The 124,260-nt window shown below is 41.9% G+C and overlaps 3 protein-coding genes and 2 long non-coding RNA genes across 5 annotated transcripts; 1 reads left to right on the top strand and 4 right to left on the bottom strand.

Annotated features, from left to right (window-relative positions):
* Positions 1-9,456: 9,456 nt before the first annotated feature.
* LOC308333661 (receptor-type tyrosine-protein phosphatase H-like) lies at positions 9,457-19,930 on the top strand (the record flags this gene model as incomplete). The annotated part of the gene is made up of 17 exons (XM_080790117.1): positions 9,457-9,543; positions 9,727-9,774; positions 10,327-10,587; positions 10,811-11,068; positions 11,428-11,682; positions 11,870-12,133; positions 12,314-12,541; positions 12,643-12,927; positions 13,098-13,191; positions 13,481-13,562; positions 13,878-13,968; positions 14,184-14,257; positions 15,383-15,526; positions 17,063-17,185; positions 17,407-17,570; positions 18,716-18,851; positions 19,790-19,930. Exons 2-17 carry the CDS (start codon positions 9,750-9,752, stop codon positions 19,928-19,930), a joined length of 2,625 nt encoding a protein of 874 aa, XP_080646243.1. The 5' UTR covers positions 9,457-9,543; positions 9,727-9,749.
* A 1,464-nt stretch (positions 19,931-21,394) lies between these two features.
* LOC308333660 (uncharacterized protein) lies at positions 21,395-33,863 on the bottom strand (the record flags this gene model as incomplete). The annotated part of the gene is made up of 9 exons (XM_080790116.1): positions 21,395-21,767; positions 22,084-22,275; positions 24,743-24,967; positions 25,303-25,491; positions 26,037-26,243; positions 26,863-27,012; positions 29,162-29,314; positions 29,797-29,969; positions 33,846-33,863. The coding sequence occupies 9 exons, from the start codon at positions 33,861-33,863 to the stop codon at positions 21,596-21,598; spliced, it is 1,479 nt and encodes a 492-aa protein (XP_080646242.1). The 3' UTR covers positions 21,395-21,595.
* Positions 33,864-36,328: 2,465 nt separating this feature from the next.
* On the bottom strand, positions 36,329-58,399 carry LOC308333077 (antigen WC1.1-like). The gene is made up of 23 exons (XM_080789273.1): positions 58,317-58,399; positions 57,776-58,099; positions 57,155-57,460; positions 56,684-56,986; positions 55,776-56,027; positions 54,919-55,176; positions 53,660-53,995; positions 53,172-53,204; positions 52,759-53,061; positions 51,049-51,360; positions 49,290-49,607; positions 47,568-47,897; positions 47,074-47,106; positions 46,661-46,963; positions 45,412-45,723; positions 44,698-45,018; positions 43,201-43,224; positions 42,944-43,047; positions 42,727-42,849; positions 42,033-42,226; positions 40,496-40,716; positions 39,768-39,977; positions 36,329-38,083 (listed from the first exon to the last, which is right to left on the bottom strand). The coding sequence occupies exons 1-23, from the start codon at positions 58,390-58,392 to the stop codon at positions 37,947-37,949; spliced, it is 5,133 nt and encodes a 1,710-aa protein (XP_080645399.1). The 5' UTR covers positions 58,393-58,399; the 3' UTR covers positions 36,329-37,946.
* On the bottom strand, positions 36,329-62,838 carry LOC308332863. Its single transcript, XR_013965757.1, has 2 exons — positions 62,650-62,838; positions 36,329-36,670 (listed from the first exon to the last, which is right to left on the bottom strand). It is a non-coding gene; the product is annotated as an uncharacterized lncRNA (long non-coding RNA).
* Positions 62,839-73,870: 11,032 nt separating this feature from the next.
* Positions 73,871-74,799, bottom strand: LOC308332556. The gene is made up of 3 exons (XR_013965725.1): positions 74,597-74,799; positions 74,218-74,329; positions 73,871-73,948 (listed from the first exon to the last, which is right to left on the bottom strand). It is a non-coding gene; the product is annotated as an uncharacterized lncRNA (long non-coding RNA).
* Positions 74,800-124,260: the final 49,461 nt, after the last annotated feature.

Genomic DNA, 124,260 nt, shown 5'->3' with positions numbered 1-124,260 from the left:
GTAGGAGAGACAGACAGTAGTCAAGTTGTGATGGAGACAGTGTAGGTCAGACAGACAGTATGGGAGCGCTGTGAGGGAGACAGCGTAAGGAGGGAACCGAGTGTAGGAAAGCCTGAAAGACATTGTAGAAGAGACATACTGTACAATAGAAAAGCCGATAGGGAGACGGACAGTATAAGCTGAGAGAGGGTGACTAGAAAAGAGACGGAGTAGACGACGGCAGTGACGTAGAGTCTGTGGGGGCCGGAGGGCCAGGGCCCCCATGAGGATTTTCGGGGGAATTGCAACCCAACCACACTGAAGACAGTCAATACACCGCCCTCCCCTGGCTAAACCAGGCATGGGCCCCTGTGAGGATTATGAAAACTATTCGTTTCTGGTATAGACGGTGTAGGACGGCTATAAGATCCTGGCGGGATTTGATCCCGCAGGCGTGTAAATACATCTGAATGAACTCATAGCTATAGGAAAGTGCCTCCGAGCGCAGATCTCTGCCAGGCTGGGTTGTGTCAGTCATGGGATGCAGCCGCCAGGACACGAGGATGGCTGTCTGTCGCCCTTTATGCGTAAAGAAAGTAAAGATTATAACAAAAGATTGACGTGTCCAGAGCTTGTTGTAATCTTACGTGTGGATTACAGGCAACAATACAAACAAACAAAAGATCTAAACTGGGTATAAGTAATCGATAACCTTCCCTAACCAAAAGAGGCCAAAATACAACTTAGTAAACGTAACGCAAGAACCAAAGAATCAAACAAAACATGGCAATTCACCCACCCATACTGGCTCTAAAGTAAAACAATAACAGATGACTTCAGATTGCACACAATTCAAGCAGAAGTGTGAACGTGTGTTGGGAGAGGAGAGAGATGGGAGGTATCTGGTCTCCTCAGAGAGAGGGTTGAGAGAATCGAGAATCTCCTCGATTGTGGACGTCCTCATAGATCAGCCAAGCGGGAGGTTATTGTCCCAACAACCTGCTACATAAACGGCACACAGACACTTCCCCCACACAGAGTGTGAGAGAGGCAGGGCCTTTCGGACAAAAATAGCGAAAATAGCTAGCTCTCAACGTTCAGATTGTCGGGGCGCAACCTATCTACTGGAGATGCTGTGTACGACATGGATTTAGAAAACAAATTAGTTCAACGCAAAACACTGTGTTCAATCAGGAGACTTCGGGAGGAAAAAAAGCAATTCTCCTGAACGCTGCGCCTTCCGGTATGGCATGGAAAAGGAGTGGCATTTGCATTTCTTTCACCATAGTAAATGATGCATTCATGGTCCGGAGAGGGCAGTTACTTGTTTTACAGAGGGGTAAAAGCATAGAGTATTAAAAGGATAGAGACTGAACTGGCGCGAAGCTCCGCCGCCTCCGCTATTCATGTCAGTGGAAGTTGCTCAGTGGCGTTTTGAAGCACCCGGAAGGCTGGCGGAAGGACCGTATATTTCCGAATTTTTTCGCAGATTCAGCATTTGGGCACCAAATTTTGGTGCCCAAATGCGGAAGTGCAGCTGGGCTTTAACATTGAGCGCTCGGTTGCACGGGGTTTCCTCGTCATGAATCCAAGGGTCCGCCTGCAGTCCTTCCTCCTACCACTAGGGCCCAGCGCTTCAACATCGGAGTGCCTAGCTGGCCCCTTGGGTAAAAGGCTGCCCCCTTTGATGTCTACGTGTGCACATGCATGCCTGATCATCCATCCAATAAAATAATAACAAAAAACACTAGTTGTAACACCATGATTGGAAAAATAACTTTCATACTTGGGCAAACCTGGGATAAAATGAAAAAAGTCTGACCAGATGGTGTGTGTGTGTGTGTGTGTGAACGAACCTGAACCCTATGGTCGCAATGTCCCCGTTTAATTTTTCCGTTCCGTTCTTCCGCTTTCCCGCTTGTCCCTGCGTTGTGCAGAATATGCGACATCGACGTCACTATTCGCGTCCGTATATACGAGTGACAAACTGGCTCTTTTTATTTCATACCCGACTCTCTTTACTTTTTTGGCAAAGTAACGTTGCGGAAGTGATCCACGAAACCGCCCCACGAGTTGTTCTGGAGCAGCCAGTCCCGGTGGTTGGAAAGGAGATAGGTGGAGATCTCCCGGCCCACCAGCTCGACGCACTGTTCCCCGTCCCTCTCCCTCATCCGGTCCTGGCACACGAGCACGCCGAAGCACAGCAGGGTGGCCACGTGCTCCCAGGTGGCGGGGGAGGAGGCGCTGAAGAGGGTCTCGGCGGCGGCCGTCAGGAAGCTCATGTCGTCTCCCCGCTCGTCCAGGTGGAGCTCGTCGATCACCTTGGTCATGTAGCTCGACATCCCGTTGCCGCCGTCGTGCTGGTATATCTCGATGAAGTCCTCCACGACGCGCTTCATCGCGGCGTGAGTCTCGCCGCTCCTCTCGCCGCGCGGCTGACCCACGAAGTCCGACAGGACGTCTCGGACGTGCTCTCGCGTGTCCTTCTCCAGGGCCTTCGTCTTCCTCTCGTCGTCCTTCCGGATCACTCTCTCCACGGCCTCCAGGATGTAGTACAGCGCTACGGCGACTCCGATGCCACACACGTGCGAGTCGAACAGGTAACCGATTACGATCGCCGATAGCACCACTGCGAGGCAAATGTGAAACGTGGAGTGTTTCTCTGAGATGTTCCATTTCATCATTTCGGTCAGGTTGAACATAAACTTCATTGTAGCTGATCTTCGGGTGCTTCAGCACTCACTTCAACATTCAACTCTACACACAGAACACTCTGTCTGAACTCTAATTAAACTCTAGCGCCGACACGTCTATTTATATCCCCCAAAATACTCACAAGTTGGCGCGTCACAGCTGCACGTCGATTGGACAGCATTTCGATGACGTCACAATTGAAGTGGGCGCATGGCGGAGATAAAAGTGTGTTGGTCCTTTTGAAACGCTCAGTCATTCGACGTGTGCAGCCTTGTCTTTCGGTGGCTATCCGGCAGACAGTGGCCAGCCCCCTTGGAGTTATGGGTCTTGTTGTGGTGAGGTCAAGGTATGAGGTGGGCACAAGGTACAAGGACGGAGGTGGGCAACAGGTACTGGGCCAAACAGAGCTGGTCTTAAGCTGAATCGTGATGTAGAGAAAGGAATAGCAGTGGCATGCCATTTTTTGGTGGCATACATACAGAAAAGCCATTCATTAAAATGATTAAAAATGAAAGAAAGGAAGCGTACATGGTTAAGAAACATGTCATGAAACACCTAGGGAGTGGACCTGCACCCAGGGGCGGCCTTAGGAATCTGGAGGCCCATTTCAAGGCCAAATACGAGGCCCCCATACCTATGACATAATAATTATGTTGATACAGGCGTATTGATACAAATACGCAGCAACCAACCTCTCCTCATCCTGTCGTCCCTTCACAATAAAGTGTCCCCCCCCTTTACCTCCCAATGCCGCACATTTTTATATGAATCACTATACCTTTCTTACTGACTTACTTACTTAGCCTCTGTTGAAGCCAAAAGAAGCAATGCTCTGCAGTGACACCAATTGTAAAAATGAGAAACATGGGATAGATTTACGTTTTTCTTATAATTGTATTTATTTAAAAGTTCGTTGTTCATGTGACATTGCTGACCACCCAAAATGTTCAAATTAAACAAATTGACATTGACTGATTTTATTTCTCCATAATTCCAGAAACCATGGTTCTGACATGGAAAAGACAGAAAAAAAAGGGAGCATCTCAGTATATGGCATTTAGCAGCGTCGATCAGACAAATGCAATAATCAATTAGCTCAAAAACATCAAAGCATATGTACATCAAGCAACTCAGAGCATAGTATAGAAACAAATAATACTGTAAACATGAGCTTACATTTGTCATTGACGCATGGCTTGGGTCTGGAGACTCTGGAGTGGAGAGCTGTGTGAGTGAACTGTGTGTGGAGTGAGTGCTAGTGTTTGTAGGGGAGCGCACCTGAGCTGACAATGGCAAAATCAGCCCAGAGTGCTGATGGCAGACACCTGTGGGTGATTGGTGCAGTGGTGGGTGGTGTGGAAGGGGAGTTGTGAAGGGTTGTGTCCACCAGAGGCTGCCATTTGGATTGTCTGGGGAAATTCTCAACAGTATTGTTCATGTTGCTTCCAGTAATTGAGTTACACAGTGCTGCTAGAGGTGCTTGTAAATTATGGGCAGAATCTGGTAGGTCATGAAACAAATCACTCCCGTGTGAAGTGAGGGGCGCTCTTATATCATCGTACATCATCATGACGTAAGTTACGCAACATGTCGATTTGGTCAGATACGTGACGTACATTCTCCATTCATTGTCAAGGGGAATTTTTGTGTAGGACAAAAATCACACCCGTGTGAAGTGAGGGGCGCTAATATATTAAAGTCTAACTCATGTTGCTATGAATATAGGTGATGTAATGGTGATGTGAAACAAACAGTGACAAAACAAACATTAAATTATCTTTATTGTTAATGGCATTTGTTTGTTAGGGACAAGATGACGAAAAATCTACCTTCATTCTCAATGGCGTTTTTAAAACAAACATTGAACTAAAAACAAACAAGCCTGTGTATATACGTAGGAAAATAGTCTATTTGCTCTTCCACACAATCATACCTACTCTAGGTGATGGTGATTTGAACCAGCACCATACTATGTTGGGTTTGAACCGGCAGACTTCTACTAGGTATTCTTCTATGGATATTATCTGATTTATCCACCAGGGCTCTTAACTGCACACACTCCTACCTACTCAGCATCCTACTACTGTAGGAGTATGTGGCCGGCATACTTCTACTAGGATATGGATATGGACAGTGTCGGTGATCTATGGATATCAATTATCCACTGTCTGTGATTTGAACCGGGTTTGAACCGGCACACTTCTACTAGGTATACTACGGATAACATTTGACTTACCCGTTGGGCCACTGAGGCACACAATCATGGGGAATTTCTGTGCTGCTTTAAAGTTGTCCTTCTGGCAGTCAGTGTGCAAAGCAAAGTGTCATGCGTGTCTCGCGTGTCCTTCTCCAGGGTCTTCGTCTTCCTCTCGTCGTCCTTCCGGATCACTCTCTCCACGGCCTCCAGGATGTAGTACAGCGCCACGGCGACTCCGATGCCGCACACGTGCGAGTCGAACAGGTAACCGATTACGATCACCGATAGCACCACCGCGAGGCAAATGTGAAACGTGGAGTGTTTCTCTGAGATGTTCCATTTCATCATTTCGGTCAGGTTGAACATAAACTTCATTGTAGCTGATCTTCGGGTGCTTCAGCACTCACTTCAACATTCAACTCTACACACAGAACACTCTGTCTGAACTCTAATTAAACTCTAGCGCCGACACGTCTATTTATATCCCCCAAAATACTCACAAGTTGGCGCGTCACAGCTGCACGTCGATTGGACAGCATTCCGATGACGTCACAGTTGAAGTGGCGCATGGCGGAGATAAAGGTGTGTTGGTCCTTTTGAAACACTGAGTCATTCGACGTGTGCAGCCTTGTCTTTCGGTGGCTATCCGGCAGACAGTGGCCAGCCCCCTTAGAGTTATGGGTCTTGTTGTGGTGAGGTCAAGGTATGAGGTGGGCGCAAGGTACAAGGACGGAGGTGGGCAACAGGTACTGGGCCAAACAGAGCTGGTCTTAAGCTGAATCGTGAATCGTGATGTAGAGAAAGGAATAGCAGTGGCAGCCATTTTTGGTGGCATACATACGGAAAAGCCATTCATTAAAATGATTAAAAATTCAAGAAAGGAAGCGTACATGGTTAAGAAACATGTCATGAAACACCTAGGGAGTGGACCAGGGGCGGCCTTAGGAATCTGGAGGCCCATTTCAAGGCCATATACGAGGCCCCCATACCTATGACATAATCATTCTGTTGATACAGGCGTATTGATACAAATACGCAGCAACCAACTCTCCTCATCCTGTCGTCCCTTCACAATAAAGTGTCCCCCCCTTTACCTCCCAATGCCGCACATTTTTATATGAATCACTATACCTTTCTTACTGACTTCCTTACTTAGCCTCTGTTGAAGCCAAAAGAAGCAATGCTCTGCAGTGACACCTATTGTAAAAATGAGAAACATGGGATAGATTTACGTTTTTCTTATAATTGTATTTATTTAAAAGTTCGTTGTTCATGTGACATTGCTGACCACCCAAAATGTTCAAATGAACGACCATTGAACATTGACTCCATAATTCCAGAAACCATGGTTCTGACATGAAAAAGACAGAAAAAAAAGGGATCATCTCAGTATATGGCATTTAGCAGCGTCGATCAGACAAATGCAATAATCAATTAGCTCAAAAACATCAAAGCATAATTATGTACATCAAGCAACTCAGAGCATAGTATAGAAACAAATAATACTGTAAACATGAGCTTACATTTGTCATTGACGCATGGCTTGGGTCTGGACTCTGGAGTGGAGAGCTGTGTGCAGTGAACTGTGTGTGGCGTGAGTGTGAGTGTTTGTAGGGGAGCACACCTGAGCTGACAATGGCAATCAGCCCAGAGTGCTGATGGCAGACACATGTGGGTGATTGGTGCAGTCAGTGGTGGTGTGGAAGGGGAGTTGTGAAGGGTTGTGTCCACCAGAGGCTGCCATTTGGATTGTCGGGGGAAATTCTCAACAGTATTGTTCATGTTGCTTCTAGTAGTTGAGTTACACGGTGCTGCTAGAGGTGCTTGTAAATGTAAATTATGGGCAGAATCTGGTAGGTCATGAAACAAATCACTCCCGTGTGAAGTGAGGGGCGCTCTTATCATCGTACATCATCATGACGTAAGTTACGTAACATGTCGATTTGGTCAGATACGTGACGTACATTCTCCATTCATTGTCAAGGGGAATTTTTGTGTAGGACAAAAACCACACCCGTGTGAAGTGAGGGGCGCTAATATATTAAAGTCTAACTCTGAATATAGGCGATGTAATGGTGATGTGAAACAAACGGTGACAAAACAAACATTAAATTATCTTTATTGTTAATGGCATTTGTTTGTTAGGGACAAGATGACGAAAAATCTACCTTCATTCTCAATGGCGTTTTTAAAACAAACATTGAACTAAAAACAAACAAGCCTGTGTATATACATAGGAAAATAGTCTATTTGCTCTTCCACACAGTCATACCTACTCTAGGTGATGGTGATTTGAACCAGCACCATACTATGTTGGGTTTGAACCGGCAGACTTCTACTAGGTATTCTTCTATGGATATTATCTGATTTATCCACCAGGGCTCTTAACTGCACACACTCCTACCTACTCAGCATCCTACTACTGTAGGAGTATGTGGCCGGCATACTTCTACTAGGATATGGATATGGACAGTGTCGGTGATCTATGGATATCAATTATCCACTGTCTGTGATTTGAACCGGGTTTGAACCGGCACACTTCTACTAGGTATACTACGGATAACATTTGACTTACCCGTTGGGCCACTGAGGCACACAATCATGGGGAATTTCTGTGCTGCTTTAAAGTTGTCCTTCTGAAAGTCAGTGTGCAAAGCAAAGAGTCACAGAGCCACATGACTAATTTAATTTGATTTGATTTGAACCCTGGACCTGTGGATCACAAGCACAGCCACTCATCACACTAAACTAACTGCTAGTTACTACAACACAGCTTTTCTGTGCCACTTGATGTTAGTGTGGAATGCAAAGTCTCACAGTAAAGACTGGGGTGGGATTGGCCCCTTTATTTTTTTGTTTGAACTTGAGTGGGGTTTGAACCCACCATCTCCCAAACATGTGGCCAGTGTTCTAACACACTGAACACTGGTTCCAGACAATTCACAATGCTTTTTTGTTTGTTTTATTCTTCTGAAATTAGTCGTGAAAGTAAAGACTTGAGTGTGGTTTGAACTCACCATCTCCCAAACATGTGGCCAGTGTTCTAACACACTGAACCTCTGGTTCCAGTGGCTCAGTGTGGCCGTGTGTCCGCTGTTCCTCATCACGCATCACTGTCCGTGCACCACTGTAACTATTGGGAAACATTCAGTTTTGAGTAGACCTAGATGATCATTAAAATAATTCTGATTCTGATTGATTGAAAGTCCTAAATGTAGCCAGCAGCAAGTAGCTCCAGCAATGCCTCTCTCTCTCTCTCTCTCTCTCATACTGTATATACATCAAAGTTAAAACATTATTCACATAGCCTAACTGTTCTCTATAGCCTGCGGTGGGTCCTCGGCTCAAAGCATATGTATATGGCTAACGGGATGTCATAATAAAATGATATAATTTAGCTTTATAGTTCAGGTGTTCGAAAATGCTTATCTTTCTTTAGTCACAAAGCTAATTTACAAGCTTGCACTTTGACAGCGCAATACATTTGTTGACACAACTCTTATGATAATTTTACTGGGCTGAGATACATTTCACGAGTGGCAGGCTATCAAAGTTACTAAGGAAGTACCAGGCGGGGCAAAGGTAGTGGACTAGTGTTGATTGTTTCCATCATATGACTTATAGCCCGTAGAAATTCTTAACGTGGTCTCCAGTAATGTGCTGTCAACAACTTCCTCATGGAAACTACAGCAGTAACATAGGAAACAACCCACTCTTAAGATAAAGGAAAATGTGCCTCAAATAATCCATTCTGTGCATATACCCTAATGTAGATATAGTGTGTAATTGTGTTGCTACATGTGTACTGCTCAATGACTTTATCTGTTAATGTAATGCAATAATAGAAGATGTACTATAGCCCATAAAAGTTATTTTAACTTAAAGTATTTTGGGGTCAAGAAGCCCTTGTTGTGTGTAGAATCTGAAGGAAAATGTAGAGTGTAGATTACTTCATTTTATCCAATCCAATCCAATCCACTTTATTTATAAAGCACATTTTTATACAACAAGGTTTATAATGATGATGTTTCTTGGCATCATCAATGCCGGTTTTTATTAAAGTGCCTCGGTAATAAATTACACTTTAGTGTTAGTGTTATTTCACTTTATTTCTTTGTGAAATTAGGTTGAGGTTAAGGTCAGTAGGATCACACGAAGAGAAGGATTAAGGCAGACACAAAAAAAGCCCAAAAAAAGACTTTCAGATAAGATATTTTTATTCAGAATTGTGGTTAATAGCTCATCAATTATGTAACTCATTCAGTGTGCATCAGTCTACAAAATGATTGGAGATAGGCCTGTTAATAATAATATTATTAATAAGGATAAAGCATGGTTGGTAATTATCAGTTAGGGTAAGTCACGTGGCATGGTTTAGTATAGCTATTATTAACTGATAACTGATTAACAGAAAAAAGGAGAAATGACACTGCTGTATCTGTACGAAAAGATTGCCTGTGTCAGTGTGAAACCACTGGGCCATTTTCTTTTCAAACCACATTTACACATCAATATCCCCAGTGTTCATTTAACTTTAAACATAGTTTTTCTTGTGTCCTAACAATCTGTATGATTCGATCTTTAGTGTGAAACCGAAGCTTATGAAAGTTGGACAGACATCTCATACACATCTCTGCCACATCCAGAGACAAGCGCAACAAAAGCAGAACCTGGTAAGCATGCATCTGTGTCAATCTGTGGGTAGTGAGTGGTATACATTGTCTGTTTACTTGATTATTAAGGAACATGTTCAATTTTACAGCATGGCACTTATACCAAATTTACAATCAGAATTATTTCCTATTTGTCATGCACCACTTGTTTTCTCTCCATTAATGATTGCCAATTTCTTATAGCTACTGAAAATGTGCATGATGTGATGGTGTTACGTGAAAATGTTAGAGGTATGAAGTATTTTGTTACAGATTGGGGACTATATACGTATCAGATACATGTATTTATTGAACTAACTGCTTTTTATTAATTCCCATCTTAATATGAGAAATATAAGTAAAATGTTTAAAGCATTGCAATGAATTCGGCAAAAACACACCATTGAAAACAATCACGTAAACATTTATAATTCCTGCCTGTAATTTTATAACTGCATATTTTTATTTTTTTATTTTGCTTCAAACATCAAATTAAAATATGCTAGCCTACTGTATAACGATGACTTAAAGGTAGAGTAAGTGATTTCACTCAAAAAATCTTAGGTTTAGTTTTTGGCTGTGGGACCTAAGCCTTCGTCCAATCAGGATAGAGAGTCAAAAATGAAACCTAAGGTCTTTTGACCCCCAGGGGTTAACTGGGGACAGGGAGGAACTCCTTATATGGTCAGCACACTCTATAGTAGAGAGGATTATCACAACAAAACAAAAAAATAAGTGATATTTGAATTAAGTGAAATCACTTACTCTACCTTTAAAAGAAAAAATCCCTTCTCTCTTTGTCAGCTCCTTCTAATGTGACGGTGTCAGGGCAAACTGAGAACAGCATAACTCTGGAATGGAGTAAGGTGGATAGCATTCTAACATACAGGATACAATACATTAAAAGTGGTAACATCACTGAGGAAGACGCCAATGGATCAGCGGGACAAACATCAGTTGAATATGTGGTCTCAAATCTCACTAGTGGGACTACATATCACTTCACCCTCTTCACAGTGTCTGGTAATGTCAGCAGCTCTGGATTGAACTTTACAGCTGTTACAGGTAGGGGAGCATCTAATTATCTTACTATGTATGTAGTAGAACAGTGGTTCTCAAAAACTTTTTATTACAAGGACCACCATAACTCTGAGCTGTCCATTTGGTTATTATGGGTTATAAATCATGTGACATATGACTAACCTAACCTTATTGTCTTATCATGCTGTATTTGTATTTTGCTGCTTATAACGCAAATAGACTGACTAACCATCTGTTTCCATTCCAGCTCCTAACAATGCACTGGATTTCAAACCAGTTGACCAAAATGAGACCAGCATAACACTGCAGTGGAGCAAAGTGAACAACATCAGTAAATATGTACTTAAGTTCAATGGAAATGAAATAGCCATCAACGCATCAAGCGGAAGTGAAAGTGTGGAACTCCCTGTCTCGTCACTCATGAATGGAACTCTGTATAACTTCACTCTCTTGACTGTGTTTGAAAACGTCAACAGCAGTGGAGAAAACATTAGTGCAGCCACTGGTAAGATATCTTAATAAGTAGTTATATATTACACGATTTCTAGTATCACAGTGAGTATTATTACTATTAGTAATAATTCGTTTTAAAAGTGCTGTAAGTGATGTTTTGTGGTTCAGATTGAAAGTGGAAAGTTAAAGCTCTATATTCTGACAGTAATTGGATCGATATATATATACAGACATTTTATTATATGAATTGGCTTTGAATGAAACTTTTAGTGTGTGCCTGTGACACACACACACACACACACACACACACACACACAATAATTTCTAAATACAGACCTCAGACTTTTGGCCATGTGTGCAATACAATATAATACTACCCTTTTCCTAATTTCCCTTTTTACTTCTATATAGCTCCACGCATGGTAGATGATTTCAAAGCAGCTGGGCAAAATGAGACCAGTATCACTCTACAGTGGAGAAAAGTGAACAAGTGCGACTATGTACTTTATTTTAATGGAAGTGAGACATACCTCACTGCAGAAGATGAAAGTGAACTATTTACATACAATGTGTCACCTCTACATGCTACAAATGAATATGAATTCACTGTCTTCACTGAGCTGAACAATGTTAGAAGCACTGGGCAAACCATATCAGCAGTCACAGGTACGTAAGTACGATGTGGTTCTCATTTTCTTGTCAAGGAACCCAAAGCAATACGTATGTAATTGGCCATGAACTGAACCCCTATTTGAAGACATGTTCCGTGGCGTATACGTATGAAAGTGAATTGAAAGCTTGCGATTACTTTAGTTCAGTTAATAACTCCAGACTTTCCTTCTTCTCCTACCAGCTCCCTCAAATGTGCCTCGTGTCTCCACAAAACGCTTTTTGACCAATGTGACCCTGCAGTGGATTAAGGTCCATGAAAACACCACTTACATACTAGAGATTAATGGGAGCAGTATACTTATACACAATCAGATCTCAGTTGTGACCAGTGGTGAGCTGACATACACAGTCGAGCATCTCAAGCCTGGAACAGAATATAATTACACTCTCTACACTGTGTTCAAAGAGGTCAACAGCAGTGGCTTTGAAGATGTCACAGCCACAGGTATAGTACTCATAATTATTTGTATATAATATAGGATATTGATTATGTTGCGACTATAGCGTTTTGTTTAGGCGTGAAAGGATTACTCTGAATGTCTCGTGTCATGTTCACAGTAGATGGTCATCAGTTCAAGTCTTATTACACGTACAAATGTTTTTATTTATTTACCACTCTTCATAGTCATAGACTGTGCCGCATCACATTGGATTTTTGACAACTCATCAATCAAAGCAACGATTGAGGGTGTATTCTCACATGGAAGCGCCAATAATGGATCAGGAACGCCAATAATGAGTCCAGGAGGTAGCAATGTGTCCTTTACTGGCTTGTACCCTGGCTCTACCTATGAGGTGTCTCTGTGGTACAGAGCGGATCTACAGTGTGAACACAGCATATTCATAACCATAAGTGAGTCTAACTCTAAAAAAATATTTTGTCCACATTATACGCTGTTATAGAAGTTAGTACTGACATGAGCCTATTAACGACAGTCGACTTGTTTTGTTCAGTTCCCCCAGATATTCAGGTACACTGTGAGCAAGGGGCTGCTGCTTATGCTATTTTTCTGAGCTGGGATGTGCCGGAAGGGCGGTGGACCCGAGTGGAGGTGAACGTGACCGGAGATCATTACACTGTGGGACAGAACAACGAGCTCACAGCAACTATTACTGGGTTACAACCTGCCAAGACCTACAAAGTGTCTGCAGTGTTCGCAGTGCAGTCCACAGAGTCTGGGATCTTGCGGAAGTTGCAGAGTAAAGTTGCTGAGACGACTTGCTCCACTTATGCAGGAGGTGCGTGACAGACAGACCTATATTGCATTACATTATTTTCTGTCATCAGTTTAGACCAAAATCACACTCTCACTTTATCTTTTATAATTTCTGAAATTAGATGAATATAGTACATCAACTTAGTGTTTTATGCAAATCTCAACGCCTAAACCAAGTTTCATTTCTTGTAGGGGTCATAGCAGGATCTGTGATGGCCGTGCTGCTATTCTGTCTCCTGGTTTGTTTGGCTGTCTTCATTTGGCGCCGGAAACCAGATATTTTCAGGTTAATAATAGTTCTTCATAGATAATAATAATTAAAATAATCACCTCAAATATACTCTGAGAGAATACATTTAAATGGTTCATTCATATTGTTTCCTTCTCCCTCCGCAGGAAGGAATCATCACACATGGGCATGAGTTCCAAACGATCTAGTGTCAAATTCAAGTATGTATAAGTATGCATGAGAACCAACGCTTTGTGGTGGAAAACACTAAAGCAGGGAAAGGCCTATGTACGGTAAGTCAGGGATACAAATTCACAAAAAAATGATCCATCCATTGTTTTTCCAGTGATATTCCTGTGGAGAAGTTTCCGGATTACTTCTATGAAATGAGTAGGGATGAAGACAGAGCATTCATCGAGGAATACGAGGTACTGTTCTGGACACTGGTAATATAATACGGGAAGCACCCTATGATCCGAAGGAGCATTGGTCCGAGGTGCGCTGGGGGTCGGGAGAGGGTGGGTGGTTAGGTTTAGGTGTCTGCCCCGGGGGAGGTTAGGGTTAGGGTGAGGGTTTGAGGTAGGTTGTCGATCGGACAAATGGACCGTCGGCATATTGACGCGGACCCATATAATACAGCCAGGGGACTCTGTTTGCTAACTGTATGGTCAGTCTTTTGTATGTTGATTGTAGATTTAAATGCTAATTGCTAAATATATATTTCAATTATTATTTTCATGCAGAGGTTCTTTGCAGTGGGAACGGAGCAGACACATAAAACAGCAGATCTCCCGGAGAACAGGCCAAAGAATCGCTTCACCAATGTGCTGCCATGTAAGTCAGTCACATGAATGCTTGCTACTTCATTCTATCAGCACTGCAGCTACATGAAGGCTTATAATGTTTTTGTCTGGTTTTAAAAGTGACTTCCATACTATGTAACCAAATTGTGGATTATGCCATTTGACTGTACGCACCCTACTTAGCCTGGTTCTTCATTTGTCCCACAATGCTTTTGATTAAACCAAACTATTGGTTTCTCATTCTAGATGACTGGTCTCGGGTGAAGTTATCTACAATTCAACATGAGACCTCTGACTACGTCAATGCTTGTTATATGCCAGTAGGTGGTGCAACTTGACATCTGATCTGTTCGCTTAAACTCTCTAAAAGTGCATTGTCCTTGGGCAATTTATTATTTTTCCAGTTTATCTGTAAGAGAGCTAAATTTAATGTCCATTTACTATCGGCCAGTTTGCCAGTAAGATCATAATGACCACTGTGTGAATGTGGCTATAGGTTCAACTGCCGTTGTCAATAAATGACCAATAATAGTATATGCTCGCATTCTAGATATTATCATCGCTGTCGGGCAGAAACTTTATTGCAAGGGAAAATAACCAATCTACAAGCTTGCAATGCATTGCATCACATTACGTTGTGAGCTTATATAGGGTATGCGCGTGACATCATCATCAAACCCGGAAGCTATGGTGGAAGGCCTACTGCATAACTAATTTCTGGCCTTGACAGCCCATGCATCCAAACAGAGAAGTCATATCTGATTACATTAAACAACGTTAAACAATGTTAAACTCACTTGCCAACTTGATAGTCACTTGCCAACTTGATATGCATGCGCATACCCTCTATAGCAGAGGTGTCCAAACTTTTTTCAAAGGGGGCCATATTAGAAAATATTAAAACACCCAAGGGCCAACTACATCTCCTAACATAATGTACCGTCGGATTATAACAAAGTCACATATACATATGCATCACATTTTGACGATATTTAACTATCGTCATCAATATTTAATATCAATGGTTTTTTTCAGCCATATGTCACATTACCAAATGTAACCATACAAGCAAGGTAAAAAACAAATAAAAGGAACAAGGAACACTGACAAGTTATACTCTGGGAAATGCCCATAGGGTAGCCGTTCATAATACAATTCAGGTATGAAGCTGTGGGCAATATATAATTCATCCCAGGGCCGCATTTGGCCCGCGGGCCGCACTTTGGACACCCCTGCTCTATAGGATCTGCATGCAATTTTCAATGTTTCTGAACATACGTAAATGTGAGTTTTTAGAGCTTGTGACTAAATCATAAATAACTACTTCCATTGGAGCAGTTTATTTTTCCTTTTTCCTTTTCTGAAAAGTAACAGTTTACAAGATTTCTGCCCGACAGCAATAATAATAATAATAATAATAATATTTTGATGTTTTTTGTTCTTAGGGTTATGGCAGTACCAGACAGTACATAGCTGCTCAGGATCCTCTACCATCCACAGTCAATGGATTCTGGCGGATGATATGGGAGCAAGGGGTGAAGGGCGTGGTCATGGCAACCAACTGCACTGAGGGGGGACGGGTCACACGGGTGAGTTTTCAAGGAATGTCAGATAGTCCTATATATATATATTGTCACATTTATATCAAGAAAGTAAAGAAATTAAAAACTCAATAATCCATTGAAAATAATCGGTGCTCACGTTGTATCAGCTGACATGGAATGTTTTACATTTTTCAAATAATCGAGACTTTCTGCTTGGCTTTTAAAATCAAATTTAAAATACATAACCATACATACGTTACCTAACTTTAGAGCTGAAATCCAGAACTTATTTGATTGAATACATTACTCTAGGCAGTGTAATGTAGGGTATTTTAATACACTATAGCTTCTGACACATCTGCAGTGGTCTCCCTTCTCTTCCATTGAGACATTTTGACTCTGGTGTTGGTATAGGACACTGGGTGAAAAGTAGTACTGTCTGAAGTTAATATATGCAATTATCTCCCCTGAACACTCGTTCACACAGTGGTAGAAATGTAGCCATGCAGCTGGGATTCAGATCTCAGATAGGACATACAGTAAAGGTTTATTACAAAAATAACAGCTCACTGAAATGTCGTAGGCTGGCCTTACCTATCTCAGTCAAGCCAAGCTGATTTTCATACATAGAAATTAATTGAATCTAATGGCTTCATTGAAAATAAAAATGGAAACACAACTATAGCTTTGGGAAATGGTTGCCAGTAATGTCAAGTATATACCATCAGTTGTACACTACAGTCAATGGGCTAAACACAGCGGTGTGTTGTACCGTTATACGCTATATACATAGTATGCTGTGAAAAAAAAGCATATACCGTCTGTTTCATCCATCAATGTGAGAGCGTATATAAGCCTATACGTGCGCATGTCGCACAGGGAATAATTATGGTATACCGCCTGAACAAAACTAGAAAATATTATATTATATATAAAATATTATCACCGACCATTGCCGTCTTTGGACTTGGAACATCCCGAGTAGATCTTGCTTCTTGTTTCTGGTGTATAGTTTGTTTGAATGCTCACTCCACCTTGTCAGGTGTTCCAGCTCAGCCAAACGAGCAGCCATCTTGCTGGTGCACTCTGGGAGATGTAGTTGTCTGAGGTGCCTTGTTGAAGATTCATGCTCCATTTATGAGTTTATGCTCCACTTTTTTGAGTTTTAACTCAACACTATAGCATTGGCTAAACATGCCATACCATCGTTCTGTTCCTTTATAGTGTTGGTACCCAGATTTTGACATTTAAATCAGTCTATAGCTTAGTTCATAGCTGCTTGGCCACATTTTATTCCACACTTTGTTATAATATTCCTAATAATTTCAAAAACAACTTAATTATGTTACGTGGTGTGAACGCATCATTCTAAATCTGCAAATGAATACATACTAAACATGCTAATCACAATTTTATGTTTGTTCGCCCACCAGCATATTAACAGTGCTGAACAACAGTGTCAGCATTATGTTAATATTCATATTCAATATTTTCCATTGTGCTTTTTGAATCCTACAAGTGAAGCCACAGTGGACATCAAAGTTTCAATTTTATTCTGTTTTCAACATTTCCTTCTCCCAGGTCAAGTGTGATCAGTACTGGCCACTGGATTCCACTCCTTGCCGATACGGAGACTTAATTGTCACCATCAATTTTGAGCACAGGGGAACCAACTGGACAATCAGAGAATTTGGAGTGAAACATGTAAGAGACATCTCAAACAGCAGATGGTGACATTATGACACAAAAAAGATGCTATTATTAAGAGAATGAATGAAAGTTGAAAACATCTATACCGTCATATAGTCAAAATCTTTGGATTTGTTTCAACACTTTATTCCGCTGGTATCGGATACTGCCGTTACTGCTGTGGTATGGCATTAAACAGGAACTTGTGAATTTGTGTGTGGGATTCTTCATCACAGATGGAAAGCTCAGAGGAACGCACAGTGAAACAATTCCACTTCACAGCCTGGCCAGACCATGGAGTCCCAGAGGGAACAGAAGCTCTCGTCCAGTTCAGGGGGCTGGTCAGGCAGCACATAGAGAACGAGGGGGCCAGGGCTGCACCAACCGTGGTTCACTGCAGGTCAGTGTTGTTTTCGTCGACTGAAACTATATGACGAAAAAGGTTCGTCGACTACCTTTTTTCACTGACGAAAACTAAACGGAAACTAAATGAAAACTAAGCTATATGCTGATCAAGACTAAATATACTGACAATTTCGTCTACAAATAAAAACTAGACGAAAAATGTTAGCAAGGGACTAGTGGACAAGAGATCCAGTAGCTGATCTAGCTGATCTACAAGCTCACAACGCGTCTCAGTGCGACGCGAGCTTGTGGATCAGCTATTTTCGGCAAGTGTAAAATAAGTCATTACAACGGCATCAAGGCCCGCCAAAACACATTTTAGTCGACTAAATGAACTGTAGATTTAGTCGCCTAAAATGTTATATTTAGTCGACTGAAACTAGACTAAACACTAAAACATTACAGGTGACTAAAATGTGACTGAAACTATAAATAAACTATTCAAGAGACTGACTACACTACATTGACTATACAACACTGATATTCCTGTTGAGTGGTGCAACACCGTGTGGGGGTCCCCGGAACTTCGACCCACAGGAACGAGCCCATGCATGGTGCCGGCAGCTCGAGAAATGACAGTTAGCGTGTGGGGGGGTCCCGGAACACCCAGACCCGCTCCGCGTCCGAAACGGTCGAGAAATTACAGTTAGCATGGGGGGGTACTACTACTCGGAACATCCAGACCCCGCAGGAACGTGCCCAGGGGGTCGGGCTGCTTCCGGCGAGCCACCGAAACGGTTGAGAAATGACAGTTACTATTTGGGGGATTTTCATGCTCGGACAGATGGACCCAGACAGGGACCCGCAGGGACAAACATAGCTCCGTAATGAAGTGGTTGCACCAATCAAAATGTAACCTCTGGAGTGTGGACAGTGGACATATATATAACTAAATGAACTAAATCTAATTTTGCGTGAGTTAATTTTAAATGCTGGAAATGCAAAGTGTGAAAAACAGTACCAATGTATAATTTGGCATTCTCGTAATGCTAAATGTTATATACATTTTCAGTCCAGCCCAATATTCGCAAAATCTAGTAAATAATCTTTTGTCTTGTCAGGAGTGGAAGAAGCTTCCACCCTTGTAAACTGATCCAAGCTCTGGCTAAACAAATACAAATCATTCTGTTTCTGTGTCAGTTCTGGAGCGGGGAGGACCGGTACCATCATTGCCCTGGATGTGCTACTCCAGCAGCTAGAGCAGGAGGGGAAAGTGGGTGTAGCTTCCTTTGTTCACAAGATGAGACTGAGTCGGCCACTCATGGTGCAGACAGAGGTAAGCGACCCTTGCTTATAGTAAAACCTTGAAAATGACATAACACGCTTACCGTCGCCGAAAAGTGTCTGTGCCCCAAGATTGTGTTAATAGCTGTCTCGATAGTTATATAGATCACATGCTCAGGGACTATAAATGCAAATTTGCTTTTTTGCAATTCTCTCTGGCTCATTTACATTGATTGTGCACAATCCCTGTTTAAAAAAAAAGGAAGCTGGAGTTCAAGTGGTTAACAGAGCTGTGCGAAATGACTTCATCACAATTAAATTTCCCTCTATTACAATTAACGAATTATTTAATTGAAAATAGCAGATCTACAAGTTTGGAATGAAAGTTGGAATTTGGAAATTGCGGAAATTGCGGAAATTGGAAATTGCGGAAATTGGAAATTGCGGAAATTGGAAATTGCGGAAATTGAAAATTGGGGAAATTGCGGAAATTGGAAATTGTTTCTAATCCTCTGCAACACTAAATTTTTCCGGTAAATACAACACATTGAGCAGGGCACTGCAGGGAGTTGAACCCCGTTCCGGTAAACCAGAAGTACGACACCAGTGCCTTAGCTTTTGTGTATTCAACTATTTGGGTAACATGTGAGCTTTATCCTCTAATTCATGGGCCTAATGCATCGCACCGTGGCCTTGTGAACTTGTAGATCAGCTATTTTTTACTTTGTACACCACCATTGTATGACATATACAACTACCGGTAGTTTAAATGGTTAATCAGCCTAATGATTTGACAATTCATCCATGTAATAAATAAAATATATGCACCTGCTTTTCAATTCTTAATCTACAAGCAATATTAAGTTATTGGTTCTAAATATCGTTTTTGTAATATATATATTAACATATACCATGAGCTATGTATACACTTGATGCGCAGGTGAAGCTTATACAAGAATTCCAGTAACTCGGGTCTATTCTTCCTTTCAGTCTCAGTATACATTCCTGCACCAATGCATCTTGAATTTCCTGGAGTCAAAGTCAAGACCTGAAGAACCCCTATATGATAAATTCCTGGAGTCAAAGTCAAGACCTGAAGAACCCCTATATGAGAACAGAGATGATGTATGAAAATGCAACAGCACTTAAAGAGTTTCACCAATCGACCGAGACAAATGTTTGATCGTTAAGTAATAAACTCTACATTCAGATTATGGTACCACTGTATCAAGTTAACTATTGTAATTCACATCTGTATAAACTATTGTTACTATTGCTTTTGTAAGTATCATTCTAATATAATTTGAATTCTAAGTATTCTATAATATTTTGTGAGTGTATACTACTTTTTTTGGGGGGGGGGACTATTGCCCTTTTCCTTTATTTACAATAAAATGTAAATTATGTGAAAATAAATAAGTGTATGAAAAAACTAACTGGACAAACTTTTTCACCCACAAAACCTGCAAAGGACGGCTCTCTGTATCTCTGATACATGATCAATGAACTTGACGGCTTCTATTCCAAAGCCTCAGTGTTGATGCAGGCCACTCTGAAACAACCTTTGAGGGTGCATACTGCATAGAACTGGTTGTGTTTTAAAATCCCGAGTTCAGTACTGTATAGTTGATGAACTGCCTGAAGACTAAGGGCTGTATTTTGCGTGTCTTAAGTACCAGGTCTTATTCCCTAACTTGAGTAAACTAAAGACCTGGAGGCGTGATCAATGCTCTTTGGCCACTCAGAATAGCCAAATGGCATTGATCAACCCTCCAGGTCTTTAGTTTACTCAAGTTAGGGAATAAGACCTGGTACTTAAGACACGCAAAATACAGCCCTAAGACTAAGAGTCCCAATATTTCTAGAATTTCGCTACAATTTACAAACCTAGGCACCGGAAGTTCAACTCCCAAGAAAATTCAGAGAATACACGGTATAAATTGTAAATATATGTACATACATTTATATGGATATACATTTATGTGCAGAGCAACTGAGTCAGAAAATGACATCATTACTGCTGTGACTAACTAGCTTGTATAGACACTGAAGTTTGGACTACATGTTGTCTCAGTAAGACAGCTCTCCCCCCTATCCACAAGGAGGAGCAGTACACCAAAGAATTATGGGAATTGTAGTCCAGGAAGGTAGTGAGACCAGTGTCCATGACATCAGAGACAACAGGCTCACTGCTACAATCTAAAATATCTAAAACCACATACTGTATTACACACATAAATACCCCCAGGAAAGTGATCTAAAGCTTCTAAACGTCATTAAGATATATTTTTTTGCAAAAAGGGTGAAGTGTCCCTTTAAGGGTTGTACAACAGGAGGCAGGACCAATGACGGTCAATGCAGACAGAACTTAATGTGTCACTCACAGCAGATAATTCAGTTCAAATATTACCGGTACATAATAAATACTTGCGCTATCGTGTTATATTTGATATTGTATATATATTTATTGTTTTGATAATAGTTCCTCGTCTGTATTACGTTATTGTTTCTTTGTGCTTTTTGAAAAGCACATTGTATCAAACAGTTACTGGGTGAATTTAACTTGATGAAGGAGAAAGTTACAAGTAAAATGTATGGCTTTGATTGAAATACTTTATTAACAGTTTGCATCGACAAGCACAGGAAAGTACTGTATACAATACAAGCTCTGCTAAAAGGATTTATCCAAGAAAGCCTATATGACTTGTTTAATTGAGTATCAAAAGTAAAACCACTATTACCCCAGAATGTCCCCATTTCACAAGCTGTTGTTATAATGTTAAAAAAGTGAAGTGATTAATGTATGTTTTGCAATAATAATAAAACATAAATCTGTTGTTCCTTTGAGGACACAGCAGGCCGGATGGAGACCACCCAACAGGCCAGTCCTGGACCCTGGAGCCTTATGTTGACCCCCATCATGCTGTGTGTTCTAGTCAGAGTCACTGCTGCAAGCACTGCTGGAAGACTGAAGACGCACGCACACGCACACACACACACACACACACACACACACACACACACACACATGTCAATGTATCAATTTGATGTCTAAAGTGAACTACCTTTTTAACTGATGAAAACTAAATAAAAAACCCGTAATGACTAAAAGACAAGTCATTTCATGCTTGGTCGTGTGACCAAGCATGAAATAGCCGATCTGAGCTTGTAGATCAGCTATTTTCTGTCAGGCATCATCACGGACGGTGCCACCATATAGGCCTGCTACCAAAACACACACATTTTATGAGTCAATCGGGGCTGATAAAGAAAGGGACTCTTACCCCATGGCTTTCCTTTCCTTTCTTGTGGCAATGGCGATGCTTGTGGCCGCCTCTGTGCCTATGCCTGTTCCCTCCGTGCCCGTGACCGTGTCCACGCCCACGCCCACGCCCATGACCGTGACCATGCCCGTGGCCATGCCCGTGACCCTGGTCATCGGAGTCGGAGTCACTGCTGCAAGAACTGCTGGAATACTGAAAACAGACACACACACACACACACACACACACACACACACTATTGTTAATTTTGTGGCATACGTGCAATACGCACTGCGAGTAGGGCAACACACAGAGGGGGGGAAAGAAAATGTGCCAAAAAGTGCCAAGCCGACCCTCAAAATAACAAATGTCTTCGCGGGCAACCAAATGGTCAGCTACTGTACGTCCCTGAAAATGGTGGTCGACTACCTTTCTTTTTTTCACCGACAAAAACTGAATTAAAAACTAAATATAACCTAAGCCATGATGACTAAAAAGAAGAGATCCAGTAGTAGAAGGTCACTTTTCCGCGTGGGAAAATAGCTGATCTACAAGCTCAGATCGGCACACAACCTGCGTATAAAACATAGGGCATAATTATACGACTAGGGATGGAGATCGATCATTATTATTGATAACGAGTACCTTGTCAATCAGGCTTATCGAGCCGTGTTCTTATCGAGCCCACCATCGGACATTTTCTATTATTTTGTGGAAAGACGAGAGACAATGAATTCTGAACGGAACGAGTATCGTTTACTACTATAGGGCCCAAATACAGCATTTTCTAACAGATGGAAGGCAATTGACCTTTTTATCAATATAAAATAATATTAAACAAACTGTTAACTGCATGGTTACTATGTGCACCGTCACTTTAAAAGCATTTGTTTACCCGGGCAGCGCTGGTTGGCAGGTATCAATACACTTTTAGACCGACATGTTTGTGCCAGCATGGGTGATTATACATTTATTTCTTGATTGACTCTTGTCTTGATGGTTTCAACATGACGTCATGGGCCGCTATGCTCCATAACAGGCTTGATAAGCCCACAGCTTATTGATAACGGGTACTCAATAAGCTTGTTATTGGGGGTTTTTTCGGTTATCAAGCTCCATCCCTAATTGACGATGTCATTGGGGGTGCCTGCCAAGTTACTAAATCAACTAGAATCAACTAGATTTAGTCATATTTAGTCAACTAGTTAGGCCTACTATTAAAATCAACTAGAATCAACTAGATTTAGTCATATTTAGTCAAAGTTAGGCATAGGCTACTAAATCAACTAGAATCAACTAGATTTAGTCATATTTAGTCAACTAGTTAGGCCTACTATTAAAATCAACTAGAATCAATAGATTTAGTAATATTTAGTCAACTAGTTAGGCCTACTATTAAAATCAACTATAGAATCAATAGATTTAGTAATATTTAGTCAACTAGTTAGGCCTACTATTAAAATCAACTAGAATCAACTAGATTTAGTCATATTTAGTCAACTAGTTAGGCCTACTATTAAAATCAACTAGAATCAATAGATTTAGTAATATTTAGTCAAAGTTAATGCATAGGCTACTAAATCAACTAGAATCAATAGATTTAGTAATATTTAGTCAAAGTTAATGCATAGGCTACTAAATCAACTAGAATCAACTAGATTTAGTAATATTTAGTCAACTAAAACTAGACTGAAAGTAAAACATTTCAGATGACACAAATATGACTAATAGCCTACTAATAACTGACTATAGTAATTATATTCAAAGGACAATATTTTCTGTCAAAGGTAACGCTGAAACAAACAAACAAGCAAAGTAAAACATCAGTTCACTCAAAAGGGGATAATAAATCCAGTTCCTAAAAGAACCACGTGGGGGCGATATGGGACTGTCAAAAATTAATGACTGTATGGACACTATTAATGTACTGCATCATTATTCCATTCCTTGTTTAATCTGATGCTCTGACGTGTTTGAGCCCATGAATCTGAGGCGCCAATCACAGCGTTTGTCTTGTTATTATGGGACAAAAGGTCTCGGTTCTTTTGTTAAGGCTTGATCACCTTTATTTGAACATGCAAGCGTGTAGCACAAAAGATGAACTTCAATGATTTTCCTTAGCGTCTTCACGCTTGGACAGCGAAAGCCGTAGCTACAGTTCAAACCTCCCAAACCCTGAGCTTTGACCCGGGAGGAATTCCAGCTTTGAAGCTAGCGTACAGAAAATCACTGTCAGCGCCAGCTGACAACTGTTTGGGATGACAGGGGTCTTCTATATAATGTCGCTCTAGTATTGCAATGTGTCAGACACTCTTCGGAGTCAGAGTCGGAGTCACTGCTGCAAGAACTGCTGGGATACTGAACGAGGCGAGGCCTAGCAACCGGAGCACTTCCAAAAATGCAAAATAGCGAGGCATTCTTTCTTATATCGATATTAATCGCCGTAAAGATACTCGTCTAGAGCATCTATCTAATTGGACGAGTATACCCGTCCTTATACAACATTTAGGAAGCAAGCCCAAATAAGCACTTTAGAAACAAACAAGCCCCAAAAAACGCAACCCATAAACTATACCAAGCAACTTAACGCAACGAGCCTATAAAGCAGACCTGGCAACCCTGTCATATATAGACTATAGTGTGGTGGAACTGGCTGATAAAGAATTAGAGACTCTCTTACTCCATGGCTGTCCTTTCCTTTCTTGTGGCAATTGCGATGCTTGTGGCCGTGTTTGTGCCGATGCCTGTGCCCGCCGTGCCCGTGTCCATGCCCACGACCATGCCCGCGGCCACGCCCACGGTGCCCATGCCCATGTCCATGCCCATGTCCGTGCCCATGCCCATGGCCTTGGCCTTGGCCGTCGGAATCGGAGTCGGAGTCACTGGTGCAAGAACTGCTGGAATACTGAACACACACACACATACACACACACACACACACACACACACACACACACACACACCATTGTTAAGTTTGTCGACTAAAACTATGACGAAACATTTTGGTAACTTTTTGGTCGACTACCTTTTTCTTTCACTGACGAAAATAAAAACGAAATATAACATGTGCCATGATGGCCAAAAAGAAGAGATCCTGTGTAGAACTAAAGGCTACTACTACACACTGCAAGATATTTGCCACGATCATGCTGTCCTGTCGCTGACTTTCTTTGGCCCTCAGCGACAAATCCCTGCGTGAGGCTTTGAAAACCTAAATAAAGATAAAGAAGAGACTCTTACCCCATGGCTGTCATTTCCTTTCTTGTGGCAATGGCGATGCTTGTGGCCGCGCTTGTGCCGATGCCTGTGCCCGCCGTGCCCGTGCCCATGTCCATGCCCATGGTGGCCGTGCCCATGTCCATGTCCATGCCCATGGCCTTGGTCGTCGGAGTCAGAGTCGGAGTCACTGCTGCAAGAACTGCTGGAATACTGGAAACGAACACACACACACACACACAACATATATTTTTTATATAGTTTGCAGACAAATACATATTCATTTGGAGGTCCTTGACATGAAAATGCAGGTTTAAACAACATTATAGGAACATGCACAAATAAGCACTACACTTTAGAAACTACCAATAGTAATATTTACAACTATATATATAACAACTTCACAGGAAAACAAGCCAAAAAGACAAGTTTATAATAAGCAGACCTGCAGGCAACAGTGGCCTTGTGGTTATAGAGTGTCCACGCTGAAACTGGGGAGGTTGGGGGTTCGATCCCCGGCCGGGTCATACCAAAAGACCCAATGCCCCCCTGCTTGGCACTCGGCACCAATGGGTTGGATCGGTGGGGTCAAATCAACTAATGATCCCAGAGCGCGGCGCACGCTGCGGCTCACCGCTCCAAGAGAGATGGGTCAAATGTGGAGAACAAATTTCACGGCGGTGACGTGTGTGACAAATCGTACGACTTTGACTTTGACAGACTAGCGTGGAATGAACTGATAAAGAAGGGACTCTTACCCCATGGCTGTCATTTCCTTTCTTGTGGCAATGGCGATGCTTGTGGCCGCGTTTGTGCCGATGCCTGTGCCCGTGACCATGACCGTGACCGTGACCATGCCCGTGACCATGCCCGTGCCCGTGACCGTGACCGTGACCATGACCGTGACCATGGCCTTGGTCGTCGGAGTCAGAGTCGGAGTCACTGGTGCAAGAACTGCTGGAATACTGAACGAACACACACACACACACACACACACACACACACACACACACACACACACACACACACACACACACACACACACCATTGTTAATTGTGTGGACTAAAACAATGACGAAAAATGTTGGTGGTCTACCTTTTGTTCAATGACGAAAACAAAATAAAAGACGAAATTAAACATAAGCCTGCATGATGACCAAAAAGAAGAGATCCTGTACATCCGTAACTATAAGTAATTGTATGCTTGTTTGGACGTGTCGCATTGTTTTTTATTGAAGGATTACAGTCATATGATACACAACACAACACAACACATTACAACGGGCACAACATATTTTTTTTTAAATAGTTTGCAGACAAATTCATATTCATTTGGGGGTCCTGGACATGAAAATGCTTGAGAAATCCTGCAGGTTTAAACAACATTATAGGAACAAGCACAAATAAGCACTACACTTTAGAAACAAAAAAAAGCAACCCACAACTATACCAAATACCAATAGTAATATATTGGTATACAAGCAACTTCACAGGAAAACAAGCCCAAAGTTTCCTCAGACCAGGCAACATCGTCACAGACTATAGCGTGGAATGGACTGATAAAGAAGAGACTCTTAGTCTTACCCCATGGCTGTCATTTCCTTTCTTGTGGCAATGGCGATGCTTATGGCCGCGTTTGTGCCGATGCCTGTGCCGGTGACCATGCCCATGACCATGGCCTTGGCCTTCGTCATCCGAGTCGTAATCGGAGCTGCTGCAAGAACTGCTGGAAGACTGAACACACACACCATTGTTAATTTCGTCAATGAAACTGTATATGACTGCTCCTGGTCGCTGCCCGCACAGAGTACTACAAAACTCTGAAGCTGGCATTCAAAGCAACCAAAGGTATGAATATCTTAGGTCTGATCGAACCCTATACAAGCCCTCCCGCTCGCTCAGATCAGCCGATCGACGCAGGGAAGCTGGAGGTACCTTCACTAAAAACACCGGGACAGCACTCCACACGTCTCAAACTCTTTTCCCTTCTGGCTCCAAAACTATGGAATGCACTTCCCATTGCAATCAGAACTGCAGACTCACTCCCAATCTTCTGCCGTAGTCTGAAAACCCACCTCTCCCGACAACCTTACAGGCATACGCAAAGGCTCAACTTGTGTAACTTAGGTGGCATTTTATGTAGACATAGCACTAGTATGCATAGTTCATTATTGCGAATGCAGTGAGCACTTACTATGAGACCTAGCAGATCATGTTTGTGTGTCTGTCTGTCTGTGTGTGTGTGTGTGTGTGTGTGTGTGTGTGTGTGTGTGTGTGTGTGTGTGTGTGTGTGTGTGTGTGTGTGTGTGTCTGTCTGTCTGTCTGTCTGTCTGTCTGTCTGTCTGTCCCGCTATCCAAATATGGAGTGTGTTGCATCAGCAATCACTCAGCTCCATATATGGGCACAAAAGGGGCCAGGTCCACTCAGCTCCATATATGGGCACAAAAGGGGCCAGTGATTTGCACAAAAGGGGCCAGGTCCACATATACAGTAACAGCGGGACAGACACACAGACAGACAGACAGACAGACATGATCTGCAGGGTCTCAGCTGCGTTCGCTTCCCGCGTTTGCGTGTCTTACTGGTATGCATAGTTCATTATATAGATATTCCACTGTTAGGTTATTAGCATACGTATGCTTCATGATGACTATGTTTATGTATTTGATGTTTTACCATGTCTTTTGTTCCTGCTTACTGTTCCTGCTTAAATCGTTCTGGATTAAGAGTGTCTGCTAAATTGCCTACATTGTAAATTGTATGATGAAAATTGTTGGACAACTACCTTTTTTTTTCCACTGACAAAAACAAAATAAAACCTAAGCCATGGTGACTAAAAAGAAGAGTAGAACTAATACTCACTATACCAAAACAGTTGAGCTTGTAGAACGGCTAAGAATAAATCAGGCAGTTTTTGCCAACGGCTGATTCGGTCTGGCTTATTAGCCAGGCTAGTAATTTACAACACCGCAGGCATCAAGGCCTGCCAACATGAATTGTATCAACTGTAGATTTAGTCTACTAAAATCTTATATTCAGACATTTCAGATGACTAAAATATGACAATAGAATAATTGAATAATAATTTTATTTAAACTATATAGGCGCCCTAATTTCACTGGCGACCCTTAACTTCTTTGCCTTTTTTATTATTATTATTTCTTTTTTTACAATTTTTAAAATATTTCAAATCTACAAGCTCACAACGTGTCAGTGTAGATCGGCTATTTGAAGTATTTTAAAATGTTTTTCAAAACAGTAAAATAAATTTAGGGATTAGGGTTACGGCACCAGCAAGAATAGGGCCCTATATCGGACTAAACGTAATTCAACATTTTCTCAAAAGGTGAGGGGGAGAATAAATGCAGTTCCTAAGAGGACCGTACGTGTTGGGGCGATATTGGACTGTCAAATATTGATTGATGACTCTGGATGCTGTTACTGTATTTCATTATTCCATTCCATCTGATTGATCTCCGTGTTTCATTCCGATCGATGGCACTCTGATGTGTTTGTATCTGGGGCACCGATGACTGCTTTTGTCCTGTTAGGACAACATTTTTGTCAACTCCACACTGTCACAGATTAACCCATTCTGACCGGGAACCCATTTTGGTGTTAGCATCATGTTATGCTTTAGCTATTGAAAAATAGCAGATCTACAAGCTCATAGCGCGCCACCGAGTGGCGCGCTATGAGCTTGTAGGTCTGCTATTTTTGAAAAATCAAAGAACGACTGACATTTTTAGAATCTGATCTCGGGTCAGAATGGGTCAATCAGACCAGTGTGTGTCCAGTGGAAACCTCGTATGAATCTGATCTCAGGTCAGAATGGGTTAATAGTGTGAACCGGGCTATGATAAAGAATTCAGGGACTCTTACCCCACGGCTTTCATGTCCTTTCTTGTGGCAACTGCGATGCTTATGGCCGCGTCTGTGCCTATGCCTGCTCCCTGACCCATGTCCACGCCCGCGGTGCCCATGGCCCTCGCCTTCCGAGTCCGATCGGTCACTGCTGCAAGAACTGCTGGAAGACTGAACACACACACACACACACACACACACACACACACACACACACACACGTTTGATATGCGCCTAAGGTCTCATACACACATTTCAAACGAACATTCTGTGTTCCGTCTGTGTTTCATGTGTTTAATGCTTTTCCAATGCTGGAAGTCACGTGGTTTGACCAAACACTTGTGTTTCATGGGGGGGGGGGGGGGGGGAGGGGGGCAATCAAACACAAGTGTTTGGCCAAACCACGTGACTTCCAGCATTGGAAAAGCATCGAGGCGGCCATGAAACACAGACGGAACACAGAATGTTCGTTTTAAATGTGTGTATGAGGCCGAAGTGCGTATGGGGTCCATATCAAACGCGTGTTCTGTCTGTGTTTAATGGCCGCCACACAATGCAATTCCAATGGGAGTCACAGCATGGTTTGACCAAACACATGGCTGTGTTCTGCCCACAGAACACGCATTCCACGTGAGGCCTTAATTAATAATTACCCCACGGCTTTCATGTCCCTTCTTGTGGCAACTGCGATGCTTGTGGCCGTGTCTGTGCCGACGTCTGCCCCGTCCGTCCTGAGTTGGGCAGGACGGGCGTCCTCCTGGCTGGTCACGGTCACGGCACCCTCCCTGGTCGGGGTACCCTCCTCCCCCACCCGGGTCCTGGTGACCTGAGGAAAGATTCAGCCATGGTCAGTGAGGGGGGAGGGGAAGTATAGTCACGTTTTGTACTCGCGTAAAAGTATCAATACTGCAATGTAGAAATGCTAGCCGTTACAATAAAGTCCTGAATTAAAAAAATGTACAAAGGTATTGTTGCTATCAAAATGTACCAAAAGTGATAAGTACTACGAAGAAACAGTATACTGGAAATTGGAAATACTCGAGTAATGTAAAAAAATACCTCAAAATTGTACTTAAGTAATGTACTTAAGTAAATGTACTTAGTTACTTTACACCGTACAGCCCATAATGCATCAAATGGTAATGCTATTATTACTAAACTAAGATCTGAAAGTTTATTTCGGTCGATGTTTGCTCCCCCTTCAATAATACTAATTGGTGTCGTCGGAAAGACAATGTGCCACAATCGGCCCCGGCAGTTGTCCTACTGCACGGGCCTTTATCCCCAAGGGACAAACGTGACATGTTAAATGACCACATCAGCACTTTTCAACCTATCTTCATATAATTTTTATATAGTCCTCACAATGTTCATGATAAAATGCTGATGATAGGTGGGCTGTGGGCAGTTCAGAAACCCGTCCACAGTGACATCATCAATGGGGAATCGATTAGCTAATAGCAACGGCAGGCTTTTTTATTCCTGAAAAGTTGCAATTTGATAATGGAGGCCATCCTTCTAAAAAATAAAAAATCAATGGAGAATCCAAGCTAATAGAAACAGCAGGCTTTCTATTCCTGAAAAGTTGCAATTTGATAATGGAGGCCGTCCTTCTAAAAAAAGAAGAAGAAAAAAAAGCCTAACAATGATATCACTGGCGGACAGGTTTCTGAACTGCCCACAGTAGTAAAGATAAAAAATAGTGTGCTATTTTATCATGAACATTAGTGAGAGGACCAATTAAATGAAGATAGATAGGTTGAAAAATGGTCCTTCAAATAATTCTTGGAGCCAAACACACAAACTCAACAAAGTTGCAGGACCTGCATGCTCAGGCGCCATGCAGTCAGTCACACTGTCAGTCACCTGTGACCAGCACACACCTGGCAGCACCTGACACTTTCAAACGAGTGTGAATGCCAAAAGGAATTATATGGGGATTTTCACACGGTTTAGCTGTGTTGTTCATGCCTTACTTTAGCCTTTATACTTAAGTTGTACAGTACCTCGTTGTCAAGGTATGACTATAATCTAGGCTTTCCAATGATATATAAGATACAATATCAATGGTGTTATTGAAGGGGAGAAATAATCCACTGAATAAAAAAATTCAGATTTTATTTACGGTTTCACATGGATTCTTCCTTTGAGGATAAATAATTTCGTGAATTAAAGTGATACATAAAGTTAATGAATAAACGCATATAAGAATAAATCAGACAAAGCAACAACATCTTGTGAATTACCTTGGACGTGTTGGAACATGTCTTAGTCTTCTCAATGCAGATCCTGGAAAGAATAGGAAGCATATATAAATAAATAAAACGCCTATGAGAGACATACCACCACGCGCGCATGCACGCACGCACTCACGCACGCAAGCACACACACGTGTGGTCGGACCGGTTGGAGTAGGTACAGGGGGGGCAGATCAGGTGAGCCGCAGCCCGCAGGTAAACAAGGTGACAGCTCAGTGATAAATACTGTAAATTTAAACACCTGAACTGGAACAGAATAGCATTGTTGTCAGGCATCATCATTAATGAATTGCATTTTTATAGCACTTTTCCAAGTGCTCAAAGCGCTTTACAATGGTTCATTCATTCATACATTGGGAGGTGAAGCGGCGAACAGTCGACGCCAGCGTCCTCACTTCCCATTCATTATCAACATTATCATCAGATTCATATAACCTTTATTTCAACTCGGAGTACAGTTGACGGGCATGGCAGGGCCCTCGTTTTCACTGTATAGCCGACATACTGTATAGAGGGTATGCACATGCATGAAGTGAATGGCAAATCGAGTGGCAAGGTGAGTTTAACATTGTTTAATGTTGTTTACTGCAATTAGATATGACTTTTCTGTTTGTATGTCTGGGCTGTCAAGGCCAGAAAGTAGTGTTTAGCCACTCAGTAGGCATTCCTGCATAACTTCATTCTTTATTCCCCCATAAAATATACACCCTTATACTTGGTCATACTGTACTATACAGCGTCACACATCCACAAGCTACTTTTCAAATAGGGTATACTTTTCATTTTTGTTCTATTGAATGACGTCTCAGCTCTGATATGCCATACTGGAGAGATGAGGCATGTTATTTTAGCTCTGAAACAAATCACCCGTTGAACACACACCTAGAATACCTCAGCTATAACTTGATGACAGATCGGGTGTCTTGTCGCTTCAATCAAGCATGTTCCACAGCCATCTAATTATCTCCTTTTCCTTATCTGTGCACCTTCTACATTCTCTCTTGGGCGTTTTCTTTGTGCCATTGTGTGATCGCTCAGATTCTTTGGACAGCACTTTGGCAACTCCTCTTTGAAAAAGCAGCAGCGTGGCGGGGTTCACTCAGTTCAACTGTAACCTTTCACCAGCTCGAGTGCAGAATAAAATAACAGTTCACAAGAAAATCTGTCATATTGTCACTCACATATACATACAGTACTGTAACACAGAGATGACAAAATGCAGTGCACATGCCAAGAATAAAAAACGTAGTGAAGGAGCGCGTAGACAAGTGCACAATGCACATCAATTATAAAAGAATGCCTGAAGAATAACTGCCCTGACTCGTGCACTGTGCAGTGTGGCAGTGTGCAGGCGTGTTCTTTTGTTATTGAGGTAACTTGTGCGCTAGTGCAACCATTGAGTGCTACATGAATAGTTATACAAATGTTTCCAAGCAGACAGTGAATAAACAGACCATAAGATTTGTTAGTGGGCTACAGTACTTAAATAAATGTAAATAAGATGACATTTCCCTGTGCCAAAACCCTTCCTGATTCTTGAGATGATATTCAGTCTTGCATTGCATACTACACTACTATTGCACTACAATGACATTGATCTAAGACTTATGGCCTACTCGACAACACCCATAGGATGCATGAGTATATGTGCATTAGATGTTAGGCACTGCATGACTGCAGAGATGTTCAGAATAAGCTTATTTGTGCACATGGAATGGCAAACTTCCCATTTGCCCTTCCTACTTCCTTAAATGTTTGTAAAAATATGAAAGCAAGTGAGAGTACCACAGTTGCCCTGGAGCCAATTGACAATCAATCATCAATCTCATGTTCTTTTTTTTTTACTGTGTTTTATGTGATTCATGTGTCTGCCTGTTATGCTGTAAACAGAATCGCCCTTCGGGGACAAACAAATAAATGAACCTGAACCTGTCCTGAAAGTCAAATAAATGTGATCCTCTGCCAAATAAACAAGAGTAATTCAAAAGTTCAACCCCATTTTGTTAAAAGTCAGTGCCAGTGGCAGGGTGAACTGCCACAAAATGTAGTAATTAGATTACCTCTGGTAGAATATCTGATTCTTTCTCATTTTAAAAAGGACGTTCTACTTCTTCTATAGGCCCCGTTCACACATAAGACACACGTCTTATGGGGACCCCCAAAATGATACTCATTAGCCTGTGGACCCCCAACCATTTGAAAATATATGCCAACGATCCCCATTGAGCGCTGACTTACAATAAAAACTGCTGCCATGTAATGAATAATATTAACCCATTTAATCAGTCACGCTGAACAAGCTATACGGTTCCTACAGAGACTGAAGTCAATTATTTGAGATAGTCACAATAAATTGTTTTGTCATAGTCGCACATTTTTGCCACTCCCTACTTTTCTTCTCTTTTCTTTTCTGGAATGATGCCTGCAGTTCTGAAATACCGTACCGTCCGGAGATGAGCCATGTGTTATCTTATCTCTGGAATCACTTGTTGAAAACACACGTACCTCAGAGCAATGGTTGTCCCACTCGTAAACAGAACTCACATTTACAGTATTTGTGCATGCAGGTAGACTACCGTCTGCACATTTCAAAAGTGAAAGGTCAAGGGCTTTCCTCGCCTTTTTAATAGGCTACCTCTAAAATGTAAATAAATACAGACTACGTCAAAAGTTAACCAAACTATATACTGTAGGCCTACTATAAAAAAAAAGTCAAATATTGGCCAAATTGTCAAATATTACCGAATATTACCGATCTGCAAGCTCACAATTGCGAGGCGTGGTGAGCTTGTAGTTCGGCTATTTTCACAATGTTTCTGTAGAACCGAGTGACACAAAATGAAATGCCTCAACTCCTACAATTCCAACGCTTGTCCGAGTGTGTGTGTTTGTGTGTGTGTGTGTGGGGGGGGGGGGGGGCGGGGGGGTTCAACAGGTGGTCCATGGACCACCGTGGAAGTACCGGTATTGCATGTGGTCCCTGACCATTCATTTAGTAATGCAGGATTTGAAAAGGTTCAGAATCAAGCTGCCTCAGTCAGATGACAGTATTCTTTTAAATAACACGCGTTCCTCTATCATCTCCCTTTTATATGTGGTCCTTCTATTCTCTTTTGGGCGTTTTCTTTGTGCCATTGTAATGGGACTTTGGTAACTCCTGTTTAAATAATTCGTTATTATTATGTATAAGACATAGGTCGGTCACAATTAGTAATCGTCTAATCGCAATTTTCTGAGATAATCACAGTTATATAGTCATAATTGGATTGTAGCGCAAATCAACAGTTAGAAAAGGCACCCAGCTAATATTGTGGGTTTAGGGTATAGGGGCTGTAACAGCTAGAAGCCCTAGAAACAGCACAAATTATATAACAACGTTGATCCTGAGCCACACCCACACACCCCACACAGCCTTATCCTCTGAAAGGGAGTGAAATTGGTAGCCTTGGGGTAGCGTAAATCAAATCTATGAATAGAATTGTACATGTCGAGCAATTACACACACACTCTGAGAGGAAATCACCGAAAACACCTTTAAGCCTTTCGGCTAATCTTTTGTAAGCCTGTGGTATGTATGTATATGCAAGTACTGTATTGTATACTGTACATGCCACATTATACCACCATGTTTGTATTGCGCAGTACACACTTCAACGAAACACTCCTCGTAGACCGCTGCGGTTTTAGGGATTTCTTTTCTACGTTTTTCCAGTTTTTTTTTTCTGAACGGCAGCAGCCTGCATGCAGGGAACCATTACCACTGCACATTCTTTTGCGGTTGAATGAAAGACATGTGTCAATGTTGGATGGAAATCTGGCATGTCCAAAAGAAACTTGTTCCATTAATGTGACACGTTGTGAGCTTAGTAGTACTGTAGATCTTCTATTTTCACTACTTTTACGTGACACTCTTGTATGACGAAGCAGGGCATTAATTCGCAGGAAAGGAAACAATCAATTGTCAAGCATACAGTATGAGGTGAAATATGGAGATAAGAGTTGTGCATGTGAAACAGCATACTTTGAGGAGGGGAAAAGGGAGAGATCAGACAGACAGACAGACAGACAGACAGACAGATCTTACTTGGTGTTGTAGATCAGACGGCATGCAGCAGGTAGAAAGAAGTGTGCTTCTCCAAGCGCACCGGCCTTTTTATGTGGGACCTCACCCCGGCCTTCTACTGTAGCCCCGCCTCCTTCTGACACGACACCCAACAGGGGGAGCGACTATGATGATCTCGTACCACCCACATATAGGGCATAGCAGGGGTGGGCATGTTGTGGTGGTAACACAGGTAGAAGAGCCATTCCTTTTAGCCTATTATACAGATTTCCGAAAACATTGATCTAAATTATTTTAAGCATGGAACGAAGCCAACCTAAGGGGCTCCCGGTTGAATCATGACCATAATGCTGCGTTCACATGGAATCAGGCCAGCGGTAAACGGCAAAACGGACTTCATGTTAGTGGACGGGGAGCCAGAACGGCAGCCAGAACCGGCGATGGTATCAATGTTAAAATATTTAGGCTTTTTACCGTGCCGTGCCGTCCGGCAGGTTTTGCCGGGTGCCGTCTATACCGCTTGCCTGATTCCATGTGAATGCAGCATAACATCAGCTGTGTCCAAAGATATTTGAAAAGCGCAAACAAAAAATAATGAAATATTCAATTATTTTGGGACACAGAATCAAAGAATCAAAATTTAAATTGCCATTTTTCAGCCATTGAGTTGAAAAACAAAAACATTTTTTTTTGTTTTTTTTAATTTATTTGGGGACCCCCCCCCCAAATAATTTTGGGGGCCCCCGCGGGGTTGCGACCCCCAGGTTGAGAACCCCCCTGCTCTATAGCCAATGGGTGCTGGACATACGGCAATACAAGGAGAAAATAGAGTCCAGTACCTCTTCTCACAACACATGGGTCGGGTTCTTTATAAACTGACATTTATTCGGGCATTCTTCTCATCCCTCAGTTGTTCCACCATGCCAACTGTATGTTCACACAAAATAATAAACGATAATCAACAAATTACATCACAGTATATTGATCAAACAAATGAAAGTACAAAACATGTAGAAATGCACGATGCACACAACAAAGAGAGATATAGGCCTATACCTCGTTGGCCGCTTGTTGTGTAAAAGAGGTTCTTCATTCCTCTTGAGTTGCATACAAGTATGTAACCAGTAACCACCCTTTAGAATGTCTTTGACCGTCTGTCCTTGGCATTCAGACGTGTTTAAATAACTTTGGCAGTGCGATGTAACACTAGCTGCAAGTGTACAGATCGACCTCGAATCCGAGTGAGTGAGACAAAAATGTTTGCACCACCTGTGTGCAATGCCATACAATCATGCATCAATCAATCAATCAATCAATCAATCATGGTCCAGTGTAGCTACTGACAGAGAGGGAACTTTGTTCTGCCTCAGAAAGTTATCGCGTCATGTTTTTACATTTTTAACCTCATATGAAATCAATAATGAACCACTTGTGTATTGTGTATCATGACATTATTATGAATTATGCTTTATGAACTTATGACCATGAATTTTAGTATTTTATAGTAAGCAAGCATTTTAATGACAGCACTTACAGTCTGCAACACTGGTTTCTACTCAGCTCATCTGGTTGTGTTGCTTCAAAACCTGGTTGGATCTTCTTCAGGAATAATACAGCTTCCACTGCGATAGGCTAATGAGCGGTGACTAGAACCACCTGACCTCTGTGATAGGCTAATGAGCGGTGACTAGAACCACCTGAGCTCATACCAATCAACATGTAACCATTTCTCCAACACAAGGCAATAGTATACACACGCATAACAAGTTTGCATAATGAATCCCAAATAAGATATAGGCCTACAAAATAGATCAAATTAATACGCACGACACTCTAAGAGATCAGTATCGGGGGTCCAGTACAGGACACAAATAGGTTACTTTTTTTTTTTTTTTTTTTTACATTTTGTTACATTTGGTTTTGGGTTTTTAAAGGACATTATCGTTGGGAAGTCCCAAACAAACCTACTGGCAGGGAAGCCGAACAGGGCCAGAGTGTATATATATCTCTCTCAACCAATTGTGTCCCAAACTGTGAACAAAATGGCTACAAGAGAGAATAAGATATTGAATTAAGAGGACTAGTAGATTTTCGCACTGGGGTTCTTAAACATCACAGTCCTTAAACATCAGATCACCTACAGAGACCATAGAAGGAATGAGAAATGTGATGTGACTCAACATTACAGTGTAGGGCCCATTGAAATACAGTATGGGTTCAAAACAACATGTAAAGGGAGACATTACCCAAAATTGTACTCTGGTATGCACTACTGGACAAGGCTCTCGCCATAGTAGTAGTACTAGGCTATACAGTATATCATTGGGCACCCTCTTGAATTCATATAGGTGACCTCAAGCTACAAGAATCACTTTACATTTACTGACGAAACCACGTTCACCCCCACAGCTCCCGGACTATAAAGTCAGACAGCGTAACACAAGTGAGGCTGATCGGGTGAATCACCTGGCTGGCAGTGCAGTTAGTCGGACGTGCACTGCTTGTTGTCAGCTGTCAAATAGGAGTCTGTGCGACAGGAACACTTGTAGCCCCCTCCAGGTGAGAGCAGACACAGGTGACTGCAGCCTCCATTGTTGGTCTGACATGGGTGACCAGACACTGCATGGGTAAAGAAAACATGCACACATGGAAGGAATAATGAGAACACACACCAAATATGTTACAACAGTGCTTTTTAAACCTGTTGTAACCCAAGACATCAAGACTCAACATCATAAGGCACACCAGTCTTTCTTTCCTTATTATTATTATTATTATTATTATTAATAGAATTTCGGCTCATCCCAGTTACGTTGCAGCGTAATATGGGCAGAAGGAAATTGCGGGAGTTGACAGACACTTCATGTTGCAGCTTTGTTTGTAAACCCAGTATTGTGTAGAAACGGATGGGTTATTAATTCATTATTATTATCTGTTGTTGCGCACACATTCACACTCACACACAGGTTACTTTGAATACGTGGTGGGACTGGGAAATAAATGAGATGAGAGGTGGTGTGTGTGTGTGGCTGGCTGGCCATCGTAGACACACACACACACACACACTCGCGCACTTGTCAATTCAAGTCCCCCCGGCACCGCGATGCGAGAGAGAGAGAGAGAGAGAGAGAGAGAGCGAGAGAGCGAGAGAGCGAGAGATGCTCCCTGTGTGGGTCTCGCGTTTGTATCACGGCATCCTGCACGTGCATGTCAAAATGAATTGGAATAAAAAAACATATGTATCGGGTCTGGAAGGATCACATCTTGGTGAACTCTTGCAGTGTGTGATCCCTGGTCAGCGATCAATCGTCTAGTGTGAAAGCCACAAAAATATAATGACAGCCGATAAAAAAAAAGACTGAGCTGGTGTGGAGCAGAGGCAGCGAGGTTGGACATTGAGGGGTCGGAATTCGGAAGTCATCCCGGTCGCGTGGTTCATGTAACGCGTGAAGGCCGTATAGACTACAATGCGCCATTGGACTGGCCCCATGAAGTGAACGGAGTTGGGCGTAACTCGGCAAAGTGATGACGATTTTGACGTAGGCTGGTGGTCTTGCGCAAGAATGTGTTTTCATATAAATGGGTATTGTACTCATGTAAATATGACAGTTGCATGGATGCAAAGTAGTGGTTGATGTCTGGAAAGGCATGTCTGTTGGTGTTGTGCATGGTGAGATGTGTACAAACGGTGTGGTTTGGTAGGAGAAGGCGGACAAAGGATGGGGTTTTGCGCTGTCTATTACTGTGGCAGAATTATTATTATTATTATTATTAATTATGTATTTATATATTATTATTTCGGTGGGTGGGGTTGAAAAACACAGCGCTGAAATAGCATATAGCCGATCTACAACTTCACCACAGTATACGTTACATTGTGACATGTTAGACCTAAGACCTGCTATTTCGCGGTGGGGAATTGCGGCCTAAAAATGGAAGCAAGCGGCGTCCACACTTTTCATATCAACATATCAAATAATACAATTATATTACATTAAAGGTAGAGTCAGTGATTTCACTTAATTCAAATATCACTTATTTTTTTGTTTTGTTGTGATAATCCTCTCTGCTATAGAGTGTACTGACCATATAAGGAGTTCCTCCTTGTCCCCAGTTAACCCCTGGGGGGGGGTCAAAAAACCTTAGGTTTCGTTTTTGTTCTCTATCCTGATTGGATGAAAGCTTGTGCCCCAAGGCAAAAACTAAACCTAAGGGTTTTTGACTGAAATCACTGACACCCCCTTTAAATACAGCACGTATAGAGTAATAATGAGAGTGTTACAGCAGGCGGTAGTATACAGACCCTCGGGTTGTCTGTTGGGGTGGTAGATGCGGATGTCGAATGTTAAGGACGGTTGGTGGATGTCGAGGAGTCTGGTCCTGTCGGTGCCATGAGTCTTGTTGGCTCTGTTGATGGAGCCGACCTTCGACCACGTCGATGGCTCCCACTGTGTCCAGTAGATGTGATCCTCAAACACGGTAATAGCCACGATGTTGTGCCGACCCTCGACAACTATATATACAGACGCACATACAGAACCAAAAGATTCACCTCAGTGCAGTAAAATGCAGTAACAGGATGTATTAAAGGTTTTATGACATTCATTTTCATTTATTTTTGTTTTTGTTTTTTGTTTTAGGTTTTATGACCTCAATTACACCCAAAAAACCTGAACTTTGAACATTCAGTGGATTTTCTGTGGTCTGAAGTTTTCTTTGGGGTTTGGAAGCCTTTTTGAGCTACAATGAAAACAGGCAAAACAGTGAAAACAGTGACATCTGCTGGCAAATCCCATTGACATATATGGGATTTGCAGGATCTTACATCACAAACTGCCGGCAAATCAGAGCACCTGTTTGAGCCAGAAAACCCCAGATCACAGAAAATCTACTGAATGTTAAAAGTTCATGTTTTTTGGGTGCAATTGAGATTAGAAAACCTAAAAAAAATAAGAACAATTCCAAAACCTTTTTTTTAATGTCACAATCCCTTTAGCTGTGTGTGCGTGCGTGCGTGGGTGCAAGACAGACCTGTGTGTCTGTCGGTTCCGTCCAGGTTGGCACACTCAATGTGTGTCCTCCCAGTGGTCGCCCAGTAGATGCGATTGGTCCAGCAGATGCGGTCGTCGACGTAGTCCAACGTCAGGGAGCCTGGCCAGTAGAGCTTATCCTGCACGATGACCGTCGTGTCGGTGCCGTCCATCCCCATCCTCCCTATGTTGTGGTCGTTTATGTCTGACCAGTACAAGTATCTGTCAGGGAGACACTGTGTCAGGGGTCACTATTCACAACTAATGTATACATACTAATGTACAATAATGACTATAGTGGACATACAATATTGAAGAGTTCATACCAACTAAAATGAATGAATGAATGAATGAAATCCCCATCACTCTATCACTGTAGAAAAAAATCACACCCGTGTGAACCGAGTGGTGCAACTCCCCTCCCCCCCCCCCCCCTCCCTCTCTCTCTGTCATTAGCAGGCAACAGTGCAGCACGTGCAGCACGTGCAGCACTATCTCTCTCTCTCTCTCTGTTTCTGGCACAACAGCACCCCTACTGGTATTAATAGTCATACTGGTGCTCATAGGCGGCGGGTGCATAAGGCTAGGGAAGGCTTAGCCTTCCCAAAAATTATGCTGGGTATTTTTTTAAATATATATAATATATGTGCGCAGCATTATAGAAGGCTATTGTGTGTGTGTGTGTGTGTGTGTGTGTGTTGTCGCTGCCCCCTGGTGATCGCTGATCGGCAACTGGCCTAATCAGCATATGATTGAATGACTACTATTGGTGTCTGTAAACCTCGTCCTTCCAGTCGCTTTGTAGCAAAGAGTAGCGTGCGCTGGTTTGTTTTGGGAAACAGCAAAACGCAAAATGTATTTTTCAAGGCAAAGATAAAGTAGCCTAATTCAGAAGAAGAAGCTGTGAGTCGGCTGTCAGAACTCAGTGCCCGCACGGTTCACAGTTCACACCACTGCAGCAACACTGACACGTTCAGCGGAGTGACTGCTGTCTCTGTGCCGTCTGTGAAGAGCCATGAGCCGCGACTCCCGGAGGGGCAGCAACACCGCCGGGTAATCTACACTGACTGACAGGAGACTTGAGAAAAAGACGTCCAAAAGTCGTTGTCTGTGTATAGGCTAATTCATTGGTAAAAGTATGCGGGCTCGCTTCGCTCGGCCGCGAGAGTCCCCCCCCCCAACGCAATTCTATAGCCTACCAAAAGGTAAAACGCACCCGCCGCCTATGCTGGTGCTCATTAACATCACATACTGGCGGACACATACTGTAGGTGAAACAACACATAGGTAGGTGAACACGGACATTGCTGTTCCTTGGAGTGGTTGCACCACTCAAAAACAGGGATCTGGGCAGGGAAACAAACCTGGTTCTGCCCCTCTTCGCACCCATTGGTTGCCGTTGTGTGGTTTGACAAAAATCCTTTCTCTCCATCCACTACCATTGAAATAACAGTGTTTATTCAGTTTCCCTGTGTCCGTGGTGTTTCACAGGATGCTTGATGAATTCAGTGTGAGGTTCATGATGATCTTGTTCTTACCCGTGGCGTACATCCACAGCTATGGCGTATGGGTTGGAGTTGAGCAGGGCATGAGTGTTGACCAGGACTCTTAGGTACGACCCGTTTAGTTTGGCCACGCGTATGACACCCAAGCCACACAGGTAGAGGTTACCTCCCACCCAGTCAACAGCCAGACCCGAGATGCCACGCGACTCCGAGTGGTCGAAAATGACCTGTCAATGAACCATACATGCACTCATGAATATATATCTTCATTCTTACATAATGGTTGCTGTCGGGAGGAAACCGACTAAATCATTTTTTTGCATACATCATGAGTGCTATTGAACACCCTTTACGTCTGTGTGTTGGTTAAAGAAAAACAAAAAAACAATGGAAAGTAGTAAAAAGCGCTTCGGACAAAACCTCTTAACTCCATTGGACCCTCAAACTGTCTGCTAAAGCAACTCATTTAATATCCATTTGCTTCCCGTAGGACCTATAAAAACCAGCTAAAAACCAACCAGGACCTATAAAAACCAGCAGTATCTCTTATCACTGTTATGGCGACGACATTAGCTTTACTGCTCATTCAAGCCTTTCCATGAATGTCTATCGGCCATCAAATGCAGAATCGGCAATTAAATGCAGAGAAAAGTTGCCCCAGACAAGGTTGCTGCAGATGTTGCCGACCACAAACATTTTATCCGACCCCAGAATATGTCACACTGACCTGGATGTCACTGCCGGTGGTGTGCATGGCACTGATCGACCAGTCATGCCGCGTCGACACACCTATCCAGTAGATCATCTGCTGCTGATAGTCAAAGTCCAGAGACTCTGCAATCTTAAAGTCCTATCACACCACAGCAGTTGTGTTAGTCTCAGACTGGAATACATTCCAGCATGTCAAAAAGCAGTGGAGAATACGGTATAGGATTTAGGCCTACATAGAATCCGTTGGTTGTGGTTATCAACACTGTGGAGCTGGAGCCGTCCAGGCTGCTCATCATCAGCTTGTTTTGGTTGGCTAAGATGAGGAAGGGCTCCACCTCTGGATAAGGTGAGACATTACATTTGAGTTGGTTTACTTTTAAAAATACACAAAGCCAAAAGCAAGACTATCTCATTCCAAATAACTCTGTGCAGGCAGGCAGGCAGGCAGACAGGCAGGCAGACAGACAGACAAACAGACAGACAGACATACCTGTGGTGTCGTGTGCCTGGAGACCTGTGGAGAGACATGACAAACTGCATGAGCTTCAGTGTAACAACAGCTGGTTGGTTGCATTTGTGGTTTATATGTTGAAATACAGGGGAAACATGTCCTTCGATCGTTTCTCCTCTTCACTGCTAATTATTTGCCCCAGGATGGGAATGAGTAACTGCTGAGTAATTTCTATCTCAAGAGCCCAACATGAAATGGAAATAGCTGGCGAGCAATAGCTTGTTGTAAATTAACAGGTTGGCTCGCATTTTGTGATTTGGTCACACAGACCTTCAGTGCACAAACCTAGGAACATTAAGACTCTGGCACCGAGACTCTGGCTTTAAGGCTAGCTAACTCAGTGTCAACTTTCAAGTCACATCTGAAAACATATTTGTACACTTTACTTTTTCGTAAATGTATCTTGTTGCTCATTTTCTCATGTCCATGTATGTATATAATGCTTTTTGGTTATATTATTGTCTTATTCTGTCAATGTTATGCATTTCATTTGATTGCTGTTGGTTATCCCTTGACACTGTAAAGCACTTTGTAAACATTGTTTTCAAAAAGCGCTTTATAAATAAAGTTTATTATTGTTATATTATTATTAAGAAGGAACATGCACGGGCGCATGGCACGGTCTCCGCCGGAACAGCAGAGGTGCTAGATAGAAAGCTCATACCGTGTGATTATTATATTATGTACAATTATATATTCTTTTTATTATTTCACTTCAGGGTCAGCAACTCTCATGCACCTCTAGCAACCTCTGCTGGAACACTCTTATCGTCACAGTTCCTGAGTTTCTTTTCTAGTACTAACCCTATCTCTAACTCTAACCTAAACATAACCGCAAGCAACTATTATCGTATCCCTCACCAACCTTACCCCAAAAACTATTATCGTATCCCTCAGCAACCACAATCCAAAAACTATTGTCGTATCTCTCAGCAACCATAATCCAAAAACTATTATATTGTCCAGCAGTTGTTGAAAAAGGGGGATTTGAACACGTGAAGCATGGATTGCAAGTCAGCATAGTAGTCCACTAGGCTAGCGAGGCATCTGGCAGAAAGGGGTTTTGTGTTTGTATTAGAAGGATGGCGGCGCTTTCCGTGGCTACTAATAGTAGGGCAGGGCTCGGCGGGGTAAAACGAGCGCTCCTTTCCTGAGCTATATTTTTAGGAATAAAAAACTTGCCCATAAAAATCCAACGCAGTACATTTTATGAGCTACTTTCTGTCGAGAAATTACTTTTCAAAAGTGTAAGAGTTTGGAAGCGCTTGTTTTCCAGAGCGCGACGTCCTGCTGCTTCCTGCATTATGTGCCATTTAGACACAGGTGCTACGCAGGACCGCTGAGTGATTTCCAACGAGCACATCCAAACTCCAATGTTTTGCCACTCAGTCTAGATGAGGGGGGCAAGTGACGCATGTGCATACTCTATATGAGACGGTAACATTGTTGAAGTCTTTTTTTTTTCTTTTTTTTTACCTGAACAGATCACCTCCAGTCTGTCCCCGGAGCTACCAGCCTGCATCGTTACACACTCCTCCAGTGCAGATTCAGATCCAGCGCAGGAAGATATAATCCACCATACAGGTTGACGTGTAGAACCACCAGGACCCCATTTTGTGTAAACAGCAGAGCCACAGCCTAGCTGTTGACACACCACAGATGAGGCCTTCTGGTTCCAGCCAGACCTAACCAGAAGCGCCAGCCGAATCGCCACTGGTCTCCAGTCTCCCTGGTATTTCACTTCAAGTTTACCAGTACAGTGACTGGTTCCTTCCACCAACCTGACAACAACAGACTCTGTACAGAGACAACAGAATAAACATTTTAAAGGAATATTATTTGAACACACATACTACACATGAACGACAAGCAATGGCTTGCTGTGAACAATCACAAAATCACACCCGTGTGAAGTGAGGGGCGCTCTTATCATCGTACATCATGATGACGTAAAATAGACACTATGCCTATTTGCTCAATGCTCAGACACTAAGACACTATGAAGTAAAGTTCTCCATTCATTGTCAATGGGAATTTAATATGTGTTTAAGACGAAATTTGTGGACGGTAACCAAAAGCTGGATGTAGGAGGGGCTAGTGCCCCTCAAAAACAAACATGGTGGTTGTCATGGTGATGTCACTTCCATGAGTTGGACAGTGTGAAGAGTTTCATTCAGGTCATCACCTCACCTGTGACAGTGAGATGGAGGAAGTCGCTCTCAGAGGAGACGTTACGATCGAAAACATTGACGTGATAAACACAGCTGTAGGCCCCTTGGTGGGTGTGGTCTGCTGCAGCAAACAGGAAGTTGGCAGAGTGACTGACGGCTGGCTGGGTGCGGTTGGCTCCAGTGAGCTGGAAGGAGCCTCCGGGGTGCTGTGGCTGGACGGAGCAGCTGATGGTGAAGCTGGAACCCTCCATCACCTGCTGCTGCCCCTGCTGCTGCCCCTCGGAAACCCCCTTCGTGGAGGGGGAGAGGCTGATGACTGGCTTAAACAGATCTGTAACGAGACAGGTGGTTGGCTGAAACAGCGGATCTGTAACAAGACAGGTGATTGGCTGAAACAGCGGATCTGTAACAAGACAGGTGATTGGCTGAAACAGCAGATCTGTAACAAGACAGAGGTGATTCACGAATCAAGAAGGTTATATTTGTCTAAGGGTGCATGGAGGCACACTGTCGTGGCAAGAGGCGTCTAGGGCGTCTTGTTTGTATTATTACAAAACATACAGTAACCACTTCAGCCCTAATATAATTTACATTTCAGCAGCCATTTGAAAATTGCCGATCTACATGTGTCACATTGGTTACAGGGGGCTGCCAGCAGGAGGCTGCCAGTGTCACCATGTTTCAGAGCTTGTGTGCTCCCAGGCCCCGTATTTCTTTATCATGCTTAGGCCTCACTCACACTGTTGCAACATGCATGCAACATTTGTCTCGTGTCTTGTCCGTGTTTAATAACCGCCCCAATGCATTTCCAATGGAAGTCACATGGTTTGACAAAACATTTGTTTGATGACTGTGTTGTGCTCCCCTCCCCCGCATCAAACAAAAATGTTCCGTCAAACCATGTGACTTCCATTGGACATGCATTGGGGGCGGCCATTAAACACGGACAAGAAACAAGACAAATGTTGTATGCATGTTGCAACAGTGTGAGTGAGGCCTTAGTCTTGGACCTCCGCTTCAACCTTAACACCATGGGTGACCCTACCGGCATCACTCTCAGGTTCATTGGAACATACAAGCCTTTCCACTACTACCAGGTGACAATCCATGGAAAGATATAGGACAGACAGACAGACAGACAGACAGACAGACAGACAGACAGACAGACAGACAGACAGACAGACAGACAGACAGACAGACAAAATTACAGTATAGACAGTATATAGCCTATCGGTCTCAGTGTGTTGTGTTGTTATTGTTTTTTTTACCTGAACAGATCACCTCCAGTCTGTCCCCAGAGCTACCAGCCTGCATCGTTACACACTTCTCCAGTGCAGATTCAGATCCAACGCAGGAAGATGTAATCCACCATACAGGTTGACGTCCAGAACTGGACCTCCACGTTGTGTGAAGAGCAGAGCCACAGCCCAGCTGTTTACACACCACAGATGACGACGTCAGGTTCCAGCTAGATGTCAAATCAGCCGCTGGTCTCCAATCGCCCTGGTGTTTCATTTCCACTTGACCAGCACAGTTACTGCTTCCTCCCACCAACCTGACATCGCCAGGCTCTGTACAGAGACAATAGCATACGTAATAAAACATGTAATATTACTTTGATGAGAAGAAATTGTTGTTTTAGCTTACAATGATGTGTAGTTGTTTGTTCATGTTTGACTACCTGCTGTGTGGAGTGTTGGTTGAACCTGGAGAGCTGAAGGGAACAATGATCAGATTAATGAGGTTGAGTGCAACAGCTAGTACGTGGAAGCATGTTTGAGACCAAAGGAGGAATGATCAAGGCATGTTTTTATGTTGAACCACAAACCACTTCCAGCATAAATACCAACATGGGAAATGTTCAAATAAGTTTAGAAATAGTGAAAATAGCAGACTTTCTTATTATTGATTAGTCAGCCCATGGGAACTTGAATTCATGGACATTTATTTATATTTTTGTCGGTTTCCTAAGCCAATAATTTGATGACCAGCGGTGGTTCCCTATGGAGACACAAAGGAGACTCTTTGTGTCCCCTATGGGAAGTAAATGTTGTGGGTCAATCCCTATTTTTGACACATCAACGATGTAGTCCTTTCAAGAGAATGGAATACAGAACAGTAATTAGGCAATATTTTAACTTTCAGTGTAAACAGTATATTAAAGCAGAGACTTACCATCTTGAACATCAAGATGCACTTCTATGTATGAATCCAACATCAATGCTCTCTCCAGTCCACACAAGTAGGTTCCAGAGTCGGACCTCCTGAGTTCGGTGATGGAGGCCAATAAGTATATTCCTGCGTTGGTCAAACTGATTCTATCGCTTACCACAGTTTCACGGAACTCTGCCTTGACAATGTCTTCATAGTTGCCACATGGACTTCTACAGAGGTACTTTGGAGAGTACATAGTGTCGGTCAAGACTTTCCATTTTGAGCACCGGAAAGACACTTTTCCCCCAACATGGCCCGTTATGCTGATAGGCTTCTCCGCAGTACTCAACACTGCAACGCAAGAGATAAGCAACGAAACAGTATGACACACAACTTATTGACAACATGATGTGAGGAGTGTTTTTTTTGCAGAAGGTTTCTAGATGCTCTACTGCAGTTACACCAGTGGTTCCCAAACCTTTTAGCACGTGACCCAAAAGAGAAATGTCATGTCTCCCCGCGGGACCCAAACTGGTGTAAGATAGTGAATAGAATAGCATCTACGAGCTTGTAGATCTGCTATTTTCACCGTCACGTTCGCTTAAAAGTTACATTTGTGAATTGACTTTAAAAACGGTCCAGAGTAGATGATAATATGACCAAAATATCCCAAAAGAAAAATATACAAAAACATTAACATTTAGTTAATTTACTTGTCCTTGTCTTTCAGTCTGTTATATACACACACATTTTGATGTTGTGAAATGTATATACTTTTTAATATAAAAACAAATCAACATTGTACTATTCTCTTTTTTTATATTATTTTTATTATTTCAGTTCAGGGTCAGCAACTTTCATGCACCTCTAGCATCTCTGCTGGAACACTCCCCCGTGCATGTTCCTTCTTAATGTTCCTAGGCACAAACCTAGGAAAAATAAAGAGGAAGGTGCACGGAGGTGTGGCCCGGTCTCCTGCGGGAGGTTTGCGCATGCTCAGTGTAAACAGGAACTGCGATGGAGTATTCCAGCAGAGGTGCTAGAGGTGCATGAGAGTTGCTGACCCTGAACTGAAACAATAAAAAGGATATAAAAATTAAGAGAATAGTATAATGTTGACTTTGTTTTTATTTTAAAAAGTATATCAATTTCATAACTGTGTGGAAAAAAAACGTTGTGTATAACAGACTGAAAGACAAAGGACAAGTCAATTTACTAAATGTGAATGTTTTTGTATATTTTTCTTTTGTGGAATTTCCATGTTCTTTTGATGCTCGCTTTGATGTGCTAAACTTTTTTTTTTGTGTGAAATGACAAAGGAACATGGATATACTGTTCATTCAAGTGCTGTGGATGATATAAAACATTTGAAAATAGAAGGGTGACTGCTGTTTAATTCTCAACTGTTCTGGATCTCACATCACAAGGTTTGAGCTTTCTGTTCTAGCACCTCTGCTGGAACACTCCATCATCGCAGTTCCTGTTTACACTTAGCATGTGCAAATCTCAGTCTAGATGAGTGGAATTTCCGGACTATAAAGCACATAACAAGCCGCACTGGACTATAAGCCGCAGGTGGCCATAGAGATATATTTAGAAGGTCCCCATAGATTAGCCGCACCGTTGTATAGGCCGCAGGGTTCAAAGCATGGGAAAAAAGTAACGGCTTATAGTCCGGAATTTACGGTACGCTATATGAGAGGGTATGGATTACTGTCATTGTGGAAGTCATTATTTTGTTACCTGAACAGATCAACTCCAGTCTGTCCCCAGAGCTACCAGCCTGCATCGTTGCGCACTCCTCCAGTGCAGATTCAGATCCAGCGCAGGAAGATGTAATCCACCATACAGGTTGACGTGTAGAACCACCATGGGGACCCCATTTTGTGTGAACAGCAGAGCCACAGCCTAGCTGTTGACACACCACAGATGATGACTTCTGGTTCCAGCCAGAGCTAACCAGAGGCGCCAGCGGAACCGCCAGTCTCCAGTCTCCCTGGTATTTCACTTCAAGTTTACCAGTACAGTGACTGGTTCCTTCCACCAACCTGACAACAGACTCTGTACAGAGACAACAGAATACACCTTTTAAAGAGATATTATTTGAACACACGACAAGCAATGGGTTTGCTGTGAACAAACACAAAATCACACCCTTGTGAAGTGAGGGGCGCTCCCATCATCGTACATCATCATGACGTAAAAGGCTGTCACGATTCTCGATTCATATACAAATCAAATAAAAATTGACGTTCGATACGGTGTATCGAAATCACCAGCCGCCTCGCGATATTTCATCGCATGCGCACGGCCGTCCGTTTAGTCCCCCCGGAACGTTTCCCACAGGACCAGTTTCGGCCTGTCGTACTTATAATGCCGGTGCACAACCCAGCCAGTACTAGCTCATTGCCTGATTGCGGTGGCATCATCAGAGAACACACACAGAACACACAGAGCACAACACACCCAAATTCACCCAAAGGAAGAAGCCGTTTATATCGCTGTTGTGTTTATATAGTATGGTTGTGTACAATAGCGGAGTGAAAGGTTCCATATCTGAGACTGCCTGGAGTCTGGACTGGCGCTGGTCTCCACGCTACGGCTGCTTCGACATGTGTCGCATTGCGATGAGGACCGCAGTGCAAAGCTGTGTTCAGTGCAAGACATGAGGCAGCCGAGCGTGGAGGCTAATGCCAGTCCAGCCCATGGAACCTCTGCGTGAAGTTGCTACATTAGAGCGCCGGAGTGAGCTCCTTTAGTCGGGCTATAATGTTAGTCCTAAGTACCGACTCCAAGTACAGGAGTAGCCCTGAAACAGGACTGAACAAGTCATGGCTAGTATAGGAGTTACTAGCTAGCGCCCCTCAAAAACAACTAGAGGCATAGACAAAATCTAGTGGCTATAGTGCCCAGCCGCTCCTCAAAAACAACGTTGTATTGCTTAATCTTTTGCAGTCGCTATTCATTGATTCACTGGAATACCTTTGGAAAAGAAAATCTCACAGTTATATTGCATATTGATATGCGATTAAAATGTGATTAATTGAGATTAATTAATTATAAGGCCTCTAATTAGATTATAATTTTTAATCGAGTCCCAGTCATATTATTTACTTTTTATTTTATTTAGTTACTTAGAGTTGAGCTTAACAATAATGTGTTTTTCTTTACAATTCAAAACATTAGCTTAAATTAATGATCATACAGCACTCTGTGCTGAAAATAGGAGGTTTTAAAAAATATCCATTGAATCGTATCAAAAATCGTATCGAATCGTGCCCTTAACATCGAAAGTTGATTTGCTCAATGCTCAGACACTTGACACTATGACGTAAAATTCTCCATTCATTGTCAAGTTTGTTTAAGACTAAATTTGTGGACGGTAACCAAAAGCTGGATGTAGGAGGGGCTAGTGCCCCTCAAAAACAAACATGGTGGTTGTCATGGTGGTGTCACTTTCATGAGTTGGACAGTGTGAAGAGTTTCATTCAGGTCACCTCACCTGTGACAGTGAGATGGAGGAAGTCGCTCTCAGAGGAGACGTTACGATCCAAAACATTGACGTGATAAACACAGCTGTAGGTCCCTTGGTGGGTGTGGTCTGCTGCAGAAAACAGGAAGTTGGCAGAGTGATTGACGGCTGGCTGGGTGTGGTTGGGTCCAGTGAGCTGGAAGGAGCCTCCGGGGTGCTGTGGCTGGACGGAGCAGCTGATGGTGAAGCTGGAACCCTCCATCACCTGCTGCTGCCCCTGCTGCTGGCCCTCGGAAACCCCCTTCGTGGAAGGGGAGAGGCTGATGACTGGCTTAAACAGATCTGTAACGAGACAGGTGGTTGGCTGAAACAGCGGATCTGTAACAACTAAGACAGGTGGTTGGCTGAAACAGCTGATCTGTAACAAGACAGGTGATTGGCTGAAATGGCTGATCTGTAACAAGACAGGTGTTTGGCTGAAACAGCTGATCTGTAACAAGACAGGTGATTTAAGAACCAAGAACTTGCAAGAAGGTTATATTTGTCAAAGGGTGCATGGAGGCACACTGTCGTGGCAAGAGGCGTCTAGAGCAGGCGTCTCTTCCTGGTTTTCAAACAGCTGGTTACCGCTCTCAAAGGGCACCTATACGGACGTATAAGTGTTTCTCTCTCTCAATTCAATGCAATTTAAACTAGAACTGCACTCTAGTCGAGTGCCTACTTGCTTGTTGTGCAAGCAGAGCGCGCAAGTACTGTCGACCGCTACAAACTGTCAAATCTCCGCTTCTCTGTGAAGGAACGTTTGAAATGTTGAATTATTAGGTTTAGCTATTTGCTACTTACCTACTTTATGCATGTAAAAAAAGTAGTAGGCCTATTATGAAGTATGGTACAAGTTTCTACCAAAGAAAAATAAATCATCGATATCCGATGAAAAGAAAAGTATATAAACTGAAATAAAATATGTTATCACGTATACAGTATAATTATTTAATTATGTATTGCTTTAAATTGACTTAATCTTGGACTATAGCGATATTAATACTAAATGCCTCTGTGTATATGTAATTTGTAAGTTGATTAGCGGTATACTGTGGTTACTTTGCACCACTTTTGATGCGTATGCACCGTCCCAGCATATGACGTCAGGCTATAACTGGTATAACTAGCTCTCAATGATGACGTAATAAAGATGTGGATTAAAGTACCCAATGCCAGAGTGTAATTGGTTTTCGATGGTGACGTAATGACGATATTATGTTTTAGTGTCGGGAGGATTAAAGGTATTGCTCCCATGTATACAGTAATCTGGCACCACTGCCGTATCAGGCACAAGTAGTCATTACGTCATTTGCTCGGACGGTGCATATGCATCGAACATAGTTCTGGGCGAAACTAGTACTTGCGCGCTCTGCTTGCGCAAGTACTGAAGGTGAAGTAAAAACTAAAATGCACTAAATCCGGATACCTTTCAGAGCCTGTGTGCCCCCAGGCACAGTGTTTGGATCAGGCTTATAGTCTTGGACCTCCCCTTCAACCGTAACACCATGGGTGACCCTACCGGCATCACCCTCAGGTTCATTGGAACACACAAGCCTTTCCACAACTACAAGGTGACAATCCATGGAAAGATATAGGACAGACAGACAGACAGACAGACAGACAGACAGACAGACAGACAAAATTACAGTAGACAGTATATAGCCTATCGGTCTCAGTGTGTTGTGTTGTTATTTTTACCTGAACAGATCACCTCCAGTCTGTCCCCAGAGCTACCGGCCTGCATCGTTACACACTTCTCCAGTGCAGATTCAGATCCAACGCAGGAAGATGTAATCCACCATACAGGTTGACGTCCAGAACTGGACCTCCACGTTGTGTGAAGAGCAGAGCCACAGCCCAGCTGTTTACACACCACAGATGACGACGTCAGGTTCCAGCTAGATGTCAAATCAGCCGCTGGTCTCCAATCGCCCTGGTGTTTCATTTCCACTTGACCAGCACAGTTACTGCTTCCTCCCACCAACCTGACATCGCCAGGCTCTGTACAGAGACAATAGCATACGTAATAAAACATGTAATATTACTTTGATGAGAAGAAATTGTTGTTTTAGCTTACAATGATGTGTAGTTGTTTGTTCATGTTTGACTACCTGCTGTGTGGAGTGTTGGTTGAACCTGGAGAGCTGAAGGGAACAATGATCAGATTAATGAGGTTGAGTGCAACAGCTAGTACGTGGAAGCATGTTTGAGACCAAAGGAGGAATGATCAAGGCATGTTTTTATGTTGAACCACAAACCACTTCCAGCATAAATACCAACATGGGAAATGTTCAAATAAGTTTAGAAATAGTGAAAATAGCAGATTTTTAAAATTAATTAAAAGCCGGTGGAAATATTTTTGTCGGTTTCCTAAGCCAATCATTTAATGACCAGCGGTGGTTCCCTATGGAGACACAAAGGAGACTCTTTGTGTCTCTATGGGATGAGTAACAAAGTCCATTGTGTGGGTCAACTATCCCCATTTTTGACAATGTAGTCCTTTCAAGAGAATGTAAAACAGAACAGTAGTTAGGCAATAGTGTAACTTGCAGTGGAAACATGATGCACAGTTCATTCATATATTGAAGCAGAGACTTACCATCTTGAACATGAAGATGCACTTCTATGTATGAATCAGCCAGCCAGATACTCTCTCTCTCCAGTCCACATATGTAGGTTCCAGAGTCTGACCTCCTGAGTTCAGTGATGGATACCAATAACAATGATTTTCCTGCGTTTCTCAAACTGATTCTATCGCTTACTACAGTTTCACCAGACTCTGCCTTGATAGTGTCTTCTTTACCACATGGACTTCTACAGAGGTACTTTGGAGAGTCCATAGTGTTGGTCCAGACATCCCAGTTTGCGCACCGGAAATACACTTTGCCCCCAACATGGCCCGTTATGCTGATAGGCTTCTCCGCAGTACTCAACACTGCAACGCAAGAGATAAGCAACGAAACAGTATGACACACAACTTATTGACAACATGATGTGAGGAGTGTTTTTTTTGCAGAAGGTTTCTAGATGCTCTACTGCAGTTACACCAGTGGTTTCCAAACCTTTTAGCACGTGACCCAAAAGAGAAGTGTCATGTCTCCCCGCGGGACCCAAACTGGTGTAAGATAGTGAATAGAATAGCATCTACGAGCTTGTAGATCTGCTATTTTCACCGTCACGTTCGCTTAAAAGTTACATTTGTGAATCGACTTTAAAAACGTTCCGGGGTGTTCACATAAGCCAGAGTAGATGATAATATGACCAAAATATATTTTTGATAGTGAAATATCCCATTAAGAAGTAGTGAAAAAGCTGATCTCCAAGCTCGCAACACGGCGCTTGTAGATCTGCAAACGTCTCTTTTTTGGGCCAAGACCTGAACAGTTTGTAAACCAGTGGTTCCCAAAGTGGGGTCCGGGGACCCCTAGGGGTCCTTGAGGGAGTTCCAGGAGGGTCCCCAGCTAAATGATAGTTAGGATGGGTCTGTAACTCAGAGAGTGTACAAATGGAACCAAATGGACCCTAACGGGTCTATTTGGTTCCATTTGTACACTCTCAGAGTTCAATTAAGTTTGATTTTACAATATGTATTAGGGTCCCTGAGATAGAAATGCCATTAACTAAGCCTTAGTTAATGGCATTTCTATCTCAGGGACCCCCGGTTTGACCTGATTTAGGCTATGGCCCCTTTTAGAACCATAAAAAACTTCTCTTATGGGGGTCCTTGGCATAATTATTTTCTAATGGGGGGTCCGCCAATCATTTTGGGGGTCCTTGACATGAAAAAGTTTTGGAACCACTGTGTAAACTATATGAATTAATAATACAATTAAAAACTCAATGAAACTAAAAACTCACAGTGTGCATCAACAGTGACTCCCGGTGAACTGGCTGTGGCGATGTTGTTCTTTGCCTGACAGTAGTACGTCCCACTGTCACTGGGCTGGACGTTAGAGATGGTAAAATACTGACTCTCTGCCACTATAGTTTTGTCTTTATAAATGACGTAACTCTGCGCTGGTGACCCACTGCTGCGGCAGCGGAAAGTGACCGAGCCTCCGTTGGAAACACGAGCTGCTGGTGGATGTACGTCCAAAAGGACATCCTTGGGACCGTCTGTTGGAGAAACACGCACGATGCATGTCACTTTCAGTGGTGGAAAGAGTACTCAATAGTTTTACTTAAGTAAAAGTACCAATACTGCAATTTAGAACTACTACGGACACACAGACACACAAAGCTGCGCATATAGGAGGGGCTCAAAAACGGAGAAAACAAATAACCTAACAAGTTAAAGGAGAATTTTGGGCTAGAAGGCTTTCTTACCTGTATTTGTAGTTGTTAGGTCCCCATACATTATACAATTACATTATTGGCTATTTCCACTATATCATAAGCTCTCATTGGGGCGTTGGGTTTTAGTGCCAATTCGCTCATTTCCATCGAAATAAGTAGTAAAGTGTGCCGCTTGGGATACTATTTACATTATGAAGAGAGGATATATACAAACACAAATATTTTTAAGCGATGGAAATAAGCGAATTGGCACTAAAACCCGACGCCCAATTGAGGGCTTATGGTATAGGGGAAATAGCCAATATTGTGTTTTTTTGCACAAAACAACACCTGCAGGACCACTTTGGTGGGGACGTAACGACTACAAATAAAGGTAGGGAAGCCTTCTAGCCCGAAATTCTCCTTTAAGTTACACTTACACTGAACCTGTAGCTGGTGTGCTGATGATCTGCGTGATCCATGTCTGTTGGTCCCCTGACAGTAGTACCAGCCAATGTCTGCCGGGGACACATTGTCCTTCACCAGCTGAGGACCAGTAGAGATAGGTCCGCCGTCTTTGTACCAGGTGTAGGTGTCTACCGGTGAGTTGGCGACGTCCCTGCTGCAGGTCAGAGTCACTTTGCTGCCCTCGACAACTTCTCCTGGTGGATTGGCTGATAGCGAGGGGTGGCCTGTGGAGGCGTAAAGACGTACTGTATATGTCGTACACTAACGTGACTGACGTGCAGGATTTATAATTGGAGGTGAGAGTGTATTGCTTTGAATAATGTGCCGTTAAACATTACACCAGATTTGGTCAAAGTAATAAAATACTGGACACTAGGCCTCCTCATGAATAACATAAATTCTCTCAAACTATGATACTGTGGACAATACGTGAACTGCACGCACGCACACAACATGGTGGGCACTAGGGAAATGTGGGCACCTCAGAAGTGTTTTGTTGTCTTATTTCCTGACTCACTTATGTGTAATTATTCCGTCTGGAAACACTAGACTTAGGATAGGTATAGGTATGTAAGGTTTCAGTTGGGTTTAAACTAGGTAGGGTATACTCGTTTAGGTATTAAACTTTAATTGGAAGGTACGCAGGTTTTTAGTTTTAAACTAGAACACTTTTATGGTCACTGTGTTTTCGTCATGTTGTTATTGTGGTGTTTTTTGTGTGTTGGGGAAACGGATGGAAATGAGCTTCTAGCTAAATCCTGCGTGTTTACATGAGACCATGTTCAGGTGATTGAATTCACATTCATGTATCGAATGTTCATTCATTCAATGTGCATTGAGACAGACAGACAGAGACAGACAGACAGACAGTGTGCGTTACCTGAACAGATCAGCGCCATACTGTAGGAGGAAGTAACAGTCCACATTGGTCCACACTCCTTCAGTAAAGATTCAGATCCAACGCAGTTAGATTTAATAAACCATGTCGGTCGATCCGTAGGACCACGTCTATTCGTTTTTGTAGAAACAGCAGAGCCACAGTCTAGTTGTCTGCATGCGACAGATGATGCCTCGTGGTTCCAGGTAGAAAAAGGATTCACTGGTCTCCATTCTCTCTGGTGTTTCATCTCCAGTCTACCAGTACATTGGCTGGCTCCCCCCACCAACCTGACATCACCAGGCTCTGTACACAGACAATAGAGTAAGCATTAAGAACTGTAGTGTTCCTTACAGTATAGAACCCTTGGGAATACAGTGAAATAAATATAGGATTTAACTTAAGTGCTTAAAAAGGTCAAATCACTTTGACTGTAAACTGATAATCAAACCTATAGTGTAGGTTGTCTTTTACCTGAGCAGGTGAGTCCAACAGTCTTGTCAGGTGAGCAGGTGATGTTTCTGGTTGAGTCTGAGGTTCTACAGTCCAGGAGAGCAGACTCGTTGCCTTCACACTGGAACTCTTTGGTCCACATTGGAGCCTTCACTTCACCATAGAACGCCCCCGGGAGGACTGAAGCCCCACAGCCAAGCTCCCTACAGACTACTTCTGCATCCTGTTGGTCAAAACTACCTTGACACACCGAGACCCACGACTGATCAGACTTTACCTCCACTCTGCCTGAACACAAACCACGCCCATTCACCAACCTCAATGACTCTGGGGAGGGAGGAAGAGAGAGAGAGAGAGAGAGAGAGAGAGAGAACATGTACGGACTTTTAGACCTCTTAATACAAAAGAAAATAATCTATTGCTTCATCAAAAGTAATCAACAAACTGGTCAAACATTGGCCAAAAACACAAGACAGAAAAGCAAAGAAAAGATAGAAACACCACACACTCACGCGGGACTGACTGACATGCACTCACGCAGGAGGGAGGGAGGGATGGGCGGGCAGGCAGGCAGGCAGGCAGGCAGGCAGGCAGGCAATATAGATTAGGATTAGTGTCATTGTTGAAGTCATCGATTGTTACCTGAACAGATCAGCCCCAGTCTGAGGGAGGTAGGAGAACTCCAGTAAGGCCGTATTGGTCCACACTCCCTCAGTGAAGATTCAGATCCGACACAGAGAGACGTGATCCACCATACGGATTCACCTGCAGACCCACGTCTCTCTTCTGTGTAAACGGCAGAGCCACAGCCCAGTTGTCTACACACGACAGAAGACGACGCATGGGTCCAGTCAGAGAAAGGAACCACTGGTCTCCATTCTCTCTGTGTCGTGTTGTCGACATGTCTCACCTCCACTAAACCAGTACAGCGGCTGGCGCCTCCCACCAACCTGACATCATCAGACTCTGTACACAGACAATAGCATAAACAGTTATGAAGTAATATCACTTCGATTAGAAGAGAACAATCTACAATATTAGTTTTTGAGCGGTGCTATCCGCTCCAAAGTGTGGAGTTGTCTATGTCTAACCCACCCTGTGACGTCATGTGGCATCCCCCCCCCCACCCCTCAACTCATCAAAGACACCGCTCACTTCACATCAGTGTGATTTTTTTGATTACCAGTTGTGTGGAGAGCACAGAGAGGTGCAGAGAAAAGCAGCAGGGAGGTCCCAACCAGCCACAGAGCCATCTTCATCCTGTCTGCTGCGCAGCTGCACAGTGCACACACATATACACAAGCACACACACACACACACACACACACACACACACACACACACACACACACACGTACACACATCATGTAGGCCTATCATATTAAAATACCTGTCTGAAGTGAGTTGTGCAACAGGGACCCTTGGTGGTGAACAAATGCTGTTTCCAAACAATAATGTTCCATGATTTCTAATAGCCACATTCGCCAGTTTGACACAGGTTTTGAGATGACACGTAATGCACAGGTGGGGCACACTGTATTTGTATATATCCAAGGGCAGAAACTGGACCACAGTACTCACAGACACAGACACAGGCTGCGTCCGAATTGCTAGGGTTGTTCCCTACTCCCTATCCCCCATACGGGGATCCAGATTCTAGTGGACTCTATAGTGATGATTTGGGACAATACTCCCTGTATGGGGAGCACCGACTCTGACGTCAATATCGATAGAGGGCGCTGTAGTTCCGCGGGTTCATGTACTTTTTATTTGTTATTTTTAAATTCATGAATGAATAAAGGAAAAAATAGGTTAATGAAAATATGTTTGCAGGCATTTAGGCCTATATATCTATGATAAAAAGGTTATTTAGGATAATGGATATAGTCTAATATTAATTTATTGATAATAATCATAGGCCCATTGTTATGGGAAAACAGTGCACAACCTTGACAATATATGAAAATATCAGCAGCATGATTTAATCTTAACCACATGAACCCCCGCTAATCCTGGGGCGGGGGGGATACGGCAAAAATAGCCGATCTAAGCAACGCGCGACGTCCGTGTTGTGAGCTTGTATACTTTTACTTGGGTACTTTTGGTAAAGAATTACCAAAAGTAGCCGATCTACAAGCTCTTCTCACAATACGGACGTTTGGTGTTAACAGAAACAGCAGTCCAATAAATGACTGCCTACACAATGAAGTTGCAATTTATTGCAATTCAATGAAATAATGTTAGATAGCATATTCATGGCAGGAATGAATGAATATTAATAAAACATATGTTCGGACACAATTAATATGTGTCTCACATGCATGTATTTAGCCTACGTTTGTGATAAAGAATCTCACAAATATATTCTACAGCAAGCAACTGATTGCTCTCCTAACGTCATGCGCTGGGCCTGGGTGATACAATTAATCAGATTAGTAATACTATTGCAAACGAGTAGATTTATTATAAATAAAATAAAACAATTTCAAATAAATGCACAGATCATTTGTCTCGAGATCTGTAGCTTCGAGATCCGCCAGGGAAGAAAAGAGGGGAAAACGAAAGTTTAAAAAGTACATTTGTGTTGATTTCTTTCGCTGGTTCAACTTCTGCCTCTTCTGAGTTGGAGCGCAATGAGCGCATGCATGCAGAAGCAGCGCACGTGCGCAAACGCGTGCATGTGCGCTCAAGAGCGAGCTTGCGCAATGCATTATGGGGCAGATTTGCTTCGCTGTGTTTTTGTAGTGACCATCGGATGCTCCCTACAATTCCATGTGCATTGTGGGATACTTCAGTCCACTACGTTAGGGTGCAAAAATGCTCACTACATATTCGGACACTATAACAAAATGGCGGAACCTCAAAGTAGTGCACTATATGGGGCATAGGGAATGATTTCGGACGCAGCCACAGACTCCGAGGCAGCGATTATGTTGGCAGTGGAGTTTAGTGAAAGAAATTGCAGTACAGGAAATGCACACAAAAACGAAATAAAAAGTAGTCCTTTGCTTGCACAAACACAGAAATGTCTTTTGTAATGTTGTCTGACGATACAGGTTCCAAATTACAAGAGAAAAACACCCGATAATTGCGGTCAAAACTGTCGAGTTCCACGAGTCAAACTAGCATCTCCAAATCCCTCTTTTCCTCATCTTGCATAACAAACTAATTCCCCTCCTCAGCTGCGCATCATAAAGCATTAAATGAAACTTTAGGGGGCGCTCTTTACCAACAACTGCGAAACAGTTATATAAGCATTGAAAACAATAATCATAAGATGAAAACAAGAAAAATATGAATTGCACATTTTAACCACTTTGGCTCTTACAAATGCTATTGCGTCTGGTAGTCTGTTCTGTACTGTTACACTAAAACTCAGCTTCCCATCATGCACCTATGCACAGTGTGAAGCTCGAAAGCGCCACTGTTGGTAAACCTAAACATACTATACATACAGGGACATCGATACGGACATTGGAGTGGCTGCACCACTCAAAAACACAAGTAAGAAGTAACTCTGCGTGTGTGCGTGTGCGTGCGTGCGTGCGTGTGTGTGTGTGTGCGTGCGTGCGTGCGTGCGTGCGTACACAACAGAGCGCAAAGTAGCCAAGATTAGTGAGGTTGAGGTACGTACATGCTAGATGCTGTGTTAGGATATCAAATGGAACAATAAAGACTATACTAATCATTGTATGTATTCTGCACAGAGTGACCTCGGTACATAGAAACAGATATATGGAATATTCTGACCATTTCAAATCAATTGATTTTGATTGTATTGCTTTGTGGAAAGCATGTTTTCTCATGTCGATAAAGCCAATTGAATTGTGCCATAATGTCACATGTCAATATTCATGATTCTGAATCCATTGCAAGCATTCATTTTGCACGGAAAACAATCCTTGAGCTAAATTCGGCCATATAGCCACTTGCCCAACATGACCTCATCCTCATCACATTTGTGAAGATGGCTATGTGGCCGTTTTCAATATGCCATTTTTAATGTTATTTGGATGACCCTATAAGGATCATAAAAAACCTTGAACAATTACTATTGCGGTTTCTTTTGAAGTGTTTAGCTTAGATTGACTGGCCTACAAATCAAACAGGCGTCTATGCCAGAATGAGGCAGAATAACAAATCATACTCTATAGTCTATAATGATAATAATTATTATTTATTATTAAACAGAGTAACACATTTATCTACTATGTGTAATTATGTACATCAGGGGTAGGCAACCTTAGGCACCAGTGCCAACATTGGCACAAAGGAGGGTGATCACTGGCACACTGGCAAGTGTGTGAGAGAGTATTTTTGGTTTTAAATAAACTATTTAAAAAAATGAGTCAAATCACATAAATTACATCCTGCGTTCCACATTCATTAAAAATGAACTATGTTATTGCCCCGAGTATAATGATCATTATAACAACGTGAAAGAAAATATTTAAAAATAAGGAAAAACTTTATATTTGTGGACAAGCAAAACATGTTGGACTTTTTGACGTGCTGTCAAATTAATTAATGTTGATATGGCACACTGACGATCTAGAAAATACAAACATGGCACTTCATTTAAAAAAGGTTGCAGACCCCTGATGTACATCATTGTGTCTTTGATTGGTCTCTCTCCCTTCCTCTTAACTAAAGCGATAGAACTTTACTCCTGTAAACCTGTGATGTGTAATTTTAAATGGAAAATATCTCACCTTTAAGACAAGAGCAGTATCCCTTCTTGTCGCCTTATACTGCTCTCTCTCTCTCTGCGTGTGTGTGTGTGTGTGTGTGTGTGTGTGTGTGTGTCTCTCTCTCTCTCTCTCTCAATGTGTCCTGCAATGGCAATGCATGCCTATATATCTATACTAGTCTCTCAAGACAGACTGTTGACTCACTGTTCTTATAAGAACTATTGGCCTCTCTGCCTATGCTATCTAAACATGTTGTATTTGGACCTTTGGATATCATACAAGGTAAACAATGAACCTATCTGTCTAAACAACATTGCACAACGGCAGGTTACAACACTTTTTTTGTTGTTTTTCTTCTTTGTAATTATTTGTTTGGTCCAAAATATTGTGTGTGTTGTCATGATTTGTCACGACAAGAGTTGGCTTCGTACGACGCGTACTAACCTCTGCTCTATAGCCAATGGGTGCTGGACAAACGGCAATACAAGGAGAAAATAACAGTCCTGTACCTCTTCTCACAACATTGACGACACATCGGGTTCTTTATAAACGGACATTCTTCTCATCCCTCAGTTGTTCCACCATGCCAACTGTATGTTCACACAAAATAATAAACGATAATCAACAAATTACATCACAGTACATAATATTGATCAAACAAATTAAAATACAAAAGTACAAAACATGTTGTGTAAAAGAGGTTCTTCATTCCTCTTGAGTTGCATACAAGTACTGTATGTAACCACCCTTTAGAATGTCTTTGACCGTCTGTCCTTGGCATTCAGACGTGTTTAAATAACTTTGGCAGTGCGATGTAACACTAACTGCAAGTGTACAGAGCCTCCTTAGTTAGACCAGAATCCGAGTGAGTGAAACAAAAATGTTTGCACCACCTGTGTGCAATGCCATACAATGAAATCATGCATCAATCAATCAATCAATCATGGTCCAGTGTAGCTACTGACAGATAGGGAACTTTGTTCTGCCTCAGAAAGTTATCACGTCATGTTTTTACATTTTTAACCTTTTTACGACCTATGGTTCAAGAGTTATAAGCCAAAACATAAAGTGGGCTGTTATAGGGCCACCATGAGGCCGACCGATAAAATTATAAGTTAATACATTTTAGTGATAATTATGAATTTATCCTCCAAGTTTTGTAACTATAGTGCTTACAGTCTCCGAGGAAAAAATACTTGAATGTGATTTTTTGCATTTTCCCATTCATGTCAATGGGGAAAATTTAATTCACTAATAAATTCATATAAATTAAACTATAGAACATTTCTCTTAACAAAATATTATTATTTATGATTACGATTCCCGATTAGGTTGCTGTTCCTGTCCAGTGCAGGCTGGTTGTGGAGAACTCATGTTGACCTGCAGGCTGGACTCCACACACTGGCCTGGAATGAAGGAATCGAAGTGAAGAACGTAAACATATAAAGACATTCAACAATTGTGCCGAAAATATGAAACGTGGAACGCCTGAGAAATAGCCTATGATTGTATAATAGTGTCATCTTGTGCTATGGTGTGATAAGAATAGCTGCAGATAATTTATAATAATCTTAGCACCCCATATTCTGGTACCCGAGCATATGTATGTGTACGCATCACCAGACAGCACAAAGAATAAAACAAACAAACATGTAGCTGCAGATCATTTATAATTGCACGCACACACATTTTAACCATATATTTATGTCCACACATCGGATATGCATACAAGGACACATATATTATAGGTGCATTAGAGTTACATCTGCAAAATCATGGCATGTGTTTTCAAGATACAATAGGCATGTCACTCAGTACTCTATGGATATACAGTATAAGTAACAGCGTCTCCGCCATGACGGCTGCCAATTATAGCAGAGACACCACAATACCTAGCCAGCCTTTTTGCCTCCTTTTTGGGCATCCCAAGTTGTTGGAACACTCCAACAACCAGTCTGTGCGCATGCCCTAAGCTGCCAAATAGAAAGACAAATAGACTGCACCTAGAGCCCAGCTCTGAGATGGTATGTAGAAGTATTTTATGACCTTGGTCATAAAGGCTTCCTCTAAGCTATGGTCAAAGGTGCAGGCTATCTCTAATACCGACACTTCTCTGGACTCTTCATCAACCACAACATGACAACACTATCTGGTGTATGCATAACATGCATAACATCCATTCAAGATGTGTGGCAGTGTTTCAGTGATCTGTTCTGTACCGTGCAAGCAATGAGGGACCTGAGTGGTGGGGAACCAGATGGAAAGATTGAGTCTGGTGGGAAGGACTTGTAGTCGTCCTCATTGAGTGCAGTGTTCTCTCTCTCACACACACACACACACACACACACACACACACACACACACACACACACACACAGAGCCCACCAGAAGTATGACCGTGGACTGCATTCATTCATTATTATTGCTACTACTTGTATTTGCCTGTATCTCTTTCCCTGTCTATCTCTCTTCTATTGTTTCTGCCTATTTCCCCTAACCTGACGCTGCCAGATGAGGGCGGTATTGGGCAAACATATTCCCCAACACAACACTCATCTGGGATCTCTGACGGAGTTGAGCCCTGAGTCAGATCTGCTTCGTACCGAACCAATCAGCGTGAGCTAAGGGCGAAACCGGATGTGAAGCTATATAGACACGTCAATATGATTGGTTGTGTTTGCACGCCCACACGGTGATAGACAGACGCTCCCATCCAATCATCTACCATGTATCTTGAAAAAAAAGAAAAGCCCCGTCATCGAATTTGCTTCCGCGATCCCAGATCCCAATAAGCTGTGAAACAAATTTGTGTAGCAAGCTTTTTGGATCTGGCAGCGTCAGGTTATATTTCCCCACTCCGATTCGAATTAAAAAAATAACAATAACATTGCTGTGTGAGTTCTGGCGAGACTGCCACGTAAATTAAAACATTGTACAAAAATTAGGCTACTAAGATAATTATGAATCATTCATTTGATCTCGCAAAACTTAAGAGAGTACATTTCTCAGCACCAACCGCAGCCCATACAGGACCGGACCATATAGATAAAGAAAGACAAAGTTTTACAGTATATTATTCTGCAATATTCATATCATATTCATATTAAAATCATGTACATTTGACATTCGAAAATTGTTCGAATACATGTGGTTTTAAAAGGAATATTCAAATATAATTTTTGGCCAATTCTGGCAGCACTAACATGCACTGCTGTCATGCGCTGTTTAGTGTTTCAAGACCAGTGTTTGCGCCAACACATGCACTGTTTTGAGACCACAACATGGAATTTGGCTATACACTCCCAAAGCTACATTACTGTGACAGTTAATGACAGATATCTATCTATCCATGACAACCCATCCATCTAGCTTATATAATAACATTAATTTCGTGCCCAAGTTCAACCCAACTTCCCAAGATCATCCGTTAACAATTCCCTCCCACTCAATGTGATCTATTAGAACTAGAGATGTCCCGATACTGTATCGGATCGGCCCTTATTTGTCATATCGGGTCATATCGGTATCGGTGAATATGCCAGTCTAACCACAGATCTGACACAGGGCTAAGGGGTTTACACTATGGCAGGTAAATAAAATGTTGAGACATGTGGAGTTTGCTTTGGAGTTGCCCAAACTGCAAGTGCACATTTGAGTGAGGAGTCTAGCTATAAACACAACACGAGATATATAGCTAGATAGCTATAAACACAACATGAAATCACAACACTGGTATCTAACACAGAAATGTAGGTATCAGGATCGGATGCGAAGCGAAAATAGTGGGAAATCCCTAATTATAACTCATTATCCACACTGTACATCAGTTCCTGTTATAATAACGGGTAAGGCCCTAGTAATGTAAAAAATGAATTAATTTAATTGGTGATTGATTGATCATTCTACCGGTATTCATAGGACCAAAGTACTAGGCCTCTTTCTGCAGCCTGCACCAACTCGCACAATAGGGACTTTAAGCAACAGGTGGCAGTCGGTAGTGCTGTCGCCTGACAGCTAGAAGGTCCTGGGTTTGATTCCCGCTGGGGACGCTGTGGGCACTGGGGGGCGTGTTCCCTCCTCCGCGTCATCAGTGCCCTTACCCGAGGTGGGGTTGGCGAAAGGGCCTTTCTGTGTGGAGTTTGCATGTTCTCCCAGTGTCCCCTAGGGTAGGTACTAGGGATGCACCGAAAATTCGGCCACCGAAAATATTAGGCTAAAAATGGCTAAAAATGGATTTTCGGCCTATTCGGTTTCGGCTCAAATAAGACGAAAAATATCACTGAATAGTAGTAGTGAGGTCATAAAGTTGTGAATCGATATAATTCAACTAAACTGCAGGAAAAACACAGATGTACAAGCCCAAAGCGCTGTGCATTGTGACGGGTAGATAACTTGTAGATCTGCTACTTCCAGCGCAGGAAGGGCGCATGCTTATGACGCTCCTTAACTATGCATCAGCAGCCAGCGATGCTGGCTGCGAGTCACTACGAGTCACTACACACGAGCAGCAGTCAGCAGACGGAATGCACAGACAGATCCGACACAACTTTATTGCACACATCTGTGCTTTCATCCACGCTTCCATAGCCTTTTAAATCTTATTTCCCATCCACGGGCACAAGCAGTGATATCAGTGCAGCTTCCACCCGATCTGTGGTGGTGTTCTGTTGTCTGACGAGGAAGCTACTAGCTAGTAGCTAGCATGGGAGCTAACGTTACACACGAGTTACACACTCGCTGCTGCGTTTACACGAGCAGACACAAAGACGAATGGGAATATAATTTGGAGCTTTAACAATGACTGATAGACTGTATCGTTGCGTCTGCCTGTGTTTAATGGTCAGGGTTAATGGTCATCTCATTAGAATTTCCCTTTCGGTGCATCCCTAGTAGGTACCCACACAAAAAAACAGTAATCCTGGTCTCTAAACTACCTCCCCGGCTGGCCAGGGAGCCTGATGGAGGGGAATGGAACTGGTCGGAATAACGTGTTCCTTCCACGCGCTACGGAAGCATGAGGTCAGTCCGTTGCCCCCCCCAGGTTGGCAGAGGAAGTGTAGCGCCCAGGATTACATTAGATAATTGACACTGGGTGAAAAAATGGGTTGCAAAATTGTGGGATAAAAATGATAAAAAAGGGTCTTTAAGCAACGACGGTTTTCAGGACCGGTCCGCTAGGTGGAAGTACGGCAGCTATGCCGCAATTGCCGTAGCTGTCAAATCGTTAAGCAAATCGTTAAGCAAACAGCCGTCCCATAGCTTTTTGGTTCCCATGGTGACGACGCATCTATGCAGCATGTGTCAAACATTAAAAAAAAGAACACCCCGTCGTACGTCAGCTAACTTGCAGATAGCTTAATTGCTTCTTACATGCGCTGGACATGATCAGCAGTGGAAAGGCTTGAGCAATTTGTGTTATTCTAAAACAGTTTTAATATGGTTATTATGACATATGGAATTAGTGTCATTTCTTCATTCAAAGCATGCCATCATCACACTACACAGCAGAGGAGAGGTGATGGAGAAATCGATGTAAATGTATGACAGTTTATTTCAATAAACATGGTTGAGGTTTTTGGCAACGTTTTAAGTGTTAAAAAAATACAACATTATTACCGTCTCCCCTGTATGAATCCTCGTATCAGAGCTGAAATTGACCAATGCATTTGCCAGAAGCTCTAACTAAAGTGGTTGTTCCCCTGTATGCGTCGTCATGTGTGTCCTAAGAGTACATACTAAAGGAAAGCTTTTGTTACAAACTTTACAAGTAAAGGGCTTTTCCCCTGTATGAGTCCTCATGTGGTAAGTTAGAGTACCCTTTTGACTAAAGCCTTTGCTACAAACTTTACAAGTAAAGGGCTTTTCCCCTGTATGAGTCCTCATGTGCATAGTTAGATTACCCTTTGCTCTAAAGCCTTTGCTACAAACTTTACAAGTAAAGGGCTTTTCCCCTGTATGAGTCCTCATGTGCATAGTTAGATTACCCTTTGCTCTAAAGCCTTTGCTACAAACTTTACAAGTAACAGGCTTTTCTCCTGTATGAATCCTCATGTGGGAAGTTAGAGTTCCCTTACGACTAAACCCTTTACTACAAACTTCACATGTAAAGGGTTTTTCCCCTGTATGAGTCCTCATGTGCTGGTTAAGATGTGCCTTTGTATTACACATTTTGCCACACTCTGTACAACTAAACCTTTTCTTCCCTGTGTGACTCCTCGTGGAATCAGTTTGTTTTGGTGTTTTTAGGTCCTGGGACAGCTTGTTGCTCAACGACCAGGCTTGACCTTTCACATTTTGTGTCTTGTGTGACGTCAGCGTGTTTAAATCTGATGGACCCTCCCTGGTCTCCTCCTGCTCAGCACTGTCTTCAGTGTCAGATTCATTGTGCGATTGAGAAGAGTGTAAAGCGAGGGGCTGGTTATCACTAGCTGGCTGTGATGTCCCACAGTCCTCTACATCAGCCTGTGTATTCATGTGTTGAGTTGAAGTGCTGGCTAGAGGCTCTGTCTGTCTGCCTTCATCATCATCATCTTCACTTTTCACTGCAAGTAATGTCAATGTTGACCCGTCATCCTCCACTGGTCTTTGAAGTAGCTTCTGTTTAATCTGTAAAAACTCTGTTTCCTCCTGGACCAGACTGGACCTCCTCTCCTGATGTTCTGGGGAAAGCTCTTCTTTAGGCAAAAGATAACATGAAAGAAATCCATTAAATGTTGAACTTAACATTTCCCATGCAGTGTTTCCTCTGTTGAACTACAAGGAAGTAAACACTCCAGACAAACATTTCTTCCAACTACCACAGGGTACAACAGTTGGATGGAGAAACTTCCACTCTATCAGTCTATCAGGAAATCCTCGAATCCTAAAAATGCAGGGAAATGTTTGCCATGGTGACGCTCGTTCTTAACGAGCATGATGGCAGACCTTCCCAATGTTTTGAGTGCCTTGCTAAATTTACAAAGCTAACATGTACATGAACGTTCAGATTTCTAAAGTTCTCACCCCCGGTGCATGTTTATTCCTATTTGAATTTATTGTTTACAAAAGCATGCTTTCTTTTTAGCACCTTAGTTTTTTATTGTGTTGATGTTTTTGTATAGTGATATCATAGAGCCATATCCTTTTTATTTATTTTTTTGAAAGTCAATGCAAATGCATCAATGCAAAATACAAAACCTGACCTAGCTTCTCTGTGAGACTACAGTTATTTATATAACATCAATTCACTGCAGATGTTTTTAAACTAGCAAATGTACAGTGAAAGAAGCACAATCAGCTGTCAGTCAACTGATTGTATCAATAAGCCAGATAACAAAAGATGAGTGAATCAACGTTGTGATATTAGTCAGCCATGATGGTTGCAATCAACATTGATGCCAGGTATTGAGAAGATGTTGAAAGTGCTCGCTATGATCCACATTGAAATAATGTTGCACTTCCAACCAATTGTGACAATGAATCAACCTTGATTCAACTATGATATAATCAACATTGAAAGAACGTAGAATTGCATCAACATTGATTCAACTATGAATCTATCCATCCATTAACATTGATTCAACTATACATCCATCCATCCATCATACATTGAAACAATGCTATTATTAAAGGGCCATTTCAACCTTCTTCTGTATGCCTAATATGTCAAATTAAAAAAAGAATATAAATTACAAAATTAATATGTCAAATTAAAAAAAAAAATGTAAAAAATTACAAAATTAATGGTATAGTTCAACAAGGAACACACCAAAGTAGTCTAGTCAGTGATATCACTAATAGACAAGTTTGGAGCTACCACCGCAGAAGAGTAAAATGATTATTTTTTAAATGATGCATAGAAAATGCTGAAATGGTCCATTAAGTATGCTATACTGCAGTGGTTCTCAACCTTTTAATACAAAGACCCCACATTGTCATATTTTGAGCCTCTGGATTGGCCATTTCCAAAACAATTAAAGAAACCAAGGTTTGAGAACAGCTGCTTTACAACATTCTCTATGAACAAAAACAAAACAGACCATTATTCATTTACTTATTTATTAGATTCAAGCACATGGATAAGTGCACATCCAATTCCCAGCATTTATTTTGCTACACTGAATTTGAATTTTGATTATTACAAAACATACAGTAACCACTTCAGTCCTATACACAGCTCAATGAGTCACATTGTGAGCTTGTAGAGCTGCAATTTTCAAAAGATTACTCCTTGAACGACCCCAGTTCAACATGAACCAAAAACAGCCCTGAAAATCCAGTGGACACAATTAAAATCTTCCTCCCCAGTTCAACATGAACACCACATTAACCGTCCATCCATTTGTCCTGAAACTCCAGGGGACAAAGAAATCAGGCAGTCCTTCAGAACCAATCGGACCCCAGTTCAACATGAACGAAACAAACAGTCCAATGATCCATCAAACCCACTGGCTGCTTTAGAAGAGATTTTTACATGTTTTACGTCAGGCCTAAATGGGTTAAGACTTTAAGGACCTGTGGGTGTGGGAACCTTGTCTTTCCTGGGTACCCCGCCACTCCTGTCGGGTGCATAACGCAGCCACTTCTGCAGAGCATCCTTGTACTGCAATTCGGTCAACTTGCGGTCAAATTTGACGAGCAGCCGCTGAAAAAAAGAAAACAGGCGTTAAAAATTAAAAAATTTAAAATTAAAATTAAAATAAAGCTGCAGTTCCATTCAAAGTGACATAAATGTCCATTGTGTACTAGGTTCAGACGGGAACCTACATACAATTGAGCCACACTACTGTTCATTAAATAAATGTCACAGTTTGTCTACTCTGTCTCAGAGGAGGACAGTGGACAGTTCTGAAACTTGCCTACCAGTGACATTCTTAACTGTACACAGGCACAGAACACCTGAGATGCAGAGCGAGTAGACACATTTGTGCAGTCCAATTGTGAGCATTAGAGCAGTAGTTATCAGCCTGTGGGTCGGGACCCCCACATGAATATGGGGTGTCCCCAGATGACAGTGAAGAATAATGAATACCTCAGAAATTAAAAAGTAATACCATTAGAAAAGTCAATCTATACTATAAAACTGGTCAAACATTGGCCAAATCAATCACTCCTTCGGTGTCAATCAGGCCTATGGTCCGATAGGAGAAAGTGAAAATAGCCAATCTACAGAGTCAAATTGAATGCCTCAACAACAACTCCAAGTATTTTGATGTGCAGACTCACCAAAAATGCAGTCCTGAAGTAGGGTGTCTTTGAAGGCCCTCTTCTCTCCCTTGCCAGCCCAGTTGAAAACGCATGCCAGGTTGTTTGTCAGGGTGGCGCCAACCATTCGCCGGATCATGTTCTCACTATTGGTCCCTCCGACTAATGCCAGGCGTGCAATCTTAACAGAGAGATAAAATAGTTAGTGTACAACGTGCCATGTCAAATGGACAAAGTAGTGCATTAAGATTTCTATTACATAAGAGCATTAGTTTCAAATATGAAACAATGGAAAAAATTGGCAAAAGAAAGTCAAATATTGTCCAAGAAAGAATAATTGCACCCATCACAAGGCGTTCTAAGGCTCACCATCTTGTGACGCACTCGCTCCTCCCTCAGTGCAGTTTCCGCCTGATCAAACTCCTCCTCGTTGGAGAGAGGCAGATTGATGGGGAAGGGCTCCTCTCGCTGGGATTCAGGAACTCCTCGGACATTCAATGTGGACTTTGCCATTTCAGTTTTGATGAATTGAATGTCCCTCCCCATCTGCCTCACCTCCATAAGTATCTCTGCCAGCATTTTAGTGTTTTTCTGGGAAGAAAGGTCTTGGAAGAAAAACAATTTGACATTAAATTTCAAGGATTATTGACCATTTTCAATCAAATGACACCAACTCGCTAATGTCTGCACCCCTCGCTTATAGTAACCATTAAATGCTTAACAAAGACAGTAAAGACGAAGGGACATGTTTGTCAATTCAGATGTCATCAGAAAGATTAAGACGTTGATCAGAAAATGATACTTGCCTTGCAACATCTGGCTGGGTTCCCCTCCATGCACTCTTCTCTGTGGTGTTTCTGGCGTTGACGCTTTAAGAAACAGACAACATGGGATCAGACATGGCATTGCACATAGGTCATTGTGTAATTCCGTGTGTGTGTGTGTGTGGGGGGGGGGGGGGAGGGATGGTAATATAGGTATCTTTACCCTGGTCAGGAGTCCTGAATCCAGATGATCTGGTGCCATTTGCACCCTGGTCAGGTGTCCTGAATCCAGATGATCTGGTGCCATTTGCACCCTGGTCAGGCGTCCTGAATCCAGCTGATCTGGTGCCATTTGCATAGCTGGGACTGAAGGCTAAAAGAAAGGACACATCATTGAACATGATTTATGGAATATTTCAAAAACAACATTTAACCCATTTAGACCTGATAAACCTGTGTTTCTATGTCAGTGGTTCTCAAATGTTTTCATGTCAAGGACCCCCAGAATTATCTGTATTTGGCCACCGATCCCCATCTGAAAATATGCTGTTCCAGGGACCCCCCAGAAGCAAGGCTTGAGTTAAAACGTCTGCTCTAAAATATATTCAAAGATTTGCCCCACACTTTCACAATATTTCAAAAATAGCAGATCTACAAGCTCGGACATCTGCTATTTTTCAAAAGCTAAAGTATAACAATGCTTAAAACACCAACAGGGGTTCCTGTCCTGAATGGGATGAGAAATACATACTGTTCCTTGCTTGCTCTGATGGCACAGTGTGGTAGGGGCTGGTATACATTGGCATTCCTGGAGAAATAAAACTAATATCAATCTTTTATTGTTATGAATGAGCACCATCAATTTCCAGTTTTAGAAGATGTGGGATGAACACAATTGACTACCAAGTGAATAGTTGAAGAATAGATCCCCACTACTACCCCCTTAACTCAGTGTACAAATGGAACCAAATGGACCCTTACAAGACCATTTGAACACTCAGTTACAGACCTTTTATCGTCATTCAGGCGATAAAGGGTATTTTGTTTCTGGTAATACTGTCCGTGGCACAAATTGTTAGTCAACTCACCTTGATAATCTTGGGGATAGCCTTGGGGAGGGTGAACTAAAAAAAAGAGAACAATCAAATTATTCAAGGAGATTTAACTTGGGAGTAAAGAAGTTGAAATATTTCAGTCTAATAAGTTAGTTACTGTATGTCATGGTGCAATAGCACAGCAACTGTAAACAAAGTTATAACAGACAACGGACATACCATTTCTTGCTTGTCCATCATGGTGCCCTCCTGAAATGAATACAAATAAATATAATTAGTCAAGGTAAAATAATTCTTATGAAGTCATATGATATCATGCCAACGCAAACAGCTCCTTGCAAATAGTGAGTCACTGAATAAGCTACTGTATTATCAACTAAACATTTTAAATTGAATTAACATTTCAAGTCAAAAAGGTCTTCTCCTGTAAGTAGTAGTATTAATCCCCCAATACCGCCTCCCATCTAAACGGACTTTAGACACAATAAGAGTGGCCAATCAGGGCATCACATATATGTAGCCCATTAGTACTTACCATCATTAAAGTGGTCTCTTGACTCTAGCTCTGCCAAGAAGCTTCCACAAAAGCCTAAAATGAAAACATAAAACATGAACTATGAAAGTTATAACTCTGACAAAGCACATACCCTAGTAGTAATGCGAAGTGGTTAGACTGGTTACCATTATCAGGCTGGTCAAATGTCTGCACGTCCTCCAAGCACCTTCCTTCAGAGGCTAAAAGGGAACACAAGACAGAAACTTTAACACATATCACATGACTGATATGTTTGCATGTATTGACCGAGGAACTACATGCTTGCAAATTAAAATTGTAATAACATACCACTGATTTCACTAGGGGTTGGTACAGACTGGTTGGTTTGCCGCACTGGTATTGGTGCAGGTAGGTACTGGTTGGGTGTTGGTACATTGGAGTCGAGCAGCACTGGATTAACAAAGTAGAAATAATTATACATGCAAATACTTAAATGGGTAGCCATTAGTGTCATAACTGACAGTGCCACTGTACCTGGAAAAAGAACAGCAGGTGGCTTGGCAAATCTTCTCTTAGCGCTGATGGTTTCTGGCTCCTCATCTGACTCCATGTACACAGTATTTGGCCTTAAATAAACATTTATCAGTATAATTACAATAAATGAGCAAGCCTTGAGATGCACTGTTCTCGGGCCAGGAGCCCATCGCCCTTTTCTGTAAAATGAGACAGCTTGACGTACAAGCACACATAGACATGACACTAGTCCATCACAGGACAGACATCCAATCCAACCCTCGAGGCAGAGTTCCAAGCAGTGAGGAACGGATTAGTCTCTCTGACTCGGCCAGAGATGGAAACCCTGGCCTCCTAATCTCAGTGTGGGCACTGCATGTACCTTATTCGTCTTTTACGCCGTGCATCCGTTTCCTCCTCAGATTCTAAATCAGTGGTTGGACATCCAGTAGTTATATACTTGTCTTCATGTTGCTTGGCCTTTTCAAGTGAGTCTGTAAAACAAGTCGGAAATACAGTATGCCATTTAAAGAAGTGTGACTAATACTTAAACAATGCAATATAAACAGGATTTTGAAAATGGCAACCAGAATACCATCTGCCAAATGAGGCAACTACCAACACTTGGCTGTGGCTCAGGGGTAGAGTTGCCGGTTGGGAATCAGAAAGTGCAGTTTGATCCCGGGGTCCCCCTGAATTTGTGTCAAAGTGTCCTCGGATAAAACCGCTATATAAATGCACCACTTACCACGTCTACTTACCACAAGAAATTAAGAGCCGAACATATTCATGCATGGTCCATCCGTTTTGAGGCATCATTTTTTCTTTGAGGGCCTTAGAAAAGTTGATGTTTTTTGGGGGCCAGAACAAGGTACTATCCTTTGGATTGAACCAACTGGAAGGAACTGTAGCAGTTCCTCCAGTAGGAAATAGTACCACGGCCCACAGCACCACCTCCTTTTCCATTCTGTACAATAAATGACATTAGAATATAAATATTATGATATTGGGGTTGGTAAAGTTAGTTTTAGTTAATTTTTTACATATATGAATGCTACTGCATATGAGCTATTGGAATGGCTATGAGGCCATCTCCCTCAGCCTCTGGACACAGAACACATTTGCGTTTAATACAGCTAAGTTTACCAACCCCAATATTGTCACACAACTCTCTGACCTTATATGTGCCTATGCATGAGGACTCACAGGGATAAGTGTAATATGATTCACGCTGTCTGAAGGTTCTGTATATTACATAGACCTCATTTTGTTCCTGGACTATATTCTGTACTACTGCAATAGTATCTCCCACCTGAAAACAATTATCCCCTTGCTTTGTAGACAAGGTGAAACGACTATTGGAGACCTTTTTGTACTGTAGAGCAGCACTGAAATGCCGAGGAAGTGGACCATCAGTATGGATGTTCTGTAATACTGGTTCATCTGTTGCTAGTGGAAACTCAACCTGTGGCTTTTCTGATAATCTTTTGACTACCTGCTGTAGAGGTTGGTTTGGCTTGCGTAACAGATGCTTTATTTGGCCAAGATAATTCTCAAAAGGGAATCCAGAAACATTATCCAAGGGTCCAAATCGTTTGTATTCCTCTGCTAAATGTATAAGCTGGTGAACACTGAACACAATCTGATCTCTACCATAGAGTTTTCCAAAGTGTTCCACAAAAGAAATGGTCAATTTATGGGCAAATTCAACCATTTGGCCAGTAATTTCAGGTGACAAAAACAAATACATGGCCACTGAAAACAACATGAAATTGTCATACAACTCACTGGGAAGGCAATCCTTCAGAACTACAGGACCCCAGTATAACATAAAGGATCGGAACTCAGTAGCTTTCCAACGATCAAGCTCGTTCAAACCTCTTGGCTTGCGATTTAATTCAACAGGGGTGTGGGAATGCAACACCAACAGTTTGCTTGTCATACTGTTAACCACGTGTGAAGGAAGTCTAGTGGCTAGATTGCCCTTTAACCAGATATTCAACAGTTTTCTCATCAACCCAAGACAACAGAGGTGCATATAATCTATTGGAAATGAAGATACCATCTTTACAATCCCTGTTAAAGGACTGAGTGTCTGTTTTAAGTGATGTTGCTCATCAATCATATCACTAAAACTCAAGTCAGTCCTCAGCCTGACATTTGTTTCCGGATACGTCATTTTGTTCCTCCACACACCCTCTTGATCACACTTGTCGCATCCGGAATACCCATTATGTGACTTAATATTCTTAATGTAGGCTCTGGCGGGAGCATCACACACAAATGCGGAAACCTCTGCATTCAAATGCTTACCATTATGAATAATTCCATTAGCCAGTACATTTTTAAGGTCGCTAACAAATTGCTGCAGATACTCAACAACACACTTTGGCTTGGTCAAACCACAAAATATACCGACAATAAATGGAGACTTTGTGTAATCACATTTCAGCATTGCAAGTATAGGCCAGAATTGAAGTCTTGAACTCTTAAAGAGGGGGAGACCATCCATGTTGAACTGTAAAGTAAGAGTTTTGAGGTTCACTGGTAATCTCAGACATTTCAATCGTGAAAGTATTCCTCGCACCAATCCAAAATGATAGTACTCGCCACCTTGCATTTGAGTGGTTGCAACCTTGGATTGCGTTCTAAGCAGAGTTCTTCCATCTTTAGGGAGCCTAGGGTGAAATATCTTTAAGATGGACAGCAGAGCAGACAAAGCAACCAGACTGATAGAGTAAGAGGATGCCCAATATCTTAGGCTCTTTATAAGCAGATCCTGACTAGGTTGATGATCATCACTGTCAGAGTGGCGATGAATCAAATCATCTCCATCACTCAGATCATCTCCATCACTTCCAGCTACACTATCTGTATGATCATTTTCCATTTGCTCATGATCTGATTCAACTTCATTATAGTCAGCTAAACTGCTATCAATATGAGAATCTTCCATTTGTACATAATTAGTATCAACTACATCGTAGCAAGCTACATCTATAGGGTCATTTTCAGCTACACTGCCATCTATAAGGTTATTTTCAAAGTGTAAATGGGAATCTGGTGGTGCATCTACCGGTAGTTGGGAAATGTGTGAGATTTCCTCATATTCATGAAGGATCTCTCGCTCTATGTCCCTTACAGTTTTCACTACTCTACGTCTTTTGGCCCAATAAGAGGCCATCTTTGTTTCTGTTGGTAAAGTGAGGTGGTGCTGCTATTAATTTACTTGGCCTTGTGTATTGCTTGTAGTCCTCTTTTACCACGACCCTGAAAACAAATAGGGAAACAAAGAATAAAATATTGCGTGTGTGTGTGTGTGTGCAATATATAAATGCACCATTTATAAACTTGACTTACACAGAGACGATCCAACCCCTAGTGTCCTGTGCCGATCCAACACCAGCGCCCGTAGTGTCCTGGCTGTGACTGCACACAGACACACAGCCAAATTACAATATATATAAATGCAGCATTTATAAGCTTTTTTTTTTAAAGAACCATGGTTTAAAAGTAATCTACAATCTACAAGCTCAGAGCCTCATTATAGCAACATCATACATAGTTATGAAACTTGACTTGCAGTCTGAGACCTGTTGAGACGATTAAAAACCAGCCTGTCCTATGACTGTCCTATGACTGCACAAACAATTATTTGTATAGTGTCTTAATAACATTTATTTTTATACCCACACAATATATCAATTCACCATTTATAAGCTTTTCAGAAAGAACCATTGTTTAGAAGTAGTTCTTAAAAAAAGAGATCTACAAGCTCACTATAGTAAATAGCCCCATATGTGCCCTCTCCCTACGCTCATTCTGTAGCTCCGAGATACAGAATGAGCGTAGGGAGAGGGCACATATGGGGCTAGGAGGTACCGCAGCTTTGTTCATAAATAAATGAAGAAGTGCTTCACCGTGGTGCTGGTTACATCAATGCTTATGTAACAATTAAAAACGCTAATAATATATACGCGTATATGCACATATAAACAAATTAAATACGTTTTAATCGCGAGAGTCGTTAGCAAAATGGCGGCGATAACATGAATAACTAGCATGCTAGCTTGGATGCACAGTTGCACAGTAGACCTACAAGCAAGTGCAACCGACTCCGGACTAACTTTCCACGGCACGGGGTCCAGGGATAATTACAAAAAGTTAACATGCATTTAAACGATAACAGCCACATGATGGCATCGGAACGGGATAAAACAATAGTAGCATGGCTCAACAATTAGACATTATTAGCCAGCATAAAACCTCAGACTTTACGGCATGATAATATACAAACGTAAACAGTGGAAAACAAGTGGTGGTATCTGAATGGGATAATAAATGATATTCCATAACGACTTACCAGTTTGTTTCTTGTTTATTTCACACGCCGTTCAGCCACGTTTCCAAAAGTTCCAGTGCTACTGCAAACCTTATAGTTAGTTATACTCTAAGCTGCAAACGGCCGCCCGCCAGCAAAATTTGAACTGACTCAATAAGTCCCGTGAGATCTCGCATGGTCTCGTTGACGACCTGCCGGATGGTCACGTGATTCAGTATTTTAAAGCGATGTTTATAGTTTATTTAATTTTATCTTCCTCCAGTGATTTTTATGTAAATATGTATTTATTTATTCATTCATGTATTATTTTGTGCCGACCAAAATGACAAGAGCACCGTATTGAATTAATACATATTTAATTATTTGATAATGTAATGTGGGCCATGCGATGTGAAAACCTATAGGAGTCACGTGACTTCCCCTCTTCAATAAAAATGAATCAACTTTATGAAATGATCCAAGCTGATATCGCTTCTGTCGTGCATTTTATACATGTATGGTATTGTATTTTAATAAACATAATTATTATTGACTTTTTGTAATGCATTTTGAGCAAATATTGAGAACCACTGATACAGAAACATGAGGTTTTTCATTTTCAATAAAAAAATAGCAGACCTACAAGCTTGTAGTGCCACACTGCTCTGCTCTGCTCTCCTCTCCTCTCCTCTCCTCTCCTCTCCTCTCCTCTCCCTCCCCTCTCCTCCCCTCTCCTCTCCTCTCCCTCCCCTCTCCTCACCTCTCCTCCCCTCTCCTCTCCTCTCCTCCAGAAACTGTGAAGACACAAAACAGACCTTTAAACTTTTTTTTAATGTTATTCTTTCGTACACAAGACGTATTCTTCATATTTAGAGCATGCCGAATCCAATGGCGCCGGTCTGGACTTTCCACGACGTTTGCAAAGGTCAAAGTTCAGCCAAAAGACTGCAACAGTGACCTTTGGGGCCTAAAGAAATGGGCCTAGGGTTAGATTTGAGGTTCCAAAGGTTGCAGAAAAAAACCGAGACTATCACGACGATCGTCTCGTCTCCGCGATCGCAGAGATATAAGGCTCATCACGAACAGACTCCTGTGGGGGAAAGGGAAATGGAGTTTAAATCATGGAATGATGCTGTGGTGTGCTGGGGAGTGGTGGGTGTGGTGGGAAGGACTAGTGAGGTGGGTTGGAGTGGACTTGGGGCTGTGGACTCCTCACAGGTGGAGCACCCTCTGGGTTGGAAACGGGGGGAGGTTCCAGTGGTGGTGTGGGTGGACTTGGGTGTCGAGGAGGCAGAAGGAAGGGGATAGGGTGAGATGCCCGCCACCTCCACCTCCCGAACACCGCTAGGGGGTCCGGGTGAAGAGGAGGCAGGCAGTGTTGAGTCCTCCGGGACAGGGGGGAGGGGGGTTGTGGGGGGCAACCGGGAGCTGGTCCTCTGGGGTTTTACTCTCTGTGGCTGGGGGGGCGCCAGAGCAAAGGCCTCCGGACGTCTCCCCAGCGACAGAGAGCAAATGGGTCTGGGTGGTGGGCGGGGGGCACTAGGGAGGACGGGTCGCTGGTCTGTGGGGGTTATGAGGAGGGGTGGGATGGTAGGCCGCCTGGTTATAGGGAAGGTGAGAAGGGGTGGGATGGAAGGCGTGGGGAGTAAGGCTGGTGGGGAAGTGTTCCTGCCCAGAGGAGGGGGGAACACTTGGGCTGGGGTCCTAGGGTGTGGGAGCAGGCCAGGCCGAGCACTAGCAGAGCTATTGGGAGGTCTCGAGTGAGGTGGAGGGGGGGCGGTGTGTGTTGCTGTGTGTGTGTTCGCTCGTGTATGTATGTTGTAGCGGTTGGTATGTGTGAAATGTTGCTGTGTATGTTGTCTGTGTTGTGTGTGTTGTGTGTGTTGTGTTGGCTGTCTGTGTTGTGTGTGTTGTGTGGTTGGCTGTGTGTGTCGTGTGGTTGGCTGTGTGTGTTGTGTGGTAGGCTGTGTGTGTTGTGTGTGTTGTGTGGTTGGCTGTGCGTGTTGTGTGTGTTGTGTGGTTGGCTGTGTGTGTTGTGTGGTTGGCTGTGTGTGTTGTGTGCGTGTCTGTATCTGTAGTATGTTGCTAACCCGGGTTAGGGTTGCAGTAGTCAGTCTCTGGGTGTATCTTTTATGTGCCCAACCTATGGCTATGGTATAGGCCATAGGGTTATGTGGGTGTATGTCTGGTGTGAGTGTGTCTATGGTGTCTGTGTAGTGTGTTTGTAATATGTGCATGTTTGTGTTCATCCAGTTATGTGTGTTGTGGGCCACCTGCGTGGTGGTGGTCTCAGTGGGGCAGGCGGGCTTGATGAAGGTGGTGAGTTTGTTCACCTGTCTCATCATCCCAACAGGGAAGGACCCTGTCCGGAGAGCCCTGTCAGCCACCTCTCCATGGTGTACAGCTTGGATTATTTTAAAATAAAGTTTGGCTGTCTGCCTGGTGGCTTCATCGGGAGGGTGACCAAGGGGGGGCTGGCTGTTAGGTACAGGGTGATGGGGGCGTGTAGTAGGGGTATGGGAAGATAGAGGTATAGGGGGGTATCTGTTGGTGAAGGGTGGTCTAGCTACTTGGGCATATGTGGGTCTACGGGGAAGTCTGTGTGCGCCATTGGATTCGGCATGCTCTAAATATGAAGAATACGTCTTGTGTACGAAAGAATAACATTAAAAAAATGTTTTAAAGGTCTGTTTTGTGTCTTCACAGTTTCTGGAGGAGAGGAGAGGAGACGAGAGCATACCTACTGCAAGCTCGTAGCATGGCACTACGAGCTTGCAGGTCTTCATTTTTTTTTTAATGATAAAAACCTCAGTGGTTCTCAATATTTCGAGCTTGTAGGTCTGCTATTTTTGAAAAATGAAAAGTGAAAATGAAAAACCTCATGTTTCTGTATCAGTGGTTCTCAATATTTCGTGCTTGTAATTGAAACCATAGGATTGAAACAATGTCAATTCATTGTAAGGCATTTCAACATTGAAAAATCACCATATATAATACATTGATTCAATTGAATCAATCAAACGTTGAAATGATAACTGTAATTAGACATTGAATCAACATAGGTTTTTCAACCTAGGTCCCCCCCCCTCCCCCCCCCCCCATCACAATTGAAACCATAGGATTGAAACAATGTCAATTAATTGTAGGGCATTTCAACATTGAAAAATCAGCATCTATAATACATTGATTCAACAACAGCTTTTCAAACGTTGAAATGGTTAACTGTAATTAGACAATGAATCAACATAGGTATTTCAACCTCAACCAAAAATAACCAATCTGACCAAAAGTCAACGTTGAATTAACATCTTTTGCTATCACACACACACACACACACACACACACACACACACACACACACACACACACACACAGCTGTCAACCAGGTGCATGAAATCAGAATGACGTTTTAAACCTTTGCCTTCATACTGTATGAGATATCTGACCGAGACTATTACAGATTTTATGGAAGATGCTTCAGAACCGGGTCTGGCAAATAGGCCTTCATCTCGACCAGAGACATTTTTCAGTTCTTTACAGATTATTGAAGTACAGAATATAAGCTTTCATATGATGTATCATTCAATGAAATTGGAAAATATTTGAAGGAGATATGACCAGTGATTGTACCGTTTTCCCCAAAGCTGAGAACAGCCCCTTTGAATGTTCACTACATTCCAACACCAGAGCTGGCTAGAAGTGGGTGTGCCAATGGAAGGGACAATAGGTACTTAACTCCACCCATAATGACTCACTAATCACCCAAACCACCCCCACTAGTATCTGTCAAGGGAAGAATGCAGCCTCTGTAGCAGATAGGAACAACATTAAAAAAATAATTTGAGATCTTAAAAGAAAACACCATTGGAGCAAACCTGTTTAAGAGCTCAAATTATTTTTTTCCAATTGCGTTTTCTTTTATTTAAAACACCATTGGAGCAAACCTGTGTGTGGACTCTCTTCTCTTCACTGTACTTACGGATGTGTGCTAGCCACCTGCTTTTTAATCTGTCCGATTTATTTAACATTCAAATATATGTAAAGGCCTTTAGGCTACTGACAAGTTCAGATGCAAATAATGAAATCAAAATAAAATGTATGATAGGCTATTTCATATATCAAATCAGAACAGTGCAACACTACAGTGATCCAACCATAGAAAAATCCAAGGCTTCAACGGGAGAAAGAGAGAGATAGACGTGTTCAGTCACACGAGAGAGAATCGGAGTAGAACCACTGCTTCTTCGCTTGGAAAGGAGCCAGCTTAGGTGGTTCGGGCATCTTTTTAGGATGACTCTCGGGCGTCTCCCTAGGGAGGTCCTCGACGCACGTCCTACTGGGAGGAGACTCCCGGGGGCAGACCAAGGCGCAGTTGGAGGAAACACATCGACTCACTGGCCTTGGAACGCCTCGGGATCCCCCAAGAGGAAGTCACTAATGTGGCTCTGGAGAGGGAAGTCTGGAGCCCTCTGGTGGAGCTGTTGCCTCTGCGACCTGACTACAGATAAGCGGTTGAAGATGGAAGGACGGATGTCTATCTGGTTTGTCTGACAATGTTTAGATATAGTTTGAAAGAGTAAGTAAATGTTTTCAAGCGCCATCGCTTTGAAACCTCGTAGCAACGCTCGAAACAGCTGCCCGGGGACGGTGAAGCGCACCGAGCTTTGATAGAGTATGCTGCTGCGAACACAGACATATAAGCGTAGATGCCCTTTCCGGCTCTGAGGCGCGTGTCACAATATTGCACGATACGGCTTTTTAGAGTTATCGTTAAAGCACTGTATATTCCATCGCATAATCGATATTAAATAATAATTTTATTTTTTAGTTTTTCTGGAAAGTCTACTAAATGGTATTTTTTTGTTTTGTTACGTTCTACTGTTAAGTAACTTGAAAATAACCATACAAAATCACACTTGTGTGAAGTGAGGGGCGCTCTGATTGCTATGATGTGATGTAATGATGTAAATGGGATTTAATTAATTTCTGTTCATTGTCAATGGCAATTTTAAAACAAACATTGAATTAAAAACCGTATCTAAAAAACGCGAAAAAATATCGTGATAACGTTTATCGTGATACGGCTTGAAAAAAATATCGTGATAATACTTGTCCATATCGCCCACCCCTACTCCAATGAACTGCAACGGCCAGTGAGGCATCTATTTTTTTAGTGGTGCAACCACTCCAAGGAACAGCAATGTCCGTGTTTGTTCACCTATGTACCTATGCGGCCATGAGCACCAGAATATGACTATTAGTACCAGTAGGGGAGATGTTTGCCAGAAACAGAGAGAGAGATAGTATTAGTGCTGCACTGTTGCCTGCTAATGAGAGAGAGAGAGGAGAGGAGGGGGGAGAGAGAGGGGAGTTGCACAACTCAGTTCACAGGGGTGTGATTTTATAATATCTATGGCTGTGAAGCTGCTGCACTCTATGCGGCGTAGTGATACTGACCACAAAAAAGTACCATGTGACAAATATCCGTAACCGGATGTTACAATGACAAAATGCTATGGGTGGTGTCTTGACCGGTTTTTGTTCTCTCGGTCGGTGGTGAAAAAATCCGACCGCAAGTATCACAGCCCCTGCTGTCGGCCGTTGAAAGACCTTGTTTTCACCAGAAACGACATTCATTTGGAGATGCAGGCCATTGAAAGCAGGCCATAGAGTGCAAGTGGATGCGCGCGCATCTTCAAAATGGCAGCGGCCACTGTCCCACTTTGACTGCTATTCTAACGAGAGGCAGGTATACCGACGCGATGCAGCCAGCGCGAACTTATGGAATACTCACCTTCAGGGTGAGGCTTCGCCTTGTGGTAAAACTCCCTGTCGGTGAATTATCTCCCGGCAATGACCACCTAACCAGATATTATCCCTTATAATGTTGACAGAGCCACGATCAAAGTGCAGCTTCTGTTCACAGTTCAATTCGCAGTTCGCATGCATGAAGTGAAAGGCAGATCGAGTGGCAAAGTGAGTGACAAAGTGAATTTAAAGTTGTTTTAATGCAATCAGATAGGACTTTTCTAGTTTTTGCCACTCACTAGGCATTGGCGCATAAATTCCGGGTATGATGATGATGTCACACGCATACCCTACCCTCTATTGCAAATTGTTTCCAGGTGACAATATTGTATTTGTAAATTCCAATTGCATTAATCAACATTAAACTCACTTTGCCACTCACTCACACCAAAACATTTTGTTTCTGAAGTCTGAACCCACCCTTATGTCACCTAGAAGCACGTATGGGCTGCTATAGTATGACTCTTAGACTCGTATTAAAGTAGTGAGGCTTATTTTTTTACCTTGGAGAGAATGGCACCTTGTCTTCCCATGTAGTAATGTCAAGGTTGACACATCAGCCTCCTCTTCCATGTTCTCCTCTTTAATGTGTGGAGGTTGTGGTTCCTCCTGGACCAGACTGGAGCTCCTCTCCTCATGTTCAGGGGAACCCTCTTTACAAATTACACAGAGAGAAGAGCTAGTTGGCATCAACACAACAACTGAAAGTGCTTTTGTAAATGTATGACATTTATTCTCCTATATGTTGATCTGTCAGCTTTAAGCACCTATAACATAAAATTCAACTTTCCCATTTATTTTGTGTTTTTGGGGCTCCTATAATGTGTTTTCTATCGCCACAAATAACCCAATTTTAGACAATCAGGCTTTCATATCATATAGGTGCTTTAATGGAAATTGCTCTTAGGAACAGCTCAACTGATTTTGTCCTCATTGTCATGTCATCAATGTCACTACTTTGTATAATTCCTCCTCTTCTTCAGTCTTGAGTTCCAAATTTGCATTTCCACTTTGTTTACAATCTTCACCATTGTTGATTTTCCAAGCTGGCATGGAATGGAAACAAGCCTGGTTTTATCTAGCATCAGTATAATAATGACTAAAATATTAAATAATCTGCATGTGACCCCAATCTGAAAAAATATTGTGTGTGTGTGTGTGTGTGAGCTTGTAGATCGGCTATTTTCAAATAGCCAACGTACGTGTATGATTAAAGTGGTAAAATAGATATTTATGATATACATTTAGCTGGGGACCCCCTGGACCCCACTTTGAGAACAAATACCATAGGGTGTAGGTTAATAACTTTTTTTAAAGTGATTATATCATATTTTGCTGCTAAAGCACTGCATATTCCATCGCATAATCAATATTAAATAATAATATTTTGCCCATGTTTTTCTGGAGGGTCTACTAAATGGTATTTTTTTTGTTTTTTGTTACATTGTAACTTGAAAATAACCATAAAGAATCACACTTGTGTGAAGTGAGGGGCGCTCTGATTGCTATGATGTGATGTAATGATGTAAAACAAACGGTGTCAAAACAAACATTAAATATTTGTTATTGTCAATGGCATTTTTAAAACAAACATACAATTAAAAACAAACATTAAACCTGTATATAGGAGGGGCCCTCAAAAACACACAAAAGAATATCGTGATATCGTTTATCGTGATACGGCTTGAAAAAAATATCGTAATAATATTGTTTATCGTGATACGGCTTGAAAACGGCTCACCCCTACTCCAATGAACTGCAACGGCCAGTGAGGCATATATTTTTTACAATATCTATGACTGTGAAGCTGCTGCACTCTATGCGGTGTAGTGATACAGACCACAAAAATAGTACCATGTGACAAATATCCGTAACCGGATGTTACAATGACAAAATGCTGTCGGTGGTGTCTTCACCAGTTGTTCTTTCGGTCGGTGGTGAAAAACTCTGACCGCAAGTATCACAGCCCCTGCTGTCGGCCGTTGAAAAACCTTGTTTTCACCAGAAACGACATTCATTTGGAGATGCAGGCCATTGAAAGCAGGCCATAGAGTGCAAAAAGTGAAAGGCAGATCGAGTGGCAAAGTGAGTGAAGACATTTAATGCAAGCAGATAGGACTTTTCTGTTTGGATGTATGGACTGTCAAGTCCAGAAAGTAGTTTTTGCCACTCACTAGGCATTCCCGCATAGGTTCCGGGTATGATGATGATGTCACACGCCTCTATTGCAAATTGTTTGCCAAGAAAGCAATGTGGATTGCACGTCACGAGTTCTACCACTCCTAGATGACGTCCTGTGAAGTTACCTGCTGATAGCTGGCTGCTGTGCTGTTCTTCCATGTTAAAAATATCCAGGTGACAATATTGTATTTCTTTTAAAATAATTCAGTGGTCATGCTTTATTTTAATACAGATTATGTGTGTGCATTCTTGTACTGAAGGCTGCCGTAGTCAATGAGGGTGTAATATAAGGCAAGGAACTTAAGCTGACAAACTGATTGCATTAAATGACATTAAACTCACTTTGCCACTCACTCACTCCAAAACATTTTGTTTTGTTTCTGAAGTCTGAACCCACCCCCATGTCACCTAGAAGCATGTATGGGCTGCTATAGTATGACTTTTAGACTCGTATTAAAGTAGTGAGGCTTATTTTTTTTACCTGGGAGAGAATGGCACCTTGTCTTCCCATGTAGTAATGTCAATGTTGACACATCAGCCTCCTCTTCCATGTTCTCCTCTTTAATGTGTGGAGGTTGTGGTTCCTCCTGGACCAGACTGGAGCTCCTCTCCTCATGTTCAGGGGAACCCTCTTTACAAACTACACAGAGAGAAGAGCTAGTTGGCATCAGCACAACTCAAAGTGCTTTTGTAAATGTATGACATTTATTCTCCTATATGTTGATCTGTCAGCTTAAAGGACCTACAACATAAAATTCTACTTTTTCCATTTCTTTTGTGTTTTTGGGGCTCCTATAATGTGTTTTCTATCTGAAAAAATATTGTGTGTGTGTGTGTGTGTGTGTGTGTGGGTGTGCAGCTTGTAGATCGGCTATTTTCAAATAGCCAACGTGTATGATTAAAGTGGTTAAATAGATATTTATGATATACATACATTTAGCTGGGGACCCCCTGGACCCCACTTTGAGAACAAATACCATAGGGTGTAGGTTAATAACTTTTTTTAAAGTGATTATATCATATTTTGCTGCTAAAGCACTGCATATTCCACTGCATAGTCAATATTAAATAATAATATTTTGCCCATGTTTTTCAGGAGGGTCTACTAAATGGTATTTTTTAGTTTTTTGTTACGTTGTAACTTGAAAATAACCATAAAAAAATCACACTTGTGTGAAGTGAGGGGCGTTCTGATTGCTATGATGTGATGTAAAACAAACAGTGTCAAAACAAACATTAAATATTTGTTATTGTCAATGGCATTTTTAAAACAAACATACAATTAAAACAAACATTAAACCCGTATATAGGAGGGGCTAGCGCCCCTCAAAAACACACGAAAGAATATTGTGATATCGTTTATCATGATACGGCTTGAAAAATCATCGTAATAATATTGTTTATCGTGATACGGCTTGAAAAAAATATCGTGATAATACTTTTGTCCATATCGCTCACTCCTACTCCAATGAACTGCAACGGCCAGTGAGGCATATATTTTTTATAATATCTACGACTGTGAAGCTGCTGCACTCTAAGCGGTGTAGTGATACCGACCACAAAAATAGTACCATGTGACAAATATCCGTAACCGGATGTTACAATGACAAAGTGCTGCCGGTGGTGTCTTCACCGGTTGTTCTTTCGGTCGGTGGTGAAAAAATCCGACCGCAAGTATCACAGCCCCTGCTGTCGGCCGTTGAAAAACCTTGTTTTCACCAGAAACGACATTCATTTGGAGATGCAGGCCATTGAAAGCAGGCCATAGAGTGCAAAAAGTGAAAGGCAGATCGAGTGGCAAAGTGAGTGAAGACATTTAATGCAAGCAGATAGGACTTTTCTGTTTGGATGTATGGACTGTCAAGTCCAGAAAGTAGTTTTTGCCACTCACTAGGCATTCCCGCATACTGTAGGTTCCGGGTATGAGGATGATGTCACACGCCTCTATTGCAAATTGTTTGCCAAGAAAGCAATGTGGATTGCATGTCACGAGTTCTACCACTCCTAGATGACGTCCTGTGAAGTTACCTGCTGATAGCTGGCTGCTGTGCTGTTCTTCCATGTTAAAAATATCCAGGTGACAAATATTGTATTTCTTTTAAAATAATTCAGTGGTCATGCTTTATTTTAATACAGATTATGTGTGTGCATTCTTGTACTGAAGGCTGCCGTAGTCAATGAGGGTGTAATATAAGGCAAGGAACTTAAGCTGACAAACAGATTGCATTAAATGACATTAAACTCACTTTGCCACTCACTCACTCCAAAACATTTAGTTTTGTTTCTGAAGTCTGAACCCACCCCCATGTCACCTAGAAGCATGTATGGGCTGCTATAGTATGACTTTTAGACTCGTATTAAAGTAGTGAGGCTTATTATTTTTTACCTTGGAGAGAATGGCACCTTGTCTTCCCACGTAGTAATGTCAATGTTGACACTTCAGCCTCCTCTTCCATGTTCTCCTCTTTAATGTGTGGAGGTTGTGGTTCCTCCTGGACGAGACTGGAGCTCCTCTCCTCATGTTCAGGGGAACCCTCTTTACAAATAACACAGAGAGAAGAGCTAGCACTATCAGCACAACAACTCAAAGTGCTTTTGTAAAGGTATGACATTTATTCTCCTATATGTTGATCTGTCAGCTTAAAGCACCTATAACATAAAATTCTACTTTTTCCTTTTGTGTTTTTGGGGCTCCTATAATGTGTTTTCTATCCCCACAAATAACCCAATTTTGAACAATCAGGCTTTCATATCATATAGGTGTTTTAATGGAAATTGCTCTTAGGAACAGCTCAACTGATTTTGTCCTCATTGTGATGTCATCAATGTCACTACTTTGTATAATTGCTCCTCTTCTTCAGTCTTCAGTTCCAAATTTGCATTTCCACTTTGTTTACAATCTTCACCATTGTTGATTGTCCAAGCTGGCATGGAATGGAAACAAGCCTGGTTGTATCTAGCATCAGTATAATAATGACTAAAATATTAAATAATCTGCATGTGAGCACCCCCACCAGCCACCACCTCAGGACATTGTGGTACTGCAGCTAAAACTGCTTTCAAAGTCCAGAAAAAAATGACAAGGACTTGTTTAATATATCAGAGTGGTGATTGAGGCTCATTAGAAATAACTTTGAGGGACAATACGATATTAAATATTAAAAGCTGTTTTAAAATGCATATTATTTGCGCTTTAACAAACCTGGTCTGTATAATATGACTTGTGGCTGTAAAAGGACGTCCAGAAGTTTGTCTTGTCTCCCCAGCAGAGTTTCTAGTGTCTCCATCTCTCTCTGGAAGAGGCTAAACATGAATCCTGCAGCAGTGCTGAGGCGCTCCAACACAAACACTCTGACAAGCTTCTGCTGACCAACATCACTCTGCTGTTTTTCCAAAACACCCAATATCTCCTCTCCCACCGACGTCAGGTGTTCATTTATCGACAGCTTTAGTCTTAGAGACTCCGTTTGACGCATTTTACCTCGTTTGTAAGACATTTTTCACCACGCTGATTATCCTCGCCGCCATGAAAAACAACACGCATGCACAACAAGTTAACGTGGTTTAACCAACGCATGCGCAATAGCAGCTTCTTCTTTTTGTTTTACGGCAGATGGCAACCATGGCAACCAGGTTTTTGGTGCATTACTGCCACCTTGTGACCCAAATCTTGAAAATCTAGCTGCTTTTATAATTCTCTCTTTGCTCTGAAAGAGATCCCAATGAAGATATCCACCACTGTGTTTTTTTAGTTGTGGTGTTGACTTATATTTTTAACTTTTTAGTTTAGTTTAACTAATTAGTAAGCCATATTTTTTACATCATCTTTCCTCCACAGTTTAGTTGTCATGATGCCACTTTTATTACCTTCCCACATGTCTGTGTTACCACTGTACCGTTTCAAGGTATCCCTGAATTAACCATATGCCGCTAGATTGTTACAATACAATAGATTAAGTTAGAACCTTAAATTACATTCATGACATATACTGTATTACAGTACGTAAATATGTAAATCTTTCCCCCTGAATGTGTCACGAGGAAAACTTGAGAGGGTTTAAGTGGTTGAGAGCCTATATTTTCCATTATGACAGATTGAACTTCACCCTTGAACACCAGCATGGCCTATATTCCCTACCCCTTAGGCCGGGGAAACAAAACATTCACCAGAAATAGCAGATCTACAAGCTCTCAACGCGCCACGACTCACACACACAGAGTGATGGGTTGTGAGTTTGTAGATTGGATTTTTTTTGAGAGGTCTGGTGGTAGGTCTTATAGGGTTTAGGTGGTTAAACCGAACTGATAATATTATCAATACGTTTTCTGCGGACCTCCTGGACATGCGTCAGGGCACCAAGCACAAACATACACACGCAATAATCATACTAATATGGAGGGGAGAACACAACGGAGACAGCGCTTCTTTCACCTGACAAATATCACTGTGAGATCATTTCTTGTTTTTAAAGATTTGTTTTGCCTTTATTGATAGATAGGTGAAGATTGACAGGAAAGAGGGAGATATGGGGGGGGGGGGGGGGGGGGTGTCGTCATGAACGGGACTCAGACATTGTGAGAACGGCCTCAAGGATATTGCGGATAGTAGCCTGGATCATGTCTTTAAAAACCAGCTGCTTAAGAATGCCAAGTCCATTTGTACGGACAACTCCCATCCCCTCAGCTCTGAGTACAGGCTGCTTCCTTCCGGCCTTCGCCTAAAGGTTCCAGGGGCCAAAAGGTAACAGGTATGAATTCTCCTTCGTGCCTGTGTCTATCCAGGCCTTAAATGACGATAGGAGGAGGAGGTAACTTTGTCGCTGTTGTGAATGTCTATTGCTACACTGATACCTTGAACTGCCATCCTGTCCTAAATTCTGAAACTCAGTTATTTAAATTCTAACAAATACCATACATTTTAAACTGTAAGATAAATCCACACAGACACACGTGGTATCTTTGAAAGTTACATTAATTAAAAGTTACAAAGCAGTAGGGCAGGCCTACCATGTGTTCTTCTTGCTTACTCTAAATCACTCTGCGTGTGTGCGCACCATGACTGTTTTGATGGAAATCTGTAATAATCTGTCCTTTTTTTCCCAGATGTCCGTGTTTTGTCTCTTAGTTCATTCAGATACATCTGGAAGACGTTTCTGCCAGACATAAAGTGTACCAAGCCTGTGTCAAAAGAACAACTACAAGGTATGTAAATCATTATGAATGGTCAAAATTATTCAAGATCACAAATATGAATTCTAGGGTCCTTGTGGTTACAGTACTCTAGTGGAATTGTGATGTAGATAGAAGAGTAGGTAACTAAGCTTGTGCTGTTTTTTATTTTCCCTTTTGTACAGGTTTACCAAAGTTACGGTGTGGCAGAGGAAGAGAAACATGACACACTGAATGTACAGCTAAAGCACTTGTCCCTGGTTAAGGGCGAGCGAGATCTATACAACGACATGCGCAGAGACTGCAAAGAGATTTGCACAGATCAGGATCTGCATCTGCTGAACGGCCCTGTTCCACCTGCAAGCAGGGACTTCAAGATGCACTATTCTTTTGACTTTGCTCAACAGGTAAACTCAATTAAAAGAAAAAAGATAAAACAGATTTGTCAGTCTGAAAATACAACAAAATAATAACAGCAAGTGTGGAATTGTTGGTATATGCTGCCAGAACAGGTCAATTACCTTGTCGTTGAAGGCATGACATGTGGCAAAGGGTGATTATGGGCTGGGAGAGACAGACGTGGATCTTCACTGTGACAACTGCTGTGGCCAGAATAAAAACAGATCTCGTGTCTTGTGGTATTGTATTCCTCCAACCATACTTCCGCCCACTGGAGCACATCAAACAGTACCAGCATTTCCGATGGGTTTATTTTATATTTAAACATGTATTTATTGACACTAATTATATAAAAACTTGTTTTCTAGTGGGAATTTATTGTCTTTTCAACCCTATAACAACCACTACTTACATAACTTTATATTTCATCACATGCAGGTTTGATGCCAACAAGCCTGGCATGGTGTTTGCCAAGAAACGACCTGCCACCAAAGCATGGCTTTCCCACTCTACAACCAGCAGGACTGGACAGAGAGAGGCAGGCCTATTTGTACAAACACATCTGAGAGTTTTGTGAGGACTATGCCAAAGACACAACATGTCCTGGCCATCATAATTGCATAATACTTGTTTATTTGTAGTGAACATGACAATGATATAAATATTAACACGACTCCCGTCGATAAGTTATTTATTTTCTAAAACAGTTTTAATATGGTTATTATGACCAGGGATGGAGCTCGTTAAGGTTTTATTGTTAACGATCACCTTATCGAGCAGGCTTATTGAGCCGGGTCCTTATCGAGCCCACTATCGAGCATTTGCTTTTATTTTGTGGAAAGAACAGAAATTTATTTTTATTGGCCAGTTGTGAGAGTTTGTATGCCAATAAACAGTTCTAAGGTGTAGGCTATATACACACACACACACACACACACACACACACACACACACCTTATACAGTAACTTTCTAACAGACAGAGGGAACTGTTCATTGTGTACCGTCACTTTAAAAGTGAATTGTATACATCGTATGGCTGTGTATCGCACCAAAAATAGCCAATCTACAAGCTCACAACGCGTTTGGTTGCACCGCGTTGTGAGCTTTTAGCTCTGCCTTTTCGGCAACGATAGACTGAGAAGTTGAATTGAATTGAATACGTCACATATGTGAGACTATTCAATCGATTCGTGGGAGATACAGTATTTCAGGGAGATTTGAGTTTCCCAAATGTATTATTATGAATTGGATTAATAATTTATGGCAACGTCTTACCGTGCTTGCCTTGGGCAGCAAGCATGGTAAGCACAACATGCGTTAGGTGGAAGAGCAGGATGTTTGTTCCACTGCAGCAGCTGAGGCTCCAGTGTTGTTTCGACTCGGTGCAGACATGCAAAGGTATCGCATTTGGGTTTAATAAAATGCATTATGGACAGATGTCTATGCATTGTCGAAATGCTCCCTTTCTTGCATGCAACAACTGTGGTAGGCTACAATATTGCATTTAGCTCCCCTCCAAACTTTTCACCCGTTCCACCATACGGCAAACGATGACGGAACCACGCAACCACCCGTCGCGTCCAAGCCCCCTTTATAGCGAGCGGCCCATGACGTCAGCTGCTGCGGCTATAGACACACGGGGACTACAAATTGCACGCCCCCAAATGAGACAGCGTTCCCACTTCTGGTCCGTTTCAACTGTGTACTGCAGGTGCCAATGCAATCCCTATGAGAGGCATCATAAATTACCCTAATTTCACTGGTTCATTACAGAGGCGGTAGCGATTTATTTTGTGTTCTAATAAAGTGTCCCATAAGTTTGATTTGTCCTTTTCAATGTCACATACCTGCCATCTCAATATACATCCTACAATGTACTATAATATACTCCATCAGTTTGTGAAAAGTCCTAGCATTGTAAATCTCAAGTCAAAGTGGTCGCACGGTATATACGTCACGGTTGCATCCCTTGAGGTTTTCAATACCCAGATATATTTGTTGTATTTAGTTTTATAGGCTTGTATTTTATAGGCCCGATTTTCGGGCTCTATCCCCAATTATGACATATGGAATTAGTGTTATTTCTTCATTCAAAGCATGCCAACGCGTTACACAGCAGAAGAGAGATGATGGAGCAATCGGTGTAAATGTATGACAGTTTATTTCAATAAACATGGTTGAAGTTTTTGGCAACGTTGTGTTGCCAAAAAAAAAAAAAGAACACAACATTATTACCGTCTCCCCTGTATGAATCCTCGTATCAGAGGTGAAATTGACCAATGCATTTGCCAGAAGCTCTAACTAAAGTGGTTGTTCCCCTGTATGCGTCGTCATGTGTGTCCTAAGAGTACATACTAGAGCAAAGCTTTTGTTACAAACATTACACGTAAATGGCTTTTCCCCTGTATGCGTCCTCATGTGGCAAGTTAGAGGAACCTTAAGTCTAAAGCCTTTGCCACAAACATTACAAGTAAAGGGCTTTTCCCCTGTATGAGTCCTCATGTGCCCCATTAGATTACATTTCAAAATAAAGCTTTTGCCACAAACATTACAAGTAAAGGGCTTTTCCCCTGTATGAGTCCTCATGTGGTAAGTTAGACCACCCTTTTGAATAAAGCCTTTGCTACAAACTTTACAAGTAAAGGGCTTTTCCCCTGTATGAGTCCTCATGTGCATAGTTAGATTACCCTTTTCGCTGAAGCCTTTGCTACAAACTTTACAAGTAACGGGCTTTTCTCCTGTATGAGTCCTCATGTGGGAAGTTAGAGTTCCCTTTTGAAAAAAAACTTTGCTACAAACTTTACAAGTAAAGGGCTTTTCCCCTGTATGAGTCCTCATGTGGTAAGTTAGAGCACCCTTATGAATAAAGCCTTTGCTACAAACTTTACAAGTAAAGGGCTTTTCCCCTGTATGAGTCCTCATGTGGTAAGTTAGAGAAGTCTTTTGCTTAAAGCCTTTGCTACAAACTTTACAAGTAAAGGGCTTTTCCCCTGTATGAATCCTCATGTGGGAAGTTAGATTTCCCTTTTGATAAAAAACTTTGCTACAAACTTTACAAGTAAAGGGCTTTTCCCCTGTATGAGTCCTCATGTGGTAAGTTAGAGGACCCTTATGAATAAAACCTTTGCTACAAACTTTACAAGTAAAGGGCTTTTCCCCTGTATGAGTCCTCATGTGGTAAGTTAGAGCACCCTTATGAATAAAGCCTTTGCTACAAACTTTACAAGTAAAGGGCTTTTCCCCTGTATGAGTCCTCATGTGGTAAGTTAGAGAAGTCTTTTGCTTAAAGCCTTTGCTACAAACTTTACAAGTAAAGGGCTTTTCCCCTGTATGAGTCCTCATGTGCATGGTTAGATTACCCTTTTTACTAAAGCCTTTGCTACAAACTTTACAAGTAACAGGCTTTTCTCCTGTATGAATCCTCATGTGGGAAGTTAGAGTTCCCTTACTTCTAAAGCCTTTGCTACAAACTTCACACGTAAAGGGTTTTTCCCCTGTATGAGTCCTCATGTGCTGGTTAAGATGTGCCTTTGTATTACACATTTTGCCACACTCTGTACAACTAAACCTTTTCTTCCCTGTGTGACTCCTTGTGGAATCAGTTTGTTTTGGTGTTTTCAGGTCCTGGGACAGCTTGTTGCTCAACGACCAGGCTTGACCTTTCACATTTTGTGTCTTGTGTGACATCAGCGTGTTTAAATCTGATGGACCCTCCCTGGTCTCCTCCTGCTCAGCACTGTCTTCAGTGTCAGATTCATTGTGTGATTGAGAAGAGTGTAAAGTGAGGGGCTGGTTATCACTAGTTGGCTCCCACTCATCATCACTGTCACATTTATTGTCCGATTCAGAAGCATGTAAAGAGAGGAGCTGGTTATCACCAGCTGGCTGTGATGTTCCACAGTCCTCTACATCAGCTTGTGTGTTCATGTGTTGAGTTGAAGTGCTGGCTAAAGGCTCTGTCTGCCTGCCTTCATCATCATCATCACTTTTCACTGCAAGTAATGTCAATGTTGACCCGTCATCCTCCACTGGTCTTTGAAGTAGCTCCTGTTTAATCTGTAAAGACTCTGGTTCCTCCTGGACCAGACTGGACCTCCTCTCCTGATGTTCAGGGGAATGCTCTTCTTTAGGCAAAAGATAAAATGAAAGAAATCCATTAGATGTTGAACTTAACATTTCCCACGCAGTGTTTCCTCTGTTGTACTACAAGGAAGTAAACACTTCTGACAAACATTTCTTCCAACTACCACAGGTACAACAGTTGGATGGAGAAACTTCCACTCTATCAGTCTACCAGGAAATCCTCGAATCCTAAAAATGCAGGGAAATGTTTGCCATGGTGACGCTCGTTCTTAACGAGCATGATGGCAGACCTTCCCAATGTTTTGAGTGCCTTGCTAAATTTACAAAGCTAACGTGTACATGAACGTTCAGATTTCTAAAGTGCTCACCCCCGGTGCCATGGATGCCAGGGAGTTGGAAGAGTAGAGAAAATTGCATGTTTATTCCTTTTTTTTTTTATAAATATTTTTTTATCCCACGATTTTGTAACCCAGTTTTCTTTTCACCCAGTGCCAATTATCTAATGTAATCCTGGGCGCTACACTTCCTCTGCCAACCTTGGGGGGCAGCGGACTGACCTCATGCCTCCTTCTATGCATGAGGAGTCCAAGCTGCTTCTTTTCACCTGACAGAGGGGAATTTCCCCGGCCGGACGTAGCGCGTGGAAGGGACACGTTATTCCGACCAGTTCCTTTCCCCTCCATCAGGCGCCCCGGCTTTTTTAGCACTTTTTTAGAGTTTTAGAGACCAGGATTACGGCATGTTTTTGTGAGGGTATCTACCCTAGGGGACACGGGGAGAACATGCAAACTCCACACAGAAAGGCCCTATCGCCAACCCCCGCCTCGGGTATGGGCACTGATGACGCGGAGGAGGGAACACGCCGCCAGTGCCTACAGCGTCCCCAGCGGGAATCGAACCCAGGACCTTCTAGCTGTGAGGCGACAGCACTACCAACTGTGCCAAGGGTATCGCCCAATTGTCTCGGTCCCGACGTGCCCTTGAGCAAGGCAGAAAATCAACGCTTGGCCAATCACAGAGACCCACGAGCATTGATAACACAATGATCCTCGATAGCACATGGCTAATTAACATATATTTAAATTAGGACCATCGTATGCAAATTAGCCATGCGGCATATGCCACATGGAAAGAGGTGCACAATGCATAACATAGCTTACTCGTTTCCATTGCATGTCAGATAAGACAACATTGATGTGAGTGAGATGATACAAACATTACTTACAAACGATGCTTGACTTGAATGAATAACATACATACTACCTTAAAATACAAGTGTGATGGTATACCATAAAAGAACACCATGTGATATCAGTGATATTTTATTACAAATGCAAAAAAACAAAGCAACAAAAAAAACAGTGCAGTAATATTTTTTTAAATGTTATCCAACGACAAAATATTCTTTAGTTTGGGGTCTGAGAGGCTAGATCTAATTGAATGGTGGTCCATGGCTCATAATGTCAATTGAACAGTGGGCCTTGATATGAAAAGGGTTGAAAACCACTGATGAGCTATTTCTGCCTGACAGCAACGATATAACATGCCTATAACATTTAACATAATAATACTTACATTTTTAAACCAGGTAGGTTTACTTCAAATAGTTAGAAATAGTGCCTTTTAGCTTGTAAACATAATATAAAATACAACTTTTGAGGTAGTGAAATAGTGCTTTTTAGCTTGTAAACAGAATATAAAATACAACTTTTGAGGTAGTAGAAATAGTGCTTTTTAGCTTGTAAACAGAAAATAAAATACAACTTTTTAGGTAGTTTTTACTTTGTGCTTTTTACTTGTAGCATGTAAATAGTAGCTTGTAAATATAATTATTGTGGCCGGTGTCATCGCACCAAGACGCACAACAGCATCCAGCGCAGCCTGCCTTACTCTCTCTGGTGACAGGGGTCGAACCCATGGCCTTCTCTCCTGTTTGGCTTTTGTGGCTGGCCAAGAGTCTACCAGACACGGAGTACCATCCCTCTCCTTTCTGAATGAAGGATCCATTCTGCATGCTTGAAGAAAAAAGCGAAGTCAACAACAACAAACAAACCAACAATTAGAATATGCTTGGTATGAACTCTTTACTTCGTGTAAACTAGCAGTAATTTACTTGTTAGTTGCAAGCCTCTTTACCCGAAACAGTCTTGCACTAATATTATACACCAGGCAGCATCTTTTGGACATTGAACTACAGCAATCGCACAAATATATAGCCGATCCGATCCCCAGGGAGATCACTCGCTCTCCCGGGACTACTACTGCGGCGCGGCCGGCTGGCCGTGCTCCTCGACCGGGCAGAGAACGTCAACACAGGCGGGGTACGCGGGGAGGAGTGAGGACTAGGCTAAAGACTCCATGCGTCGGCACGATAGATCGAGCTGACCCAGGGGGTTCCGAGAGGAGATAGTCATTTATACGCTATGGGCTATGCAATGCAATACGGCCGCTATGCAAATAAAAGACACAACGTGTCACATTATACAAAACAATAAGAATATAGAGTTAGTTTATAACTAACAAGCAGATATGTGAGAAACACTCGTCATGTTTTTCCATGTTAAAAGATGAGTCAATAATATAAAAGTAGTAAGAACAAGCTGTGAAGCAGTTCATATCTTACCTGCTGTGTTTCAGGGCTGAGATGCTTAACGACGACACTGTTTTCAAACGTTTTACTTTTATTATTAAAGTGTTTTCAAACGAGTTAGAAACTAACTCATTCTGACTTGATGATCGAAGCAACAAATGTTATTGTTCTATGTTATTTCGTTGTAGTGAAGCTGCAGGGTGCTGTCGTGTTGTGGTCACGTGTGATTTGTTTTTATTCAGACATGCCGTTCTGAGATTCTTGCAGCCGGGACATGCAATCTTAACCAGGACCGCGATTGGCCGCCCAAAATCGACAAAGAATGTGATTGGCTGACTCTCAGTGCAGGCATTTTTGCTGCCAACGAAAATCCAGGACCCCGATTGGCGTGCCACCGTGCCCCCTACATGTTTATTCCTATTTGAATTTATTGTTTACAAAAGCATGCTTTCTTTTTAGCACCTTAGTTTTTTATTGTGTTGATGTTTTTGTATAGTGATATCATAGAGCCATATCCTGTTTATTTATTTTTTGAAAGTCAATGCAAATGCATCAATGCAAAACCTGACCTAGCTTCTCTGTGAGACTAGTTATTTATATAACATCAATTCACTGCAGATGTTTTTAAACTAGCAAATGTACAGTGAAAGAAGCACAATCAGCTGTCAGTCAACTGATTGTATCAATAAGCCTAGCTTCCCCACACACACACACACACACACACACACACACACACACACAGCTGTCAACAAGGTGCATGAAATCAGAATGACGTTTTAAACCTTTGCCTTCATACTGTATGAGATATCTGACCGAGACTATTACAGATTTTATGGAAGATGCTTCAGAACCGGGTCTGGCAAATAGGCCCTCATCTCGACCAGAGACATTTATCAGTTCTTTACAGATTATTGAAGTACAGAATATAAGCTTTCATATGATGTATCATTCAATGAAATTGGAAAATATTTGAAGGAGATATGACCATTTTAAAGTGATTGTACCGTTTTCCCCAAAGCTGAGAACAGCCCCTTTGAATGTTCACTACATTCCAACACCAGAGCTGGCTAGAAGTGGGTGTGCCAATGGAAGGGACAATAGGTACTTAACTCCACCCATAATGACTCACTAATCACTCAAACCACCCCCACTAGTATCTGTCAAGGGAATAATGCAGCCTCTGTAGCAGATAGGAACAACATTAAAAAAATAATTTGAGATCTTAAAAGAAAACACAATTGGAGCAAACCTGTTATAAGAGCTCAAATTATTTTTTCCCCAATTGCGTTTTCTTTTATTTAAAACACCATTGGAGCAAACCGGTGTGTGGACTCTCTTCTCTTCACTGTACTTACGGATGTGTGCTAGCCACCTGCTTTTTAATCTGTCAGATTTATTTAACATTCAAATATATGTAAAGGCCTTTAGGCTACTGACAAGTTCAGATGCAAATAATGACATAAAAATAAAATGTATGATAGGCTATTTCATATATCAAATCAGAACAGTGCAACACTACAGTGATCCAACCATAGAAAAATCCAAGGCTTCAACGGGAGAAAGAGAGAGATAGACGTGTTCAGTCACGCGAGAGAGAATCGGAGTAGAACCACTGCTTCTTCGCTTGGAAAGGAGCCAGCTTAGGTGGTTCGGGCATCTTTTTAGGATGACTCTCGGGCGTCTCCCTAGGGAGGTCCTCGACGCACGTCCTACTGGGAGGAGACTCCCGGGGGCAGACCAAGGCGCAGTTGGAGGAAACACATCGACTCACTGGCCTTGGAACGCCTCGGGATCCCCCAAGAGGAAGTCACTAATGTGGCTCTGGAGAGGGAAGTCTGGAGCCCTCTGGTGGAGCTGTTGCCCCTGCGACCTGACTACAGATAAGCGGTTGAAGATGGAAGGACGGATGTCTATCTGGTTTGTCTGACAATGTTTAGATATAGTTTGAAAGAGTAAGTAAATGTTTTCAAGCGCCATCGCTTTGAAACCTCGTAGCAACGCTCGAAACAGCTGCCCGGGGACGGTGAAGCGCACCGAGCTTTGATAGAGTATGCTGCTGCGAACACAGACATATAAGCGTAGATGCCCTTTCCGGCTCTGAGGCGCGTGTCACAATATTGCACGATACAGCTTTTTAGAGTTATCGTTAAAGCACTGTATATTCCATCGCATAATCGATATTAAATAATAATTAAATGTTTTAGTTTTTCTGGAGGGTCTACTAAATGGTATTTTTTTGTTTTGTTACGTTCTACTGTTAAGTAACTTGAAAATAACCATACAAAATCACACTTGTGTGAAGTGAGGGGCGCTCTGATTGCTATGATGTGATGTAATGATGTAAATGGGATTTAATTAATTTCTGTTCATTGTCAATGGCATTTTTAAAACAAACATTGAATTAAAAACCGTATCTAAAAAACGTGAAAAAATATCGTGATAACGTTTATCGTGATACGGCTTGAAAAAGATATCGTGATAATACTTGTCCATATCGCCCACCCCTACTCCAATGAACTGCAACGGCCAGTGAGGCATCTATTTTTTTAGTGGTGCAACCACTCCAAGGAACAGCAATGTCCGTGTTCACCTATGTACCTATGCGGCCATGAGCACCAGAATATGACTATTAGTACCAGTAGGGGCGCTGTTTGCCAGAAACAGAGAGAGAGATAGTATTAGTGCTGCACTGTTGCCTGCTAATGAGAGAGAGAGGAGAGGAGGGGGGAGAGAGAGGGGAGTTGCACAACTCAGTTCACAGGGGTGTGATTTTATAATATCTATGGCTGTGAAGCTGCTGCACTCTATGCGGCGTAGTGATACTGACCACAAAAAAGTACCATGTGACAAATATCCGTAACCGGATGTTACAATGACAAAATGCTATGGGTGGTGTCTTGACCGGTTTTTGTTCTCTCGGTCGGTGGTGAAAAAATCCGACCGCGAGCATCACAGCCCCTGCTGTCGGCCGTTGAAAGACCTTGTTTTCACCAGAAACGACATTCATTTGGAGATGCAGGCCATTGAAAGCAGCCCATAGAGTGCAAGTGGATGCGCGCGCATCTTCAAAATGGCAGCGGCCACTGTCCCACTTTGACTGTTATTCTAACGAGAGGCAGGTACCGACGGGATGCAGCCAGCGCGAACTTATGGAATACTCACCTTCAGGGTGAGGCTTCGCCTCGTGGTAAAACTCCCTGTCGGTGAATTATCTCCCGGCAATGACCACCTAACCAGATATTATCCCTTATAATGTTGACAGAGCCACGATCAAAGTGCAGCTTCTGTTCACAGTTCAATTCGCAGTTCGCATGCATGAAGTGAAAGGCAGATCGAGTGGCAAAGTGAGTGACAAAGTGAATTTAAAGTTGTTTTAATGCAATCAGATAGGACTTTTCTAGTTTTTGCCACTCACTAGGCATTGGCGCATAAATTCCGGGTATGATGATGATGTCACACGCATACCCTACCCTCTATTGCAAATTGTTTGCCAAGAAAGCAATGTGGATTGCATGTCACGAGTTCTACGTACCACTCCTAGATGACGTCCTGTGAAGTTACCTGCTGATAGCTGGCTGCTGTGCTGTTCTTCCATGTTAAAAATATCCAGGTGACAATATTGTATTTGTAAAGTCCAATTGCATTAATCGACATTAAACTCACTTTGCCACTCACTCACACCAAAACATTTTGTTTCTGAAGTCTGAACCCACCCTTATGTCACCTAGAAGCACGTATGGGCTGCTATAGTATGACTCTTAGACTCGTATTAAAGTAGTGAGGCTTATTTTTTTTACCTGGGAGAGAATGGCACCTTGTCTTCCCATGTAGTAATGTCAATGTTGACACATCAGCCTCCTCTTCCATGTTCTCCTCTTTAATGTGTGGAGGTTGTGGTTCCTCCTGGACCAGACTGGAGCTCCTCTCCTCATGTTCAGGGGAACCCTCTTTACAAATTACACAGAGAGAAGAGCTAGTTGGCATCAACACAACAACTAAAAGTGCTTTTGTAAATGTATGACATTTATTCTCCTATATGTTGATCTGTAATCTTAAAGGACCTATTCATAAAATTCTACTTTTTCCATTTCTTTTGTGTTTTTGAGGCTCCTATAATGCGTTTTCTATCCCCACAAAAAACCCAATTTTGAACAATCAGGCTTCCATATCATATAGGTGCTTTAATGGAAATGGCTCTTAGGAACAGCTCAACTGATTTTGTCCTCATTGTGATGTCATCAATGTCACTACTTTGTATAATTCCTCCTCTTCTTCAGATCCAAATTTGCATTTCCACTTTGTTTACAATCTTCACCATTGTTGATTTTCCAAGCTGGCATGGAATGGAAACAAGCCTGGTTTTATCTAGCATCAGTATAATAATGACTAAAATATTAAATAATCTGCATGTGACCCCAATCTGAAAAAAATATTGTGTGTGTGTGTGTGTGTGTGTGTGTGTGTGTGTGTGTGTGTGTGTGTGTGTGTGTGTGTGTGTGTGTGTAGATCGGCAATTTTCAAATAGCCAATGTGTATGATTAAAGTGGTTAAATAGATATTTATGATATACATACATTTAGCTGGGGACCCCATTTTGAGAACAAATACCATAGGGTGTAGGTTAATAACTTTTATTAAAGTGATTATATCATATTTTGCTGCTAAAGCACTGCATATTCCATCGCATACTCAATATTAAATAATATTTTGCCCATGTTTTTCTGGAGGGTCTACTAAATGGTATTTTTTTGTTTTTTGTTACGTTGTAACTTGAAAATAACCATAAAAAATCACACTTGTGTGAAGTGAGGGGCGCTCTGATTGCTATGATGTGATGTAATGATGTAAAACAAACGGTGTCAAAACAAACATTAAATATTTGTTATTGTCAATGGCATTTTTAAAACAAACATACAATTAAAAACAAACATTAAACCTGTATATAGGAGGGGCTAGCGCCCCTCAAAAACACACGAAAGAATATCGTGATATCGTTTATCGTGATACGGCTTGAAAAGAATATCGTGATAATACTTTTGTCCATATCGCTCACCCCTACTCCAATGAACTGCAACGGCCAGTGAGGCATATATTTTTTATAATATCTATGACTGTGAAGCTGCTGCACTCTAAGCGGTGTAGTGATACCGACCACAAAAATAGTACCATGTGACGAATATCCGTAACCGGATGTTACAATGACAAAATGCTGTCGGTGGTGTCTTCACCGGTTGTTCTTTCGGTCGGTGGTGAAAAAATCCGACCGCAAGTATCACAGACCCTGCTGTTGGCCGTTGAAAAACCTTGTTTTCACCAGAAACGACATTCATTTGGAGATGCAGGCCATTGAAAGCAGCCCAGTGCAAAAAAGTGAAAGGCAGATCGAGTGGCAAAGTGAGTGAAGACATTTAATGCAAGCAGATAGGACTTTTCTGTTTGGATGTATGGACTGTCAAGTCCAGAAAGTAGTTTTTGCCACTCACTAGGCATTCCCGCATAGGTTCCGGGTATGATGATGATGTCACACGCCTCTATTGCAAATTGTTTGCCAAGAAAGCAGTGTGGATTGCATGTCACGAGTTCTACCACTCCTAGATGACGTCCTGTGAAGTTACCTGCTGATAGCTGGCTGCTGTGCTGTTCTTCCATGTTAAAAATATCCAGGTGACAATATTGTATTTCTTTTAAAAATAATTCAGTGGTCATGCTTTATTTTAATACAGATTATGTGTGTGCATTCTTGTACTGAAGGCTGTCGTAGTCAATGAGGGTGTAATATAAGGCAAGGAACTTAAGCTGACAAACTGATTGCATTAAATGACATTAAACTCACTTTGCCACTCACTCACTCCAAAACATTTTGTTTTGTTTCTGAAGTCTGAACCCACCCCCATGTCACCTAGAGGCACGTATGGGCTGCTATAGTATGACTTTTAGACTCGTATTAAAGTAGTGAGGCTTATTTTTTTTACCTGGGAGAGAATGGCACCCTGTCTTCCCATGTAGTAATGTCAATGTTGACACATCAGCCTCCTCTTCCATGTTCTCCTCTTTAATGTGTGGAGGTTGTGGTTCCTCCTGGACGAGACTGGAGCTCCTCTCCTCATGTTCAGGGGAACCCTCTTTGCAAATTACACAGAGAGAAGAGCTAGTTGGCATCAGCACAACAACTCAAAGTGCTTTTGTAAATGTATGACATTTATTCTCCAATATGTTGATCTGTCAGCTTAAAGGACCTACAACATAAAATTCTACTTTTTCCATTTCTTTTGTGTTTTTGGGGCTCCTATAATGTGTTTTCTATCTGAAACAATATTGTGTGTGTGTGTGTGTGTGTGTGTGTGTGTGTGTGTGTGCAGCTTGTAGATCGGCTATTTTCAAATAGCCAACGTGTATGATTAAAGTGGTTAAATAGATATTTATGATATACATACATTTAGCTGGGGACCCCTGGACCCCACTTTGAGAACAAATACCATAGGGTGTAGGTTAATAACTTTTTTTAAAGTGATTATATCATATTTTGCTGCTAAAGCACTGCATATTCCATTGCATAGTCAATATTAAATAATAATATTTTGCCCATGTTTTTCAGGAGGGTCTACTAAATGGTATTTTTTAGTTACGTTGTAACTTGAAAATAACCATAAAAATATCACACTTGTGTGAAGTGAGGGGCGTTCTGATTGCTATGATGTGATGTAAAACAAACAGTGTCAAAACAAACATTAAATATTTGTTATTGTCAATGGCATTTTTAAAACAAACATACAATTAAAACAAACATTAAACCCGTATATAGGAGGGGCTAGCGCCCCTCAAAAACACACGAAAAAATATCGTGATATCGTTTATCGTGATACGGCTTGAAAAAAATATCGTGATAATACTTTTGTCCATATCGCTCACCCCTACTCCAATGAACTGCAACGGCCAGTGAGGCATCTATTTTTAATAATATCTATGACTGTGAAGCTGCTGCACTCTATGCGGTGTAGTGATACCGACCACAAAAATAGTACCATGTGACAAATATCCGTAACCGGATGTTACAATGACAAAATGTTGTCGGTGGTGTCTTCACCGGTTGTTCTTTCGGTCGGTGGTGAATAAAATCCGACCTCAAGTATCACAGCCCCTGCTGTTGGCCGTTGAAAAACCTTGTTTTCACCAGAAACGACATTCATTTGGAGATGCAGGCCATTGAAAGCAGGCCATAGAATGCAAAAAGTGAAAGGCAGATCGAGTGGCAAAGTGAGTGGAGACATTTAATGCAAGCAGATAGGACTTTTCTGTTTGGATATATGGACTGTCAAGTCCAGAAAGTAGTTTTTGCCACTCACTAGGCATTCCCGCATAGGTTCCGGGTATGATGATGATGATGTCACACGCCTCTATTGCAAATTGTTTGCCAAGAAAGCAGTGTGGATTGCATGTCACGAGTTCTACCACTCCTAGATGACGTCCTGTGAAGTTACCTGCTGATAGCTGACTGCTGTGCTGTTCTTCCATGTTAAAAATATCCAGGTGACAATATTGTATTTATTTTAAAAATAATTCAGTGGTCATGCTTTATTTTAATACAGATTATGTGTGTGCATTCTTGTACTGAAGGCTGTCGTAGTCAATGAGGGTGTAATATAAGGCAAGGAACTTAAGCTGACAAACTGATTGCATTAAATTACATTAAACTCACTTTGCCAATCACTCACTCCAAAACATTTTGTTTTGTTTCTGAAGTCTCAACCCACCCCCATGTCACCTAGAAGCACGTATGGGCTGCTATAGTATGACTTTTAGACTCGTATTAAAGTAGTGAGGCTTATTTTATTTACCTTGGAGAGAATGGCGCCTTGTCTTCCCACGTAGTAATGTCAATGTTGACACTTCAGCCTCCTCTTCCATGTTCTCCTCTTTAATGTGTGGAGGTTGTGGTTCCTCCTGGACCAGACTGGAGCTCCTCTCCTCGTGTTCAGGGGAACCCTCTTTACAAATTACACAGAGAGAAGAGCTAGTTGGCATCAGCACAACAACTCAAAGTGCTTTTGTAAATGTATGACATTTATTCTCCTATATGTTGATCTGTCAGCTTAAAGCACCTATAACATAAAATTCTACTTTTTCCTTTTGTGTTTTTGGGGCTCCTATAATGTGTTTTCTATCCCCACAAATAACCCAATTTTGAACAATCAGGCTTTCATATCATATAGGTGTTTTAATGGAAATTGCTCAACTGATTTTGTCCTCATTGTGATGTCATCAATGTACTACTTTGTATAATTCCTCCTCTTCTTCAGTCTTCAGTTCCAAATTTGCATTTCCACTTTGTTTACAATCTTCACCATTGTTGATTTTCCAAGCTGGCATGGAATGGAAACAAGCCTGGTTTTATCTAGCATCAGTATAATAATGACTAAAATATTAAATAATCTGCATGTGAGCACCCCCACCAGCCACCACCTCAGGACATTATGGTACTGCAGCTAAAACTGCTTTCAAAGTCCAGAAAGAAATGACAAGGCCTGGTTTAATATCAGAGTGGTGATTGAGGCTCATTAGAAATAACTGTGAGGGACAATACGATATTAAATATTAAAAGCGGTTTTAAAATGCATATTATTTGCGATTTAACAAACCTGGTCTGTATAATATGACTTGTGGCTGTAAAAGGACGTCCAGAAGTTTGTCTTGTCTCCCCAGCAGAGTTTCTAGTGTCTCCATCTCTCTCTGGAAGAGGCTAAACATGAATCCTGCAGCAGTGCTGAGGCGCTCCAACACAAACACTCTGACAAGCTTCTGCTGACCAACATCACTCTGCTGTTTTTCCAAAACACACAATATCTCCTCTCCCACCGACGTCAGGTGTTCATTTATCGACAGCTTTAATCTTAGAGACTCCGTTTGACGCATTTTACCTCGTTTGTAAGACATTTTTCACCACGCTGATTTGTTCCTCAGTCGCCGCCATGAAAAACAACACGCATGGCATGCACAACAAGTTAACGTGGTTTAACCAACGCATGCGCAATAGCAGCTTCTTCTTTTTGTTTTACGGCAGATGGCAACCATGGCAACCAGGTTTTTGGTGCATTACTGCCACCTTGTGACCCAAATCTTGAAAATCTAGCTGCTTCTATAATTCTCTCTTTGCTCTGAAAGAGATCCCAATGAAGATATCTACCACTGTGTTTTTTTAGTTGTGGTGTAGACTTTTATTTTTAACTTTTTAGTTTAGTTTAACTAATTAGTAAGCCTACAGTCATATGTTTTTACATCGTCTTTCCTCCACAGTTTAGTTGTCATGATGCCACTTATATTACCTTCCCACATGTCTGTGTTACCACTGTACCGTTTCAAGGTATCCCTGAATTAACCGTAGGCTAGATTGTTACAATACAATAGAAGTTAGAACCTTAATTACATTTATGACATACTGTATTCCAGTACGTAAATATGTAAATCTTTCTCCCTGAATGTGTCACGAGGAAAACTTGAGAGTAGTAGGCCTATATTTTCCATTATGACAGATTGAACTTCACCCTTGAACACCAGCATGGCCTATTCCCTAGCCCTTAGGCCGGGGAAACAAAACATTCACCAGAAATAGCAGATCTACAAGCTCTCAACACGCCACGACTCACACACACAGAGTGATGGGTTGTGAGTTTGTAGATTGGCTTTTTTTTGGAGAGGTCTGGTGGTAGGTCTTAGTCTTAGAGGGTTTAGGTGGTTAAACCGAACTGATAATGTTATCAATACGTTTTCTGCGGACCTCCTGGACATGCGTCAGGGCACCAAGCACAAACATACACGCGATAATCATACTAATATGGAGGGGAGAACACAACGGAGACAGCGCTTCTTTCACCTGACAAATATCACTGTGAGATCATTTCTTGTTTTTAAAGATTTGTTTTGCCTTTATTGATAGATAGGTGAAGATTTACAGGAAAGAGGTAGATATGGGGGGGGGGGGGGGGGGGGGTGTCGTCATGAACGGAACTCAGACATTGTGAGAACGGCCTCAAGGATATTGCCGGATAGTAGCCTGGATCATGTCTTTAAAAACCAGGTGCTTAAGAATGCCAAGTCCATTTGTACGGACAACTCCCATCCCCTCAGCTCTGAGTACAGGCTGCTTCCTTCCAGGCTTCGCCTAAAGGTTCCAGGGGCCAAAAGTAACAGGTATAAATTCTCCTTCGTGCCTGTGTCTATCCAGGCCTTAAATGACGATAGGAGGAGTTGGAGGTAACTTTGTCGCTATTGTGAATTTCTATTGCTACACTGATACCTTGAACTGCCATCCTGTCCTAAATTCTGAAACTCAGTTCTTTAAATTCTAACAAATACCATACATTTTAAACTGTAAGATAAATCCACACAGACACACGTGGTATCTTTGAAAGTTACATTAATTAAAAGTTACAAAGCAGTAGGGCAGGCCTACCATGTGTTCTTCTTGCTTACTGTAAATCACTCTGCGTGTGTGCGCACCATGACTGTTTTGATGGAAATCTGTAATAATCTGTCCTTTTTTTCCCAGATGTCCGTGTTTTGTCTCTTAGTTCATTCCGATACATCTGGAAGACGTTTCTGCCAGACATAAAGTGTACCAAGCCTATGACAGACTTATGTTGGCAGTGTCAAAAGAACAACTACAAGGTATGTAAATCATTATGAATGGTCAAAATGATTCAAGATCACAAATGTGAATTCTAGGGTCCTTGTGGTTACAGTACTCTAGTGGAATTGTGATGTAGATAGAAGAGTAGGTAACTAAGCTTGTGCTGTTTTTTATTTTCCCTTTTGTACAGGTTTACCGAAGTAACAGTGTGGCAGAGGAAGAGAAACATGACACACTGAATGTACAGCTAAAGCACTTGTCCCTGGTTAAGGGCGTGCGAGATCTATACAACGACATGCGCAGAGACTGCAAAGAGATTTGCACAGACACTTCAAGATGCACTATTCTTTTGACTTTGCTCAACAGGTAAACTCAATTAATAGAAAAAAGATAAAACAGATTTGTCTGTCTGAAAATACAACAAAATAATAACAGCCTAATCTAATATAAGTACAACAGTTAATACGGCAGTGAATTAAAGTTAATGTGTTTGTTTTTGCTATTTTCTTACAGATCTTGTATCCACATCACCATCACCAGCCAGGAGAGATATTTTTCAAAACTCCACGCAATCATCCGCATCATAAGTGCAAAATACTTGTTTATTTGTAGTGAACATGACAATGATATAAATATTAACACGACTCCCGTCGATACGTTTTAATATGGTTATTATGACCAGGGATGGAGCTCGTTAAGGTTTTATTGTTAACGATCACCTTATCGAGCAGGCTTATTGAGCCGGGTCCTTATCGAGCCCACTATCGAGCATTTGCTTTTATTTTGTGGAAAGAACAGAACTTTATTTTTATTGGCCAGTTGTGAGAGTTTGTATGCCAATAAACAGTTCTAAGGTGTAGGCTATACACACACACACACACACACACACACACACACACACCTTATACAGTAACTTTCTAACAGACAGAGGGAACTGTTCATTGTGTACCGTCACTTTAAAAGTGAATTGTATACATCGTATGGCAGTGTGTCGCACCAAAAATAGCCAATCTACAAGCTCACAACGCGTTTGGTTGCACCGCGTTGTGAGCTTTTAGCTCTGCCTTTTCGGCAACGATAGACTGAGAAGTTGAATTGAATTGAAAACGTCACATATGTATATACACACATATTGCTGTCGGGGGCACGGTGGCACAGTTGGTAGTGCTGTCGCCTCACAGCTAGAAGGTCCTGGGTTCGATTCCCGCTGGGGACGCTGTGGGCACTGGCGGCGTGTTCCCTCCTCCGCGTCATCAGTGCCCATACCCGAGGCGGGGGTTGGCGATAGGGCCTTTCTGTGTGGAGTTTGCATGTTCTCCCCGTGTCCCCTAGGGTAGATACCCTCACAAAAACATGCCGTAATCCTGGTCTCTAAAACTACCTCCCCCTGGCCAGCCGGGGCGCCTGATGGAGGGGAAAGGAACTGGTCGGAATAACGTGTCCCTTCCACGCGCTACGTCCGACCGGGGAAATTCCCCTCTGTCAGGTGAAAAGAAGCAGCTTGGACTCCTCATGCATAGAAGGAGGCATGAGGTCAGTCCGCTGCCCCCCCAGGTTGGCAGAGGAAGTGTAGCGCCCAGGATTACATTAGATAATTGGCACTGGGTGAAAAGAAAAACTGGGTTACAAAATCGTGGGATAAAAATTTAATTTAAAAAAAAGAAAACGTCACATATGTGAGACTATTCAATCGATTTGTGGGAGATACAGTATTTCAGGGAGATTTGAGTTTCCCAAATGTATTATTATGAATTGGATTAATAATTTATGGCAACGTCTTAGCGTGCTTGCCTTGGGCAGCAAGCATGGTAAGCACAACATGCGTTAGGTGGAAGAGCAGGATGTTTGTTCCACTGCAGCAGCTGAGGCTCCAGTGTTGTTTCGACTCGGTGCAGACATGCAAAGGTATCGCATTTGGGTTTAATAAAATGCATTATGGACAGATCTATCTGTCCATGCATTGTCGAAATGCTCCCTTTCTTGCATGCAACAACTGTGGTAGGCTACATTATTGCATTTAGCTCCCCTCCAAACTTTTCACCTGTTCCACCATACGGCAAACGATGACGGAACCACCCGTCGCGTCCAAGACCCCTTTATAGCGAGCGGCCCATGACGTCAGCTGCTGCGGCTATAGACACACAGGGACTACAAATCGCACGCCCCCAAATGAGACAGCGTTCCCACTTCTGGTCCGTTTCAACTGTGTACTGCAGGTGCCAATGCAATCCCTATGAGAGGCATCATAAATTACCCTAATTTCACTGGTTCATTACAGAGGCGGTAGCGATTTATATTGTGTTCTAATAAAGTGTCCCATAAGTTTTATTTGTCCTTTTCAATGTCACATACCTGCCATCTCAATATACATCCTACAATGTACTATAATATACTCCATCAGTTTGTGAAAAGTCCTAGCATTGTAAATCTCAAGTCAAAGTGGTCGCACGGTATATACGTCACGGTTGCATCCCTTGAGGTTTTCATTACCCAGATACATTTGTTGTATTTCGTTTCATAGGCTTGTATTTTATAGGCCCGATTTCCGGGCTCTATCCCCAATTATGACATATGGAATTAGTGTAATTCCTTCATTCAAAGCATGCCAACGCATTACACAGCAGAAGAGAGATGATGGAGCAATCGGTGTAAATGTATTACAGTTTATTTCAATAAACATGGTTGAAGTTTTTGGCAACGTGTTGCCAAAAAAAAAAAAAAACACAACATTATTACCGTCTCCCCTGTATGAATCCTCGTATCAGAGGTGAAATTGACCAATGCATTTGCCAGAAGCTCTAACTAAAGTGGTTGTTCCCCTGTATGCGTCATCATGTGGCGAGTTAGAGCACCCTTTTGACTAAAGCCTTTGCTACAAACTTTACAAGTAAAGGGCTTTTCCCCTGTATGCGTCCTCATGTGGTAAGTTAGAACACCCTTTTGACTAAAGCCTTTGCTACAAACTTTACAAGTAAAGGGCTTTTCCCCTGTATGCGTCCTCATGTGGCGAGTTAGAGCACCCTTTTGACTAAAGCCTTTGCTACAAACTTTACAAGTAAAGGGCTTTTCCCCTGTATGCGTCCTCATGTGGCAAGTTAGAGGACCCTTACGTGTAAAGCCTTTGCTACAAACTTTACAAGTAAAGGGCTTTTCTCCTGTATGAGTACTCATGTGGTAAGTTAGAGTACCCTTTTGCTTAAAGCCTTTGCTACAAACTTTACAAGTAAAGGGCTTTTCCCCTGTATGCGTCCTCATGTGGCAAGTTAGATCACCCACTTGCTTAAAGCCTTTGCTACAAACTTTACAAGTAAAGGGCTTTTCTCCTGTATGAGTCCTCATGTGGTAAGTTAGAGGACTCTTTTGACTAAAGCCTTTGCTACAAACTTTACAAGTAAAGGGCTTTTCTCCTGTATGAGTCCTCATGTGCTCCATTTGATTAGATTTAACACTAAAGCCTTTGCCACAAACATTACAAGTAAAGGGCTTTTCCCCCGTATGAGTCACCATGTGGTAAGTCAGAAAAGCCTTTGAACCAAAGCCTTTGTTACAAACTTTACAAGTAAAGGGCTTTTCTCCTGTATGAGTACTCATGTGGTAAGTTAGAGTACCCTTTTGCTTAAAGCCTTTGCTACAAACTTTACAAGTAAAGGGCTTTTCCCCTGTATGCGTCCTCATGTGGCAAGTTAGATCACCCACTTGCTTAAAGCCTTTGCTACAAACTTTACAAGTAAAGGGCTTTTCTCCTGTATGAGTCCTCATGTGGTAAGTTAGAGGACTCTTTTGACTAAAGCCTTTGCTACAAACTTTACAAGTAAAGGGCTTTTCCCCTGTATGCGTCCTCATGTGGCAAGTTAGATCACCCACTTGCTTAAAGCCTTTGCTACAAACTTTACAAGTAAAGGGCTTATCTCCTGTATGAGTCCTCATGTGGTAAGTTAGAGGACTCTTTTGACTAAAGCCTTTGCTACAAACTTTACAAGTAAAGGGCTTTTCTCCTGTATGAGTCCTCATGTGCCTTATTAGATTACATTTAGCACTAAAGCCTTTGCCACAAACATTACAAGTAAAGGGCTTTTCCCCTGTATGAGTCCTCATGTGTTTAGTTAGAGGACTCTTTTGACTAAAGCCTTTGCTACAAACTTTACAAGTAAAGGGCTTTTCCCCTGTATGAGTCCTCATGTGTTTAGTTAGAGGACTCTTTTCAATAAAGCCTTTGCCACAAACATAACAAGTAAAGGGCTTTTCCCCTGTATGAGTCCTCATGTGGTAAGTTAGAATTACCTTTCGCCTAAACCCTTTGCTACAAACTTCACATGTAAAGGGTTTTCCCCCTGTATGAATCCTCATGTGCTGATTAAGATGTGCCTTCGTATTACACATTATGCCACATTCTGTACAACTAAACCTTTTCTTCCCTGTGTGACTCCTCGTGGAATCAGTTTGTTTTGGTGTTTTCAGGTCCTGGGACAGCTTGTTGCTCAACGACCAGGCTTGACCTTTCACATTTTGTGTCTTGTGTGACATCAGCGTGTTTAAATCTGATGGACCCTCCCTGGTCTCCTCTAACTCATCACTGTCTTCAGTGTCAGATTCATTGTGCGATTGAGAAGAGTGTAAAGAAAGGAGCTGGTTATCACTAGTTGGCTCCCACTCATCATCACTGTCACATGTATTGTCCGATTCAGAAGCATGTAAAGAGAGGAGCTGGTTATCACCAGCTGGCTGTGATGTTCCACAGTCCTCTACATCAGCCTGTGTATTCATGTGTTGAGTTGAAGTGCTGGCTAGAGGTTCTGTCTCTCTGCCTTCATCATCATCATCACTTTTCACTGCAAGTAATGTCAATGTTGACCCGTCATCCTCCACTGGTCTTTGAAGTAGCTTCTGTTTAATCTGTAACGACTCTGGCTCTTCCTGGACCAGACTGGACCTCCTCTCCTGATGTTCAGGGGAAAGCTCTTCTTTAGGCAAAAGATAACATGAAAGAAATCCATTAAATGTTGAACGTAATATTTTCCATGCAGTGTTTCCTCTGTTGTACTACAAGGAAGTAAACACTTCAGACAAACATTTCTTCCAACTACCACAGGTACAACAGTTGGATGGAGAAACTTCCACTCTTATCAGTCTACCAGGAAATCCTAAAAATGCAGGGAAATGTTTGCCATGGTGACGCTCGTTCTTAACGAGCATGATGGCAGACCTTCCCAATGTTTTGAGTGCCTTGCTAAATTTACAAAGATAATATATGAAATCAGAATGACGTTTTAAACCTTTGCCTTCATACTGTATGAGATATCTGACCGAGACTATTACAGCTTTTATGGAAGATGCTTCAGAACCGGGTCTGGCAAATAGGCCCTCATCTCGACCAGAGACATTTTTCAGTTCTTTACAGATTATTGAAGTACAGAATATAAGCTTTCATATGATGTATCATTCAATGAAATTGGAAAATATTTGAAGGAGATATGACCATTTTAAAGTGATTGTACCGTTTGCCCCAAAGCTGAGAAAAGCCCCTTTGAATGTTCACTACATTCCAACACCTAAGAGCTGGCTAGAAGGCCAATGGGAGGTATTTAACTCCACCCATAATGACTCCCTAATCACCCAAACCACCCCCACATGTAGCTGTCTAGGGAAGAATGCAGCCTCTGTAGCAGATAGGAACAACATTTAAAAAATAATTTGAGATCTTACACAGGTTTGCTCCAATGGTGTTTTCTTATATTTAAAACACCATAATATTGTTATATAACAAATCAGAGTGCAACACAGCTACAGTGATCCAACCATAGACTGTAAAAATCCAAGGCTTCAACGGGAGAGAGAGAGAGAGATAGACGTGTTAAAGAGAGCGTCTCTCTCTAACGTGCAAGAGAGAGAGAGGGAGAGAGAGGGAGGAAGGGGGTCCCGTTAGCAACAAGCTAACAGCATACCAGTACGTTCATCCCATGATCCATTAAACGACAGATCCACAACGCCACATGCGCTCTGCAATCTGTCGTTTACGTTCGTTGTGCAGCACATCGTGTCACAAACTCATTACTCACTCATTGTAGTAGCCTAGTAGGCTGTGGGATAGATTTCACTTGCAGTTAGACTTCTGCTCTCATTACCGGTAGTTTTATTGTCCGTGACCATGAACAGTGCTTATTGGCGTTCTCTCCCGAAGTTAACTTTGTTGTTAACTTTGTTGAGAGCCGAGCAGCGCGACCACCCGCATCTGGACGCTGAAGTGACAGGCACAGCCAGCCAGAGCAGCGAAGGTAACAGATACATCACTTGGAAAAAAAGGGGGAAAAAACCCGGCTAATAAAAGGAGGCCGGAATTTATATACTTAATTCAACGCCTTTCCCGGTGATTAATAGGGCTATAAAATCCCGAATGTTCCTCCATAAATGTTCCATGTGCCATGAATGTTCCATCGGTAAAATTACCGAAAAAACAAGCCTACTTTGACTTATAAATGTATACATTTAATTTACCCAAATCAATAATCTGTTGGAATGAAAACATTCTTCAACATTCAAACTGTTAATATGAAAAAAACGATAATTATTATTTAGAGCTTTTCTGCCTTTTCATTATTGGCGAGATGAGTGAGGCTTATTTTTTTTTACCTTGGAGAGAATGGCACCTTGTCTTCCCACGTAGTAATGCCAATGTTGACACATCAGCCTCCTCTTCCATGTTCTCCTCTTTAATGTGTGGAGGTTGTGGTTCCTCCTGGACGAGACTGGAGCTCCTCTCCTCATGTTCAGGGGAACCCTCTTTATAAACTACACAGAGAGAAGAGCTAGTTGGCATCAGCACAACAACTAAAAGTGCTTTTGTAAATGTATGACATTTATTCTCCTATATGTTGATCTGTCAGCTTAAAGGACCTATAACATAAAATTCTACTTTTTCCATTTCTTTTGTGTTTTGTGTTTTCTATCCCCACAAATAACCCAATTTTGAACAATCAGGCTGTCATATCATATAGGTGCTTTAATGGAAATTGCTCTTAGGAACAGCTCAACTGATTTTGTCCTCATTGTGATGTCATCAATGTCACTACTTTGTATAATTCCTCCTCTTCTTCAGTCTTAAAGTTCCAAATTTGCATTTCCACTTTTCTTACAATCTTCACCATTGTTGATTTTCCAAGCTGGCATGGAATGGAAACAACCCTGGTTTTATCTAGCATCAGTATAATAAAATATTAAATAATCTGCATGTGACCCCAATCAGAAAAAATATTGTGTGTGTGTGTGTGTGTGTGTGTGTGTGAGCTTGTATATCGGCTATTTTCAAATAGCCAATGTGTATGATTAAAGTGGTTAAATAGATATTTATGATATACATTCATTTAGCTGGGGACCCCCTGGACCCCACTTTGAGAACAAATACGATATATGATATTTTGCTGCTAAAGCACTGCATATTCCATCGCATAATCAATATTAAATAATATTTTTGCCCATGTTTTTTCTGGAGGGTCTACTAAATGGTATTTTTTTGTTACGTTGTAACTTGAAAATAACCATAAAGAATCACACTTGTGTGAAGTGAGGGGCGCTCTGATTGCTATGATGTGATGTAATGATGTAAAACAAACGGTGTCAAAACAAACATTAAATATTTGTTATTGTCAATGGCATTTTAAAAACAAACATACAATTAAAAACAAACATTAAACCCGTATATAGGAGGGGCTAGGGCCCCTCAAAAACACACGAAAGAATATCGTGATATCGTTTATCGTGATACGGCTTGAAAAAAACATCGTAATAATATTGTTTATCGTGATACGGCTTGAAAAAAATATCGTGATAATACTTTTGTCCATATCGCTCACCCCTACTCCAATGAACTGCAACAGGCCAGTGAGGCATATATTTTTTATAATATCTATGACTGTGAAGCTGCTGCACTCTATGCGGTGTAGTGATACCGACCACAAAAATAGTACCATGTGACAAATATCCGTAACCGGATGTTACAATGACAAAATGCTGTCGGTGGTGTGTCTTCACCGGTTGTTCTTTCAGTCGGTGGTGAAAAAATCCGACCGCAAGTATCACAGCCCCTGCTGTCGGCCGTTGAAAAACCTTGTTTTCACCAGAAACGACATTCATTTGGAGATGCAGGCCATTGAAAGCAGCCCATAGTGTGCAAAAAGTGAAAGGCAGATCGAGTGGCAAAGTGAGTGAAGACATTTAATGCAAGCAGATAGGACTTTTCTGTTTGGATGTATGGACTGTCAAGTCCAGAAAGTAGTTTTTGCCACTCACTAGGCATTCCCGCATAGGTTCCGGGTATGATGATGATGATGTCACACGCCTCTATTGCAAATTGTTTGCCAAGAAAGCAGTGTGGATTGCATGTCACCAGTTCTACCACTCCTAGATGACGTCCTGTGAAGTTACCTGCTGATAGCTGGCTGCTGTGCTGTTCTTCCATGTTAAAAATATCCAGGTGACAATATTGTATTTCTTTTCAAATAATTCAGTGGTCAGGGTTTATTTTAATACAGATTATGTGTGTGCATTCTTGTACTGAAGGCTGTCGTAGTCAATGAGGGTGTAATATAAGGCAAGGAACTTAAGCTGACAAACTGATTGCATTAAATGACATTAAACTCACTTTGCCACTCACTCACTCCAAAACATTTTGTTTTGTTTCTGAAGTCTGAACCCACCCCCATGTCACCTAGAAGCACGTATGGGCTGCTATAGTATGACTTTTAGACTCGTATTAAAGTAGTGAGGCTTATTTTTTTACCTTGGAGAGAATGGCACCTTGTCTTCCCATGTAGTAATGTCAATGTTGACACTTCAGCCTCCTCTTCCATGTTCTCCTCTTTAATGTGTGGAGGTTGTGGTTCCTCCTGGACGAGACTGGAGCTCCTCTCCTCATGTTCAGGGGAACCCTCTTTACAAACTACACAGAGAGAAGAGCTAGTTGGCATCAGCACAACAACTCAAAGTGCTTTTGTAAATGTATGACATTTATTCTCCTATATGTTAATCTGTCAGCTTAAAGGACCTATTCATAAAATTCTACTTTTTCCATTTCTTTTGTGTTTTTGGGGCTCCTATAATGTGTTTTCTATCCCCACAAATAACCCAATTTTGAACAATCAGGCTTTCATATCATATAGGTGCTTTAATGGAAATTGCTCTTAGGAACAGCTCAACTGATTTTGTCCTCATTGTGATGTCATCAATGTTCAATACTTTGTATAATTCCTCCTCTTCTTCAGTCTTCAGTTCCAAATTTGCATTTCCAAATTGTTTACAATCTTCACCATTGTTGATTTTCCAAGCTGGCATGGAATGGAAACAAGCCTGGTTTTTTATCTAGCATCAGTATAATAATGACTAAAATATTAAATAATCTGCATGTGACCCCAATCTGAAAAAATATTGTGTGTGTGTGTGTGTGTGTGTGTGTGTGTGTGTGTGTGTGTGTGTGAGCTTGTAAATCAAATCAAATCAAATCAAATTTTATTTATAGAGCACATTTTCAAAGACCAGGAGGCCAACCAAAGTGCTGTACAGGAAACATGACACAAGTAACATAGTAAAACAAAATCAAAGCAACACAAAAGTACACAGGTTATATTACAAAATCGAAGCAACACAAAAAGTACACAGGTTAATTAGGTCAAACATTAAAAGCCAGGGAGAAGAAATGGGTTTTGAGTAAAGACTTAAAGGCCTCTAAGGAAGGAGCAGACTTAATATGAGGGGGTAGACAGTTCCAGAGTTTGGGGCCAGCAACTGAAAAGGCACGGTCACCTCTGGACCTGAGATTTGAATTGGGCACAGTCAGGAGCCGCTGGTCAGCTGACCTCAGGGCCCTGGATGGGGTGTAAGGGACCATGAGTGACGATAAATACAGGGGAGCCAAACCGTTAAGAGATTTAAAAACAAATAATAAGATCTTAAAATCAATTCTGAATTTAACAGGAAGCCAGTGGAGGGAGGCAAGAACGGGAGTGATATGATCACGCTTCCTCGTACCAGTGAGTAGGCGTGCGGCGGCATTTTGGACAAGCTGCAGACGTCTGAGGGTGGACTGGTCCATGCCTACATATAGCGCATTGCAATAATCGAGCCGCGATGAGATAAAGGCGTGGATAACTCTCTGAAGGTCAGGTTGGGAAAGGTAGCCCTTGATCCTGGCCACTAGCCTAAGTTGATAAAAACTTGCTTTGACCACGGAGCTAATCTGTTTATCAAATTTAAGGTTGTTATCAAAGAACACACCCAGATTTTTGACAGATGAGTGGATATTTGCACTGAGGGGTCCCAAAGTGGCAAGGGACGGGGCTGACTGTTGGCCAAAAATGATAACCTCCGTCTTACTTTCGTTGAGGGTGAGAAAATTATTTAGCATCCAACTTTTGATGTCGGAGATGCAATCGAGGAGTGGCTGGAAGGGGTCTGTGAGCAGACTATTGGTGTTTAGAGGTAGATAGAGCTGCACATCATCCGCATAGAAATGAAAAGAGACATTATGCTTCTTAATTATGCTTCCTAGGGGCAGCATATATAATAAAAATAAAATGGGGCCTAAGATAGAGCCCTGGGGAACTCCGCAGAACAGGGGGGCGGTGCGTGAGGAGTATTCCCCGAGCCTGACAGCAAGACTCCTGTCAGTCAGGTAGGATCTAAACCACAGTAGAGCCGTACCAGTGATACCTACATAAAGCTCTAACCTGGAGAGCAGGATGCTGTGATCCACGGTATCAAAAGCGGCAGTCAGGTCCAAAAGGACCAGGGCGGCCGGACTACCTGAGTCAGCGGTTAAACTCAGGTCGTTAAAAACCTTAAGTAGGGCCGTTTCGGTGCTATGACCAGGTTTAAAACCAGACTGAAAAGTATCATGGATACCATGAGTAGTTAAAAATGTTTGAAGCTGTATGTAAACTACTTTTTCTAAAACTTTAGATAAAAATGGGAGCTGGGAAATAGGTCGGAAATTAGCGAGGACGGAGGGGTCTAAATTATTCTTTTTAAGAAGAGGTTTGATAGTGGCGTGTTTAAAATTAGCCGGGACTGTACCCAACTTCAGGCAGGAGTTTATGATTAAAATAATGGTGGGGCCAACAGAACTGAAGACATCTTTCAATAAAGATGAGGGGATGCTGTCCGAGGGGCTATTAGTTGGTCGCAGAGCATTGACAATATCAGTGAGTGCGGTTAGGGAGACAGGCTTGAAATGAGTGAGGGTAGCAGTGGGCGTGGATAGGGCCGGCACCAGGGAAGGTGAGTGGGCAGATCTGAGTGTAGTAATTTTATCTAGAAAGAAATTAAGGAAGTTGTCACAGAGAGTAAGTGAGGGCACAACCGGGGATGTATCACAGGGATTTATGATGGAGTTAAGGACATTGAAGAGGACCTGTGGCTTGTTACTGTTTTTAGACACAAGGTTGGAAATATAGTCCTTTTTTGCAGCTACAGCAGCTTTCTGGTAGTCCCTGAGGCAGTCGCGAAGAATCTCTAATGAAACATGAAGTCTATCTTTTTGCCATTTCCTCTCAGCGCGTCTACAGGCTCGTCTGAGATCGCGGGTGTTAACATTAAGCCATGGCTCAGAGAGTGCTTTAGTGCTCTTAATTTTGAGCTTAAAGGGCGCAACGGAATCCAAGGTGCTAGTGCATGTATGGTTAAACATGGAGAGGAGTTCCTCCGCACTCAGAGTGCTAGTGTGATCAAGGGCCCAAATTGCTGAATTGTTAAAAATGCGGGAGAAATGAGGAGCAGTGGCAGAGGTGATGGTGCGCTGGCGACGGGCAGGGGCAGCAGATTTGATTTTGGAACAGGGAATAACGGCAGTGAATAGGATGGGGAAATGATCGGAGATACAGAAGGACGTGCAAATGTCAGTGACAGTGATAGATAGACCATGAGACAAAATAAGATCAAGAGTGTGCCCCTTATCATGGGTAGGACCGGTAACTGATTGTGTTAGGTTAAAAGCATCGAGAAGATTAAGAAAGTCCTTTACTAGGGGTTTTGATTCACAGCAGACATGCACATTAAAATCAGCAGAGATCACAATATGATCATAGTTGACCATGACTTCCGATAGGAGGTCACCAAAGTCCTGGATGAAACCTACGTTGTATTTTGGAGGGCGATAGATGACAGCACAGAATACATGAGAGGACAGGTTTATCCGGAATTGCTGGAGCTCAAAACTGGGGTAACGACGGGCAGGTTCAATCAGTTGACAATCTAAATTTGAATTAAAAACTGTCGCTAGGCCCCCACCAGTGCTAGTGGTTCGAGGGGAACTGAAGAAGGAACAGTCAGAGGGGAGGAGTTCTGAAAATGCTGAGAGGTCACCTACAGGCTGCCAGGTCTCTGTAAGGAACATAATGTCCAATTTGTGAGACATAAAAAAGTCCTTCAGGATGAAAGTTTTATTGATCATGGACCTGACATTTAAAAGAGCCATACTAATGTTTAGTTCAGCCTTGGGTGGAGCAGATGCACGCTTCAGTGGACGGAGGATACGGTGGTTAATATTATGTCTAGGTAGGGGGAGTGGCACTGAAGGCAGTATATGATTTCTATTGCCAGTTGTTGTTGAAATAGTAGATATATGGGTATCATTATTTCTAGTTATATATGATGATGGTGATGATGACGATGATGATGTGATAGTTATTAAATTTGAGAGAGTATTTGCACGCTTTGACATAGAAATATTTAACTGTCTATGTGTTATTATTGTTTTAATATTTAGTGTGATAATTGTTGTGTTACAAACTGTATTGTAGATCGGCTATTTTCAAATAGCCAATGTGTATGATTAAAGTGGTTAAATAGATATTTATGATATACATACATTTAGCTGGGGACACCCTGGACCCCACTTTGAGAACAAATACCATAGGGTGTAGGTTAATAACTTTTTTTAAAGTGATTATATCATATTTTGCTGCTAAAGCACTGCATATTCCATTGCATAATCAATATTAAATAATAATATTTTGCCCATGTTTTTCAGGAGGGTCTACTAAATAGTATTTATTGTTTTTTGTTACGTTGTAACTTGAAAATAACCATAAAAAAATCACACTTGTGTGAAGTGAGGGGCGCTCTGATTGCTATGATGTAAAACAAACTGTGTCAAAACAAACATTAAATATTTGTTATTGTCAATGGCATTTTTAAAACAAACATACAATTAAAAACAAACATTAAACCCGTATATAGGAGGGGCTAGCGCCCCTCAAAAACACACGAAAAAATATCGTGATATCGTTTATCGTGATACGGCTTGAAAAAAATATCGTAATAATATGGTTTATCGTGATACGGCTTGAAAAAAATATCGTGATAATACTTTTGTCCATATCGCTCACCCCTACTCCAATGAACTGCAACGGCCAGTGAGGCATCTATTTTTTATAATATCTATGACTGTGAAGCTGCTGCACTCTATGCGGTGTAGTGATACCGACCAGAAAAATAGTACCATGTGACAAATATCCGTAACCGGATGTTACAATGACAAAGTGCTGTCGGTGGTGTCTTCACCGGTTGTTCTTTCGGTCGGTGGTGAAAAAATCCGACCGCAAGTATCACAGCCCCTGCTGTCGGCCGTTGAAAAACCTTGTTTTCACCAGAAATGACATTCATTTGGAGATGCAGGCCATTGAAAGCAGGCCATAGAGTGCAAAAAGTGAAAGGCAGATCGAGTGGCAAAGTGAGTGAAGACATTTAATGCAAGCAGATAGGACTTTTCTGTTTGGATGTATGGACTGTCAAGTCCAGAAAGTAGTTTTTGCCACTCACTAGGCATTCCCGCATAGGTTCCGGGTATGATGATGATGTCACACGCCTCTATTGCAAATTGTTTGCCAAGAAAGCAGTGTGGATTGCACGTCACGAGTTCTACCACTCCTAGATGACGTCCTGTGAAGTTACCTGCTGATAGCTGGCTGCTGTGCTGTTCTTCCACGTTAAAAATATCCAGGTGACAAATATTGTATTTCTTTTAAAATAATTCAGTGGTCATGCTTTATTTTAATACAGATTATGTGTGTGCATTCTTGTACTGAAGGCTGCCGTAGTCAATGAGGGTGTAATATAAGGCAAGGAACTTAAGCTGACAAACTGATTGCATTAAATGACATTAAACTCACTTTGCCACTCACTCACTCAAAAACATTTTGTTTTGTTTCTGAAGTCTGAACCCACCCCCATGTCACCTAGAAGCACGTATGGGCTGCTATAGTATGACTTTTAGACTCGTATTAAAGTAGTGAGGCTTATTTTTTTACCTTGGAGAGAATGGCACCTTGTCTTCCCATGTAGTAATGTCAATGTTGACACTTCAGCCTCCTCTTCCATGTTCTCCTCTTTAATCTGTGGAGGTTGTGGTTCCTCCTGGACGAGACTGGAGCTCCTCTCCTCATGTTCAGTGGAACCCTCTTTACAAACTACACAGAGAGAAGAGCTAGTTGGCATCAGCACAACTCAAAGTGCTTTTGTAAATATATGACATTTATTCTCCTATATGTTAATCTGTCATCTTAAAGGACCTATAACATAAAATTCTACTTTTTCCATTTCTTTTGTGTTTTTGGGGCTCCTATAATGTGTTTTCTATCCCCACAAATAACCCAATTTTGAACAATCAGGCTTTCATATCATATAGGTGCTTTAATGGAAATTGCTCTTAGGAACAGCTCAACTGATTTTGTCCTCATTGTGATGTCATCAATGTCACTACTTTGTATAATTCCTCCTCTTCTTCAGTCTTGAGTTCCAAATTTGCATTTCCACTTTACTTACAATCTTCACCATTGTTGATTTTCCAAGCTGGCATGGAATGGAAACAAGCCTGGTTTTATCTAGCATCAGTATAATAATGACTAAAATATTAAATAATCTGCATGTGAGCACCCCCACCAGCCACCACCTCAGGACATTGTGGTACTGCAGCTAAAACTGCTTTCAAAGTCCAGAAAGAAATGACAAGGCCTGGTTTAATATCAGAGTGGTGATTGAGGCTCATTAGAAATAACTGTGAGGGACAATACGATATTAAATATTAAAAGCGGTTTTAAAATGCATATTATTTGCGCTTTAACAAACCTGGTCTGTATAATATGACTTGTGGCTGTAAAAGGACGTCCAGAAGTTTGTCTTGTCTCCCCAGCAGTTTCTAGTGTCTCCATCTCTCTCTGGAAGAGGCTAAACATGAATCCTGCAGCAGTGCTGAGGCTCCAACAC

The sequence above is a fragment of the Protomyctophum bolini genome (assembly GCF_963924005.1).
Source record: "Protomyctophum bolini genome assembly, chromosome: 18".
Lineage (NCBI taxonomy): Eukaryota > Metazoa > Chordata > Actinopteri > Myctophiformes > Myctophidae > Protomyctophum > Protomyctophum bolini.
The sequence above is the reverse complement of the archived record's forward strand: the minus strand, read 5'-3'. Positions and strand labels throughout refer to the sequence as shown.

Bases quoted from the DNA above. Each gene is read 5' to 3' on its own strand.
- LOC308333077 (XM_080789273.1), bottom strand. From the start codon at position 58,392: ATGAAGATGGCTCTGTGGCTGGTTGGGACCTCCCTGCTGCTTTTCTCT. The intron at 57,461-57,775 runs GTAACAATCGAT...CTCCCTCCCCAG, and splicing joins ACTGGGGCTGATCTGTTCAG to AGTCATTGAGGTTGGTGAAT. The intron at 46,964-47,073 runs GTAGTCAAACAT...GTCTCTGTACAG, and splicing joins ACCAACACTCCACACAGCAG to AGCCTGGCGATGTCAGGTTG.